General features: G+C 49.2%; 5 protein-coding genes across 7 annotated transcripts; 3 read left to right on the forward strand and 2 right to left on the reverse strand.

Annotated features, from left to right (window-relative positions):
- The first annotated feature begins 5,364 nt into the window (after window positions 1-5,364).
- PMM1 (phosphomannomutase 1) lies at window positions 5,365-16,006 on the forward strand. The gene is made up of 8 exons (XM_063075721.1): window positions 5,365-5,468; window positions 7,817-7,934; window positions 8,765-8,841; window positions 8,994-9,085; window positions 9,322-9,421; window positions 13,977-14,052; window positions 15,000-15,115; window positions 15,470-16,006. The coding sequence occupies exons 1-8, from the start codon at window positions 5,382-5,384 to the stop codon at window positions 15,590-15,592; spliced, it is 789 nt and encodes a 262-aa protein (XP_062931791.1). The 5' UTR covers window positions 5,365-5,381; the 3' UTR covers window positions 15,593-16,006.
- Window positions 16,007-16,230: 224 nt separating this feature from the next.
- On the reverse strand, window positions 16,231-27,414 carry CSDC2 (cold shock domain containing C2). Of its 2 annotated transcripts, XM_063075494.1 has the most exons (5): window positions 27,255-27,414; window positions 20,788-20,841; window positions 19,734-20,032; window positions 18,687-18,809; window positions 16,231-18,065 (listed from the first exon to the last, which is right to left on the reverse strand). In XM_063075494.1, the coding sequence occupies exons 2-5, from the start codon at window positions 20,839-20,841 to the stop codon at window positions 17,903-17,905; spliced, it is 639 nt and encodes a 212-aa protein (XP_062931564.1). In that variant the 5' UTR covers window positions 27,255-27,414; the 3' UTR covers window positions 16,231-17,902. The 2 variants fall into 2 exon arrangements, with proteins under 2 accessions (XP_062931564.1, XP_062931565.1); XM_063075495.1 differs by lacking the exon at window positions 20,788-20,841.
- A 9,803-nt stretch (window positions 27,415-37,217) lies between these two features.
- Window positions 37,218-49,724, forward strand: POLR3H (RNA polymerase III subunit H). 2 transcript variants are annotated; one of them, XM_063074656.1, is made up of 6 exons: window positions 37,218-37,617; window positions 40,560-40,656; window positions 45,385-45,471; window positions 45,980-46,043; window positions 47,411-47,612; window positions 48,352-49,722. In XM_063074656.1, the coding sequence occupies exons 1-6, from the start codon at window positions 37,507-37,509 to the stop codon at window positions 48,403-48,405; spliced, it is 615 nt and encodes a 204-aa protein (XP_062930726.1). In that variant the 5' UTR covers window positions 37,218-37,506; the 3' UTR covers window positions 48,406-49,722. The 2 variants fall into 2 exon arrangements, with proteins under 2 accessions (XP_062930726.1, XP_062930727.1); XM_063074657.1 differs by lacking the exon at window positions 45,385-45,471 and having other exon boundaries at window positions 48,352-49,724.
- ACO2 (aconitase 2) lies at window positions 49,553-101,408 on the reverse strand. The gene is made up of 18 exons (XM_063074654.1): window positions 101,327-101,408; window positions 73,554-73,690; window positions 68,815-69,073; window positions 65,204-65,296; window positions 61,701-61,859; window positions 61,231-61,381; window positions 59,763-59,867; window positions 58,583-58,674; window positions 57,504-57,609; window positions 55,794-55,951; window positions 55,563-55,636; window positions 54,913-55,024; window positions 53,765-53,887; window positions 53,329-53,484; window positions 52,264-52,455; window positions 51,159-51,291; window positions 50,490-50,611; window positions 49,553-50,074 (listed from the first exon to the last, which is right to left on the reverse strand). The coding sequence occupies exons 1-18, from the start codon at window positions 101,360-101,362 to the stop codon at window positions 49,940-49,942; spliced, it is 2,343 nt and encodes a 780-aa protein (XP_062930724.1). The 5' UTR covers window positions 101,363-101,408; the 3' UTR covers window positions 49,553-49,939.
- Window positions 101,409-101,834: 426 nt separating this feature from the next.
- Window positions 101,835-111,152, forward strand: PHF5A (PHD finger protein 5A). The gene is made up of 4 exons (XM_063075850.1): window positions 101,835-101,924; window positions 102,410-102,433; window positions 103,115-103,281; window positions 110,484-111,152. The coding sequence occupies exons 1-4, from the start codon at window positions 101,873-101,875 to the stop codon at window positions 110,571-110,573; spliced, it is 333 nt and encodes a 110-aa protein (XP_062931920.1). The 5' UTR covers window positions 101,835-101,872; the 3' UTR covers window positions 110,574-111,152.
- The last annotated feature ends 2,569 nt before the right edge of the window (window positions 111,153-113,721 follow it).

The raw sequence follows: 113,721 nt of genomic DNA on the forward strand, positions 1-113,721 counted from the left end.
GGGTGGAGTTAGTGCACATGTGCACCCATGTATCTTTTTATTTTATTGCTATTATGTGTTCTTCAGTTTGTGAAGCAGAGCTGGCCCCCAGAGCTCCTGTCTAAAAATAGAACGTTTACTCTGCTGGCAGCTGCTCAGTTTTTCCTTTGGACTTTGCCAGTAGCAGACGAGTTTCTGAGTTTCTCTTTGGACTGCCTAGCTCTCAGACACGTGTGTACTGAATAAAGACTATTCCTATTTCTTTTTTTTTTTTTTCCCCTGCAACCCTCGGCTCAGTGTTGTCCGCACCACGCTCAGCCAGTGAGCGCACCGGCCATCCCTATATAGGATCCGAACCCACCGCCTCTGCGCTAACAGCACCGCACTTTCCCGAGTGAGCCACGGGGCCAGCCCAAGACTATTCTTATTTCAACCAAGGCTCCAAGGACCGTTTTGCCAGTTACCTAGCTCATAGACCTGCGTGTGAAGGGTTTGTGAATGGTCTTGAGGGGTCTTTGAGCTCCAGACCCAGCCCTAGCTCTACAAGCACCCTCATCAGTGAAATGGGTTTGTGCTGGAAGACACTGTAGGAAAGGTATTTGTAAGGAGATTGGATCACTACAAGTCTAAGGCATCGATGTGTTGTTTTTGGGACAAGCATGCTTATCTTTGTCTTTGGAAGGGTGGATCCAGTCCGTAGGAGACAAAAACCTGTCCTGCCCAGTGTACCGCATCCCACAGCTTCTGGATCCCAGCACCAGGGGTGGGGCCCAGGAATCTGCATTTAACCAGTTCCATAGGAATTCTTAAGTAATGGAACAGGCATCTCTATGAGGTATTAGAGATGAAATCTGGTTAATTCCAGCTCCACCCACAGGAACTAGACAAGGTGGGCCTTGGTAGGGGCCAGGAGTTCCCATCACCACCCAGAGCCACAAAGACAAAGTCTGCACAGAGCAGGAAGTGCATGGGAGTTTCATTTTCCCTCCCCCAGAGATCGTTCTGAATGCAAAAGTTTGCTGTCTGCATCTGTCAAACAAACACTTCAATCTGTAAGAAAATTTAAATGAGGCTCTTACTTAGATTTGCAAACCAGGGAGACCACCTCTCAGCCTGAGAAGTAAGTCTGCCTAACAAGCAGAAAAAGTGAGAAAGTTTATGGGCTGGCCCGTGGCTCACTTGGGAGAGTGTGGTGCTGCACCAAGGCCGCGGGTTCGGATCCCTATATAGGGATGGCTGGTTAGCTCACTGGGTGAGCGTGGTGCTGACAACACCAAGTCAAGGGTTAAGATCCCCTTACCGGTCATCTTTATATAGGGGGAAAAAAAGAAAGAAAGAAAAAGTGAGAAAGTTTTATATGTAAGTTTAGGAAATTCTAAGCAGTAAATAAATTCCGAGCATTGTGTTAAGATGGAATGGATAACTGACTGTGACATATTGAACAAATGGTTTCTTAGGCCTTTTACAATACTTAGGGCTACTCTAATCTAGGCTATTCAATTCATAAGTAATCCCCATATGTTTATTTTGTTAAATTTCTTTCGGCAGCTGGCCGGCACATGGATCTGAACCCTCCACCCTGGTGTTATAACACCACACTCTAACTACCTGTGCCAACTGGACTGCCCAGTTCCCATACATTTAACAGCTTGAAACATCCTGTTTTCCCACATTTCTCTAAACAGTGTTACCTGCGCTTATCTAGATAATGGGTTTCTTGGTGATAACTAACTTCCCAGAAAATAATCAGTTTATCAAGCAGTAAATCTAAGGAAGTTTCAGCTTCTTGAGCCAGAAGTAAACAAGTCAATTAAGTTTCCAAAATGAAGTCACTGTAGTTCTTTTCTTTTATTCTCCCTTCCTCGCCTCTTTTCTTCTTCATTACATCCAACAGAAAACACAAAATCTCCTTAAACGCATGACGCTTATTTTGTTCTCTGCAGTGTTTCCAGGACCCAGAACAGTCTAGCACAACATATTTCCTTCCTTTCTTCCTTCCTCCCTTCCTTCCTCTCTCTCTTTTTCTTTCTTTCCTTCCTTTTCTGGCTGGTAAGGGGATCTGAACCCTTGACAACATATTTCTTGAATGAAGTACCAAATTCTGCCACTAGGCATGAAAATAAGGATTGATTTTTCCTTTTGCCTCAGGCTCCAGAACGGCTCCTCAGCACAACATCCACTGATTCTATCTTTTTTAATTTTTTGATATTTTGTTCATTGTGAACTTTTTGCATTAATTTTTATTTTTTAAAAATATTACATTAGGGGTTGGCTGGTTAGCTCAGTTGGTTAGTCTACAAACAGCTTTATAATACCAAGGTCAAGGGTTTGGATCCTCATACCTGACAGCCACAAAAAAAGAAAAAAAAAAAAAAACATTAAAATGCTATTATCTTGATTACTGAACTTTCTGGTGCCCTCTGAAATTTTGTGTCTGTGGCAATTACCTCCCTCACCTTACCCGGCTCACCCTGATCTCAGCCCTGCCAGTCTGCTGCGTAGTCCATGCAGCCTGAGGCACATCCCTTTCCTTTTTCATCAGCAAGTTGTGGAGGATACTACATTAATAAAGCACATGTATTTCACAGGGCCTTAACTTTTAGCTTAGTAAGACCATAGTCCTTAGTTTTAGCAGGGCCAAAGCCCTTTAGTTTAAAGTATCGCCTAACTTTTTAGAATTACACATAGGAATGCTTAGCTTGGGAAAAACAGAAAACTTTCCTAGGACTGTTGATAAAAAAAATTATAACACAGCAAAAGTGATTACTCTAAGGGCAGTGGTCCTTGGTGCAGCTAAACCAAGTGATGAGAAAGTGTGTGAGCTAAAAGCTTCAAAGTTAATGGTTGGGGGATGTTTCACATCTTCCTTCCGCTGTTTCTTTAAGTTTCTTGGGGAACTAAGTGTTGCCATGATGATTATCTCATTCTTTCTTTTTGTACTTCACATAGCTTAGTTTTTTGACTCCTACTATGACTGATTAACCACCTGTGTTCTTTTCTGTAACTTTCTTGCCTGTACAATAAAAAACTAAGAGAAAACCTGATTCGGGGTTATTCCCAAGGATCCTTCTCTCTTGAAGGAATTGCTTTTGGGATTAACCCCTTCGGGCCTCACTGCTCTGGGAAAATGGGCTTTGAGTAATCCTTTTCATCTCCGTCACCCTGGGAGAGATGACACAAGTGGAGACAATTATACCTCCCAGAGTTGCTGTGAGAGCAAATGAAGATATGTGGTCAAGTGTCCAGTGTGGTGTGGCTGGCCCATACTAGAGGGTCAATAAATACCAGTATTGCTATCTCACTTCTCACAGTCCTATCAGATGAGGTTTACATCCCCATTATACAGATGAAGAAACTGAGGCCCAATAAGGGAAGGGGACTTGCCCAAGTCCTTATAGTTAGCTGGGACCAAATTGCAATTCTCCTCACCCTGACTCCAGTGATGTCCCCAGGACACCACAGCTATTTAGTCAAAAACAAACAGGCCTACCAAAGAATTGTGCTGTGCACAGCAGTGACACTTATACGTGTGTGATGTGTGTGTCTCTGTATGACCAAAAGTGCCAAAGTGGATCATAGGTATCGGGGCAAGCATGATAGAAACAGCAGAAATGCGCAGCAGGCCACACCCTCCAGCTGAAGGGCAAACCCTGGGAGCACAGAGGGGAAGTGGAGGTTGGACTTTGACTCTGACCAGTGTAGGAGGAAGACATGGAGAACCCTGGAGAAGAGGAACTGCAGTCAGCACATTCCCAAGAGGGAAAAAAAAATTGAAATTCACCATACCAATACCCAGAGATGGCTTGTTATTTTTCCATTACGAAAATGAGATCATGCTTTCTCTATGTTAAATATTCTACAATGCATATTTTCATGGCCTCATGGCATTTCACCTTATAGATGAATTTTAGTTAATTTAACCAATCTCTATTTTTTCCCTTTTCCTATTTTTCTAAAAGTTGAATTGCTGGCTCAAAGGATTTGCACATTTTTAAATCTTTAACACACTCAATTGCTGTTTAATCAATAACAACATGACACACATCTATACAAATTCTCCTTTGGTGTGGGCCTGCTGTGTGCTAGGTACTCTGTGGGGTCTTTTACATTATTTATTTTCATATGGAAAGCAAACTTACAAAGTAGGTGACGTTTTTGCCATTTTATAGATTTCATAGAAGTGAAGTGACTTGTCCAAAGTCACTTAGTGCAGCGACGACCAAGCTGCCACCGTTAGTCCCCTGGGTTCCCAAACCAGAAAGGGGCCTTGGCCAAACAGCCCAACCCTCTGCAACCAGGCCAACAAAAGAGCCAGCTATGGGCCAGCCCCTCTTCCCCCTCCCCCTCCCCCCAACTGCTCTGCAACATCTTAGAACATAAAAAAAAAATAATAATAAATTATTTTTTCTTAAAAAGTCAGTGGTGGAGCTGGTAAGCCAACCTAGAATAGACTCCAAAGTCAACGCCACGGTTGAATAGTTACGAACAAGATCTGGGAAGGTTTCTTAAAGGAGGTGGATTGTGAGCTGGGCCTCATGGGTGGACAGAATCCCATCAGGAAGATTAAGGTTCAGGGAAAACCATTCGGCAAAGTCCAAGGCCTAAGCAAAGGCCATCAGATTTCTAAAAGCTCAAGATTTGTAGGGCAAAGGGACTGAAAGACTGAAAGAGTAGGAAGAGGCTCAGGTTCCCTGGGTCCCGCCCTCGCCCTCACCCCGCCCGGCCCGGCCCCCGCCCGGCCCTTTCTCGGCCTAACGCAATCACCGTCCACCCGCCACGACCCAGCTCTGGCCCACACCCTCTTCTCTGTGTTCAACTCCCCACTTGCCGCCTGTCGCAGGCTCAGGCCCCGCCTCCTTCTGGGTTGCAGCACTGCGGCTGCTCCGTCCTAAGCCGCGCCCTATTCCACGCCCTATGCACGTCCCCCTCACCTCCAGGTGCAATCAGAATAACTCTTGGCGTCAGCCCAGGCCCCGCCCCCGTCCCCTGCGAGCCATCCCTCTCCCGTCGAGATCGCGTCCTGGCCACGCCCCTCCCAGGCCCCGCCCCGTCCCCTGCGAGCCATCCCTCTCCCGTCGAGATCGCGTCCTGGCCACGCCCCTCCCAGGCCCCGCCCCCGTCCCCTGCGAGCCATCCCTCTCCCGTCGAGATCGCGTCCTGGCCACGCCCCTCCCAGGCCCCGCCCCGTCCCCTGCGAGCCATCCCTCTCCCGTCGAGATCGCGTCCTGGCCACGCCCCTCCCAGGCCCCGCCCCCGTCCCCTGCGAGCCATCCCTCTCCCGTCGAGATCGCGTCCTGGCCACGCCCCTCCCAGGCCCGGCCCCGCCCCGCCCCGCCTTGCCTGTTTCCGCACGTCTTTGGCGCTGCATTTCGCGACTCCGCCCGGTCCGCGGACTTGCAGCCATGGCTGTCTCCGCCGAGGGCGCCCGCAGGAAGGAGCGCGTCCTCTGTCTGTTTGACGTGGACGGGACCCTCACGCCGGCTCGCCAGGTAGGGCCCTGACGTTCGGAAGCTGCCGCCGAGAGTCACTTGGGCACCCCCGAGTCCGAGTGTGGGATGCAGTGGTACCCGGCCCCTGACATCACGGGGCCGCCCACCTGGAGTGATGGGGACCTGGGCCTCCCATGCCACAGCACCCCCTCCCCCCGCCTTGGGCATTTGTACCCACGTTTTTCCTGGGAGCTCTGGAGCGGGATCCAATTCTGGGTGGAGGAGGCTGTGAATGGGGGCCTAGCTCCTCTCCCGGCCCCCAGAGGCTTCCATGCTCCAGGCCTGGCTCCATGACGCCCCCGCCTCCCCATCCGGGGCTCCTACTCCAGTTCAGCCCTAGGACGCACCTAGGAAGCTGCTGTCTGAACCTGAGGTTCCAGGTGGAGCTCGGCGCCCATCCAAGTGCCATTCTGCTGGGTGGCAGGGAATCTCAGAGCCATCCCTCCCCAACCTTTGCAGACCTTGGGCCTGGGTCTAGTTTCTCAAGCTCCTTACCGACTTTACCTTCCACCCTAGTCGTGGAGGACTTCTTTTCCAGTGAGTTTATGTTCTTTGCGCACCCGGAGGTGGGAGGCTGCAAGCCTAATCTGGTTATAGTGGGGACACTGAGGCACAGTATAGTTTTACTTTTAAAGGGGACTAACCGTATTGATCCTCCAACCTCTAATCCACACCCCGTTTTTCTCCCTTTGGATTTTATCCTGGGTGAGTCCCTAGACCCACTTTCACCAGCTGAATGCATGAATAAGCAGGCCTCATTCATGCCCACCCTGTGGGTATTCCATCTTCCAGTCTGGGGCCACAGGACCAACCGAGGGATCTCCTAGAACGGGGAGAAGTGGGGATGGGTTGCTGGGCAGAGGCTGATGGGAACTCCGGTCTTAGCTTCCCGTCTTGGGTCCTGAATGTCCCTCTCCCTCTCTTATGTGAAGTTGTCCTGGCTGGGACCCCAGGGGCCCAGGGAGGGATCAGTCCACTCTGCCTTCCAGCAGGGGTGGATCAGGGAGGAAGACAGAAGAATTGGAGGGAGGGTGGCAGGGCCTAGACACAGTCCTGACACCTCCCTCTGACCCTTCACTGACACAACCACAGCCTGAACAAGGACAGCATGTTAATTTGTCCAAGGACCAGGCCCTGTGCTTAGCACTTTTCAAAAGTTAATTTTTAATTACATACGATTTTATGAGCACATTCTCCTTGTAGGAAATGAAGACATAACAGAAGGTTAAAGTCCCCTCTGACCTCACCAGGATCCCAGCCAGGTCTAGCCCCTTCCCCAAAGTAATGTGGTTGCCTGTGTGGTATGGCTTCCTTCCCAACCTTTATCTGTATCTTTTTGCCCAGAAGAAATGTTAAGCATTGTTTTGTGAGGCTATTTTAATTTTAATTAAGTGGCATTATAGCATGTCTTGGGACCCTGCCATGTTAGAAGAACAGGCCTGCCTTATTTTGAGTAATCGCAGTATAGTAGTATTTCAGAGTAGACATGTGCCGTTCTCCAATTAACAAGCGTGTAAGTTGTTTGCAGTTTTTCACTATTATAAGCCATACCCCAGTGAACCTACATATACACCTGGGAAAGAGAAGTGGAAATTCTGGGTGATAGGATATGTGCATTTTAAGTTTAGTAGATCTTGCCAAATTACCCTCCTAAACCAATTTACAATCTGACCAATAGCATTTGAGAGTGCCTGTTTCCTCTACATCATTGTCCACTTTAGACATTGTCGACTTTGTAATATGTGAATGTATAAAAGTATGGATTATAATTGAATAGTTTGCATTTCCTTAATAGGGAATCTTTTCATGTGATTAATCAAGTTTCATTGCCCTCCATTTCTAAGCACTTTGGATGCATTATCTCATTTAATTCTGACAGTGATCCCCTTCAGGTGATTACTACTATGGTCTCAATTTTATAGAAGGGAAAATTGAAGTAAAGAGAGACAAAGCCGGGGCCAGCCTGTGGCTCACTCGGGAGAGTGTGGTGCTGATAACATCAAGGCCACGGGTTCAGATCCCTATATAGGGATGGCCGGTTAGCTCACCGGGTAAGCGTGGTGCTGACAACACCAAGTCAAGGGTTAAGATCCCCTTACCAGTCATCTTTTAAAAAAAAAAGAGAGAGAGACAAAGCCATTTGCTCAAGGTCATCCTGCTATTGAGGGACTTGAGCCAGAGTTTGAACCGAAGTACATCTAATTTTGAGGTCTGGGCTCTAAATCTTATTCTGCTTCAGATCCAGGTAGAACATGGGCTCCCTGGGTTCTGAGCACTAAGTTAGGGCTAATTGGAGAGCCCAGACATGCTGACAGCCAGAATCCTGTGCTTCTCCCTTACCCCTGCAGAAGATTGACCCTGAGGTGGCTGCCTTCCTGCAGAAGCTGCGAAGTAGAGTGCAGATCGGCGTGGTGGGTGGCTCCGACTACTCTAAGATTGCTGAACAGCTGGGCGAGGGTGATGAAGGTAGGAGTGGGCCAGAGCCAGTTTCATTTGGGGTGTGGTGGGGAGTGGGGAGTTCTGGAGATCCCTGGGCACCTTCAGAGACCCAGTCCTGCATCTGTGGGGCAGAAGAAATAGAGAGGGAGTGGCCAGATGGTTCGCTCACTGATTCAACAAACATTTAGTGAGCACCTACTATTGCTAGGCATGCTCTAGGCTGTGGAGAAACAGCTGGGAACAAAACAGGCAGAATCCTGCCCTTATATGGTTTGCATTCTCATTTCTCCCTGCAAAGTCTTGATTTCCTCATCTTTAAAGTCGGCATAATCAATCATGAATATCTCCCTATCCTGTCTGTGTCTCCAGCTCCACTACCCCACCTTAGCCCAGGTGATCGCCTGTCTAGGGCCCTGCGACACCCCCGCCCCCGCCCACTCCAGCTGCTTCTTAAGGCTACCAGAGCTGAAAACTCCCACTCCCCGCTGCAGCCAGCACTGAGACCACAGTGATGGAAGCTGCAAAATGGAAGCCCCTGTACAGAGAGGCTGTGGGAGTGCTGCGGACTCCTGGAAGAGGCGGGAGTTAGATCTCGGAGGAGAGGGGGATGGAGGGGGAATGTCCCAGGCAGAAGGTCCTGCATGTGAGCAGAGGCCTAGAGATGTGACTGGCTTGTTGGAAAGAAAACAAAGCTGCAGAAAGAGAGGAGGCTGGAGAAGCAGGTTTGGGGTGAAGAAATAGGCTTCAAATGCCAAACCAAGGACTGTGGGCTTCATCTCTCTGCTTGCCTCTGGGATAACGGTTAGACCTGGTCTCACGCTCTTTCTTTCTCCCCTGGCCTCTGTGTGGCCCCAAAGTCATCGAGAAGTTTGATTATGTGTTTGCTGAGAACGGGACGGTGCAGTATAAGCACGGACGACTGCTCTCCAAGCAGGTCAGTGCCCCCTAGGGCTAGCCAGGGGCACCCGCTTTTCTGCAGTGGGACAGTCTACAGTGCCTTGTGTTCCGGGCTGGGGAAGAGACGCTGTGTCCATCCCAGGGTCAGGCAACTCAGGCCACACTCAGAGCCCTGTGTTTCTTGTGTAGACCATCCAGAACCACCTGGGGGAGGAACTCCTGCAGGACTTGATCAACTTCTGCCTCAGCTACATGGCCCTTCTCAGACTGCCCAAGAAGCGGTGAGGTCCTTCCCAGCCTGGTCTCTGGAGCCTGGGGCCTGAGGGAGGAAAAGTTGGGTCCTTCAGATGGAACCTAGAGATAATTGGGCTCCTGAGTTCTTGGTGGGTGGGTTCTTGTTTCCTTTGAAGTCCAAGGAGACTGTGATCCCAGATCGGGCTGGAGTTGAATTCAAGGCCATTTTCGTTCTCTCTGGCTCCCTGTCCTCCCTCCCTCCCCCATCCTCTGTCATCACCAGTGGAACCTTCATTGAGTTCCGGAATGGCATGCTGAACATCTCTCCCATCGGCCGGAGCTGCACCCTGGAGGAGCGGATCGAGTTCTCCGAACTGGACAAGGTGCCACCAACTGTGCAACTGTAGGCCTGTAGGACCTCAGTCACTCAACTTGTCTGAGCCTTTGTTTTCTCATCAGTGAAATGGATGGGGGGGTAGGTGCTCTGATTTAACTGATATCCTTTTGGGCACCTACCGGGTGCCACGGTTGTAGGCACATCTGCATCTTTCCAACGCTACTGGTTTCCCTTCCAGTGACCAGCACCACCAGCCAACAGCATACCCAGGCCAACACCTGGGGCATCATTTCCACCTTTCCACCCACATCGAGTCCAACAACGGTTTCTGTTCCTTCATCCTCCAGAGTCAGTCTCAACTCTGCATCTGCAGAACTGAGACCCCGCTCTGCCGACTAGACCCTGCCAGTCTGCTCTCCAGTAATGCCATTGAGAACCTTTTAAACACATCTGCCCGTGTCCACTTCCTGCTCAGATCCTTCTATGGCTCCCCAATGCCACCTGGACAATATCCCAGCAACCCCATCATGGTGCCCCGAGCCCTGAGGGGTCTGCCTGGCTCCGGCTCACCTCTCCAGCCTCCTCTCTGCGCCCTTCAAGCTCTACTTCCTGTTCCTGGAACACACCAAGGGCCTCTCACCTGTTGGTGTGCTGTCCCCGCTAAACCTTGACATGCATCTTGCTTGTCCCCACACCGTCCACCCCCGTCCTGTCAGGGATGGAGCGAGTTCATCCATCCAGGCCGTGTCTCGCAGGTCTGTCCATGTTCCCTCTCTGACCTGACAGCTGCTCTCCCACCTTGCTCTCTGCTCCGGCCTTGGCCTCTTTGCTGATTCTAGAGATGACAGACAGTGTCCTACTTCAGGGCTGTGCCTTCTGCCCAGAGCACACTTCCCTGAGACAGGGCTCGTCCTCTCACCTCCTTCCAATCTGCTCCAATGTCACCTTTTCACTGGGGCCTTCCTGGGCATCCCGTTTAATATCGCACCCCCAGCACTCCCTGCTCCCCTGCCCATTTTATTTCTCCCCAAGAGTCCATCACCACCCTCCAGTACACTATGGCATCTACTTTGTAAATCTTAGTCTTCGTCTGTCTCCCCATCAAAGCTGTAAGCTCTGTCAGGGCAGGAACCTTTTTTTTTTTCTTTTTTTAAAGATGACCGGTAAGGGGATCTTAACCCTTGACTTGGTGTTGTCAGCACGAGGCTCTCCAAAGTGAGCTAACCAGCCATCCCTATATAGGGATCCGAACCCGTGGCCTTGGTGTTGTCAGCACCACACTCTCCCAAGTGAGCTAACCGGCCATCCTTATATAGGATCCGAACCTGTGGCCTTGGCGTTATCAGCACCACACTCTCCCGAGTGAGCCACGGGCCGGCCCCTAGGAATCTCTTTTTTTTTTTTTGGCAGCTGGCCAGTACAGGGATCCGACGTTGGTGTTACAAAGCAGTACTCTAACCCACTGAGCTAACTGGCCAGCCCTTTTTAAAATTTTCTTCCTTTTTTTTTTATTTTAGGGCAGGAATTTCTTTAATTTTTTTCTTCTTTTCTTTTTTTTTGGTGACTGGGTGGAACACTGGAACTTGGTTTTATCAGCACCATGCGCTAACCAAGTATGCTAACTGTAGAGCACCATGCGCTAACCAAGTATGCTATCTGTAGAGCACCATGCTCTAACCAAGTATGCTATCTGTAGAGCACCAGGCTCTAACCAAGTGTGCTAACTGTAGAGCACCATGCGCTAACCAAGTGTGCTAACTGTAGAGCACCATGCGCTAACCAAGTGTGCTATCTGTAGAGCACCATGCGCTAACCAAGTGTGCTATCTGTAGAGCACCATGCGCTAACCAAGTATGCTATCTGTAGAGCACCATGCTCTAACCAAGTATGCTAACTGTAGAGCACCATGCGCTAACCAAGTATGCTATCTGTAGAGCACCATGCGCTAACCAAGTATGCTATCTGTAGAGCACCATGCGCTAACCAAGTATGCTATCTGTAGAGCACCATGCTCTAACCAAGTATGCTATCTGTAGAGCACCATGCGCTAACCAAGTATGCTATCTGTAGAGCACCATGCGCTAACCAAGTATGCTATCTGTAGAGCACCATGCGCTAACCAAGTATGCTATCTGTAGAGCACCATGCTCTAACCAAGTATGCTATCTGTAGAGCACCATGCGCTAACCAAGTATGCTATCTGTAGAGCACCATGCTCTAACCAAGTATGCTATCTGTAGAGCACCAGGCGCTAACCAAGTATGCTATCTGTAGAGCACCAGGCGCTAACCAAGTATGCTATCTGTAGAGCACCAGGCGCTAACCAAGTATGCTATCTGTAGAGCACCATGCGCTAACCAAGTATGCTATCTGTAGAGCACCATGCGCTAACCAAGTATGCTATCTGTAGAGCACCATGCGCTAACCAAGTATGCTATCTGTAGAGCACCATGCTCTAACCAAGTATGCTAACTGTAGAGCACCATGCGCTAACCAAGTATGCTATCTGTAGCTCAAGGCAGGGATTTCTGCTGCTTGATCACTGTGCCTGGAGCTTAGCAAGTGCTCCAGAAACACTGTTTGAATGAATGGAATACATAATAGTATCTCCATTTTACACATGAGGAAACCATGGCTCAGAGGGGAAGTGACTCACCCAAGGTCACTTAGGTAGTAGTTTGCAGAGTAAAGACGTGGTTCTGCCCACTACCCTCTGGTGCTTCCCTGCGGCTGGGTGGGGCCCAACCTCCCAGCTTATGGCTCCCACCCCCACCTCTACCCTGTGTCCCAAGGCTTAGGGTAGACGATGCCCACAGGCACGGGGACTTTTCTTGTTGGATTAGCAAGATTGACCATTGGCAAAGAACTCCTCCGCACACATACTGAGAGGGGACCCCTTCTCAGGCTACCCAGGTTTCCTATCCTAGCTTTACCTCCTGTTGTTTGCCTAGTAACCTGGAAAACTAGCTTCACTGCTGCATGCCTCTGTTTTCTCATCTGTAAAATAAGGGTAATAGTTCCCATCTCAGGGACTGACATAAGGACCGGACAAGGTGGAGCGTGTAACCAGCCTGCATGGGGCGGTGGGGATGGCAGCCGGCTGGCACTTCCTGCAGCCCCCAGCTCCTCCACTTGTCTGTTTGGCTCTTGTTCGCCCCCTTCTGGTATTAGAAGGGCATGAACATTCCTGATCTGAGTGCCCTGTACCAGCCCAGGTCCCCTTCAGTCCTTCCAACCCTGAGATAGAGACAAGTAGTCCTTTTCCTTAGATGAAGTCACTGAGGCCACATGGTAAGTGACCAGCTCAAGGTCACAGTGGTGGTCCCTGCTGTGGCTGGACTTGGCATGTAGGACTGTACAGTGACCAGTCTGGTTCTCTGGAGAGGGGTGGTGCAGCCACGCTGGCCATGTGGAAACATTTCTTCAGAGCTTGGGGCACACTTAGCTCTAGTCCTGGGCCCACAGAGCGGCCTCTGGTGGGGACTCTGGCCTCCCTGGGGCCCACCCACCTGCTGGGAAGGCAAGGCCAAGGCTGGAGGAGGCTCACATTCCTCGTCTCTGCTTTTCCACGAGAGGGAAGCAGGCAGGGGTCATTCATTACTTCTCCATTCTTTAGTCTAGGAAATAGGCTCAGAGATCAGGTGACTTGCGCACAATCACACAGCTGAGAAGCATAGCAGCCATGCCCGGAACCCAGACAGCCTGCCTTTGATCTCAGGCTTGGTCCTGTCTGGCTGTATAGCTCATGTCCTCCCTGTACCACTTCTCCAGGCTGCGAACTGCTGGCCACTGCCTGCCTCTCCGTTTCAGTCCTCCCCAGCTCTGACTAAAAGGCAGCACTAATCACTCCATTCCCATGCTCTGAAATCCTGTGCAGCTCTTGCTCCCCCAGGATGTGTCCAAACTCCCCACCCTGGGCTCCAGGCCCTCTGTCAGCTGAATGTCCTGTTCAGCTCTCGCCGCTGCTTCAGTCAGATGGGGTCTGCCACCTCGTGCCTCTGCTGCACTGCCTCTACACTGAGTGACCCATTGGCTCCTGTGGCACTGGCCCCATTAGCACAGCAGCCCAGATGGCTGGCCGGGCTGGTTTACATGTCCAGCTGCCCCTCAGGCTCGGCACAGCTGTTCCCCTCCATGGCCACAGCAGGGTCAGGCCTAGAGGGGTCCTCAGGCTAGTGAGTGAATGTCCCCCACTCCGTGTTTATAGAGGTGCTGCTCGGTGGGGTGGGGTGGGGTGGGGCAGAGCTGCCCTGGGCACTGCTGAGTCCCCCAGCCCATCCCAGCACAGGCAGGAGATGCTCAGCAGACGCAGGGCATCCTGCTGAGCCCTTTCTGAGCACCCACTGCCACTGACTGACAGCTTCCAGTGTGAACTCCTTACGCTCATTTCTCATGTGTGACCCAGGGTTTGTGGGGTTGAGCTGTGCGGGGCTGACAGGACTGAGCCCTGCCAAGGTGGACACTCGGACTGGGACTCAGATTGCCCCGTCCCTCAGCCTCCCTCCACACCCCCTTGGCAGGGATCAGAGTCACAGACCTGGATTTGGGCCTGGCTGTGCCACAAAGGCCAGGTGACCCAATCTGCTCCCTCCCCTCTGCAGAAGGAGAAGATCCGGGAGAAGTTCGTGGAAGCCCTGAAAACGGAGTTTGCTGGCAAAGGGCTGAGGTTCTCCCGAGGTATGTCCACCCTGCAGAGGGCCTGAGAGGCCTAGCACAGGAGCCCCTCCTTGCACCGTCCACCCCTCCCAAGACCAGGCTGTAATCCCTGAGCCTTTAGAAATCCCTCCGGGCCCTCAGGGCACAGCAGGAGCAGACAGCCCAAAAAATGGGCAGGAGCTCAGTATCTATGGCCCTGCAGTCTTCTCCGCCTCAGTAAATGCCACACGCCTACCCAGGTCCTAGGCCAAAAACCTAGGAGTCTCCTTTGAGTTCTCTCCCCAACCACTACCCAAGTCTACTCTACTAGGGAGTCCCAGGGCCCCATGCCCAGAACACATCTGGAATCTAACCACCGTTCACACCTCCGCTGCTAGCAGCTTGTCCCTGCCACCAACTGCCCCTGACATAGCTGGTCTGTCCACTGCCACTTCACCCATTCAGAGGGGAGACCAGCTGCCCCAGGGGCAGTTGGAGCCTGGGATTGTGTCCTCCCTCTGCTCAAAGCTCTCCAGAGGCCCTTCCTCATTCTCTGAACAAACCCCAAGACTCCATCTGCAGCCCAGGGCCTGCAGGCCCTCACCCCTGCATCTCCCAGCCTTTTCGGTTGTGGGACGCTCCTCTCCCTTCTCTGCCTTGGGGACTGTACTTTGTTCTGCAGCCATCCTCACTCTGGCTCGGGTCCCAGCTCCGTGCCACCTCAGAGGTGTCCACTCACCACGCTGGCTGGTGAGCATCCCTCCCCCGCCCTGTTGACTTTCCTGCTCTCAGGTGGTCTTCTTTGTTTGCCACCTGTATCAGAACCTCCAAGAGGATCTGAGTCTGTCCTATGCCCTGTGCCTGGCACTAAGTAGGCACTCAAGAGTTGTCAGATGAATGAATGAACAAGGGGCCTTGCCTAAGCTGTCCCTCTGCTAGCCTTGTCTGCCCCTCCCAGGAGGGAATCACAGCCCCCACCCCCTCCACAGGAGGCATGATCAGCTTTGACGTCTTCCCTGAGGGCTGGGACAAGCGCTACTGCCTGGACAGCCTGGACCAGGACAGCTTTGAAACCATCCACTTCTTTGGGAATGAGACCAACCCTGTGAGTGTGGCCCAGCTCGGGTTCCCCCCCGACCCAAATCACCCAAGGTCAAGGCCTGGACGCAGGGCAACAGTACAGATCTCTTTGGGCTCCTGGAGAACAGCCAGTGCTCACCAGCCCCATTACACAGATTGAAAGGCTGGGGCCCAGAGAGGGCTGGACACTTGTTCCCTGTCACAGAGCAAGGCAGGGCAGGTCTGGCAAGGGCTAAGAAGGTGGGCTTCCTGGTGGTTCTGTAGGAGGAGCAGCTCTGTGGGGAGGGACCTCCATGCCAGGGTGGCTGCTAGGCTCCAACCCTGGGAGCCTTCTCCAGGCAACACCAAAATACGTGCTTTTTCTGCCTTTTGTGTGCAGGGTGGAAATGACTTTGAGATCTACGCCGACCCCCGGACTGTCGGCCACAGTGTTGTCTCCCCTCAGGACACAGTGAGGCGATGCCGAGAGATTTTCTTCCCAGAGACAGCTCATGAGGCGTGACCAGGGCCTGCATCTGTGCATCTGACTTCTGAAGAGCTCTGCCCAGGCCTAGAGAGAGGCCCTGGTGTTGGATGAGATGCCAGGGCCCCTCCTCCACTGGCCCAGGACACCTGCCTCGTCGTGTACCTGCTGCAAGACCCACCCAGCCAGTCAGCACTTGGTGGGACTGGCCCCTGTCCTCCCAGGGCCCAGAATGTCCCCGGTTCTCCACCTTGATGGCCCTGACCGCAGCTGCTGCTTGTACTTCTGAACAGAATAGGTGTCTAGCCATGCTGGGAAGAGGCGTGTGCGAATGTCAGATTGAGTCCATCCTGCCTTCCCGCCCCAACAGATGGGGTGCTGAGTGGGAAGGTACATATTTTAGAGAACTTTATGTCCCAAGTATTATTAAAGTTCTCAGAACAAGATATGGCATCAATTGCGTTGAATGGATAATTGGTCCTAGTCACATGCTGTTATGACCACCATTTTGCAGATGAGGAAACAGGCTCAGAGGGGCAGGGACTTGGCCCAAGTCACACAAGAAGTTATCAGTCCAGTAGAGGAGGGGATGTTGAAGCCCCAAACAAGGGCCGGTTTGTCTTGTACTCCCCCAGCCCCTTCTCCTGGGACCCAGACAGACAGAGGCAGCTCTGGGCCATTGTGGGTCACAGTTGAGGGTTTATTGCCAGTGTTAGGAAGGATGGGGAGTCCGGGTGTCTGGGGGTCTCGGGAGGGTTTCTGACTGGGCACTGCAGGGCCCGTGAGTGAGAGCTGCTGTCACCCAGGTGCCCCCAAGGCTGATGCCACTACATCTTGCCTGCTGGCTGGTGCCTGAAAAGGGGGCCTCCTCACAGGGGGGAAGCCTTGGGGGCCCTCAGGAGTCAATCTGCGCCTACCGTCCCTCTGCCAAGGGGTCTGGGGGTCCCTGTTTCTCAGGGGACAGCCTTGCTGGAGTAGCCTAGCACAGGATGGCACGTCAGACAGGCTGGGCCTTCTCAGTTTGGGGGGGTGGCCAGCACATCTCAGCAGCTCGGGCTCCCAGCCTCTTTGTGTGGTGGGCACCAGGGCAGGGGTGAGATGCAGATACCCCAGCTGATCTCTACCCTGGGATCTTGGGACACCTACGTGGCTGGGGATCCTCCTAGACAGTCCCTGACCCCCTCACTCTCGGCATCGGAGCCTCTAATTTCACTCACAGACTGGGTCTCATAACGGTCACCATTCCTGCTAGGTCCTCCCTTGAACCTGTGACCCCATTTTTCTCTAGAAGAGAGAGATGGGGAGGGGGCAAGGAGATGGAGGCAGGTGGTGCCCCTCCTTCCTGGCTTCCTGGGCCAGACACATCTTCAGGGATGGACAAGAAAAGGGCCACACCTCAGCCACCAGCCTGGCAGGGGCCAGTGGGAGCCACCCGTTCTGCGGCTTTGGGAAGAGGGTCTGGCATGGAGGTTGCAGAGCCGGTGGTCTCCCAGGCTGAGGGCCACCCGTCCTTGTGGGTACCTGAGCCTGGCCCTGCTTGAGGGGACGTGTGTTGTCTACTGCAGCGTCCTGGGCAGCCGTCATGGCCAGCACGGGCAGAGCATCAGTGGTGTTTGTGAGTCGAGCTTAAGAGATGGCCCCCAGCCCTGCCGACCCTCGCCGCCTCCGAGGGGCAGGGCAGGCGGCTTGGCTGGGGGCAGCCCAGGGAAGGAGCACGGCCGGGGCCAGGCTGGGGAGGAGGACGGGCCAGCGAGGCAGGAACCCCAGACCCCCTTGCACCTGCCTCTGCGGTGTGCCCAGGGAAAGAGCGAGGGCAGGAGGGTGGGGCCGGGGTGGTGAGACGGCCTGTCTGCCTCTGCGTTTTGCCCTCTTTCCCCAGCCCAGGGTGGGAGCCATGAGCAGCACAGGCGGAGGTAGGCCCAGCCAGGGCCTGGGCAGAGCGGGGCTCGGGCACAGGCGGGGAAGCGAGCTGGTGTGGAGGGGCTCCCACCCGGTCCCCTTGGGCCTGCCGCAGGCTCCCAGAGGCTCCGTTGGTGTGGACAGGAGGTCACGAGGGTCCTGGGTGTACATAGTGGAGGAGGGGAGAGGGAGACACAGTGGACAACACAGAAGGCGGGTCTGGTGGCGTCCCCCTCGGTCCAGCTCCTGGCCAGCTCTCACGACAGTCACGGGTCACAGGGGTGGGTAGAGGCACACGCTCACAGCCACAAGCACAGACAGACAGACAGACGTGCACACTGAGGCTGCCTGGGGACTGATCAGCCAGTGCAGTGGGGGCACGGAGCTGGCTGCTGCCCGTCCACCCTGGCTCCCCACCCACCTGACTGGCTGGCACATAAGCCACCCAGCCTAGGAGCCCACGACCTGGCCAGACCACGTCTCATGGGGAGTATGGGGGGCCAGCTGGGTGAGCACCACCTCCACAGCCTGGAACTTCTGGTTCTTGGGTGGGATGGGGCACATCTTGTAGGTCACCTCGTCACCCTCCACTGGCACGTATTCCCCCTCGATGCTGGTGGGTGGGAGAGGGGGGTCAGCCCAACAGCAGGGCCCATGCCCCAAACAGCCCTGCAGCCTGGCATGAGGGGCAGCCTAATCCTGGGGCTAGCAAGGCCGGGGAGCCTGGGCAGCCTCACTTCTCAGAGCCTCAGGTCTCTAATCTGTAAAATAAGAATCATAAACTGTGCCTCCCTCTCTGTGTCAATGGGGATTGAGATTTGAAAGCATGTAAGGAAGTCCTTGAGGCTTAGAGAAGCTCTGTGACCTCCCCAGGTCATCCCTGGCATCACAGGTAGATGGTGTCAGGCCCAGACTCACCTCTCCACCTCCTAACCCCCCTGCCTGGAGACCCCTTCCAGGCCAAGAGGACCAGGGGCTGCCCTCTCAGGCCCCATGATGCCGGCACAGGACCCCAGGACCCAGCTGGTGGTTCCCAGCGATCCTAGGGTCTGCCTGCTCCCTTCTCAGCTGGCCCCAGCCCTGCACCCTCAGCCCCTACTGAGAGGAAGAGCAAGATGCTGGGAATACAGACCTCAGCAAGCGAGGAGAGAGGTCTGGGGAAACATTTTTTGAGGCACTGCTGGGGACAGTGGGGCAGGAGCCCAGCCAAGAATAGGGAGGTGGAGGGACTCACTCAGATACGTGCACGAAGATGTCTTCAGACCCATTCTCAGGGGTGATGAAGCCATGACCCTGTGAGCGCGAGAACTGCTTACAGACGCCCTTGAACACGGGCCCAGCAGAGGCACGGGCTGTCCTGGGGAGAGGGTGGGAGGATTGGAGATGTGACCTGGGGGGCCTCTTTCCTGGACCCCCACAGCCTTGGTGGGCCCTGCCTCAGGGCTGCAGGAGACCTGCCCCAGGCCAGAAACAAAGTTCACTCAGTCCTCACATCATCCCCATGGACAGATAATGAGACTGAGTCCCAGAGAGGGGCATTGACTCTCCCAGGACATCACAGCAAGTGGGTCTCCTGACTCCTGGCCAATACCCTCTCTCTGGACTGTACCCTCCCCTCTTGAGGTTGTTTGGGCTTAAATGGATTCCTGTTATAAAATTTCTTATTTTTTTTTTTTTTTTAAAAGATGACCGGTAAGGGGATCCCAACCCTTGACTTGGTGCTGTCAGCACCACGCTCAGCCAGTGAGCAAACCGGCCATCCGTATATGGGATCCGAACCCGGGGCCTTGGTGTTATCAGCACCTCACTCTCCCGAGTGAGCCACGGGCCGGCCCCCTGTTATAAAATTTCTGAGTGAAGAATGTCCAGCCTAGATTTGAATACCTCCCAAAATGGACAGCTCACTATCTATGAAAGCAGCTGAATCCTATTCACTCGTTCCTCACTTATTCAACTAGGACATCATTTTCCTGATACCCCTAACCCTGCCAGGTGGGAATGGATGGTGACAAATGTCCTCTGGATTGTAAGCAGCTTGTGGGTTGGGACTTTGTGTTATTCATCACTGGATCCCCTGGTCAGGAGCTCAATGAATCTTTGTAGAATGAATGAATGAATGAACGAATGAATGAATACTGCAGTTACTGGAAGTCTGCTACAGCTCCCCTGTCCTCGGGTGAGGGCAACAGGGGCTGGAGGACGATGGGGGTGAGCAGCCCAGGCGGAGCCCTGTCCTGGGGGAAGATCCTGGAGTCTGGGCGAGGAAGAGGCAGATACTCACGCCGAATACGTCCTGGTCCGTTTGGTGGGCAGAGGACTGGGCAGATCCCGAGGCGGGACACCACCCCGTTCCCAGACCCTGCTGCCCTCCCGATGGAAGGGGAAGGTGGGCCAGACAGGGGACTTGGGGGAGTGGAGTGGGGGCACAACTGGGGGTGACGTGGGCTCCGAAGTCATGGTGGGGCCAGCAGGAGAGCCTGGTGGGCTCTGGGGCCCAGTGGCCGGTGAAGGGCTTGGGCGTCCTTGCGGGCAGGGCCCGGCCTGGCCCCGCTCGGTGGCCTCTCCAGCCACAGGCTCCGTCTGGAAGAGGGAGAGAGAGGCATGGGTGAGTACGGTCGGGGTGGGACACAAGTCAGGAGGTCTGGTCCTGCATGCCCCTCCTAACAGTGTGACTCCAGGCCACTCATGGCCTCTTCCTGGCTAGTGTCCCCACCAGAAAGACAGAACAGTCACGTAATCCCTAATCTTGTAGTGCAATTCTATAACTGCAGGGGCCTGGGAGGAGGGGTGGGTAGGGTGGCCGATGATCTGGAATATGGTTTGGCACAAGTGTTAGTTGTTTCAAATCCATAGACCTGGGGGCTGGCTGGTTAGCTCGCTTGGTTAGAGCATGGTGCCGATAACAGCAAGGTGAAGGGTTTGGATCCAAGTACTGGCCAGCTGCCCCCCAAAAAACAAAAATAAACTCACAGACCTGGGTTCAAATCTCAGCTTTGTCACCTACAACTCGGCAAGCTCAAGCAAGCCATTTGGCAGCTCCAGAGTGGTAAGTAGGAGTGGAGGCTCCAGACCCAGGTGGCCTGGGTTTGAATCCTGGCTCCTTCACCCCCTGCTGTGCGGCCGTGGTCAACACTCATAACCTCTGCCTCCCTTTCCTGCTCTGTAAAATGGGGACAGTGCTGGTTCTTATTTCAAAGAGAAGTTGCTGGAAGGATTAAATGACTTTCTGCCCGTTTAGAACAAGACCAGTGCATGGTGAGCTCTTGGAGAAAACGTTGGCTATTTTTTCTTAGTCCCAGATTCCGTCTCTCTAAAATGATGTTGATAATACTTACCATGCAAGGATGCTGAGGATTCAATGATTTAGTCTGTGTGCCAGCATCTGGCATCTGTGAATACCCAATAAATTGCTATTATCAATACTAATGAATAGAAATCCCCAAGTCAACAGCTCACTACCTACATGACCTTGAGAAAATTTAGCCTATGTTTTCCTCTACTAAGGAAGAAAACATAATTCTCCCACCCATGCACACCCCGCGTCACTCCTCCCCAAGGGCTGGGAAGTCTTGAAGCTCAAAAGATGCTGCTGCGGAACTAGGGGAGGGACAGGTCGCCTGCCACAGTGGTGCTGGGAAGGACCCCTAGACCAGGAGAGTTCCAGCTCTGCTACTTGTTAGCTGCTGGCCTTGGGGAGGACTCTCGTTAGCCTCAGTTTCCTCATCTGTACAATGGAGCTGATGAACACTGCCTCACTCTCTCCCAGGCTATGGTGAGACTTGGCTGACTCTGGAGATATGCAAAGGATCCCATAGTCCACAGTCACACAGAAGTGGGGGTGATACATTCTCCACCTCGTCACCCCCATTCCTTCACCTCCCCACCTCCACCCCAAGGCCCTGGGGGTCAGGGGTGAATCCCTGAGTTGCAAGTCTATTTCAATTTTGTGGTCTCCCCCCCACCCGACCACACACAGAGCCTGTAGTTTCTGGGGAAGACTTAAGCCTCCTTAGGAGTCCAAAGCCCAGGAAGCCCAAAAGCACCGTGTGGCAGGGCTGGAGGAGCCCAGGAGTCACCCCACTGAACCCCATCATTGGAGCAGGCCTCCTGGCCTGTCCTCAAGATCACACAGCAAGCGGGATTTTCTGGGCCAAGATGATGCGCTGGTTCTGCCATCTCTGCCATCCCCTCCTTCCTCCTCCCGACACCCTCCCCTCCAGCAAGGACGGCTGGGAGCCCAGGGCCTGGCTGCCATCGGGAGGTGACCGCTCCTCTAGCCCCTCAGCCCTCTTAATTTCAAGTGAGTTTTTCTCTCTGAGCTCACTCCAGGAGGCAGGGTAGGCCAGTATTGCAATTTCATTCCCCATTTTAGAGAGAAGAAAACAGAAGCTTCAAGAAGAGAAGTGACCACAGAAAAACTTGAATGTGAATGTTCACAGTAGCACTATTCACAATAACCAAAAAGTGACAACAACTGAAATGCCCCCCAACAGATGAATGGATAAACAGATTATGGTGTCATGGTACGGCCACGTAGTAGAACATCATTGGCCATAAAGAGAAGTGAGGTGCTGACTTGCACTACAATCAGGGTGAACCTTGAAAACATCACACCGAGTGGAAGAAGCTGGTTGCAAAACACCACGTACTGTACGATCCCAGTCATGCGAAGGGTCCAGAACAGGCAACCCGCAGACAGAAAGCAGACTAGTGGTCACCAGGGGCTGGGGGGGAGGGATGGGGAGTGGCTGCTAATGGGTAGGGAGTTTCTTTTGGGAGCAATAAAAATGTTCTGTAATTGACTGTGGTGATGGTTGTGCAATTCTGTGAATATACTAAAAACACTTGAATCACACACTTTGAGCAGGTGAATTTTATGGCATGTGAATTACTATTACCAAAAAAAAGGAAGACCGGCAGCAAAGTTACCCAAGATGACACAGCTGGGAAAGCACCAGATGCTAGGCCCTGCAGCCCACTCGTGGGTGCCACCTGTCCTACCTGGGTGAGGGGTGGCAGATGATGGGGACAGAAGCCCTGCCTCCCTCTCTCTAGGAAGCAGGACGGTCCTGGCCTCCCCACTGCACAGCTTTCCCAGGCCTGATACTGTGCTCGGCTGTCACTGCCGGCGCTGGGAGGTCTTGGGGCGCGGGGAGGGGACGAGGGGGCGGAGGAGCGATAGCCCACGGTGGTTACCAGGGAGACGCAGCTGAGCTGGGCCCGCTCTGGCCAGCCCGGCCTCCCACCCCAGGCCTCCTGCTGCGCGGGCAGCGGGGAAGGGAGAAAGAAGCGCTGATGGTCCAGGCTCAGGGCGGAGGGCGGCCCCCCACCTTCCCCTCTCCATCATGGGCTCCAGAAGTGAGGCCAGGCGAGCACACAGGCCACAACAGGGGACACAGGACCGGCTGAGAGAAGGCGGGAGCTCGGCCTTGGTTTACTCCTCTGGGGAATGGGGATGACAAGGATCCCTCCTCCGCGGGCTCTTTTGCGGATGAAACGAGATGGAATGTGGGAAGCGCCGAGCAAGTGCTGGGCAAGAGCTCGCTCTTCCTCCCAGGCAGGGCTGCTGCACTGGACGTGGGGGAGACCCGGCTGGGAGGGGCCGAGCTCTAAGCTTCCCTAAGCACCACCCCCCTGCGGGGGCCCCGCCCCACACAGCTGCATGGTTTCTTGTTTTATTTAATTCCTGCAACAGACCTTTAAAGCTGGCACTATTATTACTGCACTTTGCAGAGGAGTAAACTGAGGCTCAGAGAGGTTAAATCATACAGCAATGGACGTCTGAGCTAGGATTTGAACCAGGACAATCGGACTGGAGCCTTGGAGTGGGAGGTCAGGAGTTGTACGTTCAGGCTCTGCATTGCTACTGACTTGCTGTGTGAACTTGGACAGCGCCTTTCCCTCTCTGGACCCTGCCATGGCCCTGGACTTGGAGGAGCTGCATAATGCCCAGCAGCCTGGGAGACCAGGGAGAAGGGACCCAGACTGCCTGGGTCTGAATCCTGGCTCTACTGCACCCTAGCTGAGTGGCCCTACCTCACTAGGCCTCAGTTTCCTCATATGCGAATGGGACTAAGCTAGCACCCTGCCAGGTTGTGGGAGGAGCCAAGGAGCTGTGTCATGGTCCTCCCTTGAGTGGGTGTCTCCCTGGCCATGCGTTTTGGCTCTGACCCTCCCAGCCAAGCTCATCTTTTTTTCCCTGCTGAGGGCCAATCCCCAACTGACACTGTAGTTCTGTAGACAAAGGGGCCAGGGGTGGTAAAAACTAAACACCAGGGCTGTTCAGAGAGAACCCAAGGTGTGATGCACTGTCATGGGGCCATGGTGCTCTGAATGGTGACTCAGCTCTGTCAGCAGGTGACCATAGCCTGCGTTGCAGCTCTGCTCCAATTCTCAGCTCCCCCCAAAAGAATGGAAATGGCTATCATGGTTCTCTCTTGACCATAAGAATCCCTCTCAGCCTGTACAGATCAGGGAAAGCAAGCTGGCTCAGCCACCGGCGCTGTGTGACCTGGAGCAAGCACCTGCCCCTCTTTGGGCCTCCTCTTGCTCTTCAGCTATGTGAATCATCAATGGTCCAGATGACTAATGAAGGTTGGTCCAACTCTCCTTGGAGGTTGTCAAAAACACTCATGTGACTGAAATAAAGCTGAGTGCCACACACTGGGACCACAAATATGAACGTCGCTGCCCTTAGAGGGTCCCCAGTCCAGGGGGGGAACAGACACACAGATGATTAAAACACAGAGTGGGAAGTCCTCATATAATGAGTCTCAGCTACTATTTTTTTTCTTTTTTTTTTCGTGGCTGCCCAGTACAGGGATGAGATCCCTTGCCCTTGGTGTTATCAACACCACACTAACCAACTGAGCTAACCGGCCAGCCCTCAGCTACTATGTCTTGATTATTGACTGTGCACCAAGCCCTTTGCCCCGTTTCCTCATTTAGTCCTCACAAGAACCCTCCACAATAATTACTGTTAGAATACCCGTTTTTCAGAAGAGTAAACTGAGGCTCAGAGAGGTGAAGAGGCTTGCTGAGGCCACACAGCCGGTCAGGTGCATCAGGCAGCATGCTGTAGGTGTTTGGGTGTGCGGGAAGGCCTCGGGCAGGAGGCAGGGATGTGAGGACCAGCAGTTCCCTGAAAGCAGCTGCTGCCCTCCTCTGGAGAAGGAAGGGCAGGGGTGTGGAAGAACTGGGGAGTCAAGACTCGGGGTTCTATTCCTGGCTTTGTGCTGACTCAGGCCATGACCTTGGGTGAGTCACCAACTCTGCAAAGCCTAAAAACAACTCCCCCAATAAAAATGTCCCAGCCCCGAGCCCCCATTATGGGGGAGCAGATGGGAAAGAACAGGCACATTTGCTAAAAAATAGAAAGGACAGGGAACTCAAGGACAACGATGGAAGGGCTTCCTGATCGGTGGGGTCTCATCCATGGGGGGTCCTAGGAGGGTGAGAAAACCTCAGGACCACCAGACAGCAGCTGGCACTTCCTGGCTCTTCCCCTCCTCCAGCCTCCCAGACGCTCCTTAAAATACATCAGTGCCAAAGCTGCTCCTGCAGCTGGAGGTGACCTAATTAAACCTGGTTCCTTCCCCCTCCCACAGCGTGTGTGCAGGGGTGGGGGTGGGGGGTGGGGTGCGCCACAGCCAATACTTGAGCTTAATTATTTAAGAGACCTTTTTTTTTTTTTTTTAAAGATGACCGGTAAGGGGATCTTAACCCTGACAACTTGGTGTTGTCAGCACCACGCTCACCCAAGTGAGCTAACCGACCATCCCTATATAGGGATCCGAACCCGTGGCTTTGGTATTATCAGCACCACACTCTCCCAAGTGAGCCACGGGCCGGCCCTAAGAGACCCTTTAACCCTCCTCCCTGTTCCATGCCCAGGCTGCCCTGGAGGGCTGCTATGGTTATAGCCTCTGGGCTTCTTTGGCATCGGTCGTGGTGTGGAAGCCAGGATGGCACCTGGAAAGCCAAGTTCACATCCTAGTCCTGCCTCTGCCTGGCTGTGTGACCCTAGGCAAGTCACTTTCCCAGTCTCAGTCCCCTGAGAAAGAGGAACAGACTGGTCAAAGTCACATATAAAGCAGCTGAGCTTGAACTCACAACAGTGTGACCCCAAAGCCCAGGAGCTTCCCAGATTGACACTCACCCCCATCGACCCCCCACCCCCTGGGCGTGACTATCATTTTGCTGGCTTAGGGGCAGGGGAAGAGCTCCCCACTGCTTTTAGCTCCCATTTTGCTGATCAGCATGGACAAAAGTCTGAACTCCAAGCCCCTTCCCACAGGCTCTGGGACCTGACTGCCCTGGTTGTGACCAGTGGACGTGACCAGTGCAGCCAGGCCCTGAGCGCCCTCTGCTGGATGCTGCCATGGGGGCTGGGGGCTGCCTCCAGACCAGTGGGCAGGTGTCCCCTCTCCATGTGGGTCCCCCAGTGCCCCCCAGGGAGCCCTGGGTTCGCATCATGAACATTGCCCAGCCCTCTCTCTCCAGGCCCAGGGGAGGCCTCTGTGGCTAGAACTGTCCTCTGGCCTCCCTCAGGCCCCTGTACAACCAGTGCCTGTTTACACCTATCTTTTTTATTTTTGTTTTTAGGAGGGGGAGGGGTAGACAGATCAAGATGTGCAGATATGGAAAATAGATGTATTTGGAAAAGATTTCAAGGAAATGGGGGGAGGCGGGACAAAGTTCAGGGAGGAAACATTCAGAATGTGGAGGATCCAGAGGCCTCTGGGATGGAAACCAGCTCCCCCTCCCCCTGGGGGCTGGAGACCCCTCTTCTCAGGGAGAGGCCCCTACTGGACCACATCCAGGTGGGCATGGTGCCAGGCTCTCAGAGAGGTTGCCCACTCCCCACTGGGCACACTTCCTCCTCCCTCCCCCAGCCCCAGGGATGCAGCAGTTCACACTCTGTATTTATTATTGTTCTCACTCTGCACTCCTTGGGAAGAGCCTGCGGGCTGGCAGCTTGGCAGGAACCTGCTGGCTCCTTGTGGGTGTCAGCGTCACCCTTTATCTCCGCCTGGACTCCTTGTGCCAGGGTTAGGCCACTCAGGGGCTTGGCGCCAGCCAAGGCCACCCTGAGTCCCTGCATCCCACGGCAGGGGTGGCCCAGCAGGCCCTAGCTTATCACCCCTGCCCTCTGGGGGCTGCTCCCTGGTAAGGGGGGAAGTCAGAGCGAGACCAGCAGGCAGGAAGAAGTAAGGGCTCCGAGGTGAAAATTAAAATATGGAGCCACCTCTCCAAGCCAGATAACACAATTATCCCATCATATCAGGGGGAAAAAGAGAGTCAGGATAAACAGCTGCTCTATGTCCAACTGTCCGCCTGCCCCAGAAGGTCCCAACCCAGCCCCAACCCCACATTCCAGGGGAGAAGACCAAGGCTGCTCCTTCTGCACTCCCCTTGCAGCATCTGGAAGGGGCACTGATTTCTCCTGTCAAGGTGTTCCCCTCCCCCTGGGTCCAGACAGGAGGCTGCGGCTTGGCAGGTATCTGCTGTTTTCTGAGCCAGACACAAGTCCCAGACACAGACACAGTGCGCGCGCACGCGCGCGCACACACACTCCCATAGGAAGCCACACAGCCTCAGCTTCCCTTGGGGGTCAAGGGGACAGAAGGAGGGAGGGATGGACAGGTGGGCACATCTAAATCCCCCAACATCCCCTCTGTAAGGGAAGCTGTGCTGGCCCAGCCCCCACCCTCCTGGCCTTGCAACCGCCCCCGTGTTGTACCTCCAGCCTTCGTCCCTGCCAAGGCCACAGTTTCTCACGCGATGCGCCCCAGCCCCTTACCTCTCCCTGGCAGCTGAGGTCCTGGTGGTGCTTCCTGCAGCCCTGCAGGGTGGCCTCTGCCTCTCTCGGACGCCTGGAGCTGGCGGGCAGGGGATGGGTCTGGAAGCCGTGCTCGGTGTGTGTATGTGTGTGTATGTGTGTGTGACAGAGCAGGCGGCACCGGCCCCTCACTCACTCACACACGCCTTCCCGCTGACGTCAGGAAGAGCAGGAGGGAGGGACTGGGATGGGAATTTGTACTCCTTGCTTAAAGGGACATCAGGCTCTGTGGCCTCTGGCCCAGACACCACCTCCTGAGTCAGGCACCACCAGGTGATAGACTTAACTGCGTCTTTCAAGGCCCTAAAGCTTTTTTTTTTTCAGAAAGTAGCTTTTATTGCTGGGCCATGGTATAATTTGCCCTGCCAGGTCGGGGTAGCTACTGAGGAATGCAGGGGAGGAAGAGCTGGGGACAGCGCCACATTCCTGGCAATTAGAGAGCAAGGGAGTGGTGAGTGACTGTGCGCGCTTGTGCGTGCGTGTGCGTGAGTGTGTGTGTGTGTGTGTGTGTCTGTGTGTGTCTGCATGCATAGAGGGACATCCCACAGGGCGGGGGTGGGTCTGGGAGAACGGAGGACAGAACAGAGAGGAGCCCTCCCAAGAGTGCTTAAGACAAGCCAGGTTCCCAGGGACTCTCAGACGTTCCTGTCCCCTCTGGATGATCAGAGTGGCCCCTGCCCTCCATTAGCACTGACACTGTGCTCAGTTGTCTCTCGCTTGGCTCTGAGATCCTTGAGAGTGAAGAATGTGGGCAAGTCACATGAACTCATCTCTTTGTCTGGCACAGAGTAGGCACTCGAGATGTTTCTGTTGAATTGAATTGAAGACGACCAGAAGGGAGTGATAAGCTTGCTACACACACACACACACACACACACACACACACACGCACACGCACACGCACGCGCGCGCGCGCCATGGAGCAGAGGGACTAACTGAACCGAGGTGCCCAAGCTGGACAGCTGCTGCTCCTAGACAGAGCCTGGGTTTCCACATCAGAGAAGTTCTGGGTTTGAATCTCAGCTCCAAACTGTGTGACTTTGGGCAAGTCCCTGGTGTTTAATTAGTACTACTGAGGCAGACCGGCATTTTCAAAAGAAGTCTTATTAACGCAGAAATGAGATGGGAGTTAAAAGAGAAGCAACCAAGAAAAATGGAAATAACTAATAAAAATAGCTAAGGTGCATCGAGGGCTTCCTACCTGCCAAGCAATGGGCTTTGCCCTCACTTAAACCTCACAACAATTCAATCATTTCTTTTATCATCCCTATTTTACTGGTGAGGAACAGGGGTTCAGACAGGAGGAGGGACTTGCCTACGTTCATTCAGCTGCTTGGATGGGTACTTGAGCCCAGAGACATCCAATGCCACCAAATGTCCCTGCCCTTCCAGAACCTCCCAGAACAATGAGGCTCAGACAATCTAGGTCTCTGATCCTACAAGAGAGATTGGTAATAAATGCTGACCGCTGTTGTCTGAGGCCCCCAGTTCTGATTTTATTCCATCCCAGTCTAAGGGCTCCACCCAGCAGCCCCTCCCTCCCCCTTTAACCTCTGCTGCCCCTTCACCTGCCTCTCCTGCAAAGGTACTAGAAGTTTCAAAGCACCTGCACAGGCATCATCTCACCTGCTTCTTAGAACAACCCTGTGAGGTTACTTGGGTGAGGACACAGGCTTGGAGAGATTGTGGGCTTCACTGAGTCACACAGCTCGGAAGTGATGTGACAGAGCAGGGACCGGAGTCCTCGTGTTTTTCAAACACACCAACCTGCTCTTCCAGGAGAAAGGCTGGGGCCATGGTGGACACCTGCGATTTTCCCTGCCCACCACCCACGCTCCCATCCGCTGGGGACTGCCTCCCTGTTTTCACTGGGCAGTCACCTCTCCACTCTCGGTCCGCAGGACCCTGGCCCAGGCCTGGCCAAGTAGAGCCAGTGTCAAAACTTGGGCTGGGATGTTGACGCCAATGGCAGCCCTGCTCACAGTGGCTGTTGGTCTCAAGCTGTTGGTGGCTGAGGGATGCATGAAGACCTGATGGGCCAGCAGAGGGAGAGTGGCCAGGGAGGACTTCTCTGAGCTCCAAGTGACAAGAAGGAGCCAGGCTTGCCGGAAGCTAGAGAGAAGACACTGCAGAAAGGGGCACAGTAGCTGAAGGCCGTCAGGTGGACATGAGCTTCTGTGTGGCGGAGGAAGAGGAAGGAGGCTGGTGTGGCGGGTGGGGTGAGGGGAGGGAGGTAGGACATGAGACTGGGGCCAGGAGGCTGAGCCTCGTCCAGGCAAGGGCCGAGGGCCTGACCCCTCCCTTCACGTCTGGTCTCCTTTCTCCCGGCCCCTCGCGGTGGTGGTGGCACGGGCTGGCAGACATGTGCCTGGGGCTGCCAGGCAGCCGGAGAGCAGTGAATGGAGCAGGCTGGGCCTCGGTGTGCAGTAGTGTGATGATCATTCCCGCTGCCACCACCGCCACTGGGAGGAGAGGGCACAGCTGTTGACTCAGGAAGTGAGCAGCTCGGCGCCACCCACCCACCCACCCACCGCAGCCGAGTGACAAAGAACTCGTCTGCTTGGAACCACGGGTGGGCTCCGCTGGGGAGGCTATTTTTGTGAAAAGCTGAGAAATCAAAAGCTCATCTCCTCGAAAGCCTCCCTCACCTAGAGAAGCTGAAGAGGTGGCTTAGAGCCGAACAGCCCCTGAATCCTACGGATCTACCTGAATTACAGTTCTCACTCCTGTTACCGACGGGCAGCCCACCGGCAGGAGCCAGGCCTGCACCAGCGTGGCCCTGCTGCCACGTAACCCTTTAAGGCACATGGACCTTGAAGGTGCTGGTGCCACGTGACAGACGATGAGGAAACTCAGGTACAGAGAGGTTAAGAAACTTCCCGGCATCGTGCAGCTGGTGCTAGAGCTGGTGTTGAAGCTCAGGGTTCTGACTTCATGACACTTATTTCTCCTCTAAGTCACGCTGCCATTGAAGCGTCTTTTCAATCCCCTGGACACCCGTCTCCTCTGCTGTGGGACTTACCTCCGATCTGCACTCACATTTTTGTCCAGTAAATCAGAGAGGTCCTTCCTTCCTCTCTCCCTGTCCCACAGTTGTTTTCTCCAACCTGACCACTACCCTTTTGCCAGAGAAGATCTTTTTCTGCAGGTTGGGCCCCGCTCCATGGTACTTCCTATGTTCCAGCTGGCCTAGGCTCTGGGAACGCAGCAGTGAACAGAGCACACACACTCCTCGATTCACGAAGCTCACGTCTCATCTAGAGACAGATAATATAAAATATACAAACAAATAAAGGTATAATCACAAATTATGAAAAACAAACAAGGGCTGGCTGGTTAGCTCAGTTGGTTAGAGCATGTGCTGATGACACCAAGATCTAGGGTTCAATCCCTGTACCGGCCAGTGCCAAAAAAAAAAATAATAATAATAATAATGAAAAAGAAAGAAAAACAATCAAGCAGGGTGAGATGATGGAGATTAGTAGGGTTGAGTCTACCTGCTGAGACAGGGGCTGAGGGAGGACCTCTCTGAGAAGGGACCCTGTAAGCTGCACCCAAAGACTGAGAAGGAGCCAGCCTTGTAAAAAGCAGGGGAAGAGTGTTTCCTGAAGAGGGAACAGCATAGGTGAAGCTCCAGGGGCAGGAAAGAACTCTGAATGTTCAAGCAGCTTACGGTTGCAGATGTGGCTGGAGCAGGGAGTAGGAGAAGGGCAGGGGCCTCACTGTGTGGGGTGTGGAGGGCCTGGTGAGAGGCCTGCTCCTTGTCTCAAATGAGAGGGGAAGGTGCACCATGCTTCTGCCTCCAAACGGCGTAGCTGGCAGCATGGCAGAGCCGCTCTGTGGCGGGGAGACTTCGCAGCTTTGCACCCTTGGGTGGGGTAGCGATCAATACAGGCGGGAGGATGAGGGAGCATGGGGGGTTCCCCCACCTCAGGCCCTGGGGCTGGGTGAGGGCCTCCTGCTGCAGCTGCTGCTAAGATCCCTTCCAGGTCACTGGGAGAAGCTCTCCGTGATGGGGTAGGGGACGCTGGCCCACAGCTGACTTCCCTGCACCCTGCCCTGAGGTCCTGGGGCTGGAGCAGCTAGTCTGCTTTCCCCCAGCTGCCCCTGGGCTGGGCTGGGCTGTGAGCCAAGCCTCCATGGCCATCTGTCCATTGCACACACTCCTGGACACCCTGCCGTGGGCCTCCAGCCTTCTCAATGCTTAGAGCTCACCTCCATCCTCACCTTCTCAACAAGGCTATCCCTGATGCCCTGGCCACAGCGGTGGTCCCTGGTCACTCACTATCACATTATCCACATGATCTTTCTCAATGGCAGTGCCTGAGATGATCTCCCACATGTGTTTGTTTGTCTCCCGCTGGTAGAGTACAAGGCCCTGGAGGCAGGCGTCATACACAGGAGGACCCCACCAAATAGCTGGTGACTTTCTGCACTCTACTTTCTGCTCAAGCCAGAATGGAGAGCAACACCCTGGGGACACTGTTTAGGCCCCGTCTGGAATCACCTTTCCCAGGGGTTACTTAAGCCTGTGCCTTTGCCCGCATGGCGAGGCGTTTTCAAAGTGCCCAAATGAGAATGTTTCCTGGGCTGGCCAGGTAGCTCACTCGGGAGAGCACAGTACTGATAACATCAAGGTCAAGGGTTCAGATCCCCTTATCAGTCAGCCCCCAAAATAAAATAAATAAGTAAATAAATAAAAGAGAGAACGTTTCCTGGGCCTATTCAGACAGAATGTCAAGGGCATCGTTCAACTCCTCAGAGCCTCCAGGAGAACCTGGAAAGTCCTCTGAGGGCTCAGAATCAAGAAAATCGGGACCAACCCCGAAGACCTGGTGAGTGTTCACATTGGAACTGAAAGTGTTTTTCTCTTGGCTTTGGCTGCTAGAAAGCTCGGAGCCCAATGCTTCCTCTATCACCAGCGAGTCTACAGGACCATGTATATCTCAGGGCTACTCTTTTCTTCTCATCCCTCATTCATTAAGTCATCTGACAAATATTTGTCCCGGGCTTATTGCGAACCTGGCACTTTTCTAGGTACTGGAGGATCACCAGTGAACAAGGGAGATAAAATCCTCCCATCTTCGTGGAGCTTGTAATCAAGGAGGGGGAGGGGGGAGGGAAGCAATAAAAAATGTAATAAATAAATTCTGTCGTGTTGGAAGGCAATAAATGCTAGGAAAACTATCAAACAGGGAAGTGGGCTAGGGAGTGGGGTGGTGGTGGTGAGGGGTTTGCAGTTTAAAACAGGGGTCAACGAGGCCACATTAGAGCAAGGAGCTGCAGGAGGTGAGGGATGGAGAGGCTGGGAGGCTGTGGGGGAGAAGGGTGTTCAGGGAGAGGGAAGGGTGAAGGCAGAGGCCTTGAGTGGGGTGTCTGGGAAGCAGCCACCAGGAAGAGGAAGGAGTAGGGCATGAGGTTGGAGGGGTAATGGGTGGGGGGCCCCGAGGGCTGTGAAGGCCACTGTGAGGCCCGGGCTCTTCCTGCAAGTGACATGGGGCACTGCAGGGTCTGGAGAGAAAGAGTGAGAATTTCTGACCAACATTTTAACAGCGTCTCTCTGGCTTCTGTACAGACTGTAGAGGGGTGAGGGCGGGAACATGGAAACCTGGAGGCTGTGCTAGTGTAGACAGGGCGGAAAGGGAGGCAGGGAGAGGAGTGTGTGAGGTGGAAGGAGAGCCTGGGCGAGCCACGGAGAAAGGATTTGAAGGAGCAGGGAGTGGTCAGCTGAGCAAATGCTGCTGCAAGGCCTGAGAATTACCAGGGGCCCTGGCAAGGTGGAGGCTGAGTGACTCCAAGAAAGCAGCTCGGTTGAGTGGAAGGTGGGACACACCTGACTGGTAAAGGCTAAGAGGGGACAAGAAGAGAGGAACTGGAAACAGCAAGTACAGACGACTCTTTCAAGGGAGCAGGAAAATGGGGCACGAGCTGGAGGAAAAGGGGCCAAGAGAAGCTTTTTTTCAAGATGTGAAAAAAATCTTAATTGCTTTTTAAAATTTAAGCTGTATTCATTTTTGAACAGGTAATATATTCCCATGATCCCAAACATCAAAGATTCCAAAGGGCACTGGATAGAAACTTCTCCTACATACCCCATCCCTCCCCCGACCCTCCAGCCATTCAGTTCCCCACCCCAGAGACGACCCAAGCGACCGCTTCTCATGCACCCTCCCCGAGCCGTTTCATGCAGAAACCAGCACACACATATGCATAGACATGTATAATTCTTCTTCTCCCTTTTTTACGCAAGTGGTAACATCCCACACACACTGGTGTGTACCTTGCATTTTTAGATTTAACAGTATGTCCTGAACATCGTTCTGTATCAATACACAAAGAGCACTCTTGTTCTTTTCTATGGCTTCATATTTTTCTATTACATGATACACCATATGTTTTTTCAGCCAGTGTTCTCCTGATGGACAGTCATTTGAGATCGGTTCTATTATTATCTCCATTTTACAGAGAGGCACTGTGGCACTGAGAGGTTCATTGGCTTTGCCCTACCCAGGGCAAAAGCTAGTGCTCAGCTAGTGTGCAGCCTGGGAGCTCCATGCCCTTCATCACCCCACTTGACTCTCCTCCTGCTTTGATTAGTTTCCAACCCTATTTCTCCCTCACTCCTGCAATTTCAGCCTCAGCAATTATTTTGTTATCCCTTTGTTTGTTCAAATAACACGTTGACAAGCCCTGGCGATGTGCCAGGCACTGGGCTAGACCCAGAGGATATGCAGGGATATGACAGTGAAGTCCTCTGCTGTCACGAAGCTTGCACATTAAGTCATTCGTGTGTCTTTGTAAGCCACCTCAAATCTTCCATGGAGCTATGTGGTGAATTAATAAAGAGGCCTGATCTCTGTTTTTACCAAGGAGTAAACTAAACGTGCCAACAAATCATTGTTGCAATCTTGTGAGCTGAATACCATAAAAGAAGTCTGGGAACCTGAAACTCTGAACTCTTCAGTGCTGGCCCCCAGCCCCCCAGCCTGGCCCTCCTCCACTTTCCCATCTCCATGAAAGGCCCATCAGCCAGCCAGTGGCTGAAGCCCTCAGGCCTCACTTCCTCCCACTTCTGCCCCCAGCTCATCCCATCCATTCTACCCCTGAGGACCTCTGGACTTGGCCCAACTTTGCTCCATGGTTATCAGCTTTGCTCAGGCCTTCTCTTGCCGGGGCCATATGATAACCTCCTCCCTGGCCTTCCTGTCTCCACATCAGCCCCTTCCCATCCACTGTCCACCCATCTGACGTGTCACTGTGTCACTTCCCTATCCTAACCTTCTAAGGCTTCTCTTTGCTGCCCTCAGGCTAATGTCATGGAGTCACAGCACAGTGGTTAGGATCATGGGCTCTAAAGCCTGAGTCCCAGCTCTGCCACTTATTAGATGTGTGACCTTGAATGACCTACTTAACCTCTCTGTGCCTCAAAACGAGATAATGAAATAAATAAGAATGATAATAACGAGATAATGATCATAGCTCCTACCTCACACAGCTGTTATGAGGATAAAAGTTAATACATGTAAAGCACTTAAACAGTGCTTGCTTGACATGTAATAAATGCTCAATAAATGTTAGCCGTTCATATTGCAATGACAAGGCCTTCAGGATCTGGACCCTGCTTAGGTCTTTAACCGCATAGCTTACGGGTTCTCACCTCCCATGTAAATTAGCTAAAATACTTCTGATTACCTGAGAGCACAAACTCTCTCTCTCTCTCTCTTTCACTCCTCCACTCCCTCCTCCAACCTCTCTGAGCTGAAGCTGGGCCTGGGGCCCAGTTTTTCTTCCCCATTAAATCTTCAACAGCTGGGCACAACAGTATGTTGAATGAATGAATGAATGAATGAGAGAGCCATCTATTTGAGTTCTGATGGATGAATAGGAGTTTTCCAGGTAAGGAAGAGGTGATTGAATCGGCTTGCTCCATCCATGGTGCTGGAGGCTTCCAATGCTTGGAGGACGGAAAGGAGGCGAGGCTGGCAAGGAAGGCTGAGTTTAGTCCAGGCCTTTCTGTATGGGCAAAGGAGATTCATGAAGGGAAAAATTTTGTGACAGTGTGGAGGTCATTTGCAGAAGAGAATGAAGCCTGGGGTTGGGTGTGTGGCTAAGCTCCTGAAGAGCAATGAAAAGGCCTGAACCAAAGCAGCAGCCGTGGAATGGAAAAAAAAGGGAGCATTTGTGAGATATTTGAGAGAAAAAATTAATATTAATCTCCTAAACACCTTCACTGAATGCCTCCTAGGAATGCTGTTAGGTGACTGTGCAAATAAAGAGCTGAAGTAGCATTCGTGTTGGAGTGAGCGGGACTGAAGCCATGTTGGGACCTAAAACCTCATGGGCTCTAAAATTTTTAAAAGGACACAGTTTTTTTCTTGGCATACATTTCTCTGAGTTCCCTCTTTTCCCATGGTTATTTGATATTTTGTACCTCGGTTGTGGGGCAAGATGATAATGGATGTAAAGTTGTTTTCCAGTCCGCCTAGAGCTGCAGACTTGCCCGTACTATCCAAGGGAAACCAAGGAAGACATCAATAAAACCCTGCTGATCCCACCGCTCCAGCAGGACCCTGGGATAACAAGGACAGGAGCAGAAACCAGACGGAGCCTTGGTGAGACTGCACCTGGCCCCTTCCATGTTTTTCATTTCTCTTTTCATTTCCCACGTTCCATTCCCTCAACCCCCTCTTTAAAAACCCATCAGTAAATCTGAGTCTTTGAGATGGTTTTGGCCTGGCCCTTCTCCTTCAGGTTTACTGGAGAGACGGGTCAGCCTAACACCTCTCCTCAGGTCACCGGTGTTCTTGAATAAAAGCTGACTTCCATTTGCACCAACATTTGTCTTTTGAGTGCTTTGCTTTTGAAGAGGGGCAGCAGCCAGACGTGTATGCCCAATATCAAATTTTGGGGAGCCTCAGTCAGGAGCTGAGTTGGCCCCTGTATCATTTGCACCTGTCCTGAAGTACCTTAAATCCTAGTAGATGCAGATCTATAAATAAAAATATAGATGCGGGAAAGGCCATATTCAGTATCATTGTAGCCTGCCTCATTGACAGGTCTTTATGCTTGTGAAATCAGCAAATTAAAGCACCATACATTTCCCAGTGCCTCTGTCATCTACCCCAGGGATCTTTTTAAGTTCTGAAATAGTTATTTTGGTTAAAACATGCTGTAGTATATACCAACTTTTAGAGGCAGTGTAGTGTAGAGGTTTAGGTCGGGCCCACCTAAAGCATGTGATCTTGAACAAGTTATTGAATTGTCTTAGCTCATATTAACTGTAATATGAAGATGAACGAGACTGGAATTTGGGGGAGAGAGAATAAGATGGGGCCGGAGGGGTGGGTAGGAGCCAGATCCTGCAGGGCTTTGTGAGCTATCATCAAGGTTTTGGACTTTATTCTTAGTTCGATGGGAAGCTACTGAGATTGTATTTTTTTGTCCCAATTTACTGTCACTTTTAAGTTGAGATATAATGTGTCCACAATTAAATGCAAAGATCTTAAGTGTTGAGTTCGACGAGTTTTGACAATTGTGTACATGGATGTGATCACCATCTAGAAGAAGATACAGACGCTTCCATCAGCCCAGAAAGGTCCCTAGTGCTCTTTGCCTGTCGATTCTCCCAGTTTCCCGAGTACTGAAAGGTTTGCGTTTTGGAAGGATCACTCTGGAGACGGTGCAGACGACGGCCTGAGACCAGCAGGAAGAGTACGGCACAGGCCAGGCGGGTATGGAAGAGCGTGAATCGCGCGGAGGTCGCCTAGCAACCAGAAAGCGCCGACTGAGGGTTGACGGCTCCGCGCCTGCTAAAGGGAAGGCCCCGCCCCCACCTCCAGGCCCCACCCCGAGCCGGGGGCGGGCAGAGGCTTCCTATTGGTCGGCTCCCCGGAAGCGACGGGAATTAGAACCTCGCGGCAGCCGCGCAACCCCGGGGCGGCTGTGCGCGGTGCGCGGTGCGTGGCCGCGGCGCGTGGTGGGGACGCGTGGCGGGAGAGGCCCCGCCGTGGGGCTGCGTCTCCCGAGTGCTGGACCAAGAGCTCCTCCCCCTGGGCCTCAGTTGCCCCACGGACACCGCAGGCCGTTACCGTTCAGCCCTTCTGCCAGTCTGGGCGCGGGTGGTGGGTGACGGTGTCTCGGCGACTGCGACAGGACGAAGGGGGCTCGGAGTTTTCCGCCGCCCCCCCCACCCCCGCCCCGGTTCCCAGACGGGATGTTCGTCCTGGTGGAGATGGTAGACACCGTGCGGATCCCCCCGTGGCAGTTTGAGAGGAAGCTCAATGACTCCATCGCCGAGGAGCTGAACAAGAAGTTGGCCAACAAGGTACGGCTGCCGGGGCTCGCGGGCGGGCCTTGACACGGGGGCCCCGCACTGCCCACCCGGTCGCTGCAGACCTGGCCCCATCATGCCAAGCCCTGGCCTTGGGCAAGTAACTTAACGTCTCAGAACCTCGTTTTCTTCACCGGGAAACGGAATGGGGGTCATCCTTACCTCACAAGGAGGTTGGAGGGGATCAAAAGAGAAAATGGGCCTGGAAAAGTGTGTTTGTTGCAGCTGGGAAGTGCTAGATTTCACACTTCCAAGTTACTTTGCCGTCTTAGGCAAGCTACTGACCCCCTCTGGGCCTCAGTTTCCATTTGTAAAATGGGGATAATTGCTGTCCTGCCAGCCGTGCATTGTTTTTGTGAAGATGGACGGGTCTAGTAGTATAGAGTTAACTGTCAGGAGGTTTATCTATTTATTCCTGCAACAAATATTTGTGCACCTTCTATGCACGGTGTGGTGCTTTAGTGTCAGCTGGGTAGAGGCCTTCCCACTGCCTTTTCTGTAGTAACCCTCCTTCCTCAGTCTCTTTCCTATCACTCTTTCCTTCTTAGTACTTACCACACTGTTATTTTCTCATTTGTTTACTTGGTTACTGTTTTTCTCTTTCCCTCTCCATGAGGTCAGGGACGGTGTGTATCTTCTTTCCTACAGTATCCCCACATTCAGCCAGAGCCTGGCACAGAATAGATGTTTCATGATTGTCTGTTGATTGAATGAATGAAATAGACAAGGCTCTGCCCTAGTGTGGTGGGAAAAGCAGGTATGAATGCGAGGTCCACACAGGTGACTGTGTGACAAGTCGAGGTATTTGCTGTGAAGGACACGCATTCACACTCCTGTGGCTCAAAGGGGCTTCATCTGGAATGAGGGGGACAGGCAGCTTTGTTGAGGAGGTGGTGCTTGAGCTCAAATCTGATGGTGAGGAGGAGCTAACTAGAGGATTTGTTCTGGGGGTAGGAGGGGGCTGGATGGGGAAGAGAGCTATACAGGCAGAGGAAACAGCGTGTGCAAAGGCCCTGAGGAAGGAGGGGCTATAACACCTATCTTGGCGTGGAGGAAGCTGGTGTGTCTTGGGCAGAGAGGGGCAGGGGAGGGTGGGCTGGAAAGGTGTTGGGGGCCAGGCCACACAGCACCGTAGGACTTCACAGTCAGAGCATTGGTCTTCGTCCCTAGAGCAGTAGGAGGTGACAGGGTGAGAAAGAGCCAGAAGGAGAAAGATTGGCTGGCTTTAGACATGAGGCAGTCCGTTCAAAAGAGGCTGATGTCAAAGAAGAGCGTACAAATCTGGGGGTGGTGGAGAGAACTCGTGGAATCCTTGGGGGTGGCTTCTGGTTTCTGGTTACCTTGTGAAGTGGATGGTGTGGGGGTCTGTGGGGTATGAGGTATGAACATCATGGAGAGAGAAGGTGTAAAAAAGCCCAAGAAGGGAACGTAGTCCCTTTGGGGCGCAAGTCCTTTCGAGCCATGTCGTTCTGTGTTTTTTAGGGTGTTTTTGTTTGTTTGTTTTTTGTTTTTGTCTTTTTGTGACCGGTAAGGGGATTGCAACCCTTGGTGTAGTTTCGCCTGCACCGCGCTCAGCCAGTGAGCGCACCGGCCATCCCTATATAGGATCCGAACCCGCGGCGGGAGCGCCGCGTTCCCAAGCGCTGCACCCTCCCGAGTGCGCCACGGGGCGGCCCTTTTTGTTTTGTTTTGTTTTGGTTTTTTGTCTTTTTCGTGACCGGCACTCAGCCAGTGAGCGCACCGGCCATTCCTATATAGGATCCGAACCCGCGGCGGGAGCGTCGCCGCACTCCCAGCGCCGCACTCTCCCGAGTGCGCCACGGGCTCGGCCCTTTAGGGTTTTTTTGGTGGCTGGCTGGTACAGAGATCCGAACCTTTGACTTTGGTGTTATAACACCACGTTCCAACCAACCGAGCTAACCGGCCATCCCCCTTTTTCTGTATTTGAATCATTGAATCATTTGAGAGGAGGCCGCACAGAAGTCTGTGGTTTGGTGAAGGGCACAGATCTCCTTGTGCTTCCAAAGCCAGCAGACTAAGTGGCTTCATTGTGTGAGGTCTAGTCACAACTCTGAGTTGTTTGAGCTTGTCACTGATCCTTGAACAGTTCTTGCAAGGTCTGTAACTGGGGAGTGATGACATTGGCAGATAAGCAGACACCGAGCAGCCAGTCATTTAGTATACCATGGTGTGGGGATAGGAGTGTGGGATTTCTGCCCAATCGCAGGGCCTTGGCCATGCATCTCTCTGCCAGCCACAGTCCCTGTGGCCACATCTGTGTCTGAGACATTGTGAACACAGTAGAGTTTAGCTGTGGTTCTGATGGTCACTGGATTGTGAGCTTGAGTGTGGACTTGGGGATGTTGGAAAGTTTAGGTTTAACCAGGGATCTCTACCACTGATCTCAGCAGTAATAATAATGATCCTTGATTGATTATTATTTCTAGCGTGTAAGCCAAGCACTAGGATAGCGACTTTTAGCAGCTTTATGTCCATTTTTTTTTTTTTTTTTTGAGGCTAGCTGGTAACAGGGATCGAACTCTGGACCTTGGTGTTATCAACACACGCTCTAAACAACCGAGCTAACTGGCCAGCCCCATTATCTCTCTTTAACACCCCTGCAGCCTGGTATTTAATTTTTGCAGGTGGGGAAACTGAGGCTCAGAGAGGTGAAGTGACCCTTTTGGTAGTCACCTGTGAGTGGTGGAGCTGGCATTGAAGCTTGGATCTGTTTTGTCACCAAAGGCCCTGTTCTTTCCAGAGTTCCACATCCTCTGAGGTTCCTTACCATAGAGACCTCTGGCAGAGCCCCAGCTAATGTCCATCTAAAAAAGGGGCTGAGCATGGCTTGCCTGTGGTTGTGAAGGTCTCAGGAGAGACTGCCTGGGGAGCTGGGCCTGGGGTCACTGTGTGTGTGTGTACATGTGCGCACACAGGTTGTGTACAACGTGGGACTCTGCATCTGTCTGTTTGACATCACCAAGCTGGAGGATGCCTATGTGTTCCCCGGGGACGGCGCATCACACACCAAGGGTGGGTATTTTCTCTTCCTGGGCATTGGGTTTCTTGGGGCTCAGTTTTTTGTATCAAAAGGTCAAGCTGCAGAGATGGCTGAGGGTGGCAGGAGTCCTGGGGGTTGGGAGACCTGGGACCTGGTCCCAACTCTGCCAGGAATTGACTCGGTGGCAATGGGCAGACTCTTCCCTCTGGGCCTTGGCTTCCTCCTCTGTAAGACACGGGAGGTGGATTCAGTGATTCTCAAGGCCTCTCCTGCTGAGATTATGGCTCCATGTCTGTGCCCCTTTTGGTCTCATCTGCTGCCAAGCTCTGCTCCACTGCCTGGAGGGGGAGACAGGCCAGACAGGTAAGGACACTGTGGAGCGGTCATTGCTGGGTCAGAGGGGTGGAGAGCAGAGGGGAGGGGGAACAGCAGGCTGGTTGGGCGTGGGGGACTTTGAGGGTTAGTAGAACATAAATTAAAAGTGTGGCTTCTAGATTGAAATCCCAACTCTGCCACTTAGTAGCTGTGTGTCCTGAGCAGAATGTGTAACCTCTCTGTGCCTCTGTTTCCTCATGCAGTTAACAGTAGATTTTATATTCCAGGACTCTTGTGAGGATTAGGCAGTTCATGTGTGTAAAGCTCCTGGGACACTCACTAGGTGCCAAGCTGGCTCATCGATTTGGATTGCTTTTCCTGATTCTGTGGGTCAGCTGGGTGGTGTTCTTCTGGGCTGGCTTGCCTGGGGCTGGACGGTCTAGGATGGCCTCACATTCTGGCGGTTGGCAAAGTGGTTGGTTTGGAGGGCCTGTCTGACCATTCAGGGCTAGTTAGAGCGCAGGTGTGCAGTGTTGGCACTGGGGCACTCGTTAGAGACGCCGCTCTCAGCCTGCCCCAGGCCTGCTGGATCAGAATCTCAGGAAGTGGGCCCAAAGACTGTGGGACAAGCCCCCATGTGAGGAGCCCTGCCATAGCTCACACTGGTCAGCCTCTCAGCACAGAGATGTCTGAGCATTCCAGAACGTGCTGTGAGACTGCCTGGCGTCCATCCAGGCTTCCAGAGACTTCACTAGTTCACATGTATGTTATTGTGCTCTGCAGGGAGCCCTGAGAAACAGGCTGTCTTTGCACAGACTAGGAGCATTTTCACTAGCAGAAAAATAAGATCATGGTGTGAAAACAACCATGAGGGCCTCTGTTTACAAAGAAGGATGCCGAGCTGAGCCCAGTCTCTGCCTTTGGATGGGGCCTTGGTTGTCTAGGAGACAAGTGGTAATAGGTCCTAGAACTTCAAGAAAAACTGGGAGAAAAAAGTCAAGTTTGAGGAAATTGTGCCCATTCAGTTGCTGGTTTCTGGCACTAGGTGCAAGATTTCCACTGTTGGTTTGATTATCCCCTGCCCACAGCTACCTGGGTCCCCTGTTTTGCTGGGAACAAGGTGCAAGGTGTGGAGCACGGTTAAAGCACGTTGTGTCGGCCTGGATTTGAATTCTGCTCTGGCCCCCCTGCATAGGGACCTTGGGCAGGTAACTCCATTTCTCTCAACCTCAGTTTCCCCGTCTGTATGGTGGGGTTAACACTTGTAACTCTAAAGCTCCTCATGGCCTGCTGAGTGGTGCAGGGTGAGTTGTTACCTTGTTGTGAGGATCTATCACCGTGTTTTGACCCCAGGCACCCCCCACCCCCAGGACAGTGGCCGAGCACGTGCTAAAGGAGGGGCTCGGAGCACCACCAGGTCAAGCCATGCCTTCATCTTTGCTTTGAGGAATATTCATTTGCCAATTGGCTTTACCTCTTTGAGGCTCGGTTTCCCCATCTGTACAAACATTAAGTAACAATAATAGTGCCTTCCTCGTTAAATGGTCATGAGGAGTAAACAAGCAAACCCATGGGAAACCTTTGGTCCAGCGCCTGGCGCACAGTGAGTATTAACAAGATGTGGGCCTCTGTGATTTGGGACGCTGACCCCGACTGCCCACTTACCCCTTGTCACTTAGAGTACTGTTGCCCAGTGCCAGCCCCATGTTCTCCAGCTCTCCACGCCTGGGACCCGGCCTGCCATGGGAAGCCCCTCCTGCTCTGCCCTCAGTTCCAGAGCAGCCTGCCTTCCTGCCCACCCTTTGCTGTTATATTTTTACTATTGTGGTAAAATATATTTAACATGCAATTTACCAGTTTAACCACTTTTAAGTGTACAGTTCAGTGGCATGAAGAACATTCATATTGTTGTGCTGCCATCACCACCGTCCATCTCCAGAAATTTTCATCTTCCCAAACTGGAACTCCTGGTCATTAAACGCTAACTCCCAGTTCCCTCCCACGAGCCCCTGGCAACCGCAGCTCTACTTTCTGTCTCTGTGAATTTCACTACTCTAAGGACCGCATATGAGTGGAATTGCACAGTATTTGTCCTTTTTGTAGAAACTCACTACATCCCAAGGCATCCCTATTATTCTGGGATAAAGTTTGCTCAAGCCTACAACTAAGAACAAAGAACAAGTCTCTCTCTCTCTCTCTCTCACTTTTTTTCTTTTTTTTTTTTTTTTGTGGCTAGCCACAGGGATCCAGACCCTTGGCCCTTGGTGTTACAACACTAAGCTCTAACCAACTGAGCTAACCAGCCAGCCAAGTCTTCCTTTTCTTTCTTTTTTTTTTTTTTTTGTCTTTTTCGTGACCGGCGCTCACACCGGCCATTCCTATATAGGATCCGAACCCGCAGCGGGAGCGTCGCCGCGCTCCCAGCGCCGCACTCTCCCTAGTGCACAACGGGCTTGGCCCAAAGTCTTCCTTTTCTTGACGGTCCTTCAGACCCACCCTTCCTGATTTCCCATCTGCAGGCTAAACACCCCTAGTCCTTCAGGGGGCTCTTGTGAGATGAACTCTGAATCCAGCACTGTCCTGGCTGCCCAGCTGGCTGGTGTGTCCTTTTTGTTTTCTAAGATATAATGCACATCCCTTAAAAGTCACCCTTTTAAAGCATACGGTTCAGTGGTTTTTAGTATATTGACAGTTGTGCACCCATCATCACTGTCTACTTCCAGAACATTTTCTTCATCCCAAAAAGAAACCTCATTTCCCATTAGCAGTCACTCCTCGTCCTCCCCTTCCCCCAGCCCCTGGCAACCACTAATCTACTTTTTGTCTCTGGATTTGCCAAGTCTGGACATTTCGTATAAATAGAGTCTATGATATGTGGCCTTCATGGGTCTGGCTTCTTTCACTGGGCATAATATCCTCAAGGTTCGTCCATGTTGGAGCATGTATCAGAATCTTCCTCCTCTTTGAGGCTGAGTTAATGTTCCATTGCATGTCTGCGCCGTGCTCTGCTCATCCAATCAGCCACGGGTGGACCCTAGGGCTGCATACCGTTTGCTTTGGGATGTGCCTGATCCAGCCTGGAGCTCCCTGCACACAGGATTATGTGCTGTTCTGCCCCTGTAAGCCCAGTGCCCAAACCTGGCCTGGCACAAAGCTGGCAGAGGCTTTGCGAGGATTTATTAAACCAAACTGAATGTTGGGTCATGTGGGGGACAGGGTTTTTCCATCCTGTGAGTAAGTGACCCTTGGCTGCCCTTGTTTGCTCTCCAGAAGGTCAACATGAGGCTCAGTCATCTTCATGGTGGCTCTAATGGCTCATGTTTGTCTCCTCACAGGGAGGGGGCGCCCCCTGCTGCCCTTCTTTTCGTCATGCTGTCCTGCCTGGTGGAGCCCTGGGGAAGCAACGTGGCTGGGGGCTGGGGGGCCCTGCTGTCCTGGGGCAAGGCTGGCAGACCGAACAGGTGAAGGTGTCATGGCAGAACCTGTGTTTGGGGATTAAACCTGTCTGAGGAAGGTGGGATATAACCCAGTGGCCCTGTCTGAGGGGTACAGAAAGACCTGGAGTCTTCCCAGGGCAGAATAGGCCAGAACAGCTGTGTGGCTATGAGCAGGTTACCCCGGTTCTCTGAGCCACATCCTGTCCTCACAGTGGGAACATGACATCGGGCACAGGTGGATCACACCAGGCAGCCAGTGAACAGCGGGTGGCAGCCACATGCTTACTCGCAGGCCAGTGGTGGATGCTCTCTTTGGGGCTTTAAGCAAGAGGCAAGAGTGACAGGTGATATAGACAACTCCGGTCAGGGCTTGGGGTCAGTCTGTGATGTGGGCACAGACCCTACCTGCCATTTTCCTTGGCTCAGGTGAGTGGGGACCACCTAGGACAGGGCCTGAGAACCCACAGAGGCATTTTTGCTGGCTGTCCCCACCACCTCCCTATTTCAGGGCATTTTTAGCTTCCCATTCCAGGTCAGAAGTGTGCCTGGGGCTCACTTTGCCAATCAGCAGAAGATGTGGAACTTGGTTCTAAGCCTGATTCCCTTTGCCGGTTGCTTCTGTCCTTTTTGGAATTTAAAGGAGAGAGTCTGGAGGAAGGTTGGAATTGACTAAAGTCATTGATGGTCCAGAGTCTGGACTTGGGTGTGACTTGTTCCATGGATTTGGGAGCCAGCCCTCAGTTCCAGGGCAGCCGCTGCTGGCCCCAATGGGGGCAAAGTTGTGACTGCAGGGATTCAGGTGAGGGTCCCTTGGCCCAGTTGACCGGTCTAGGCCCGCAGGGGTACTCGGTCAGTGTGGGCCATTGGGCAGCCTCCTGGAGCAGCCGCAGAGGCCTCCAGGTCAGTGTGCTGGCGCGCGAGAGTTGACATTGGCGAGCCCGGACAGCCCAGGTCTCAGTGGTCATCCTCACATCCCTGGTTGTCACGGACATGCTTTTTCATTTCCAGTGCATTTCCGCTATGTGGTGTTCCATCCATTCCTGGATGAGATTCTGATTGGGAAGATCAAAGGCTGCAGCCCAGAGGGAGTGCACGGTAATGGCGGCCCTGACTCAGGAGAGACCTGGGAGCATTGGGGCAGGTGGCCTATGCCCGTCCACATGGTTGGGGAGGGCTCAGGTGTCGAAGCCAAATCTTCCCCGTGGTGTCAGAGAAGCTTGTTCATCCTCCAGGGCCTTGAGTGAGGACCTCGGCCAGCGGTGAGGTTTCACCATGAGGCTGTAACTCAGGACCTCAGGTGGACACCGAAGCTGGCACAGGTGACTGGGGGTCCTTGGCACCACTAGTCCCTGTGTGTGCAGTGTCCATCTCAGGCTTTGGGAGATGGGTGCTTGGGGCTTTGCCCGGGGCTGCCCAGGCCATGTGGGTACCGTGGGCAGAGGCATGGGGCTCCAGGGTGGGCAAGGGACCCAGATTTCCATGGCAACACCTACCCCATGGGCAGTACTGGGTAAGGGGATTGCCTACTAAGTATCTAGACTCCTCGTTTGACTGTTCACCATGAGCCCCAGTCCCATGCCATCAGCTTCTTCATTTCTCCCAGTCTCTCTAGGGTTCTTTGATGACATTCTCATCCCCCCGGAGTCACTGCAGCAGCCAGCCAAGTTGTATCCTCCCAAGGTTAAAGTGGGTCACAGAGGAGCTCAGTCCTTTGCATAGGAAGGCCCCCACCATGGGGTTGCCCTTGGGTCCTGTGATCTGATGCCACTGGCCTATGCCTGCCCCTCCAGCCTGTGCCTTTACTCTAGAGTGCTGACCTGACCTGCCTGTGCTCTGCATACTGACTGTCTGTCCAGGCTGTCAGGCTTGATTGTGTACATTGTGCACTGCACAGCATTAGCGCTGTGGTGTTCTGTGGGGCACCATTCACTTCCGGTTCACTTTGCATAGCTTTTCCTTGCAGGAATCATCTATAGATCACTTCCCCTGAGAGGTTTGCTGTGACTGGCCTGCCTCCCTGCCTCCCTAGTATGCGAGGCCTTGCCTGTGTGCCAAGTCTTGGGCTGGGTTGTTTCCCTCTCCTGGGTCCCCATTGTCCCCAACCCAGCCCTCACCTTGCTGCACTGGGGTTGTCTGCTTCCGTGAGGCTGTCCCCTAACTTGAGAATTCTCACTGGGAGGCACCAGTCCTGTCACTGCTGTACCTGGAGTGCCCAACAGGGGACCAGGCAGAGAAGAGGCAGGATCCAGCAGTGGTATGGCCACTAGAGGGCAGTGTGGCTCCTCAGTGTAGGCTCTGCAGGGGGAGGTGGGGGTGCTGAGAGGGGCTGCCTGGCTGGTGACCTGACAGCTCCAGCTGGGCCATTCAGGGCAGGTGGTAGAATCTGTGACTCCTGAACATATCAGAAAACCTGGCCCAGCTTGGCTGGTCCTGGTGCATCCCCCCATGCCCACTTGGAAACTGGACAAGTCCTTGAGTTGCCTGTTCATTAGATCGTCATGAAGCTTGGATGGGGGCATGGGGCACCACGGGCCATGGTCATTGCCATCTTTTTTTTTTTTTTTTTTTTTTTAAAAGATGACCGGTAAGGGTATCTCAACCCTTGGCTTGGTGTTGTCAGCACCACGCTCAGCCAGTGAGCAAACCGGCCATCCCTATATAGGATCCGAACCCGTGGCCTTGGTGTTATCAGCACCGCACTCTACCGAGTGAGCCACGGGCCGGCCCGGTCATTGCCATCTTGAGAGGTGGAGCACACGCTCTGATCTCACCTCCTTCTGCTCTGTTGTTCTGTGGGTATATGTACGTCCCTGCCTGGCTAGGGGGCTCGTGTTTCCTATCCTGGATCCTGCACCTGAGAACTCCTGCTCTTCCTATGGGGCTCAGGCCTTGCACATGGGGCTGGCACCTGCTTTTCCTATGACTTCCCAGCCACAGTGACTTCAGCCTGCGACTGGTGTTCACTGAGAGTGGGTGCTGTGGGAGGACCCTTCACTGCCATGGCCCGGTCATTGCCTTGACCCCAGGCACCCAGTGATGACACAGAGCAGGTGTGGGTGTGGGAGTATGAGACGGAGGAAGGCGCACATGACCTGTACATGGACACTGGTGAGGAGATCCGCTTCCGGGTGGTGGATGAGAGCTTTGTGGACACGTCCCCCACGGGGCCCAGCTCGGCCGAGGCCACCTCCTCCAGTGAAGAGCTGCCAAAGAAGGAGGCTCCATACACACTTGTGGTGAGAGTCCCAACTGTGCTGCGGAAGCCGCTGCAATGGGAGCCTGCCCGGGATGCAGCAGTAGGGCTGCTCCGGGCTTCTGCTCCTAGACCCCCCTCTATCTCATCAGGGTCCAGGTCCCTGTTGTGGGTCTTAGACAGTCATTTCTCCCTAGAGAGCCTCAGTTTCTGTAGCTGGGCAAGAGTCAGACCCCTGGGTGAAAGAGGGACAATGTCTATGCTGGATGACAAGGCCACTGATAAAGGAGCTTTGAGGGAGAAAGAAACCAAAGAAGAGGCTTGGGAGAGATCAGAACCTGATATGAAGTGTCAGGCTCCAGGGAAGCATGGCCCTCAGAGCTGCTCCCTTCTGTATGTATTTAGAGGCTGGACCTCAGGGTTGCTCAGCCTTTTGGGCAGGACTAGACCACAGGTGATTCGGGAGGGTATGCCTGGGTCTGGTATGCTGGGCGCCTGTGTTTGGGCAGACCAGGGGGTGTGGAAGCATGCCCAACCCTGCAAGGCCTTGGGGACAGTAAGCCTCTTAGGCCTTAGGAGAGGGGCCAGTGCTGTGTGGCCCAGTGTGCCAGCCAGGAGCTCTGGGGTGGCTCCTGGGTCTCCCCAAGGTTGCGTGGCTGTTGTGTGTCCCTATGCTAGGCCTGTCGGGTGCTGAGAAGGGTGGGCCCCTTTCCCTCCTGTCCAAGTTGGCTTAAGCCCTGAGTGTCAATCAAAGGTGTCTGTTCTTTCTCTTCCCCTGGCAGGGATCCATCAGCGAGCCAGGCCTGGGCCTTCTCTCCTGGTGGACCAGCAACTAGTCTGCAGCTCGACAGTGGACCTCCTAGCAGACCCCACCCCAGCCCTCAGTGGGGTGGTGCAGCCACTGTGGAGACGGTAGCCGTGGAGGCAGGAGTGGAGGTGTCTCTGCTTGCTGGAGCTGGACGGGGTGGGAGCCAGGAGTCCCCTACCATCCTGGCCCTGCTCCTTCTCCTGGAGCTACCCTGGGAGTCCTGCTGTCCCCAAGGACTTCAGGCTTTCAGGACAGCAAAAACATTTAATAAATAATGTTTATTATTTATTAAATAAACAGTAGGGAAGGGACAGCAGCTTCAGTAGGGAAGGGACAGTCAATGTAGTGATCTAAGGTCACTGAATTGCCACAGCTGGGACAGCACATCCTTCCTCACCCCAAATCACTTGCAGAGATGATCTTTCCCAACCCTACAAAATGGCAGGACTTGAAGTTGGGAGAGACCCAGGCTGCCTCAGGTGGGCTTTAGGCTGGCCAAACTGTGACATAAGTAATATGGGGAGTCAGGCTGGCCTGGGGTAGCTGCCTGGGGCCCTGAAGTTAAGGAGCAACCACCTCACCAGCCAGTGAAGAAGGGGGATGGCCCCTGAACTCAGCCAAACTGGGCTTTGCTGGCCCAAGGTGGTGGGGGTGGTGACCACACTTGTCCCATCTGCACCCCCTTCACACCACAGTACAGCAGGAAGCCTGGGGACAGCTGTCACTCAGACCTTGGCTACTGCCACAAGCACCCTGTGGGTGTGCTGGCGGCTCCCAGGTCTGGGCACCACGTTGTTTATTCAGCAGAACAGCTTTGCCAGGTTCCTCATGCCCCTTATCCCACTTCTGCCGGCCCTTCATGGAACGTGCCTCCTGCCCTGGCCTTTTCGCCTCACAGTGGGGCACCAGAGGGTGGAGATGCTGGGCCCAGTGGGCTCCTGGCCTACCAGAGAAGCTACAGGAAGGGGGGGCAGGGCTGCCCCGCAGGTGGAAGTGGGCTGGGGAAGGAGATGATGGGCAGTCTTTTCTGCCACGGCTCATGTCTCTGCTGCAGTGATGGGTCCAGTTGTGGCCATGGCTATCGGGTCTCCACTGACCTTGGCTAAAAAGACCTTCCCTGAACCCTGGAGTTGATAACAAACAGCACAGACACTAACCACTCACACACAAGAATAGTCATTGAATTTGGATTCTTATTTTCCGTGTGAGAAAAAAAGGTTCTCTAAATCCTTCAGCCACCAGTGAAATGATCAGGCCGGAGAAAAACTTTAGACGAGAGTCTTATAATCAAAAATAAATACAGTTGCATGGAGTTGCTTAAGATCAAAACCAAACTAAAAATGAGAAGGCAGAGGCTAAAAAGTTATTTTAAGAACCCCCCAACCGTAGTCACTCTGTCTGAGGGAGGGGAGGGCAGGAAACGTGTCTGGTCACAACATCTTGGAGCAAGAAGCCATGGCAGGATGGATCAGATTTGGCTCTGATGACACAGGTGGAACTGCACTCGTAAATGACACCAGCGCTGCGTCCCAGAGGCGGGCGGGGTGGGGAGAGCGCGGGCCTTACTGCTGCAGCTCCTTCATTCTGTTGAGAGCACTGCCGGCGCGGAACCACTCGATCTGGGTCTCGTTGAAGGTGTGGTTCAGGAGGATGGTCTCCTGGGTCCCGTTAGGGTGCTTGATGATGCATTTCAGGGGCTGCAAGGGAAGGGGGGCGGATGTAGGTGCAAAGTGCTGGGTACTCTTGGGAACACAGCCCTTGGTTCTGCAGGAGGGATAGGAAGGCAGGCCACAGCCCTGGGGCCTGGGAGGCCAGCAGGCAAGCCAAGTCCTAGGCCAGGTCAGCCTGGCTGGCCCGGGCAAGAGCTGGGTGGCACCCATGGGGGCTCCTGGAGCCCAGAGGGTCCTGTGTGGGGAGGGTCTGTGTGCCTAGCCTGGGCTGAGTGGGGAGTTAGGAGTGGAAGGAAAATTCCCTTCCCCCCTAGGGGGGTTGCCTGGAGAATTTAAGGGCCCTTCCAGCTGGAACAAAGGTTTATGGGAAGAGCAGCAGTTGGGGCAAGGTGGCTGCCCCCCCACCCCTCAGGAGGGCCTTGGCCTGCTGCCCTCCTCTGACCTTGCCAGGGGCAAAATCCTTCAGGCCCTGAATGGTCAGCTTGTCCACGGGGTGAATCTTGTTGTAGTCGGCTGGGTCAGCGAAGGTGAGGGGCAGCAGGCCCTGCTTCTTCAGGTTGGTTTCTGGAAGGCAGAGGGCACATTCAGTCAACGGGAGGCCAGTGCCCCCTCCTCTGCACGGGGAAGCTCACCAGCCCAGAGAGCTTCCTTTTCTAAGTCCTCTGGGACACACCCCTAGTCCTTACACCTGGGACAATCCTGGGGCAGTGACAAGGCCCAGATCTGCTCCACTCCCAGCAGGTGCTCCCTTCCCTGAGGCACCAAAACAAGTGTGCACTGGCGCTGATGTGTCTGTGTGGCCTTCCTGATAGCCACACCCACAATCAGGAAAAACCCTTGGGCTGTGTACTGGATCTCAGCCGCTCAGGTCTACAAGTTGGGCAGCAGGACGTGCTTGTGGGATGGGGGCTGTGGGCATCACACTCGTGCAGGGCAGACCCGAGATGGGGCAGGGGCTGACAGCCGGTGGGCTGTGGGGGACTCAGGAGCCGTGGGCACAGCCTGGGGGCCAGGCATATAGCTCCAGGCCCAACCAGGTCACTGGTGGGGTGGGTGACTTTGGGCTGTTGGTGAGAGGAAGCAGATGGGCTGGGCATGAGCTGTAGCTCACCGTGGATCCTGGCAAAGCTCTTGGTGATGATGGCCCGGCCCCCTAGGTGGCGAGGCTCCAATGCTGCGTGCTCCCGGCTCGAGCCCTCGCCGTAGTTCTCATCTCCAATCACCACCCACCTGATGCCGTGTTTCTGTCAGGCAAGCAGGGGTGAGGTTATGAGGCAGAGGTGGGCCCTGTCCCCCACTGCCCCTGCGCACACTCAGGCTCAGGGGTTGGGGCTGGAGACGCCCTTCCTCACCTGCCCAAGGGCGGGTGAAATCGGGTGAATCAGGCCCAAACTAGGCCCTGAAGGGACAGAGGTGGGTCAGACCCAGCCCTGCGTGCCTGCCATGCCACCCGTCAGTGTTCCACAGGAGGCAGGGGTGTGTGAGGGCCACAGTGCAGGACCACAGCCCAGAGCAGCATGTGGTGGAGGCAAGAGGTACGGGACTGCCCCCACAGCATAGGGACAGCAGTCACTGCAGAGCCAGTGGTATGGGCTCCTGGTTGGGGAGTACACCTTCCCTGGAGCACCCTGCCAAGCCACGAGGGGGTGCCAGATGACCCTCACCCTGATACACTAGGACTCAGGTTCAGCCCTGGTTCTCTGTTTTTCAAAGCAGAAAAAGGGAATAGTTCTGGCCCCTGGTGGCACCTCTGCTTCCCCAGCCTTGTCCCCCGATCTTCCCCCCACCCCCAGCTCCAGCTCCTGGCCTCAGACCCCCTCTGCCTGCTCGTGTGTGTGGCCTTGTGTGGCCCTTTTCTTCTCTGAGCCTGTTAGCCTCTGCCTGAGCCAGTCCCTCTTCCTTGCTTACAAGATGTCCTTCAACCCTCTTCTTGGGTCTGGGGCCAAACACCTCCTGAGAGCTTCTATAACTGCTCCTGGGCAGTGCCTCCTGGGTGCACGCCCCGGCTCCACCCACCTGAGCTGTGCTTCATTCTTTCTCTGCCACAAGAGAGCAGCTGAAGGCCTTTCCTTTCCTCCTTCCTTCTGGAGGACAATTCCCTCTGGGCTTGGTCGGCCTCCCCCCCAGCTCCCACTCCCCTCATGTCCTCCCCGTGCCTGCCCTCCAGGCCCTCGGGAGAGCGGCGTCAGCACTGCTCCCCATCACTGCTGACCTACCTTGTAGTAGCGGGCGGTGTCAGGGACAGGGCCAAACTCCTGGGTGATGGCATTGCGCACGGAGTTGGCCTTGCCATTTTCGATGTTGATGGCACCAATGAGCAGGTTGTTGGAGATGTTGTCTAGGTGCCCACGGAACTTGAGCCAGGGGCCAGCAGCTGATATGTGGTCAGTGGTGCACTTCCCTTTAACCTTGGGGGGTGCGCAGAGAGGAGAGAGGTAGGGTGTGGCCCTTGAATGGTGGATGAAAGGAGAAGCCTTCCAGAGGCCCCAGCACCCAGGACATAGGAGGGGCAATGAGAGAAGCAGGTCAGGCTGTGGACACGTGGTCTGTGGTCCCGACGCTGCTGCACTCAGGCCAAGTGGGCACAGGCAAGGCTATCACCCACCCCTCAGAGGCCCCAGGCTGCTCAGTCTCCAGGACAGGATACTTCCTCATTGGACAGGCCACTCAAAGGAGGCACAGGCTGACAGGGAGGACAGGGACATTGGTTTGCCCACCCTTCAGGCCTAGGCCCCAGCTAAGTGATGCCCAGGCTGGATCAGCCACAGACTTCATGCAGACGCAGACAAAAGGGCCCTGGATATGTCTGGGCCTGGATGGTGACTGATCAGTCTCATCTGTCACATGGGCTTAATACTAACTGTATCACAGAAGTGCCTGGAGACCCCTTAGTAAACAGCATAAATTAACGTCTGACATGGCTCTGAGGCCTCTGGCCACACCACAAAGGCTTGTGTTTGCTCAGCTCCCACTAATGCCCCACTTGGGGGGCAGGAAGAATCAATGGCTTCAGGAGCCTGTGTGGTCAAGCCAGAGGTGTGGAAACCTGCTGTGCAGAGTCTCACGTGACCTTCTTGCCTTGCCTCTGCTGCATTCTCCTGTCTGTATGTGCTAGAGGTGGCTCTCACCAGCTGCTGCCAGGTGGCTGAGCGCCCAGACAGCAGCTGGCCAGATCCAGCTCCACCCAGCTGGACTGTGGAGACAGGCAACAGCAGTCTGTGATGCCCTCTCCTCTATGCAGCCAAGCCTCTTTTCCTGCCTCCCCCACCTCTGCTGCTGACCTTGATGAGGATCTGCAAGTCCTCCAGGTCTTTGCCATCCCACTTGTCGAAAGGCTCCAGCAACTGCAGGCGCTGGCTGGTGGGGCTCACGTCCACCCGCTGCCCACTGCTGTCCTTGGGTGGGTGCTGGTAGGTGTCCTGCCCCGGGTCAAACTCCTGCAGCAGGGGATGGGGACGTGTTGGGTGCCAAATCCTCAGTCCCCACATGAATGGGTTCTCATAGAAGGCAAGCTCCCCCAGGGCCTGGGCCTCTCTCCCCCAGGGAATATAGCTGCTTTGATCTTGTTAATGATCCCTGCCTGCCCAGGAGAGGCCAGACCCAGGTGCTGGGATGTTGGGAAGGAAATACCACACAGCAACTGGCAGTGACCCTGAGGCATCCAGGCCGAGGCAGACCGGTGGTGATTAACAGCAGAGGGTGGCAGCGCCTGCTCACCGCTTGGGGAAGCTCATCTGCATCTGGAGCCTCCAGCTTGAACTTCTTGCCATCTTTGCCTGTCAGGAAGTCACTCTCCGGATTGAACTTGAGGGTTCCCGCAATGGCCAAGGCTGTGACAATCTGAAATGGAGGTGGCCGGTTTGTTGGTTAGAACCAAATGCCACTCCTATTTTCTCCACCTCAGCAGAAGCTTGGACCAAAACTGAGAATGGAACCCAGGAAATTTCCATGTTCCAGAGTCCTGCAGAGGACTCAGGAACCCAAGGGCTACCTGGCCTCTACCACTCCCACTGGGGCCTGGAGCCTGGAGCCTGGCACTCTCCTCAGAGCTGGGTCACCTCTGTTACATGCACTCCTGGCCGGAGCAGGCACAGGCCCTGGCATAGAAACGCTGCTGAGATAAAAATGTTCCTAAGTGGGCAGCATGCTGGAAACATGGAAAGGGCCATTCCTTCACTTCTTTAGCAAGCAAAAGAGTTTCTGGAACACTTATAAACAAGCAAGTCAAGGGACACTGGCCATGTGCCAGTGATGGCTGAGGATGAACACCCACCAAGCTCCTGGGCTCTCCAGCTCACTCAGCGCCCACAAGCAGCAGCGAGGCCTAACTTTTTTTTCTGGAGGCTGGCAGGTACAAGAATCGTACGGGAATCAAACCCTGGACCTTGGCGTTACCAGCACCACGGTCTAATCGACTGAGCTAGCCAGCCAGCCTCACTTTTTTTTAACTCTTACTTTGGATCAGAAACTGAAAGCTGTCTTCGCATACAGTGCTGACAGGACTACTGGGGCACAGAGAAGGCAAGTGACTTGGCCAAGCTCACACAGCTGGTTAGAGGCAGGGCAGGGATTTGGCCCAGGCAGTGAGATTCCAAATTCCATGCTCATAACCACTAACTGCACAAAATAAATATCTCACAATCTTGCGACAGGAGGAGAGCCAGGCAGTAAGTGCCAAGGGACCATGATGCTATGGGGCTGGGAAGGCCCCTGGCTCTTGGTTTCCACTTGGATAATCCCTTGCCCCACAATGCCAACCCTCCCTCAGCATCCCTGTGAGCTCGGCTGCTCTTGCCCCCGGCCCTGTCTCCCCTCTGACCTGCCAGGAGCAGGGCTCTCAGGCTAGCTTGGCTGGGCAGTCTCACCTCCGGGGATGTGACAAAGGCATGAGTCTCAGGGTTTGCATCATTGCGGCCCGTGAAGTTCCTGTTGTAGGAGGTGACGATTGTGTTCTTCTCCCCCTTCTTGATGTCCTTTCTGCGAGGTCAGAGGGGACAGGGTAAGGGATATCTGGCCTTGTCACATGAAGCCTGATAGGCCGGTTCCTACAGCACATTGCCTGGCTCATAATAGAGGAGGGGGAAATGGGAAGACCCTGAAAAGGTTGCCTCCTCCCTGGGACTCTCGCATACATAACAGGAGGGAACCTCAGGATCACTGGGCCTTGCCTGAGACCACATGTAAGACACAGATGGCCCAGATCAAGGCCTGAGTTTCCCAAGCTGGGGCCACTGCCTCCTCTTAAATGGCTCTGTCGGGGCTCCCGGCTGTGTTCTGTTAGGATGAGGCCTTGCTGGCTTCTTCCTGCCAGCCCAGGCTTCAGCCAAGTGGCCACTTGGTGCCTTGGCAGGGCTCTTGCTCTTTACTGCCAATTATGTCTGGCAAAGTTTTCTAATGTACAACAGGCCCTGGGTCTTGAGTCGATTTTCTCCACCTCAGTAATGTCTCCCTTCAATTTCTGGGGCTCTGTACCCCAGTACACAAGGGGTTGTCCTATCAAAGATGGGCCTCTCACCTGTCCCACTGGCCAATGCAGGGGCCACAGGCATTGGCCAGGACGATGCCGCCCACATCCCTCAGGATCTGTGCCTGCAGGGAGAGGAGGACAGGGAACTGTCAGTGGCAGGCAAGTTGCTGATGGGACCTGACCAGCCCCTGCCCAATGCTGTGGCTTGTCCCATCCTGAATCCACATTACTCATCTGCTGGGGAGTGGGGGCAAGGAGCAGGGGCACGTGGGCACTCACGTAGCCATCCCGCTCAATGGTGGCACGGATCTGCTCGGAGCCCGGTGTGATGGTGAACTGTGACTTGCACTTGAGTCCGTGTGCCAGTGCCTGCTTGGCCACAGCAGCCGAGCGTCCCATGTCCTCATAGCTCGAATTGGTGCAGCTGCCAATCAGACCTGGTGCATTGAGGGTGGTGGGGTCAGGGATTAGGAGGAAACAGTGACCAGAGGTCTCCACCTGTCCTCAAACTATCCAGACCTGGTCAAAACAGTTCACCAACTGGGCTGAGCCAGGCCAGAGACTGTTTTTAACAGACAAATTGGAAACGATCCAAATATCAAACAAGAAAGGACAGGCTTCTCATGAGATAGTCATTTGAGAAAAGACACTGTAACCATTGACCATGACACTTAACACAGGTTAGTAGTATAACCCATTTTTACAGTAATATCGTGTGCATGTGTATGCGTATCAGAGGGCTTATACTAACATATTTACAGTGATCGTTGCTGGGTGGGGACTGGTAGGAGATGCTAATTTTCTTTTGTACTTTCCAATATTTTTTATAAGTTGCTTTATAATCAGGGTAATAATGAAAATTCTTTTTTTTTTTTTTTTTTAAAGATGACCGGTAAGGGTATCTTAACCCTTGACTTGGTGGTGTCAGCACCACACTCCCAAGTGAGCTAAGGGCTGGCCCTGAAAGTTCTTTTTGAAAAGTTTATCACAGGGCTGGTCTGTGGCTCACTTGGGAGAGTGTGGTGCTGATAACACAAAGGCCACGGGTTCGGATCCCTATATAGGGATGGCCGGTTAGCTCACTTGGGAGAGTGTGGTGCTGACAACACCAAGTCAAGGGTTAAGATCCCCTCACCGGTCTTTTTTTTTTTTTAATTAATTAATTAATTAGTTTGTTTATTTTATCAGTTATTCAAAAAGTCGATAAAAACTGAATGAAAAACTGAACAACACAGACTGTCTACAGATCAAGACAGTCTCTCTTATCAATTCAGCAACTTACTTCCTAATTATTAAACCAAAGAGTTTTAAAAATTTACTTCAACTAATAAGCGTGAACACATTATATAGCACTTACTTTATGCCAGACACTGTAGAAAGCTCTTTTCACATATTCAGTCATCATTCCTCCCCACAACTTTAAAGGGAAGTCCAACTATCACTCTTGTTTTACAGATAGGGAACCCAGGCACAGAGGGTGAAGGAGCTGTCTCAGGGTCAGCCAGCTGTTAAGTGGCAGAGCCAGGATTCAAACCCAGATCATCTGGCCCAGGGGAGACACACTTCTCAGCCGCATTGTATGACCTCATGACAGCAAAACATACCAATGACACTGACGTACCAGTATGTCCACATATGTCTAGCACATAAAGGAAATAAAGCAGCATGGTTGAGATGATTAAATGCTTGTAAGACAGAGAAATACATACACATAAATATGTGCATGTACAGAGAAACACAGCATACCCCTCAAAGAGCTCCTAGAGCTTTTTTCGGTGGGGGTTGAGATTAGGGGTGTTATTCTTGTTAGTAAATATTATCTACAATGAGCATATTTTTCTTTATACCAGGAAAAAGTAAATTTTTTAATGATAACCCAACTTCAGAAAGTGCCTGCTCTAGGAAGCGCCACACAGTAAGCACAGGCGACTGCCTGCAGCCCTGGACACAGCCACTGGCCCTGAGACCGACAGGCTGGAAGGTGCTCACCCACTCGGATGTCCAGAGGCCATCCTTCCTTCTCCGCCACAGTGCCCACTTCGGCCACAGGGTGAGCCAAGTCAGGGCTGAAGGGTCCATTGATGTGCGGCTTCAGCTAAAGAAACGAAGACCCCAGGAAAAGAGACAGAGAGGAAGGAACAAATCTTGGGGTGTGGACAGCCTCTTTCCACAGCCTCATCAGGTCCCTGCAGAGAGAGGCCAAGTGCTGTTCTTATGGCCAAACCTCATCACAGGAAACACCTGAGCAGTCAGCACGGCACACACGCCAGCTCCTCCAGCCCTCCAAGGCTGGTCTTATCTCTACTCTGCGATGAAGGAACTGAGGTGACCTGCCTTACTTTCAAGGTCACATAGCTAGAAGGTGGCAGAGGCATGTAATGAATCAAGGTTGTCTGCTTCATAAGTCCATTATCTCCCATACTATGTTGCTTTGGAATCTTATGACAAAATGGACTTAACCAGACGTTTTACATGCGATAATAATACACTAATAAATGTGAAGCATTTAGCCAAGTGCCTGGCACACAGTAAACACTCAATAAATGAGTGATTGTTATTACATGAATTAACTCATTTAACTCTCACGCCTGCGTTAGGTTTTACACATGATGAAGTGAGGCCCACAGAGGTTAAGTAACTGCCCAAGGTCACATGGCCTAATGTATGTCACAGAGCAGAGCTGGGACTGAACTCATGACGACCGGTTTCTGTTTGTCCAGACTGCCTTTCTCCTGGCTCTCCCAATACTTGCTTTGGCCTGTAGGTCTCAGGGTGCCAAACCCTGGAGGGCAAAATCTTGGTTTCTGCTAAAGCTGAGGTGGGGCAAACTAACCCCAGTTTCTGATTCACCAGCCACAGCCACCTCTGCTCTCTTCATGGCAACATCTCCCTCCTCCCACCCCACCCCCCATTCAGCCTGATTAGGCAACAGTTTGCAGGGGCATTGGGGACCCAAGGGCCCAGGAGCCCTGCCAGGTATGCAGGCAGGACCTGCCCTGGCCCCTTCAGTGCCAAGAAAGCAGTATCCCCACCCTCAAAAATTCCTTGAACCCAATTTCCTTCCTTACCTCATTGAGATTAATTTCAATCACTTGGTCATAATGGCAGCCAGGGTCAGGTACCAAGTAATCCTTGAATTCATCAGCTAGACTGGCAATGTCTGAAATCAACAAGGGAAGTATTGAAGCTCGGGAAACAGAAATTGGTCTTGAGATTTCATCCATCCATCCATCCGAGTCATAGTTACCTGGCACCCACCAAACACTAGGCCCTGGGCACTGACTGGCCCAACAAAGGAACAAAGCAAACAGCACAAGACACTGTCCCTGCCCTTATGGAGCTGTCAGTGAGCTGAAGGTTACAATATCATACAACAGAGACACACACAGGGACACAGAGAAGAGGCACTGGCTGAGGTTGAGAGTCGGGGAAGGCTTCCAGGAAATGAAGAGCTGAGTGGTGGAGGAGGAGAAGTCACTCAATAAAGAAAGGGAGGGAAGGGCCTTCCAGGTGGGACTCATGTGCCTAGAGCTTAGAAGCAAAAAACTGAGGAGCCCTCCCCACACCCCCTAGCCTGGCTCCAGCACCCCACTTCCTCCTCTAAGCTTCAAAGAAGGCAAGCTAGACCCTCAGGGAAGTTGGGGGAGAGGAGGAGGTTGGGAAGGTAGTTATTTTTCTGAATGGTTTTCTCCCTCCCCCTGCAATGGCAGGAATCACAAACGGGAGAGACCCATGTCATTTCCAGAGCTTCCAGTAGGGGGCACCAGGGACCAGGCCAAGAAAACAGGTATTCAGCCACCTTTCCAGGTGAGGCAGGGGTATCTCAGACTTAGATGCCCTGCCCTTCAAAAGCTTAAGAGAGAGATGAGGGCTGGCCTGTGGCTCACTTGGGAGAATGAGGTGCTAACACCAAGGCCATGGGTTCGGATCCCTATGTAGGGATGGCTGGTTAGCTCACTTGGGAGAGCGTGGTGCTGACAAAACCAAGCCAAGGGTTCAGATCCCCTTACTGGTCATCTTTAAAAAAAAAAAAAAAAAAAAAAGCTTAAGAGAGCTATTGACACCCTACTCAGAAACAATAACAGACACCTAACCTTTCATACACTTTTAGGGGCTTCTGGGAGTCTCTGAAGCCAGTCTGATACCAGGTTAAGGACCCATGCCCTAAGGGGAGGGGCAGCTCTGTTTCCTGGGGAGGAGTATGCAAAATGACTATTCTGCCCACACCACCCTCCCCCTCCAGCTCACCTGCCCGACCAGTCTTGCTCAGGTATTTCTTCATTCTGTGGTTGTAAGGGAACACTGAGGTGGTGGCCCCGATTTCTGCACCCATGTTGCAGATTGTCGCCATGCCTGTGGAGAAACAGAGCCCGTGGGGCAGGCTGAACAGCTGGCCGTGGCTCCCACACACCTGCACACACATCTCCACCCCAGGGAGCTTCATCATGTCTCCCTCACTCACAGGGCCACCTGGTGGCAGTGGACTCATCCCTTAGGCCCAGGGTTAAAACCAAGGCCAGTGAAGGGAGGCCACGGGGGCCAGCACTCAGTGTTCCAGCTCTCAGAATGGCCACTGGGTAGAGTGAAGAGGACACAAGATTCAGCTTCCACAAGCTGAGTTCTAGTTCTGGGCCTTGCTGTCTTGCTGGGCAGACCAGAGGGCCACCCTGCCCCATAGGCTGAGCTGGCCAGGCACCACCAGGTTGTTACTGCTTTGCAGGTGAGGGAACTCACTCAGAGAGGTCCAAGGTCATGCCATAAAGCAAATAAATGTAGGTGCTGACACTCAGGTCTAGGTCTGTCTGGCTGGTATACTATCCTCTTTCAGCCACACCATGGTGCTATGTGGATATTTTTCTGGGGCTCAGGTTTTACAGCAGTAAGATTAGAATGACATCCACTGTCTGGACTACAGAGCATCATACCAAACTAGTGAGTCTCACTGATATCCTGACCGCTGTGAGAACACCTCCCTCAAGAGGCTGCTGGGACACAGGTATGGGCCTGTTATCAACTTCCCAACTGAGCTGTCCCATGGCAGTAAGAGTTAGCCCCCATCCCTGGAGGGGTACAGCAGTTCTATGGGGCTGCTGTGGAGATGAGGCAGGCAGCTGAGAAGCATGGATGGATAATCTCGAAGGCTTGCTCCAAGTTTCCCTGGATTTCTGAGGGTCTGGGCATTGAGGCCAGGACACCAGGACAGATAGGTAGGAAGAGGCTGGCTCCTACCTGGTCCTGAAGACTAACAGGCAATACTCTTCTAATCCCAGGGAAGTGAGCAAGGCTCAAACTCCAGCCAACGGAAGATGTGGGACTGCAGCTGCTTTGTGCATGAAGGCCTGGCTCTGATTGCCCATTCCCACCACTACCCCTGACCTCTCTGGAATTCTTCCACTTCACCCAAGGCAGCCCTGTGCTATGGCCAGGGCCCAGCAGCAGAAGTTGGCTCGGTCCCCTGTGTGTGACCATAGGGAAGTTACCTGACTCCTCGAGGGGGGTCTCAATCTCTTCATCTGTTTAACGAGGGGCCTGGACTAGACAATCCTAGGGTTGTCTCCAGTCTCACCTCTACCTCTTAAGTGTCTATCGCAAGACCGCACACTGACTGGACAGACTCTCAGGGGAAGTCCTTTCACTGCACTTCCTGCTGCTCAACTGGAGGTCCCAGTAGGCCCAGTGCAGGGCGAGGGCCACGTCATGCAGCTGCCTTCCTCACCAGTGCAGGAGATGGAGTCTACACCGGGCCCATGGTATTCCACAATAGCGCCTGTGCCACCTTTCACCGTGAGGATGCCTGCCACCTTCAGGATCACATCTTTGGGTGAGGTCCAACCAGAGAGGGAGCCTGTCAGCTTCACACCAATCACCTGAATAGGAGACAGGATGAGAGGGCAATTATAGGTCCTGCGTGGCTTGTGGCCATGTCCCACCAGGATGTCAAGGAGTCGACCTGCTGGCATTCACGTTTCTGCTTATTATTTTTTCTTTTTGGCAGCTGGCTGGTATGGGGATCCAAACCCTTGACCTTGGTGTTATAATACCATTTCTGCTTATTTACCCCTGTCCCCTCCAAAAACATTTGAGTCTGACCTATTCCCTCATCCTTCTGGGTCCCACAGTCTCCCATCCTTCCCTACCACCCACCACCTGCAGCCAGCCCAGAGTGAGTCCTTCCCTACCCCTCACCTTGGGGCACTTCAGTTCCCAGGGGATCCCAGCCATGACATCCACTGCATCAGCACCCCCAACTCCAATGCAGATGCCCCCCACGCCACCACCATTGGGAGTGTGGGAGTCAGTGCCAATCAGAAGAACACCAGGGTATGCATAGTTTTCCAGAATGATCTGAAAAAGAATCCAAGATCATAAGCTTAGAACCCCTTAGCAAAGAATGGAGATAGAACCCAATAGGGGTTTATAAAACTGCCCCCACTAACACTGGTCACCTGGCCATGCCCAGCCACTCCTCCAGAATGGGATCAGTGGGGGTAGCCCTATTTAATACAGGCCATCTCCAGCGTGGCCAGGAAGAGCCAGTCGGAGGAGGCAGGTGGCCTGGGCTACATGATGGTTGCTGCTGTCTGGCTTGGGCCTGTAAATGCCTCCTGTGCCTGAGTTTCCTCATTTGCAGCATAGTAACAAAAACACTCACACCATCTTAACCCAAGCATGGGGCAAGAACCAGATAAATTGGCATTATAAGAGTGTTTCTTGTGATGGGCCCAGTGACAAGTGTAACTGCTGAAAGATGCTACTGCTGACATTCTCCAGTGGTCCAGGGTGTGGAGTGTGTCTATCTGGCTTTGTCAGGATGGACAGTTCTTATAAACTGGCTCCAGTCCCTACGACACACCTAAGGACGAAGTACTGGGGACCCACTGGGAGCACAAAAGCATGAGATTTTCTACTCCTCAACTGTAAAGAAATACAGGTGACACCTTCCCAACTTCAGTATCCTGGAGGTGGCTCTGAGAATTGAAGTGACTGGCTCAAGAAAAGATGACAACTTGCCCCACACCTGTCCTATTTCACAGCGTTCCCTTCATCGAGGCTCTCCTCCTAGCTGGGAAGGCCCAGGGGGCGAGCGTTTTCCCCAAAACATTTGAGGAGAAAGGCAGTAGAGGTCCAGGGTCAGCACCAAGTGTGGCCCTGCCCACCACCTAGGCACCTCTCAGGTGCTGGACACTCTGAGGCTGCAAGACACTACTGGGAAGGCCCTAGGGCAACAACCTGCACCCTGGGTCTGAATTCTGGCCACACCACCTACTAGTAGTTGTGGGACCTTGGGCAAGTCACTTCATCTCTGCAAGCCTCAGTTTCCTCTTCTGTAAGAAGCAGCTGGAAATAGTGCTCACCTCACTGGATCATTGCGATGACTACATGAGATCACGTATATTAAGCATGTAATAGTGCCTGGGAGAGGCAATACTTTTATTTATTATTTTGCAGCAATATCTTTCATCTGAGGTTCTGTTGCTCATCTGTCTGGTGGAATTATGCCCCCACCCACGGATGCTGGGAAGGAAAAGGAGATCAGGGATGTGACCAGAGGACCGGGTGAGGGGTGGGCAGCTCTCTGGAGCAACAGAGAAGCCCCAAGGCCTCTGCCTCAGGTCAGGCATCTGCCTAGCAGACTCAGCAAGAACAAGGGGTCTCACCTCTTGGGGATACACAAAGTCAGAAGACCTGGCTCCCTCCCCAGGAGTGTGGTAGCTGGCTAGGAAGAACAGGCCAACGCTGCTTAACCTTTTGTTTCTCTGGCCCGCCCTTGCCTCAGCCATGTACAAAGATTTAAGACTAGTTAATCCTTAAAGCTCCTCAAAGTTATAAATGTCTGATCCATGAGGACTGGACACAGAATTCAGGACGGTCTACATGGTGCAGACACAAACGTGATCCACATCCAAAAGAGAGAGGTCAACGCAGACCCGAGGACTGCAGAAAGTATCACCAGGAAGCTGGTTGTGACAGTGACCTCTCTGGTCTGTGGATATGGCTGGGCAGATGGGGACGAGGGTGGGGGAGGTGTACTTTAGGCTGGACTAACATCTAAAACATAAAAGTGGAAATTCAGCCGTCCATCCATACACCACACACAAATACTATTCTAAACCAACTTGGCCCCAGGCTCAGAGCTAGACAGGAAAGAATAAGTCACAGTCCTTGTCCCCGCAGAGTACACACTGGGAACACAAGGTGAAGGGGTCCCATAGAGGATCACACAAGGGAGCTCTGATACTGGGCACGGGGAGGGGCAGGGAGGCTTCACAGAGGAAATCAGAAAGCTGAGATGTGAAGGAGGAGGATCTGCCAGGCCAACCAGGGACAGGGCATTTGAAGTGGAGGCAAGGAGGTTAAGGTCTGGTTTGGATGCAGTGGATTACAGCTGTTGATGGCCTGATGTCAAGAGGGAGAGAAAAGTAAAGCTGCACAGTACTCACAAGGTCTCTGGGATTTTCCTTTTAAAGGAACAAATACATCAGGCTGTACACCTAGCAGGTGGCCAGTGGCAGGTGTGAGATGCCATCTCTTATAGGCCCAAACTTTGGCCCAGGAGCTGCCAAAAAGGCCTGGGCATTTGTACTGAGATAGAATGGGAGACACCTGGATTGGGGTGTCCTGCATAAAAGAAGGCCAAGGCTGGGTCCACCTGACTCCCTAACCCTGCTGCAGAGAGAGGCTTTCTGGTCCCCACAGGCTGATGTGACTGCCACTTCCAGGCAGCCCCTTCCAAGGGTGATAGTTTGAAAATATAGAGTAGTGACCTGCTGTTGGCTCTTGTTTCAGAGTGGGGCAGTGCTGGGAGCTCACAAAGGGTTGGGTTACAGTCTGACTCAGCTCATCTTGAAGAGGCCCAGGAGGGAGGTGGGGAGAAGGGTCACCTTAGAAAGGTGCAAAGAGGCAGGTTTCATACTTACTTCCCCAGAAACACACACACCCACACTTACATTTACAGAGACAAAACTGTCTATTAAAAGAAAAGCCATCCTTGGAGATACCCCAGAGAAGGACCCCTGGCTGACACGGCCACGTGATCCATGGTACCTCCATCCTACAGGATATCACGAAAGGGCCAAAAAGAATCCGAGGAGTGGGAAATGAGCCAAAGTCTGAGGTTCTGTTGCCTTCTGTTACATTAACTTCTCTATGTCTCAATTTCCTCATCTGTAAGGTGTGGACAATAAAACTACCTACCTCATGGGGTTATAATGGGCAATGAATAAGTTAATATCTTTAAAGTGCTAGGTCTAGTACCTGACACATAGTATGTGCTCACGAGATGTCAGCTATCATGCAATAAGTGTTAATAATAACACTTGTGGAAAAAGACAACACAGAAAATAATACAATGTTCTATAGTATAGTTTACAGGAATATAGATGCTTGAGTACATGCTTAGAAGAAGGTGTAGAAAGAAACATGTTAAAGTTTTAGTTTACCTGGGTGGTTAGAAAGGATTATTTTAATTTCTTACGTGGAGAATGAGAATGTATAACCTGACACGATGCAAATTAATTTGAAAACAAAGGAGGAGGAGCCTAAGAGCAGGCTGAGGTATCACCTGGCTTCCCCTCAGCCCTCGTGAGCCTCGAGTCCCCTGCTCCTGCAGGCCTGGGAAGGTGCTCTCCGGTTACCTATGTGCAGCCTGGGCTCAGCCCCTTGGAAAGGCAAGCTGAGCCCTGCTTTACCTGGTGAATGATTCCAGATCCAGGCCTCCAGAAGCCCACGCCATACTTGGCACCCGCAGTAGCCAGGAAATTATATACTTCCTGGTTGATGTCCTATTCAGACAAAAACAATAACCACAGCATTAGTAAAAGTTTCTGTCTCAGGTGACCCCTGCCATGCCCTCCTTCCTCTACCCCACCTCCCACATGACTCCAAAATGCTGGCACTGTGAAGACAGGCCCTTTCTTGGAGACCTTCTAAAAATAATTCCAAAACAGCTTGGATGTTGGCCACAGTCTCAGCCGGCAGGCCCGGAGAGAAAGACGTGGGAGCAGAGCCCCAGTTCTGTGACACCTGGCCAGGTAGGTGGGTCTAGAACAAGTCCAAACTTTGCTCTGAGTCTGTTTCCTTATTTGTAGAAGGAACTGGGCTAAATAATGGCCAAGAGCTCCTCTGGCACTCAAGTCCCCAGCCCAGGCCAGCAATGAAGCCGCATGCCATGGCAGGGCTGTCTGCCTAGGACAGGGTGCTGAGGTGAGGGCAGTATTATAGAAGGATGCAGTGGAATCAGAGGACATCCCGGTCCCACCATGGCTCCCAGGGGGTGTTGATTCTCCATTTGAGCTTCGGATGCCTCATCTGAGCTGACGTTTAATCCCAGCTGACATTTCTTGAATGTCCACTGTGGAAATGGCACCATGCTAAACATCCTCACAACACACCTGGGAAGGAGGAAGCTACTGCCATCAAGTCCATTTTACAGATACAAAACAGAAGCTCAGAGGTGGGATAACTTGCTGGAGATCCCAGAATTAAACAGAGGAGCCAGGACTTAAAACCAGGCCTGTCCAACCACAGAACACAAGAGTTACATATTAATACACAATAAAGCTATCTCCTTCTAAGGAGGAGGACATGAGACTACATTAGAGAGAGCACCTAGGCCAGTGTCTGGCATGTGGTAGGTGCTCAATACTTGGTAATATATTTGATGGGCCCCAAATGAAAGGCTGTCAAATGGAGCACTATCCTGATAAAGCGGTCAAACAAAATGATGGGATTTCAACCAAACAAAATGATGGGATGAGCTGCACTCAATCTGCCTGCAATTTGAAGGCAGCTTCCTCAGAGGGCAGGGAAGGTTCCACAGCACAGCTGATGTGAGGTCAGGGTTCATATGGAAGTCATGGCTTGTCCCTGGACAAGTAAGACTGAAAACAGTAACAAAAGGCACAGGACCATTGTGGACTCTACAGAGTTCCAAAGGAAGAACTAGGAAATGAGACCTGCCAGCCTCTGGACATGGGAGGGCCGTGCTTCACAGCAGAGAAGGGACCCACTGTCAGCTCCCCCAGGCCCTAGATAAAATACTCTCAAAACCCCACAATCCCCTTCATTTAAACTCTGGACCAGCCATGCATCCTTCTAAGGGCCTATTTGATTCCCCCAGGTAAAAGAATGGCAGACAAAGAACTTGGGTCCCCAGAGCAGTTTCTTTCCAATTAATGATTAATATACTGGCTTTTTCCTTACAAATCAGTTGCCTGAAAAATTGGTGTTGAGGGCAGGAGGTTGTGGCCATGTGTCTGGACACCCATGCATGTGTGTTTGTGGAAGTATGGGGAGGGGGAGTGGCCCCAAAGTCTCAGCCTGAATTCAGCCTGGATGCCCTTCTGGCTGTGTGACCCTGGACAAGTCACTCAGCCTCTCTGGGCCCTAGCCAGAGTACTCTTTACAAATACATGGAAAATGGACCATATCTTTCCCCTTCCATGACTCCTAGGATGTGCCCATGGCCCTTCCCACAGCCCTCAAGGTCTTGCCTGCCCCCACCCACCTCATACCACCTTCTCTTCCACATACACAGCTCCAGCACTATAGGCCTCCTTTCAATTCCACAAAAGCATCTAGCTTCTTCCTGCCTCAGGGTCTTTGCATGTGTGGTTCTGCCTAGAATATTCTTCCTCCAGTTAATATCAACTTACCTCTTCATATCTCAGCTTATATGTTCCATCCTCAAACAGGCTGTCCCTTTCCCCCCCAGATCTAAATTAGACCTCTTTCTCATACTCACAGAGTCCTTTACTTTCTCTTCCAAGCACATATCCAAATTTGTAATGACCTATTTCTGTGATAGTTTAGCATCCATCTCCCTACTAAACTCTAAGATCCATGAAGACACAGCCCATCTGTCTATTCCACACTGAACCCCAGCACCTAGCACAGTACCTGGCATAAAACAAAAGTTCAATGAACATTTGTTGAATAGGGGCTGGCCGGTTAGCTCAGTTGGTTAGAGTGCCGCCTTGTAACACACCAAGGTCAAGGGTTTGGATCCCCATACCGGTCAGCCGCCCAAAACAAAACAAATTTGTTGAATAAATGAGGGAATGAGCTCTGAAATCCTATTATTCTGTGACTCTCATCTCCAAAATGTAGATTCTGAATCCAAGCAAGGTGAGGGCCAGCCCCTGAAAGCAGCGGTACTACTGTGAGCAGTTGTCCCCAGGGCTGAAGAGGACCCATGTTCCTGGACATGCGCAGCTCCCAGCATCACAGGAACTCCTGTAACATTACCTTCCCCGATACTGCTAGCATGGAAACCACCAGCAGGCAGGACTCTCCTTTCAGCTGAGTGGAAAAGAGCCGCTGTGCAACCAGGACACAAAACAGTGGGCCAGGGTGAAAAGAAAGAACTCGAATGGAAAAGCTGCCCTCAGGATTTCCCATGGGACTGTGAAGCTCTTTGAGGCGTGCTGACCCTGGGAGCCAGAGCACTTTCAATCACATGCCCCACTCTGCCCCAGCCAGCTGTAGCCCTGCCAGCATTCAGCCTCTGCCAAACGCCCCCCATCAGGGGCGCTCACTCCCACTGCAGGGGGTGGAGAGCAGGGAGGCCCAGAGCTGGGAGAGAGAGTCTTGCTATTGTCAAGAGCAGGCGCCCACAAAGGTACCACAGCCAAGCCTGGGAGAAGGAGCAGGAATTTGATTTCATAAAGAAGGGTGGGGGAATTGAAGGAAAAAACTCTTCTGTATAGCATACAGCCACTTCTGTCTAGTTAAGCAAAACTCACAGCAGAAGAAAGGCCCCCAGAGGTGGTTAATGGGTAAGAGAGAGTGTTACAGTGGGAGCTGTGGCCAGGTTTTGCCCTCATCACAGCCTCATTAGTTGTGGGACCTGACTGCATGGTGCTTTGGCTGCTTCCAGTTTACACACAGGGACACCATCTGGCCCACCTCACTGACAGGGTCCTCTGAGGGTCACAAGAGAGCAGGGGTGAGCATACATGCAATGCTGGCACAGATGTGCTGGGACAAGCCCCTCTCTGCTCAGGCAGAAAGGAAACTAAACTGCCCTCTGCAGAGCCACCAACCATAACACAGAAAGGAGCTTCAGTGGGGTAAGATTAAGGCTGATTCTTATTTTCTTTAGGCTTTCTCTCTATATATATATTTTTTAGCATCTTCACAATGTGCAAATGGTAGTTTTAGAATTAGAAAGAGCAAAAACAAGTCTTATAAACAGACTAAACCAAAAGGCCCGTTGGGATTTGAAGGCAGTGCCCTGGGTTGCCCCTGTGTGAGGGCTTTGCCTTTCATCCCACATCACACCCACATGTCTGCAGCTCACCTTGGCTCGGCGCAGGTCTTTCTCGCCCCCGAGCTGGGCCTCAATCAGATGGTCACAGTGGATGGTGGATGGCACAGCCACCTTGGGCAGCCCACTGCTGATGAACTGCAGCATGGCCATCTGGGCTGTAGCATCCTGCATGGCCACGCGGTCGGGCCGCAGCCGCAGGTATGTCTTGCCCCGCTCAATCTCCTGGTTGGCCGGGTCATCCAGGTGTCCATACACGATCTTCTCTGAGAGGGTCAGAGGCCGGTTCAATCTGCAAGAAGAGGGAGGGGTGGCCTGGTACCAACTGCACTACCTCCTGCCCACCCACGGCCTCTCCCAGGGCACCTGGCAACCTGGATGGCAAGCAAGGAGCCTCTGCTCAAGACTTCAAGTTCCACTTGGGTGAGGACAAGTCAGTCCTGCTCACTATGGCACCTCCAGCACATGGCATGGTGCCTGGCACTCATTAGGTGCTCCACAATCACTTGATGAACAAGTGAGTGACAACATCACAAGAAGTGGTAGGGTTGGGATTTTTAAAAGAATATTTGTTTTTCTAACATATTAATCACTATTATCTAATAAGTACCTACAACATCTATATCTCATTACTTAATCCTCATTGTGTTCTTGTCAGTTAATAAAACAACCAAGAGGAAACAGGCTCAGCAGAGTGATGTTAACAGCCCAAGTTCACAGCTATAGTCTCACCTTGGATCCTCTACTTCTCTCTTGTGCCCTCAGTCCCACTAAGACATAGGGGTTCGGTACCAGCATCCCCTTCACCCAATCTCCCCCAACCTTCCACCTCTGGTGTTGGATGCCTGACTACCCTATTATGCTAAAGCTTTTCCCATTTGCCCAACTTGCTCTCACCCCTTTGAGATCAGTTCTCAAGAAGAGACACCCAGTCACTGCATCCAGCCTCTCACTGGTCCTAATCTTCCTAGCCCCATTTCCCTGGAGGTCCCAACCCTTCCTTCCTCATAAAGGCCAAAACGGCAATCCAAGCCTGGCCCTTGCAGTGGGTGGGGGAGCTCTGTGTGCAGTCCCTGCCACCAGGATCAACTGCCTCCTCCTCACCAGCCTCCCACTCAGCTGGAGTCCTCCACCCACCTCACAGCTCCCTAATGACCCTCTGCTGCTGCCCACCTGACCTGGTTGCCCCCATCTTGAGACCTCCCAGGAAGGAGCAGAGTTCCTCCTACACCCAACAGGTCATGCCCTATTGTCTGACCCTAAGAAAAAAGAGTCAGACCAGGAGTCGGGAGCTCTGGATTTAGACCTGACCCATTACTAAACCCACTGAGTAACCAGATAAGCAACTACCCTCCTCAGGGAGCTCAGCACCCTAACTCTAAAGTCCAGGGCTTGGACTAGAATGGAAAGCTAGCATTTATACGGTTCTTTCTTTGTTTCTAAGATGCTACACTGAGGTATAATGGCATACAATAAACTGTGCATATTTAAAGTACACAGTCTGATAAGTTTGACATAGCACACACCTGTGAAACCAGCACCACAATCAAGATACTGAATATATCCACCTCCTCAAAGTTTCCTCCTGCCCACCCCATCCACAGGCCACTACTGCTCTGGTTTCTGTCACCACTTTCATGTATACAACTCATTTTATCTTCACTACTCAGATGAGGAAACAAGCACAGAGAGGTGAAGTAACCTGCCCCAGGTCATAAAACTAGAACACAAAGAGCCAGAAGTGTGGCTCTCCTGCCTGATGTGTTCTTTATGTTAGCCTGAACTGCCTCAAAACCTGGAAACTTACAACAGGGCCCAGCACAAAGTGTTGCCAATTACCAGTATGCCTCTGCTGGAAAAGCAGGGACACTTCCCCCTGCCACCCTAGCTTCCGGTCCCTCACCCCAAGTTTACCTAAGCCCTTGAAAGTAAGAATTCCCTAAGGCTCTGGCTCTGCAGGCAACAGCAGATCAACTGGAGATTCTGAGAATCTCTTACAGTTCTGCCATCATGAGAACCTTCAATAAAAATAGCAAGGGCTGGCCCGTGGCTCACTTGGGAGAGTGTGGTGCTGATAACACCAAGGCCACGGGTTCAGATCCTATATAGGGATGGCTGGTTCGCTCACTGGCTGAGCGTGGTGCTGACAACACCAAGCCAAGGGTTAAGATCCCCTTACCAGTCATCTTTTTTTAAAAAAATAAAAATAGCAATATTGGGCTGGCCAGTTGCTCAGTTGATTACAGTGCGGGCCTTATAATACCAAGGTCAAGGGTTCAGATCCCCAGCCAACCCCCCCCCCCGAAAAAAAAAGCACTAGCCTGAGCTACGGCCTGCCCCATTTGCAGCAGCACCTCTAACGTTGGTGTACGAGCAGTGACTCTCTGCTCAGAGCAAAGCCCCTCTTTCTGGGCCCCAGGGAAGATGAAAAATAGCACACAGGCTTAAAAACCCAAGCAAATGCCTGAAGCTGTATAACAAAGCCTGCTGGGTTCATCACCGCATTTCCCTGAGGATTAACTGAGGATGGCAAAATGGGTCCTCTATATTCATCTGTCCCTCGTTGCTCTGGATGACACAGTCCCAGTTCCCAAGAAGAGAATCAGACCTTTTCTGTCACAGACCCAGGGTGAAGGAAGAGTCCATCAGCAAATCCCCCGACCTTCTAAAAAATTCTTTACAATAGAATTCTTTTTAGAATAGCCTCACCATCACCTTCTTTCTCTATGTCAGGGTTTCTCAACCACGGCACTGCTGACAGTTTGGGCCAGATGATTCTTTGCTGTGGGACTGTCCTGTGCATTGTAGGAAGTTTAATAGTATACGAGGCCTCTCCCCACCACGAGTTATGACAACCAAGAATGTCTCATTGCCAAATGTCCCCCAGGGGACAAAACCAACCACCTCATTAAGAACCACTGCTCTGTGACAGCAATGAAGATAGAACCACCCCTGTCTGTACTCATCTGGAAAATGCTTAAAGTCACTGGACTTCTCTGACTAATGCAGGATTAGAAAAAAATAAGCAAAGGAAAAATATTTATTTTGTGTTAATTTTACTGATAAAATTAAAATCTAAAAAACTCCCAGTGTTGTTAGAGCACAGCTTCTAACACCAAATTCAGATCCCCACACAGGGCAGCTGCCAAAAAGACAAAATAAACAAATAAAAAAAACTTCCCACTGCCTTAAAGGGCATTTTGTTGTTGTTAATTGTTTAAAGCAAAACTAAATAGCAAAAAATACTGTTTTGTCAAGTTATCTCAATGCAAGCATCTATGTTAGCTCTTCTTCCGTGTGAAGAGCAAGGTGGTAAAAGCATTTTGCAGCCTAAAGGAAAATCCACTGTTTTTCCACCGAGCTATAGACTTGACAGCTCCAAGAATAAATCAAATATTGTTTCCTGTGGAAAAAGTACTTGTACAAGGTCCCATATTGATGGAGACAGGGGTAGGGTCTGAGATTCTGCCAATGCTGCCAGTCCATGGACCACATTTTGAATAGCAAGGCCTAAACCACTTGATTCAGAATCCCTAGGAATGGGGCCCAGGGGCTGGTTGTTTCAAAAGCTTCCCAAATGATTCTAATGTGCTGTCTAGATGAACCCCACAAGAATGCTGGAACACCACTGGGAAGCACTGAAGTCAGATAAACCGGACTTGACTTTGGCTCCACCATGTAATAGAGGTAACACCATAGACAGGCTATTTCCCCAATCTGACACTCAGTTTTCTTATCTGCACAGTGGGGTGATGGGTGTGACAACAACCTATGAGCGTTGTTGAGAAGAAGAGAAATAACGTACGTGAAGTGCCTCCACCACACTGGACACTCAGGTAGCTACAGTTACCATCTGTGACAAATGGTTAAAAGGTGATGCTGTGCTGGAGGCTTTTGGAGATAAAGATTGAGATAGTTCCTACCCTTAAAAGTGAAGTGAGGACACTAGTAAATAGGAAGCAAAGTGACAAGAGAAAGGGAGCATGGGATAGGGGTCACAGCACCAGACAAGGGCACGGAGACAGGTACCACACTCAAGCATTGTGTGGCTTTGGGCAAGTTGCTTCTCCACCTGAGCCTGTTCCTTGGCTGTACAACATGTATGCTCAGATCCGTTTTCTCCCAGCATCACTACGAACAGTATCAAGGAAACCACCAGGTTGGCAAGAGCATAACCCTGTTGCCAGTTGTTCAAGTTCCAAGAGCAGTGCTAGTTGGTGTGTACTGTCAGCCTCCACTCCTCATTCTCCTGTACCTTATTCATCCTCTGGGGGGAGCACGTAGCCCAGGCCCTGGCACACAGGACAGCAAGGCAAAGACAACGGCTACTTTACCAAATGAGGAAAATGAGGCTCAGAAAAAAGATGTGCTCAAGATCCCACCTGAGCTTTCTTCTGGGTCTCAGGCCCACGCACTGAAGAGGAAATACAGATGATTCTCCAGCTGCTCCTAGAGGGCTGGCTGAGGGTTGGCAGCCTGCCCTGCAAAGGTTGGGACGTTTAGGCCACAGCACCAAAGCTCACCTGAGAGCTTCCCTATCACCCATATCTCCATGCTTCTTGATAACAGATTCTTCCGTGGCAGAGAGGGCAGAAGTTCTACCACCAATCCAGAATCCCTTTCCTCAGCAGGGACCTCTGAACCTGATCACCTTGATCCTGCCATCATCCATCACCCATCTTGCACCAAGCACTTCCCATGTTGCCTGAAAGAGGCAGGCAGCAGAAGCAGCACCCTCAGCAGTCACCATGAGCTCCCACCCGCAGCCTTACCGTTTGCGAACAATGTGAATGTTCTTCTCTAGCAGGTCATAACGGATGTACTCATTGGGTTCAAAGTGGCTCATGGCCACCTTGGCCCGTTGGCACAGGACTGAGGCCACATGGTACTGCCGTACACCCAGGGCTTTCTGCAAGAAGAAAAATGACAGCAACTGTCAATGGAGTACTTAGGATAGTCCATCCCTGAGGGACAGCTCACTATGGTAAAAAAAATCAAGGAATTAAAATGTTAAGAGCTGTTCAGTGACTGCAGCCTCAGTTTCCTCATGAAACATAGGGATGATATAGCAGCCGCAAGGAACACAGCCTGCAGGAGAAAGTGCAAGGAATTTATAGGCAGAATTGTTGGGATCAACGTCAAGTTTGATCATGTAAGTTATATCAACTTAAGAAAAGCCCCCACTGCCTGAGTTCTAGAGGCAGTAGGAAATGGGGATATACCCAGCTCTAGTGATCATACAGGGATCTGGGAAGGTTAAGTGGGACCACATATGAAAGTTCTCATTAAACTATAAAGCACTACCCAAATCATAGCTATTATTCTGTCTACACTGTAAGTTTTTTGAGAGTTGGGATCAAGCCTAATTTATCTTATTTATCTCTGTATCTGAACTACCTGGCACATATTAGAGATTCAATACATATTTGTTGAATAGATGGAAGAATGAATGAGGAAAACCCCATGCTCAGGCTTTCCTCATCCCTTCAGAAGGTGGTACCTAATTCCCCTCTCCTTTAATGTACAGTGGACTTATTGACTTAGTTCTAATGAACAGCATGTGACAAGCAATGCTATGTGACTTCCCAGATTAGGTCATAAAAAGGAAAGCTTCTGCCTGCTTCGCACTGTCTCTTGGACTGCTCCGGGGGAACATAGTCATCATGTTGTTAAGACATTTGAGCAGTCCTGGGAGAGGCCCACCTACAGAGGAATGGAGGCTTCTTGCAATAACCAGCATCACCTTGCCAGGCATGTGAATGAGCCACCTTGCAAGCAAATGTTCCAGCCCCAGTCCAAGCCTTTAGATAACTGCAGCCTCAGCTGACATCTTGACTGCAACTTCTTGAGTGATCCCAAGCAGAACCACCCAGCCAAGCTGCTCCCAAATTCCTGGCCCACAGAAACTGTGAGAGATAAATGTTTACTGTTTTTTCAAGCCTCTACGTTTGGAGGCAATTTGTTATGCAGCAATAGATAAATGATTGTTATGATGGGGTCTGTACTGGTTAATTTTAAACTGTAGATGACAACCTTCGCAGGGTACGTGTGACCACGGAAGAATAAACAAAGCCAAAGAAATGATAGTGGGAAAGGAAGCTCTGCTTTCCTTCCAGGTGGTTGGTGTTCCATGTCTAGAAGGTCATACCCTTGGGCAGGGGAAGAGCTAAGCTGAAACCATGCCCCAGTCTCCCTTCTTTATGTCACCTGGATATTCAAATCCAAACCCTGCCAACCTCAGCATCTGAACCCATGATGGGTCCACAATTGCCATTCCCTGTTTGGGTCACCGAGTACTGAGAACAAACCACACTATGAAACAGCACCCCAACCGTCATCCATCTTAACCTAATCACAGCAGGTAGACTTCACCTAGTCCCAGTGTAGACTTCAGATCCACTTGCTCTCCAGTTCAAAATCCACCAACAGATCCTTACTACCTGCCTTGTTGGATAGGTGTGAAAAACCCATCAATCAAAGGACTTTCAACAGTGCCTATGCAGTACATTTCATCTACAGCTATAACCACCACCCCTGTGACAGAGGGGGGGAGTCCAGTGCATAGGTTGAACTGTCACCTCTCCCAGGGTGATGGAGACGTCAAGGATTACTCAAAGCCCATATCTCCAGAGCAGTGAGAGCCCCAGAAGGGGTTAATCCCAGGAACAATTCCTTCAAGAGAGAAGAATTCCTAGGAAATAACCCCGAACAAGGTTTTTCTCCCCGTTTTTATTCTCCAGGCAAGAAAATTACAGAAAAGGAACACAGGCTGTTACAAAAAGAACAATGAGATAATCGTGATAGCAACACTTAGTTTCCCCATGAAACTCAAAGAAACAGCCAAAGGCAAGATGTCGAACATCCCCCAACCATCAACCTTGAAGCCTTTAGCTCACATACTTTCCCATCATTAGGTTTAGCTGCACCAAGGACATCTGCCCTTAGAGCAAGCACTTTTTGCTGTTACAATTTTTTTTAATCTACAACAGAGACTTTAATCCTGGGAAAGTTTTCTGTTTTTCCCAAGCTTAGCGTTTCTATATACAATTCTAAAAAGTTAGGCAATTCTTTAAACTACAGGGCTGTGGCCCCACTAAGCTATAAGTTAGGCCCTGTAAAATACATTTGCTTTATTAATGTTGGTATCCTCCACAGTGAACTGGCAGAGACCAGGGTTGTTTTTGTTTGTTTGTTGCGGCTGGCCAGTATGGGGATCCTAATCCTTAACCTTGGAGTTACAAGGTTGCTCTCTAACCAACTGAGCTAAGCTGACAGCCCAGAGACCTGGGTTTAAGTTTGGTGCTGCTATTCACTGTCTGAGTGATCTTGGACAATTTAAGCACTCATTTCCTCCTAGAGCTATTGTGAGATCAGGACAGATTAAGTACTGAGTAGTTTCTATTATTATTATCCCTGTGCATTTATAAACATATACACAGCCTCCTCTGTGTTCTTCACACAAATGAAAAACTATACAAGCATTCTGCAACTCACTTTTTTCATGATTAACATATCTTAGACATTTTTCAAATATTTATATTCAGTTCTCTCTCTTAATTTTTGCAACTCAATGGCCCTAAGCTTCAGTTTCCTTAGAAATAAAAATAAGTGTAACAATACCTAGTATCTAGCACAGTTGGCAAAACAATAAATTGGAATCCTAATTATAGTATCAGGAACAGGCAAAGTCCCAACTCCCAACAGCAAGAGAACAGTTAAACAAACTACGGACTACATATCAATACATATCAACACTGAAATAGGCTTTAAGAAATAATGAAAATGATTGGGGGGAAAAATGGACAAAATAATATGTTGAAACAGAATACAATTTATGGGTAAAGTAAGAATATTTATTGAGTGCCTACATGAGTGCCTACATGTCTACATCACCTAATCTTCACAGCCACCCAGTGAAGTAGCTCCTATGATTATGCTATTTTCCCACTGAGGAAACAGGCTTGCATGGAGGATGAATGACCGAGGCCACACTGTAGCAAGTGGGACCCAAATCCAGCCTGCCTGAACAACTTGCCTGCCACTGTCCCAGGCAAGTTATTTAACTCCCTATGCCTTCCCCCCCAAAAAGTAGAGATAAACCTCATAGTTTTAATAACAAATAAAATTATCTACAATCTTAATCCTTAATCATGATGCTGCTCTGCTTTCCAACTATGGGAAAGTGTCTGTTCATAACAGCCAGCTTTGTCCAAGAGGACTTTCTGCCATGATAGACATGTCCTAGATCTGCACTGGCCAACATGGCAGCCACAGGATATGCATGAAATATGGCCAGTACAACTGAGGAACAAATTTTTAATGGTATCTAACTTTAATTAATTTACATTTAAATTACTAATTGGGACAGCTCAGGTTTACACATTAATAAGGACGGAAAGAGAGTTTTTAGGAAGCCTGAACAACTTGAATGTTTAAGTCATTTCCTTTGTAAAGGTGCTTATATATTTTTAAGTCTGAGACACCACCCCCCGCCCCAACGCCAGGAGTTCATCCCACACAACCACCAAAGTCCACTTATAATTAATTTCAGAATATTCTCCCTCACATTCAGCCCAACTCTGCTTCCTTGTACAGCTGTTCTTCAGTCGGGGTCTGCCCTCTGGAGCCAAATGAAATAAACCCAACCTCTCTTCCTCAGGACAATGATTCCCAGACCTCAGTTAAAAATATATAATCCTATGCCCCACCCAGGTCAAAGTCTCAGTCTGCAGGGGTGGGGTCCCTGCTGTCCTTTCTAAATCTTCTCTTCTCTAGGCCAATGGCAGCCCTGAGTCTTTTCAACTATCCCTTTACATGGCATGTTTCCAAACTCTGCAGGAGCTGACCATGCCCTGTGCTGAGGGCAAAGGGATCACCAGCACCTTTGTGTGTGGTTCTCCTCCACCTGAGGACAGCCCATCTCACTGCTGACACACACATCACGTCCACATACCCTTACACCTCAACTGCCACCTTCCTTCTTGAAGGTGTTGAGCCATGTTGTACCTGTGGACTGGGTTTTCTGAACCCACCTTAATCCTGATTTAATTTCATCATCGGTTTCTGTGCACCTCCAGCCCCTGTGGTCTACAGTTCTGGTCAGTAGCACCATGTCCTGACAGGCCCTCCCAATGTGTCTCAGCCACACACACAATAAGCACAATCCCCAGGGTGTTCATCCAAGTCTCAACACAAATGTGACTCATCCCAGGGCAGACATTTGGTCCGGGAAACACCAATCTATTTAGCAACACTCTTCAGGCCCAAGTATTCAACCCACTGCAATGATCATCTAACTGGACTGTCACTAAGTCCTCTCTTCTCTGTCTTATGTTAGGGACAGCCTGACTGATTCCGTCAAATGTCCTGCAGAAATCAACACCCACTCTCACTCTCAATGATCTATCTACTCATCCCAACAACAAAAAAAAGAAGTTACCTTAGCTGTGAGACTTTAGCTTCCAGGGCTCAGTTTTTTGCACCTGTACAGGGTGAAATCTCAGCCTCGCTTCCTGCTTCAGAGCAGTGCTGAGAGAGAGTTAAAGTGCAAGAAATGTCACGTGTAAACTGTGAAAAGCTCGGCCAGGTTACTATGCTTATCCTGTAGACTGTCTTCAAGGGTAAGGACACCATGTATTATTCATTCATGGACCACATATCCATATCTTTCATATTAAAAAAAAAAAAAAGACTAGCTCTGGACACCCCACCCCTACTCTTAGAATAAAAATAAAAACAACTACTTATTAAGCACCTGCTCTGTGCAAGCACCTTCTGTGCCTATTTTGAATTCCCATTATAACAGCGGAAGGTAACTGTTTTTGTTTTGTTTTTTTTACACAACGATGACTGGTAAGGGGATCCTAACCCCTGATTTGGTGTTGTCAGCACCATGTTCTCTGAAATGAGCCAACCAGCCCCTCCTACACAGGGATCCAAACCCTTGGCCTCGATGTTACCAGCACCACACTCTCCCAAGTCAGCCACGGGCCAGCCCATTGCAAGGTAATTGTTATTCCCCTCTTACAGATGTGGAAACTAAAGATCAGGGAGTTAAGTAAGAGGTTGCATACTTGGTATGCAGTGAATCCAGGCTGCAAGCTCTCTCTCTCTCTGCGATGGGCCACTTCTCCTGAATTCTGCTACCTCTAGAGTCTAAGCCAGTTCTTACCTCACATAGCCCCACCCTTTCCCAGCACAGTGTGATAGTTCAAATTGAAGACCTGTAGTCAGACTGCTCAACCCATCTCCACCACTTATCTGTTGTGACCCTGGGCAAGTTACTTAACCTCCCCAAGACTTTGTTACACTATAAAGAAAATGGAAAAAGAAAGAAAGAAAAAGGAAACGAAGATAGGGCTGGCCTGTTAGCTCAGCTGGTTAGAGCATGATGCTGATAACATAAGTGTCCAGGGTCCAGGGTTCAATCTCTACCAACTAGCCGCCAAAAAGAAAATGAAAAAACTGGATAAACTTCAGAGTGTTACTATGAGGGTACTTCAAAAAGTTTGTGGAAAAGTAGAATTAAAAGATAGTACCAATCTTTCCATAAATTTTTTGAAGTATCTTCAATTTCATCAAATGAAATAATCTACATGAAGTGGTTGACACAGAGCCTGTTCATAGCATAAGTGCTCAAAATGCATTATTTTCCTTCATAAAGGAGATAGACACAACATTAGAAACAGTGATGTTGTGTTCCTTCTCTGGATACTGCCAGAAGCAACATGACTCTTATTTTTCTTACTGCAAACACAGCTTTAAAGGCCCTTTTCGTTGATAGCATTTTTCAGAAGCCTTAGTTCATCTGGGCCTTTGGCGTTCCTGATCCCTTTCTGATGATTCCAGCTGCTCTATAGCATTCTTCCTTGCTTACTTGTACTCCTTCAAACTTTAGGCAAGTCATTCTAAAAATCTAAGCTGATTTCTTTAGATGCCTCTTGCTTTTCTTACTTGCAACTTGTTAGAATTTGCTTTGGAAGGCCTCCTATCCCTCTGAAATTCTTCTACTTATGGGGCCCTGACAATGGGATCTCATCTACTTATCTGAATAATTCAGAATCTGCCTTTCAAGGGCACTGAACATGATGAACTTCCTTGGCCAGCACAAATTCTAAAGGGTCCTGCCACAGGGCCTTTGCACATGCCATTTCTTCTGCTTGGTATGTTCTCTGCCCACTGCCTTTCCCTTTCTGCCCTTTGGCAACTCCCACTGATCCTTAAAACTCCAAATAAATTTCACTTTCTCAGGGCATCCTTCCCTGAATCCCCAGCCTAATCACAGCCTCCTATATATGCCTATTTGCCACTTATTGACATTAATTTGTGAGATGATGTCTGTCTCAAGTAGTATTTAAGCTCCACTAGGGGAGGATTGTATCTGTTTATTCATAACTAAATTCCCCAACCTGAACATCAAGTCTGTACACAGGAGGTACTACATAAATACCAGTTAGTTAAACTAAGGAATGTTGGTTCTACTTTACCAACCAGCTCTTCCCTATTAAGCAGGGAGGGTTAAATAGAGAGCAGGTTCAGTCAACCTTGTGAGAACAAACAGTTAACAAGACAAATCAATGATTTACCAGTCCTAGATGCTTTTGGTTAGAGGGTAAAGAGGCTCAACATTTTTGAAAGACAATTAGGTAATACCTATTAAAATGTGAAATGTTTGTACCTTTTGAGCACTTTCCCTCTTCCAGGAAGCTCTCTTATTAAAATACTTGCATAAATGAGCAGAGAGACAGGCAAGGACATCCTCCTCAGCACTGTTTTTAAGAAAACAACCCAGTTGTCCAAAAATAGGGCACTGATTAAATAAATTCTGTCTCATCCACCATGGAATGCCACTCTCAGCTGTCTGAAAAGAAGATTGGGCTGGCCAGTTAGCTCACTTGATTAGGATGTGGTACTGATAACATCAAGGGTTCAGATTCCCTTAACCACCAGCTGCAAAAAAGAAAAAAGATAGTAGTAATGGTTGCACAACATTATGAATGTAATTAATGCCACTGAATTGAATACTTAGAAATGACTAAGGGCTGGCTGGTTAGCTCAGTTGGTTAGAGCCTGTGCTGATCACACCAAGGTCCACGGTTTGATCTCTTACCAGCCAGCCACAAAAAAAAAAAAAAAAGAGAGAGAGAATAAGATAAATCAACCTTTACTGGCAAGGAAACCTCCATGACATGTTTAATGAAAATGTAAAACAAGGGCTGGCCCGTAGCTCACTTGGGAGAGGTGCTGATAACACCAAGTCAAGGGTTAAGATCCCCTTACCAGTCATCTTTTAAGAAGAAAAAAAGAGGGCCGAGCCCGTGGCGCACTCGGGAGAGTGCAGCACTGGGAGCGCAGCGATGCTCCCACCGCAGGTTCGGATCCTATATGGGAATGGCCAGTGCACTCACTGGCTGAGTGCCGGTCAAGAAAAAGACAAAAAAAAAAAAAAAAAAAAGAAGAAGAAAAAAAGAAAACAGTATTATGATAAAAGCCCATTTCTGTATAATAATAGTAATTAACAAATGTAAATATGTTTAGGAAAAATTTCAAATGATATGCCTAAACTGTTCACAGCAATTTCTCTATGGATCAGAGTTATGGGTACTTTTACTTTCTATGCTATATATTTTTGTAACTGTTATTTTATTTATCTGGGTGACTGGCCAGTACAGGGATTGAACCCTGGACCTTGATATTACCTACATCACTATTCTGTAACTTTTATATGTTTCATGATATATGAGCTTCTTTTGTAATAAGGAAAGAAGAAAAAATGAATGAGGAAAATAGGTACAGAAAACCAGGCTAACTGAAGTACAGAGTAGCGTAATTGTTTAGTGGCAATTTGACAATAATCGAAAGTGTTTTGGCTTTTTAAAATGTGCAAACCCTTTGTGTTTCAGCAAGTTAACTTACAGGAAATCGATCATCACTGAGGAAAAGGAAAAAAATATGCCTTTACAACAGAGGGATCTGATTTCCACCACTTTAACCCAGAGATCAAACTTAGCCTCATCAACAGCAGGACCACTTGACATTGGTGCCTCCTGGTGGAACGGCATCACCTATGAAGAATTCTTGCCAAAAATGTTTAAGCAAGCTTTGAGACCTTACCTCCAGTGTAAGAAAAATGCAGGTGACAAAAAGAACAATCACTCACATCCAGAATATAGACATTCTACGAGAAAACTGGCCTGGTCTCTTCAAAAAGTCAATGTCACGGGGAAAAAACAGGGGTCGGGTACAGTTCTAGATTAAGAGACTCAAAAGGTAATTACTGCAATATGTAATTTTTTTCCCTAAAAAAAATTTTTTTTGGTAGCTGGCCAGAATGGGGATCTGAACCCTTAAAAATTAGATCCTGGTTTTGAAAAAGACAGCTATCAATGACATTTTTGGGAGAAACTAAGAATGTGTTCTGGGTATTAAGAGAATTATCATTTTTCTCAGGTCAGGTAATGAGATTGTGGTTATATAGCTGACATTTAAAAAAACTATTTCCTAGCTTTCTAAGGAATTTATTTTATATTTTATTTTTTTAATAATAATTGTATATATTAATAGGGTACCATGTGACATTTCCATACATAAAGACATTGAGGAATGATCAAATTAGGCTAGTTATCACCTCAAAAGTTTATCATTTCTTTGTGGTGAGAACATTTAAAATCCATTCTTTTAACTTTTTTTTGGTGGGGGGAAGCTGGCCGAACCCTTGACCTTGGTGTGATCAATACCCCGTTCTAACCAACTGAGCTAACAGGCCAGCTTTTTAAAATCTGAAATATACAGTACAATATTATAAACCATAGTTACAATGCTGTGATCACCAGAATCTACTCCTCCTATCTAAATGAAACTTTGCACCATTTGACTAATATTTTTCCTTTTCCTGTCCACTCCTCACCCATCCCCAGCCCAGCTGATGGTAACCACAATTCTACCCTCTACTTCCATAAGTTTGACTTTTTTTTGGATTCCACACAGAAGTGAGATCATGCAGTATTTGTCTGTGACTGGCTTATTTCACTTGACATAATGTCCTCTTGGTCCATACATGACATCACATATGACAAAATTTCCTGCTTTTTAAAAGCTGACCAAAGTCAAGGGTTCGGATCCCCATACCAGCCAGCCTCCAAAAAATAAATAATAATAATAATAAAAGCTGAATAGTATTCTACTATGTATACATACCACATTTTAAAATCCATTCATCTGTTGACAGGCACTTCAGTTATATCTGTATCTTGGCTATTGGGATATAGCCAAGAACATGGGAGTGTAGACATCTCTTCAACATACTGATTTCAATTCCTTTTAATATATACCCAGAAGTGGAATTGTTGGATCATATGGTAATTCCAGTATTAGTTTTTTGAGGAAACTCCATACTGTTTTCCATAATGGCTGTACTAACTTAAAATACCAATGTGTCCAAGTGTTCTCTTTTCTCCACATCTTCACCAACACTGGTTATCTTCCTTCTTGTCACTGTGGTTTTAATCTGCATTTCTCTGACAATCAGAGATGATGAGCATTTTTTTCATGTGTCTGTTGGCTCTTCTTTTGAGAAATGTCTATTCAGGTCCTTTGGCGATTTTTTAATAGGGCTATTTGTTTTCTTGTTATTGAGTAGTCTGAGATCCTTGTATATTTTGGATATTAGCCCCTTATCTGACGTATGATTTGTAAATATTTTCTCCCAGTCTGTGGGTTTTCTTCACTCTGTTGTTTCCTTTGCTGTGCAGAAGCTTTTTAGTTTGATATTTTTGCTTTTGCTGCCTATGCTTTTGGAGTCATAACCAAGAAAACTCTGCCCATACCAATGTCTTGGAGCCTTCCCCTATGTTTTCTTCTAGTACTTTTACAATTTCAGGTCTTACATTTAAGTCTTGAATTCATTTTGAGTATAAGAAGTAAGATAGGGTCTATTTTCATTCTTGTAGAATATCCAGTTTCCCTATCACCATTTATTGAAGAGACTGTCCTTCCTTCGTTGTGTTCCTGGCACATTTGCTGAAAATCAATTGGCCATAGGTGTGTAGGCTTATTTCTGGGCTCTCTAGCCTATTCCATTAGTTAATGTGTCTGTTTTTATGCCAGTACCATGCTATCTACTATGGCTTTGTAATATATTTTTATTTTTATTTATTTTTCTGGTGGTTGGTTGGTACAGGGATCGGAACCTGTGACGTCAGTGTTATAATATGTTTTTAAGTCTGGTAGTATGGTGACTCCAGCTTTGTTCTTTTTGCTCAAGACTGCTTTGGCCATTTGGGGTCTTTTGTGGTTCCATATGAATTTTAGGATTGTTCTATTTCTGTGAAGAATGATATTGAAGTTTTGATAGGGACTGCACTAAATCTGTAGGTCGTTGGGTAGTATGGACATTTTAACAATATTAATTCCTCCAATCCATGAAGACAGGATATCTTTCCATTTATTTGTCATCTTCAATTTCTTTCATCAATGTTTTATAGTTTTCAGTATACAGTTCTTTCACCCCCTTGGTTAAAGTTATTCCTGTTTTTTTTTTTTTTTATGCTATTATAAATGGGATTGTTTTCTTAATTGCTTTTTCAGGTAGTATGTTGTTAGTGTATAGGAATGCAACTGATTTTTGGGAGCTGATTTTGTATCCTGTAACTTTTCTAAATTATTTTATTAACTCTAGCAGTTTTTAATGGCATCTTTGGGGTTTCCTATGTACAGACAGTCCCCGACATACAATGGTTTGAATGACAATCTTTCAACTTTGCAATGGTGCTAAAGTTATACACATTCATGAGCTGGTCAGTTAGCTCAGTTGGTTAGAGCATAGCCTTGTAACACCAAGGTCAAGGGTTCAGATCCCCATACTGGCCAGATGCCAAAAAAAGAAAAAAAAAAAAAAGTACCCATACAACCATTTTGTTTTCCACTTTCAATACAGTATTCAATATTACATGAAATATTCAACGCTTTAGTATAAAATAGCCTTTGTGTTAAGATGATTCTGCCTAACTGTAACTATTCGGAGTATGTTTAAGGTACACTAGGCTAAATACGATGTTCGGTAGGTTAGTTGTCTTAAATGCATTTTAGACTTACCATATTTTCAACTTAAATGGGTTTATCAAGACATTAATCCCATCATAAATCAAGGAGTATCAAGATGGAGAATTCTAAACATGAATTACATGATCGGACTTATCTTTTACGAGGATCTTTCTGGCTGCTTTATGTAGAATAGACAGAAGCAGGAAAACCACATAGGAGGCCACCCCAATAACCCAGTGAAAGATGGTGGTGACTTGGACTGCAGTCGTAGTGGTTGAGGTGGTGAGAAGGCGTTGGAGTCTGGATATATTTTGAAAGTAATAATAGTAAGATTTGCTGAAAAATTGGCCAAAAGGTATGAGAGAAGGAGTCAAGAATATCACTGAGATTTTGGGCCTGAGTAACAGAGTTCCTATATTGGTTAGAGCATGGTGCTGATAACTCCAAGGTCCAGGGTTCGATCCCTGTACCAGCCAGCCACCCCTGACTTGCCAAAAAAAAAAAAAAAGAAAGAAAAAAAAAGGAATTGAGTTGCTGTAAACTGAAATGAAATGGGGAAGACAGTAGGAAGAGCAGACTTGGGGGTGAGATCAGGAGTTTGGTTATGGACACTGGCCTATATGATACCTAAGGAGAGATGTCACGTAGGCAGCTGAATTCTCATCCTAGGTCCCATCCCTCTAGAGCTCTGATAATTAGATGATAATCTAGAATCATAAATTATCAGAATCCAAGGCAACCTCAGATCATCAATTATTTTTTCTCCATTTGACAAATGAAGAAATGAATATCCAAGGTCATGTAACTAGCTAGTTAACAGCAGGTAGGGGGCCGAGCCCGTGGCGCACTTGGTAGAGTGCTGCGCTGGCAGCGCGGCGACACTCCCGCCGCGGGTTCGGATCCTATATAGGACTGACCGGTGCACTCACTGGCTGAGTGCCGGTCACGAAAAAACGACAAAAAAAAAAAAAAAAAAGCAGGTAGGAGCAGAATTCAAGCCATCCAATTCTCGAATCAACGTTTTTTCCACCATACTACCCCTCCCCCGCAGTTTACACTAAGGTGTTAACTGATTATCCAGTCCCAGACACTGTGCTGTGGTGCCTGAATTAGAGGTAAACAAGAAAACACAGTCCCTGCCCTCATGGAACTTACAGTTTGAGGGAGAAGACATCAAGAAACCATTCAAGGAACTATGAAAGCTACTATGAGCAACAAGCACTATGAAAGTTATGCAGCTATAACAGCATAAGCTGGAGAACCTCATCTAGACTTGGAAAAGGTGTTCTCCAAGAAAATGATGTTTAATCTCAGAATTGAAACATTACAGGAGTTAGCCAGGCTAAGAAAATACGGATTAAGGGAAGGAGTCCAGGGAATCTGGTAGAGTGAGCAGGATGTGCAAAGTCCCCATGGCGAGAAAGTACTTGTAAAAGAAAAGAAAACTTGCTTGTCTGTTGCAAAGTGAGCAAAGTACAGTAAAAATGGCAGAAAATAAGGCTAAAGAGATCAAAAGGAACCAGGTATCATGCGGGATCCTGTAGGTGTAGAAAAAAAGCTACACCGTGGCACCCTAACAATCATAGCTTATCTCAGCCTTGGGAGAACACCTTGTGATCGCCTGGAACATGAAAGGATGGGAGGCCTATAAGGAGCTGCTGTGAGGCCATCTCCCACTCACCTCCCTAACAAGCAGGACTTGCTAAAAGTTTAACTTGATCCTAAAACCAACAGGAAGCCACTGAAGGTTTAAGCAGGATCCTACCAGTCAGATTTGCATTAAAAAAAAAGAAAAAAGAAAAAAAATATATATATATAGGTCGATGGTGGAGGGCCGGCCCATGGCTCACTTGGGAGAGTGCGGTGCTGATAACACCAAGGCCATGGGTTCGGATCCCTATATACGGATGGCCAGTTGGCTCACTTGGGAGAGCGTGGTGCTGACAACACCAAGTCAAGGGTTAAGATCCCCTTACCAGTCATCTTAAAAAAAAAAAAAAAGAATAGGTTGATGGTGGTCTATCACATAACCTCTTTCCTAATAGCACATTTGTATTTTAACACTTAAGCACCTATTATGTGCCAAGCAATATGACACAGATACCAAGAAGAGTGAGACAGTCCCTACACTAATACATCTTAGTCTAGTCAAGATCAGCACATAAATGCAAAGACCCATTGTAACCTTTGCAAAGGACACACACACAAGAGGCAGGAGTGGGGCACAAGGGATAAGGAACCCTGCTTGGGATGTCCAGGCAAGGCTTCACAGAGGAGGGAGTGGTTGAGCAGAGCTGTGGAAGATAAGTGAGTGTCTGCCAGGCAGCCAAAGAGGACAGACAGTATGTAAAAAGATAAAGAATCATCAGGTAAAGTGTGCAGAGGCTACAAATCACTCAAAATGATGGGGTGTAAAAGACAAAGCAGGAATGGTGGAAGGTCAGGCTGGAAACCCAACACAGCTGGGGAGGGTATGGTTCACCATCCTAAAAACTTGAACTACCTATAACCTGTGACTTACAAGAGGCAATGCAGCACAGTGAAGAGAACTTAGATCTAGCTCCAAAGCCGAGCTCTACCACTTACTAGCTATGTGACCTCAAGCAGGTTTCCTCATTTGGAAAAAGAGAACGATATCTGCAGTATTACTCGTGAGGAATGAAATGACACGAATGGGCTCCAGAAGAATAGCAGATATTATGTAAAATGCTACAAGCAGACTTAAAAAAAAAATTTACTAGGTTTTTCCTTCATTATAAAAAATAGGACATATTTCATGGAGAAAATTTAGAAAACACATAAAACAATTTTATGACTCCCTGAAGCCCATCCAGGTACACTTACGACCACCCCCTCCCCCACCAGAGTCCCTGGTCTGGCACCAGGTACCCAGTGGGTATTTAATACCCAGTGACTCCAAGGGAGGCACCAAACATTAGCCCAAGATGCATGTACCCTCCCTACAATCCCTGACACCATGGTACCCACTGTACCCCCAGTGAACAGGCATCATGGCTGAATTTTCTGAGCAAAGACAATGATAACAATAATAACAACGTTCACTAGTAACATTTAATACTTTTTTTTTGGTGGTTGGCCAGTATGGGAATCCAAACCCCTGACCTTGGTGTTATCAGCACCACACTCTAACTAAGCTAATTAATTGAGCGCCAAGTCATAGCCACTTTACATGGATGAGCAGCCCTATTATAATAACATGAGTCCCATTTAACAGAGGAGGAAATTGAGGGCTGGAGAAGGGTGGTCACTTGCACACTGTCTCAGATAGTGAATAACAAAACCAGCATTCAAACCCTTCTGGCTCTAGAGCCCAAACAACCCTCCAAGTGTCTCCTGGCAATTCTAAGTACAGATCTGGACATGAATGAATTAAATCAAAATAGAAGAGATGCCAAGCTGTTAACAGTGGCTATTCCTGGAGGATGAAATTTTGGAGACCTTCTAACTTTATTTATGTAATTCTGAATCTTTAATACTCTACATATATTAATTTTAGAATCAAAAAAAATATCTTCAAAGAAATATAAATACTTTTTCTAAGTACTACCAATGTGTTTTCTATAATTTGCAATCTATTTCAGATTGTTAAGGGAGTTAAAGAATGAAGGCAGATTTCTTTAAGAACATGGATGCTTCTCCCCTATTATACAGAAGTAAATAGCAAAAATCCTAAAGATTTACAGCATGAAGTATTAGTAAAGGTACTGGCCGAACACACACACACACACACACACACACACACACACACACACACACACACACACACACACACACACACACACACACACACACACACACACACACACACACACACACACACACACACACACACACACACACACACACACACACACACACACACACACACACACACACACACACACACACACACACACACACACACACACACACACACACACACACAATTGGTAAAAAAAAGTATTGGCAAAGGTTTGGGGAAAAGGGTAACCTCAAATTTTTTTTATATATGATAAAATCTGGTGATCAAATTTTTGATATTAGAGAATACTAGTAAAGTCTTCTCAGTGGGTACTGGCAATACCTATTAAAACTTAACAACAATATATATTATGACCTAATTCCATTTCTCCATATCTACCCGTACATGTGCACAAGAAGGCAACTACAAGAATGCTCATGGCACCATTGTATGAAATACTTTAAAAAATTAGAAACAACCTAAAATGTTTTGTGTTTTTTTTTAAAAAGTTATGGTACATCCATTCTGTGTAATATAGTAACACTTTAGAAAAAATCTCCAAAATTCACTGTTAAAGTTACAGATAAATGTACAAAATGTTTCTTTATTTCTGTGTATGTGTGTGTGTGACGTAGATACATACCTAAAATGAATACACCCCAACTGATCTGTTGTTATTCTGGAGGAAGGAGCTAAGCTCAAGCAAGGAATAGGAGGAAAGGTGGATTTTAGCATTATTAGTAGTATTAAAATATTTATAAGAACGTTCCCATTGCTGCTGATTTGATTATAAATACATGTATCATTGTACATGTTTTTCATTTGGATTGTAAAATTTTAAAAACATTGGAAGGAAATACACCAAAATGTTAACAGTGGTTACTGCTGAGTGGTGGTGAGGTATGAGAAATAATTATAGGTACTTTTTATGATATTCTCTATACCTCTATATTTTCTACATTTCCTACAATGGGTAATTACCTTTATAAACAAGAAAAAAAGTTAGGAAATTAATTTTACCTTAAAAACTGATATTACTAAGTTTTATAATTTGATGAACATTGCACAGTTGGGGTATGAGTAACCCAGATCAGTAACATTTAATGGAGAATGATGACTTGGGCATATTTTTAAAAAGTACTTGTAACTTATCAGGGTTTTGATTTTATTTCCTAATTCCAAAGGTAAAACACACTCAATGCTCAGTTTAACCTGGCCCCAGGGCCTCAAAGACATTCCTGAGATCACCCATAAGGCCATCCATCCAACCTAGATGTCACCAAAAACTGGGAAATGGGAAAAAATTTTCCCTTACTTGGAGACTAAGTCTCAGGCCTTGTGAAGCTCTCACTGGTAAATACTGGGCCCTCATCTAGCAGGTACTGAGCCCTCACACTCCACTACACTATCTCTGAACAAAGGAGCTAAAGGCAGGGTAAGGTGGCCTCAAGGCAGAAAATCTCTCAGCAACTCCCATAAGCCCCTCACTCAACATGATTAGGCCAGGAAGCTCCTTTTCTCCCAGAAAGCTTATTCTACTACTGGACAGTTCTAATACTTTACAACAAATGCTTCTTATACTGAACTGAAATATGCCTCCATTATATCAGAGTACAGATTCCAGCATTGGAGACCTGGGCTCAAATCCCAGCTCTGCCCCTTACAAGCTGAGTAACCTGAGGTTTTATTTAATCTTTCTAAATATCACTTTTTCCTACCCGTAAACGGGCATAACGCCTTCACAGGCTGCAGTGAGGATTAAAGGAGAGAACCTATATGAAAGTACCTAGCCCAGTGCCTGACACATGAGAGGCCTAACTTCTGGCCTGTCCTTTGAAACCGGATCAAATGAGTTGTCAATCTTCCACACTTCAACCCTTCAAATCGGTGAAAACCATAATCATGTCTTCTCCATTCTAAGAATCCCTATAGTACGTACTCTGCTACAAAACAACTGTGTAATTTTACACTTTGGTGGGAGTCTCCCACCAGGGTGATCAATAGCCAGATGCCCACAGATCTATTTTGGAGTCAATAGCAGCTGTCTGCCACACAGCTCCGTGCCAGTTACTCTGGTAAACCTTGCTATACATAGCTCAGCCTCCCTCACTGCCCTGAAGATGCAGAGGCTCAGAGACAGGAGATAGCCTGCCTAAAGTCACACAGCTGGGAACCTGCAGAGCCCATGCCCTTCTCACTGTGCTACAGACAGTGTCTCCCAACCTCTGCTTTGAGCCCAGCAGCAAGGTGGGCTCAGTCCTCCATGGGGTCTCTGGGTCCCAAATGCTGAACCAGGGTGCCTTTGTTTGAGCCTAGCTCCTTGGTCTAATGGTAGGTACACCATCTCTAGCTGGATGGGCCACAAATCTGCAGGGCTCCCAAGGAGTGAGGGAGGCTCTGCTGACTCTGCATTTACTGACACAGAACAGTAAGCAAACTCTGAAGGAAGGAACGTACCCAAAGTGGACCCCATCGGGGAGCCAAGCACCACACAACTAGGCAAGAAAAGGAAGAAAGGAAACTGCCTGGCAAGATGACAAAGGCTATCTTATGTTACCTTCTGTATTAGTCCATTTATGTTGCTTATAACAAAATACCTGAAACTGGGTGATTTATTATTTTTTAAATTTTATTTATTTATTTATTTATTTTGTCTTTTCGTGACCGGCCGCACCGCGCTCAGCCAGTGAGCGCACTGGCCATCCTTATATAGGATCCGAACCCGCGGTGGGAGCGTCGCTGCGCTCCCAGCGCCACACTCTCCCTGCACTCTCCTGATTGCGCCACGGGCTCGGCCCTGAAACTGGGTGATTTATAAAGAAAAATAAAATTTATTGCTTACAGTTTCTGATGCTGGGAAGGCCAAAGTCAATCTGGTGGTGGCGACAGTAACCCAAGGGTCTCACATTGCAAGATGGTGGAAGCAGAGAGAGCAGAGAGAGAGAGACAGAGACAGGCTCTCTTTTAAAGCTCACAGAACCACAACCCTGACCACCATTTTTAATCCATTCACTACCTCATGGCCCTACAGTCTAATGACCCCTTCAAGGCTCCACCCTTCAATTACCATAATAGGATTTCCCACCCTCTTAACAGTCACAGTGGGGGCTAACTTTCTAATGTATAGAACTTGAGGGACACAATTCAAGCTTCAGGGAGTTCTGGGGGACATAATTCAATACACCACACCCTCCCAAGAACTGTGCCAAGTGGGAATGTTACAGGTCATTTTGTCCCTTGTTTAGATAAAAAGACAGAGACTCAGACAGATGAGAAAAAAAAGTCCACTAAGATGTAAGCTCCATGAGGACAAGAAACTTGTCTATTCTGGTCGCCATGTATACCCAGCACCTAGACCATGTCTGACACATAGAAGTTCAAGAAATATGTGTTGATAAATGGATGAAGGCAGATAAATAAATAAAATTTGAAAATAAATAAATAAATAAATAAAAACAAATGGGGGAAAAAATGAAACAGATGAAGAGCAGAGCCATAATTTGAACACAAGTCTCCTTCATTATTTCTTCAAACTCAAGTTGTGAGTGCTTCTCACAGAGGCCGTGGTGAGCCACCAGGGCTGGTTCACAGAGCCATGGCATATGGGAAAAGGGCCTGCCCTGCAGCATCTCACATGCACACCCACTCAGAACTCTGCCCTCCTCCCACTTGGCTAAGGTCAGACATGCTGTCCTCTCTTCCCAAAGGGCTGAGGTCTTCCCATGGGACCACTTATATCCAGAACGGTCCAATCCAAAGGGCATACTCTTGGGCAGGATTCCGTCTATTTTGGCAAGCATGGCACACACCTCCATGCCTGTAAGGGAACCATGTGTCAGTGGGCACCAGCAGTCAGAGCAAGCTGAGGAGATGAAGTGGCTGGGCCGCCCAAACAGTCTGGGCTCCCAGATGAGGACAAGTCTCTTGAGGTAGTTGTTTCAGCAAGTGACAGAGAAGTCACCAGGCACCTGTCAGAGTGCCAATTGTGGAAACACTCCAATATAAATGCCAAGTCAGAGAAATGGCATACACTCTAGAGATGGAGGGATCTGGCTTGGAATCTCAGCTTCCCTAGCTGTGGGACTGCAGACAAGATTCTTTACCTCTCTGAGCCTCAATTTCCTCTTCTGTAACATGGGAGTAAAAGAGCCAAGATTTTATGAGGAGTAGAAAGAATATATGTCTTGCAAATGCAGAGAAAAAACGCAAGAATGATAAACACAAAATTCTTATCAGTGGTTGCCTCTGGGGACTGGGACAGAGAGAAGAGAGCTTTTGTGGATATACTGCATTCTGTAAGAAAAACATACATGAAAAGTATAGCGCTTGGTTGCTGGTTCCTGGCAAGCACTCAACAGCTTTAAGATGCTACTACTCAGTTCTCCTGGGAGAAGGAGATGCTGCTACTAATGCGCTTCTCGCCTCTGTACTGCAGGAAGGTATAGGCTGTTGTTTTTCCACTATGCCTTCTACTTCTCCCTTCCCAGCTACCAAAGACCAGAGCCCCAGAGCAGGTCCGAAGCACCAGGACAGCACATTTTGGAACTGAAATGGAACTGAAAAGGTCTCATCTATCCACTCATTCTTCACTTTAATGCCTAACACAGAGACAACCCAAACCTATGTGGGCCGTCTCCAGTGGTGGGGAACTTACTACCTATGAGGCAGCCCATTTTACCAGAAGGATGACTTCAAGGTCTCAGGTGGGATCAGACCCCTGGTTCTTCTAACCATGACCCTCAGCAGCCTTCAAGCCTGGAGCTCTTAGCAACTAACTGCCTAGCCTCACTTGGCAGGGAAGCCTCAGGTGGGCTCTATCTAGGTGGGTAACACAGAAATGTATGTCAGTCAACACCCACTAAGGAGAAGCATCTTCCCACGCCTCCACTGCAGGGCTTCTAACAATTTTCTCCCACCCCTGGTAGGCAATGCCTGGCACTTCTCCTAAGAATCCAAAGCTAAACAATTCACTCCTGCCAGCAGGCAACCAACTAGTTTGGTTGCTATGCAACTGACAAGAACAAAAGTGATGCACTCCTTTTCAGAGGCTTAGAAAGGGGGCAAGGAGCCTGTCTTTCTAAATCACAGCCTCCAAATGGGCACCAAAGGTAGTAGGGGGTTCCTTTAAGAAGAGACTGATAGATTCTCTCACCTGCCTATTTCTCTTTTACTGCTGGCCTCAGCAGTAGAAACTCCAGGCACACTGTGAACTGCATACAAATGCCCAGCCTGCTCTGGCCCCACAGGTCTGTGCTGACACACTTGAGAAGGGCATCATCCTCTGCAAGCTCAATAGGCAGCCTGTGAGGCTGATCTGAAGCTCAATAAAGGAATAAAGCTGTCTCTGTGTGACCCACACCTCCAGCCTCTCCCCCACCAGCCTCCCTGGTATTTGGGGCAGGAGGCAATCCCAGCTCCAAAGAGACTACACCCACATGGGCACAGAGCCAACCAAACTGTGTCCCCTAAATCTAGCCTATTCTACAGAGATTTAGTTTCCACTGCCTACCCCTAGGGAAGTACTCTGGCAAAACAGTTTGGCTGAGTGGTAAAAAACCTTGGTGCTGCAGCCAAACAGATCTGCATTCAAAATCTGGCTCTGCTTTGTGCTAGCTGTGACACAGGTGAGCTATTTAACCCCTCTGGGCCTCAGTTTCATCACTGTGAACACAGGCTAATAATACCTACTTCTTGGGGTTATGAAGGACAAACGAGGCAACATTTGTAAAACAAGACCTAGTTCTGTGACTTGCACTGCAGGCCTGAATGCTCAATATATGCAGCTAATATAGTTCCTCTGGGTCCCCAGACACTAATTAGGATCGGCATCTCTAATACCCACCATGGCAGAGGGAAGACTAAACCCGTCATCCCAACATCATTGTTCCAGGGCGGCTGGCTGAGTCTGCATTTACCTCCACCCAGCACATCCACCCACCTCCTCCTGGCTTCAGTCCAATGTATTATAGTTATCTAAATGACTTCTTCCTCACTAGCATATAAGCTCTTTCACAGGCAGGACCCTTGCTCAAATCAGTTCTGTAGCTGTCTTGGTGAACACAATCATGACACAGGGAATGCTTGTAAATAACACAAATGTCTAACAGAAGGTGAAGGAGACCAGCTATAAGGCACTAAAGAAGGGGCAGGGGTGGGGGTGTTAAAGGAACTCCTGGTACCTCTTTGATACTTCCCATAATTGCCCACAGAATTAAAGCTACCAATCAGAAAATGTCTCAATCTCTGCAGGGGGAAAGCAGAAATACCCTCACCGGGCCTAAATTCGCCAAGGGCCTGGACTTTAATATTTAATGATGAAAATACTGTGAATGTAATTCAAGAGCTAGCTTCCCCAATGCTGCCTTCAATTTAGAGAATGAAAAACAGGAAACCAGCACATTTATTTCTACCGCTTCCCCCAACTTTCTAGAGCAGTATTAGAAAGGTTTTCCTGAACAACTACGTGGGAGGAATAAGCAATTTCCCTAGAACTGGTCTTTTTTAGGTGTATGCACTGAGGATAAATGCTGGGGCAATGGAAGCTGCAGGACATCTGCAGGGGCTGGAGACAGAGACTGGCAGTCACCAAGTACCTATACCCGGCACCATATTTGCCCCCAAGTAGTTTATACACACAGTCCCACAACTACCCTGTGAGGCAGAAGGTACCATGCCCATTTCACAGATGAGGAAACTCTGAAATGTAAACTATTTTGCCCAGGGTTACACAGCAAAGGGGGACTTTCAGATCTGGCTCCAAAGCTGGTGCCCTTTCCTTTGGCCCAAGCTTTGCAGAATGAACCCAAGAAAATCATTCTCCATGTTTTTCAAGAGCTCCTACAGGTCCGTTCTGGGACAACGTGAGGGAAAAATTTGTCCCTATTCTCAATGTTAGAAAGGGCCTATTCCTAAAATAATATCAGAAACTATTCACAAATCTTTACTGTATGTTATACACAGTTTAAAGAACTCTTCAAATAGTATTAGGCCTTTAAAACCCTTTTTAATGGGAGGGTAGCTATTGATTATTCTATTTTGCCAATGTGTAACCTGAGGGCCAAAGAGGTTGAGACCTTGCCTGAAGCCACATGGTAAGTCAGTGGCAGAGGAAGTCTTCCTGAGGTTCCTAATATTCCATGTGCTGCTTTTTAAAGACTGCAAGAGGCCTCTCTGCAGTCCCTTCCATCCATGCTGAGAGGCCCAGAGGCCACCACTGCTTTCCAGACCAGGTGCTGGAAAAAAAAGGCGTGTCAAAGAAAGCTGGAGCCAATGAAGTCTCAACACTCATTTTACTTTGTTTTATGGGGTTGTTGTTGTTGTTTTGTTTTGTTTTGTTTTTGGTGGCTGGCCAGTACAGGGATCTTCCACGCTCATTTTAAATACTTCACAGATGGCCGTCTTGAAGACACCCCAGGTACCACAATAAAACCAGAGACAGAACAGGGCTCACTTGAGACATGATGCTCATACTCAAGTGAGAGACCCTGGGTAAGACACTTGACCTCAAGCAGCTTTCTCACCTGTGAAATAAGGTACTTGTTGAGAGTTGATGAAAGGATCAAGAATTTATAAATGAGCTTCTGCCCTCAGCTAAATTTTACAAGTACTGTGCAAACACATGACTACTAAATTCAAGTTTACCCATCTTTCCGTGGCTAAGGCCCCCCTAAGATAGATTCTCTATCCTTCACATTCCTCATCCAACCCATCTCGTTACCTCCACTACCAGAACCCTAGTCCCAGGTACTTTCAAACCACTCCCTGGATAATTCCAACAGCCCCCCAGCCCCCCTGCTGGTCTCCCTGCCTCCTCTTTGACCTTCTATGGTCCATCATCCATGCAGCAGCCCAGATGATTTTTCTCCAGCATAAAACAGATCAGGTCTCTCCCTGGCTTAAAACCTTCCAGTGGATTGTCACTACACTTGGAGTAAAACCCAACTCCTTACCGAAAACTATATGACCCTGTTCCCCACCTTGTGCCCAGACCTTCCCCTCCTCATGACTCCTCAGTCACACTGGCCTTACTTCTTATCCTCAATACACTAAGCTCATGCCTATCTCAGATTTGCACATGCTGCTCCTTCTACTTGAAGTCTCTTCTCCCAAAATGTGGAATGGCTGCTTTCTTATCATTTAAGTCTCATTCAAATGTCATCTCTTGGGCCGGCCCGTGGCTCACTCGGTAGAGTGCGGTGCTGATAGCGCCAAGGCCCCGGGTTCGGATCCCATATACGGATGGCCGGTTCGCTCACTGGCTGAGCGTGGTGCTGACAACACCAAGTCAAGGGTTAAGATCCCCTTACCGGTCATCTTTAAAAAAAAAAAAAAAAAAAAAACGTCATCTCTTCTGTGACGTCTTCCCCAATCAGCCCAGTTAAAGCCATGCCACATCCCCACCTCTACTCTCTCTATCCTATCTTCCTCTTAGCACTCAGTAGTGACAATTTTCTTATTTGTCTACTTATTTATTTTCTGTCTCCCCAGATCAACAATACAAGCTCCCCTATTCTTGTTCACTACTGAATTCCCAGTGTCTAGAACACCACTAGGCAGGACTGGGCATAAAGTTTTTAATAAACATTTTGGGAGCAATTGGTTCCAAAGGCAATGATGTACTCCTCTAGTCCTCAGGATAGTGGCTCTATACCTTCTGCCCAAATTTGAGATTGGAAGTTTTTTTTTTTTTAAGATGACCAGTAAGGGGATCTCAATCGTTGACTTGGTGTTATCAGCACCACGCTCTCCCAAGTGAGCTAACCGGCCATCCCTATATAGGGATCCAAACCGGTGGCCTTGGTGTTATGAGCACCGCACTCTCCCAAGTGAGCCACGTGCCAGCCCTGAGATTGGAAGTTTGGTTACCAATTCACTCATTCATTCATACACTCAATTCAAATCAACAGTTAACAACTGGAAAGGTATCACAGTGAATATGCAACCAGAATAACCTGTTTCACAATATGAGGCAATTTTAACACGGCACTTTACAGAGAACTTCTGCCAAATATGTCAGACTTCTTTGTAGCTAATTGCCATTCCAAATGTACATACAGGAGGTTACAAGACTTCCCCAAGGTCACTTAATACTTCAAGGCAAAATCAAAACCGAGAAATGTATTTGCAAGTGCCCAGTCCCTCTTATGTGCCATCCATAGTCATATATACAAAAATAAATACTAAAAACCAGAGAACAGGGCCAGCCCATGGCTCACTTGGGAGAGCGTGGTGCTGATAACACCAACTCAAGGGTTAAGATCCCCTACTGGTCATCTTTTTAAAACAAAACAAAACAAAACAAAAACAGAGAATAAACATGGCTTTTCAAAAATCTCACCTCCCATTTTCTTCACTATTTCTTTTTCTTTTATTATTTTTTTTTCCCTTTTTTAAGTTAAAGATCTCAATTGGCTTTATTGTGATTCTAAAATCAAGCAACACGTTATTCCATAAACTAGAATAAATGCTCCCTTCTTTGCTCTGTTTCTAATCTTACTACCTGGTAGCAGGTACTGTCAAACAATAGTACACGTACAACTTAGCACTGTTCTCAGGTTATGGAGGATCAGTGGTGCCCTAGTCCACAGGTTGACTCTTGATGCCACAGGGAAGCAGGATAGTGACAGTTGCTAAGCCCTCAGCCTTTGCGATCAGAAATGTGCAGATTCAAATTATATCTGCTAAAAACAAGTGATAAGGCCCGAGGAAAATTTATCTTATTTAAAAATTATATAGAACTTACAGGTGCCAGGCAGTGTTCTAAATACTTTGCAACTATTTTATGATTAAAACAGATGTACTAAATATAAATTAAAAACAAAAACAAAAACAGATGTACTATTATTGTTTTTTTGTTTTGTTTTGTTTTTTGGCAGCTGGCCATTTGGGGAACCTGAACCCTTGACCTTGGTGTCATCACACCGCAAACTCTAAGCAACTGAGCTAACCAGCCAGCCCTATTATTGTATTTTACAGGTGAGGAAACATGCCCAGAGAGGTTGAATAACTTGCCCAAAGTCACAGCTACTGAGTATTAGAGGCAACAATCAAACCCAGGCAGTCTGATGCCAGAGTCCATGCTCTTAACCTTTACACTATGTTACTATGTTTCCTCTCTAGCCCCGTTTCTTCATCTATAAAACAAGACTGGGGGCTAGCTGGTTAGCTCAGTTGGTTAGAGCATGGTGTTGATAACACCAAGGTGCAGGGTTCGATCCTGCACCAGCCAGCTGCCATTAAAAAAAAACAACAACAGGACTAAGGACTAATAGGTCTTCCTTATCTCAGAGAGTCATGTGAGATTACTGGCACAGGGCAAGGTAAATATTAACTACTCTTAGTGATGGTACTAATAGCCATCATTCTGTTATCTACCTTCACCCTTGGTCCAGCAAAAAGCAGAAGGAAAATATTTCAGCTGAGAAAGATCTCCAAGGCCCACTGCAGTAAGATACATGAGAATATAGTGGAAACTCCATGAGAACATTGACTGTCTTCTTTGCTTATCAATCTGGAGCAAGCAATGATGCTCTATAAATATGTGGTGAATGAAGAACGAATTGACTTCACAGATAGGGTTCTACAGACATGAATATTATGGTAGTAACCATAGCTTCTCAAATGTATCTAAGCACAAAAGAGGTAAATTTACAAGGTTCTCAGAGTACAGTGTTAGCTGGTCATTACTGGAGACAACCTGGCTATGGGGAGGAAGTGAGATCCAATGCAAAGTGCATAATCCAGTTCATTCACCTTAGCTGAACGAACAAATAAGGAGCCCTGGATTTTAATTCTGATTCTGCTACTGGAAGTCACCCAGGCTCTCAAGGTCTAGGATTCTCCATCTGTAAAAGAGGAGGTTGGACTACAAGACGGTCATAAACACATTCTACTACGCTCATCACTTTACAACAATACAAGTACTCAATAATGCACAGCCTCATAACACCAAGATCAAGGGTTGGAATCCCCGTACTGGCCAGCTGCCAAAAAAACCCCAAACAGTACTAAATAAATGTTTGTTCAATGAAGATCACCCCCAATTGATAGATGACTGGGATTCAGGAAGTAACTTGCTCAAGGTCACAGGATCAGGGTGGAACATGAACTATATAGCCCAGATCTCTTTCCACACCAGTCTGACACTCATACTTTCCAAGATCCTTTTCAATTAAAAAATGTTGTAACTGGGCCAAACCCGTGGCTCACTCGGGAGAGTGCGGCGCTGGGAGTGCAGAGGCGCTGGTAGCGCCGAGGCGGCAGGTTCGGATCCTGTATAGGGATGGCCGGTGCGCTCACTGGCTGAGCGCACTGCGGGCGGCACCAAGCCAAGGGTTGCGATCCCCTTACCGGACACACACACACACACACACACACACACACACACACACAAGTTGTAACTTTATTCCTCTCTTCCACGCTCAATAAATCTATAATCATTTATCTCATCAGTAATTAGGTGCAAATCCCTTGCCTTTGTTCATAATTGAAATCAGAAGTATTTTCAGATAAATGGTGATTTTACTTTAAACTATATGGTTTAAATTTAAGCAATATGATGAAAAATAACTTCAAGTAACATAATGCTTCCTGGGTACAGCACATACCAACTTCTTTTTTGATTCTATAATCAAAGTTGTGCCACTTGATCCAAAGATTTACTAATTCATCAAAGGTTGACAGAAAATGTATAGACACTTGATTTATTTTCATTAAAAAAATACACGTTTGACATTGAACCTCTGAGTACAACACCTTCCCAGGGTTGTCAAGTTAGAAGTGAAAAAACCATCTGATAGTCACAGTCAACCTTCTAGATGGCTCATAACAGAAGAGTCAAGGTCAAACTGTTGAGTGAGTCTCCTCACCCACACGTCTAATACTTGAAAAGCAACTAATTGTGAGCTCAAAATACTTCACTCTGTACTCTCACAAGTACAAATGATCACATCCTGGCTCAGAAAGTTCTGAGGGTAGGCTGAAATTATAAAGAACAGAGGAGTGGTAGGGCCGATGTTCAGCCCACAGCACTTCGGTGACACTCTGAGAGCAGGAACTTTCACCTACTTTGTAGTAGTTCTATCACCTATCAAATGAGAAAAATCATCCCACTGCTATCTCACCAGATGGTTATATGAATCAAATGATATTACAAGGAATTAAGACAATTTTGAAGTCTTGTGTAAAGGTGAGAAGCTACTATTATCATTACTATTTACTACACCGGGGTCAAAATCACTCTTGGCTCTATGTTCCGCAGGCTCATCAAAAGGTGGTATAGGACAGACACTAGCTTCTTCTCCAGACTTCCAGGCCTGGCAACGTAGATGCACCTGGCTAGCAAGTCTCCGTTGCTGAGAGATGGGAAGTGAAGCCTTCAGGCACTGGGCCTAGAGGGCTCAACAACGGCCGCGCCCCCCAGTCACCTTGTCTTCACCTTGAGGAAAGGAAAGAAGCCCTAAGGGAGTGGGGACTGCGGTCCTCGGAAAAGAGGAAGAGGTGCCTGCACTATTCACCAGGCCGCCGCTGCTTGGACCCACGCTTCTTGTGGAGCGGGGACAGGGCTGGGGGAGCTGACTGTGCCGGGGACGCCTTGACCTAGGGCATCGGAGGAGCGCACACGGGCGCTGGGCCCGCAACCGGGGCGGGTACGCAAAAAGCCGGCCCGAGGTTGGGCGGGCCTCGCCTTGCCTCGCCCACAGCCTCAAGCAGAGTAGGAAGCACCCCGCCCCCGTGAGCCCTGAGGGCCCTGAGTTCGCTCACCTGCAGCCGGGTCACCAGTAGGCTGTAAGGCGCCATTTTGTGCACTGACAAAGATGAAGTCGCTTGAAAGTGACGTACCACACAGTGCCTTTAAAGCCTTTGGGACAGGGGTGGGTAATGAAGAGTGACACGTCACGGGGAGGGCGGGGCCTTCCTGGGAGCTCCAGAGTCCGCGAACGCAGAGGGCGGGGGCCACGTGTAAAGAATGGACACGTGAAAAGAACAACAGCTGCAAAACACACTTGCAGAAGTAAATACCGGGTACAAAAATGTTTTATCCAAGAGCAAATGTCTGTTATCTCTGCCATCCAAATCTGGGAAAGGTTGGTTTTGGGGTTTTTTTTTAACGACTTTTATACACCTGCCAGGACCTGGCTCCCTAGCAGCGATTCCGTTTCCACTCGCGCGAGAGCGAACGGGGCTCGGTGCAAAGAGTATGATGGAAGCCTGGAGGACCAATCACGGCGATCTAGAGGCAGGAACAATAGGGGTTAAAGGTCGGACGGAAGTTCTCAAGGCTTCCGGTTGTTGGCTTGAGTGGGTGCTATGGCCAAACATCATCCGGATTTGATCTTTTGCCGCAAGCAAGCTGGTGTTGGTGAGACGACGCCTTGCCCCTGGCTCTCTGGGTTGGGGTGGTATTAGGAGCTGGGGTACCGGAGGGTCCCGAGGCTCCCATCTCTTCCTTAGGGTCTTGCCTCGGAGACGCCACGTTTCCCGCCAGATGGTCGCGGGGTATCGTAGGAGCGCGCGGGTTTGCGGCCTCTGATGAAGAGGGCGGGGGCGCGCGTTCGCGGAGTCGGAGGCAGGCAGTGGGGATGGGGTCTGGGCCAGGTCCGGAGAAACTCTCTCAGATTGCCCAGGATCTGGGAGGGGTTCAGGAGGGTGTTCCGGGAATGTGGGGTTCAGATCGAAATTTATGATGCGATGGCCATCCCGAAGGACTCACTGCAGTCCTTGTTCCTGTCCCTACCCTCATCTCAAAGATGAACTTTCCCTCTTCATCAAAACCTCAATGCTAACTTTCCCTCTTCGTCAGAATCTTAATTCTAATTGTATTCTTTACTGTCTTTGATCTTGCAGCCATCGGAAGACTGTGTGAAAAATGTGAGTGGAACACGCATCTCCCAACATCCCACCCCTCCCACTCACAGTTTCTGTGGAACCAGCAAACGGGCATTTCCAGAGGTGCCATATGGAGGGCTTTGAGTAGATGTGCCTGGAAGTATGTGAACACTGAATGCCAGGCTACAATCAAAGGACCTTTCCATGTCCACCCTCCAACTTGCACATTTTAAACTATATTTAGGTTTTGAGAAAATCTCTAGCTTTGGGCGGGAAGAATTGCCAGAGTAGTATCACCCCCCCCCAGCAGTTTTTTGACAGCGGTTAGATAGACTTATCTCCTAGGTGCTGTTCCAATCTCTTTCCATATATTAATTGATTAACTTTTTGTGTGTGTGAGGATTGAGATGGACACTGGACAAGCCAAGTTTTGTGATGCCAAAGTAGGGAGGGCTCTAAAGTCACTGTCAGAAGGAGGCTAGGGTAGGGCCGAGCCGTGGCGCACTCAGGAGAGCGCGGCGCTGGGAGCGCTGCGACGCTCCCGCCGCGGGTTCGGATCCTATATAGGAATGGCCAGTGCACTCACTGGCTGAGTGCCGGTCACAAAAAAGACCAAAAAAAAAAAAAAAGAAGGAGGCTAGGGTATTTCCCCACGGCAGGAGAAAGGGAAAGGACTTGAGGAAGTACTTGCTAGTGAGCATGACTCCTTTTTTTTTCTCATAGGTGACGGCAAGTGTGTGATCTGTGACTCCTATGTGCGTCCCTGCACCCTGGTGCGCATATGTGATGAATGTAACTATGGCTCTTACCAGGGGCGCTGTGTGATCTGTGGAGGCCCTGGCGTCTCCGATGCCTATTATTGTAAGGAGTGCACCATCCAGGAGAAGGATGTGAGTGTACACAAAGCTTTCCATTTGACCTTTTCTCCTTTTATTTAGTAACACTTTGCCATCCACAGCAATCTCCTATGGTCTGTGGAGATTACTATGTTCAGCTAGTTACCTAGGTTATAATTTCTTCAAGTTCAATGAGCCAAACTGGGTGTAATCCAATGAAAGGTAGTTATTTTGCATCAGGGGCAAAAGTGCAAGAGAAGCAAATCTTTGTCAACACCAGCAATTTGGAGAGCCTTTCCTATTCCTTTGATGTCTCTGTGTGATTATTCTTATTCAGAAACAACATCCTGCGTTTCTAAGTCCTAGCACAGTGCGTGGTGTATAATAGCTACTCAGTAATTCTCTTGAATCTACTGTTATTAAGGATTGTTTGGGTGAATGTGCTACAAAGTTGAATTTGGGACAGTTCAAGTTGATTTCAGCTTTAAGCAGCTAAAGAACATCTTTGGTTTAATATTGAAGAATTGATGGTGGTTCTGCCTCATGGTACTGTTGTTGTTTGACATTGAGTAGTAGCGGTAGCTAGTTATTATCATTCAACTCCCTGAGCCAAATGCATTGAGAGAGGGCTTGTAGATCAGTGTCAAAGGCAAGTTTTATAGTTTTATTCTTTTTTCTTTAGGTTAATGCCAGCAGTGGGGGGGGGGGGGGCATGAATCAGCTTGATTTCTTTTTTTGTTTATTTTGGTTTTGTTGGTTGGCCATTTCACAGTTTATTTTCTTAAGACAGAATAAAAGGAAGTACGATATACTCACACTAAACTAATAGAGGATACCTGCTTACCTGCCTTAGGATAAGGCAAAAGAGATGTAACCCTTCATGTTCCCATGAGCAAAGAGTAGGTAGTTTGTAGGTGTCATCTCCCTCATTCCTCACAATAACTTTGTTAAATAGGGATTATTGTTGTTATCCCCATTTTACAATCCCTCTCCCAACTAATAATTGGCAAGCCCGGACTGTCAGACTAAACATTGTGGTATCCCCATTACATCACGTTTGTCCTTTCGTATGTCCTTTTGGGTATATGCCCATGTTGAGGAAAAACAAATCTGCCTACCCACAGTAAGTACGAGATATTGGGTGAGATTAGACTATTTTTTACGCCATTAAACCTGTTGTTTAGGGAGATGAAAAGGTTGTAAATAAAGTACCAAAAACATAATGGTGATTTGAACATTCTCCTATCCTAAATTCTGATTTGTGTTTACCTTTGACTTAAATCATATCCTGCTTTCTAGAAATGTGGATCTGTCCACCAGGTAGGTTATACTCCTCCATAGTTTGGGTATTTGTCTCCTTTTCCCCAGGTCTTTTTTTTTTTTAAAAAAAGATGACCGGTAAGGGGATCTTAACCCTTGACTTGGTGTTGTCAGCACCACGCTCAGCCAGTGAGCAAACCGGACATCCCTATATGGGATCCGAACCCGTGGCCTTGGTGTTATCAGTACCACACTCTCCCGAGTGAGCCACAGGCCAGCCCCTTCCCCAGGTCTTGATACAGTGCCTGATGTGCATGGCATATGTTTTTTGGTGCTGCCCTATAAATCATCCATAGGAGTCCCCTTACAGGGTGTCTGGTCCATAGTAGGTATTTGATAATTACTTGTAGTCTATAAGCTGTGAAACCATGATAAGGGAACAGCAGTGAAGATAAGGTACAAACAATCGTTAAACTAGCAAAAGAGTCCTTTAAGGACAACATTTTCTTGAACTTTTGCTTGGCTGTACCTAGAGTTCTTATCTGGCTAAAGCTTGCAACTAGAGGGCCAACCCTGTGGCGCACTCGGGAGAGTGCAGTGCTGGGAGCGCGGCAGTGCTCCCTCCGCGGGTTCGGATCCTATATAAGGATGGCCGGTGCGCTCACTGGCTGAGTGCAGTGCGGCCGGTCACAAAAAGACAAAAAAAAAAAAACAAAAAACTTGCAACTAGAGAATGCTTAATAAATGTTAATTGCTGTCTGACTCATCTGCATGTGGTATGTGACCTGATGCCTTCGGATCCATGTGCCTCATTCTGCCCCCAAGTATTATCTAGACGTCACTTCCCCTACTTCACATTATACGAGAATGTTCTGAGGACATTTGAGATGGCATCTAACTCACATATACTTGGCACTAGTTTCCAAGGAACACAAAGAGTCCAGTGACATGATCCAGCCTCCCAGCCTTACAGATGACCATGTAGATTAAGTGCCTAAGGCTTTTCCTATGCAGAAATCCTTCCTACAACCAAAGCAACCCCCATTGTTTTCCTCTTCTTGCAGCTTTCATAATTTATAGGGGTTTTAGACCAGTAAGCCAACCTGGATGTTCTCATTTACAGTTTTTCAAAGCCACAACAATAACCAGGAGTCAGGGATAATATCAGTGGACATTGCTACCAGAGTATTAATTTGTAGTTTCTTATGATGCAGCATCATATTAATCCCCTTCACCGCTGATTCCTTTACCCTTTTTACTTACCATTTTCCTTAACTCTCCTAAACAGAAAATAAGAAAAATAGCAGTAACATTTACAGAGCTCTTGTTGTGTGCCAGGTACTATGCTGAACATTCTTTTCCAGAAGTTCTGTGTGACCTGATGCCTTTGGATCTGTGTGCCTCATTCTGCCCCTGGGTATTGTCTAGAAGTCACTTCCCCTACTTCACATTATACTAGAATGTTCTGAGGACATTTGAGATGGCATCTAGAACTATAAGATAAGGAAGCTGAGGCTTAGAGATGTTAAACAACTTGCCCCTAGGTCACACAGCTAATAAGTGGCAGATCCAGGCTAGAACCTAGGTCTGTCTGACTCAGTGTTTCCCGACCTTTTTTTGTTGTTGTTATTGCCTCCCCCCCCAAGGAGAAAAGTTAAACTTTAAATTAATTTTCTAGGGCGGAGCCCTTGGCACACTCGGGAGAGTGCGGGAGAGTGCGGTGCTGGGAGCGCAGCGACGCTCCCGCCGCGGGTTCCGGGTTCGGATCCTATATGGGAATGGCCAGTGCACTCACTGGCTGAGTGCCGGTCACAAAAAAGACAAAAAAATAATAAATAAATAAATAAATTTTCTCCTGAACAAGAGGAATTAAATACTAAAGAATAAGATTTTATTGGGTATGGATGAGCTTAAGTCACAAATCATTGTAATATTAAAGATGTTTTTGCTCCCCTGAGGGCAATATAGTCTGGTTAGCAATACATAGTCTAACTCAATGCACTTTCTCTAACCACATCACTGCATTGCTTTTCTCTGGTTAAGGGTGTACCTCTCCCTTCTCTTACTATTTCTACTGTTCTCTTCCCATTTAAATGAACGGCAAAGCAGTTAGATAGGTGCAAAAATTTTTTTGAAAATTTCCAAAGTTAATTCACAAATATACCATTTTCTACAACTTCCTAAACCATTGTTTTTTGCCTCTAGAAAGCCCTGTTAGAAAAACACCAGAATGGGAGATAGGAAGGCCATGTTCAGGTCTTAACTTTGCTACTAACATGCTGTGTGTGACTTTGGGGAAATCACAACAAAAAGAAGTAGTAATTTGTGTTGCCTCATGGGCGTATTTATTGAGAGCTAGGTACTTGAAGGTCTTTAAAAATAAAGTTTCAGGGCCAGCCCATGGCTAACTCAGGAGAGTGTGGTGCTGATAACACCAAGGCCCCGGGTTCGGATCCCATATACGGATGGCCGGTTCGCTCACTGGCTGAGCGTGGTGCTGACAACACCAAGTCAAGGGTTAAGATCCCCTTACCGGTCATCTTTAAAAAAATAAATAAATAAAAATAAAATAAAAATAAAGTTTCAGGGCCAGCCCATGGCTAACTCAGGAGAGTGTGGTGCTGATAACACCAAGGCCACAGGTTTGGATCCCATAAAGGGATGGCTGGTTAGCTCACTGGCTGAACGTGGTGCTGACAACACCAAGCCAAGGGTTGAGATCCCCTTACCAGTCACCTTTTAAAAAAAAAGAAAAAAAAAGATCCCCTTACCAGTCATCTTTAATAAAAAAAAAAAAGTTTCAGATAGAAAATGTGATAATGTTGTAAGGTCCCAAACTGGTGTACATAGTCTGGTTTTTACATCGTTGGTATTTATCAAACAATTACCGAGAGAATGAACATTTCACTTTCAGGTTTCCATTAATAAAGCAGTTTTTGTCACTGGTACCTGTTCATAATTCTTTGTTACCAAAGGTAAGAAATAGAGATGTAGACTCATTTTCAGTAATTATATTTTTCTGATCTCAATTTTTTTTTTTGGTGTCTGGCTGGTATGGGGAACTGAACCCTTGACCTTGGTGTTACAAGGCTGCACTCTAACCAACCGAGCTAACTAGTCAGCCCTCAAATTTTCTTAAATTGCCTTTTCCCACATTTCATTTGTGTATAAATTTCCCTTTGGTATATTTTAGAATGTGATTTATGTTGGTTTTAAAGTATTACTTGAAAGTCCTGGGTTTTTAATCACTGATTCAGGATAATTTTTATAGCTTGTTTTCCTGCCATAGAATGGACTTGGTTTTCTTCAGGAAGGAAACCCAAAGTCATTGAGTCCTCCTTGGGGGTTGCTACAGAAACCCAGCTGAGGTTTCTCCAAGTGATGTTTTAGTGAACATGTTTAGTATAATGGAAACCTGTCCCTGACATCTCAGAGGGACTCAAAAAGTCTTTTGTGAATGAATGTAAACCTTCCTTGCCAGTCTAGTGTCTACTTTTTTGTGAAATTTTAGGAATTGAGTGACCATAAAACATTTACTTTGGGCATTCCAATATCAGAGCTCCTTGTGCTAGGAATGAGGAGATCTGCCAGTCCTCCAAGAGGACTGAGGAAGTGTGAAATTCTTAGTTTTCAAGCACACCGTTGCTAAAAGAACTCCTGCCAACAGGCAGATGTTGCAGGTATTTTTTAAATATCCTCTAGATCAATTCCCAATTATTTTCCTGTACCACCCCGCAGCGTTTCTTAACAGCCCTTCCATCTTCCTTTTTACCCGCTCCATTCACAGGCATATTCGAGGAAAGCCAACCAGTTCTAATCCACAAATCCTTCCTCTCAGCATTGGGAGGATTTGGGGGAAAACTGGAGATGTGTAGAAAATAAAAAGCAGGGAGTTTAGGCAAGGAAACAGGAAACCTGTGACTCCATTAGAAGAAAATGTTGAGAAAGCTCAAGAAGCAGGGAGGATCTAATCTAATGCTTTGGTTTCCAACTTTTTTTTTTTTTTTTTTTTTTTGTGACTGGCCTGTACAGGGATCCAAACCCTTTGACCTTGGTGTTATAAATGACTGACTGCATGAGTATTCAGGCACTTGTAATCCTCTTAATTCTCTGAAGTAGATTCTACCATTGTAGTCATTTTATGTGTGACTGAATTGAAACACAGGGAGGTTAAATGTAACTTATCAAAAGTCAGGTGGGCTGACCAGTCAGCTCCTTTGATTAGAGGGTGGTGCTGTCCAGGGTTCAGTTCCTGTACCGGCTAGAAAGGTCAGGTGGTCTGCCTGCATCTTAACCTACGCTGTGAGTGAGAATGGAGCTGTGCAGATTGGGGGATGGGTCCTACCATCACTTGGTACCTCCCAGGAATCTCTAGGGCTCTATAAATACAGTTTGTGAACACTGATGTAGTCCCTTAATTTTACAGTTGAGAAATATGAATCCATTGAGAAGTGACTTGCTTACAGTCACACAAGTCAGTAAGACAGTATAGGATATCATCATACAGCAAAATTTCATAGCATCTCAGAGGAGTTTAGAGCACTGTTAGTATCAGACGTTCTTAGGCCAGGAGAGGCAGCTGATCCCTCATTTTTATAAGAATGGGTAAATATAGATTACATAGCTTGCTTGAGTTCACCTAATGATCTACTAGTGGGGCTGGTTCCCTCAGTACACCAGGCTCCACAGATGGGAGTTCTCAATGTAATACATGGTACATGTTTTCTAGAAAATCATAAAATGTTAGGGTTGGTTTTTGTGTGTTTTCAGAGATTTTTGTATGGTGTCAATACCAACCCCCAAAGAAAGAAGTTAGCTGAATTAGAAGTGAGCTGGCTAAGGACTTGATTAATTCATTCTATAGCCTAATATCACAGGAATCAAACTCCTCTGAAATGGTTGTTTAATAAAATCAGCAGACCTGTGAAGATTTTTTCCAGTTGCAGCTCCCCCAATTTTCTTCCCATCATCCCAAATCAACTGATGGAGGAGTCATTCCTGCAGAACATGGCTTCCCAGGGGCTTCATTGAAACCACTCAAGCTCACGAAATGGCTGGGACGGTGTCATTACAGATCAGTGTGTGAACCGTCAATAGCCATCTCTAGCACAGAAGCACTCTTCCCTCCTCCCCCCAAGACTGTGTCATATGAAATGGATTAAGAAGGACATACAAGACCCAGTATTCTCCTACACTATTTAAAATGTAAAGTACTATTTCCTGAAGTCTTTAGGTTTTTTTCCCTGTTGTGTTATTCCCTCCTTCCTTGGGATAGTACAGAAGGGCTAGAGAGCTTGATTTCAGGTAAGCATTACCATTTTTACTCTAACTTCAGGAAAACCTTTTGTGGGGTTTTTTTTGTTTTTTGTTTGTTTGTTTGTTTGTTTAAAACATGACCAGTAAGGGGATCTTAACCCTTGACTTGGTGTTGTCAGCACCATGCCCAGCCGGTGAGCTAACCGGCCATCCCTATATGGGATCCGAACCTGTGGCCTTGGTGTTATCAGCACCACACTCTCCCGAGTGAACCACGGGCTGGCCCCTTCAGGAAAACCCTTTGGACATTTAAGAGTTTCAGATTCTACGTCAACTGTATCATATTGGCAACAGAAGTTGGCTGAGAATCCAGCATTCTGAGTGTAATTACAGTTCACTGGAGAGAGGGTAGGCAGACCCTATGCACATTCTAGGTGTTTAGTAAATTCTTGATGAATCAAATAGGATAACTGGTAAGATGAATAGCTAAGCCATTAATCCAGAAGTTATAAAGTGGTCTTTCAAAAGTCCTAAGAGATAGGGAAGAAACTGCTGACTGATTTGGACCTCCCCTTTAAGGAGATAGGGGTGTTTGGACACATTCGCAAACCCATTTATTGGGGTCTTTGAATACTAGGATGAGGAGTTTAGCTTTTGTTCCTCCTGTGACCAAATTTTTATCTTAAATCCCTCTTGATTAAGGCTCAAAGACTTAACACCTTCTCTATTCTGTTTTCTAGAGAGATGGTTGCCCAAAGATTGTCAATTTGGGGAGCTCTAAGACAGACCTCTTCTATGAACGAAAAAAATATGGCTTCAAGAAGAGGTGATTGGTGGGTGGCCCCTTCTGCCCCCCATCAAGCTGCTGCAGCTGCCAGAAAACACGCCTACAATTACCAGCAGAAAGGGAGCAGAGCCCAGAACATCTCCAGAACTGCCTGCCAATGTCCCTGCACCTTGCCACCCTTCTCCCCTCACCCAGATGTGTGGTAGGAATGGAAAAGGATTCTTCATAGTGTACTCTGGCAGACTGTATCAGGAAAATTGATAGATTAGTTAGTAGTTTAAATTGAATTCAAGATGCAAGGCTCTGTTCTCCACATTGATATGTTCTCTCTACTCCAAGATCCTCTAAACGGGAATAATATTTCATTTCATTTCGGTCTTCTGTTTGAGGAGTTGACGTGAAGCTACCCACAGTGAAAAATGGGTTTTTGCTGCAGCTCTGATGGCAGTTGTCCTTGATGAACCTTCAGTGTGCGGTGGGGAACTATCAGAACAATAAATATGGGTATGTAATATTGTAATGCTTACCAGGTAGTGCTGGTTTCATGTTATTTTTCTTCTGAGAAATTGGAAACACTTTCTTTTGCCATAGTATTAATAAAGTTGGTGTTTATTTTCTGGTAGTCAGTCACCTTTCCACTTTAACACTAGGAATTTATTTTAGTCACCCTGGAATTTGTGATTCAAAATAAAGGTAGTGGTTTGGATCTATATACCAGCCAGTCACTGCACCCCTGCCCCACGCCCCCCCCCCCCAAAGAATAGAGGTAGTGGGATTCATTAAGCACCTGTCCTCTTATTACCACTGGAAGGAATTCAAAACCACCCATGCCTTTCATTATAAGTAGATCAAAGTCTTTTCTTTTTTTGGAGGGGGCGGGGGGTGGCTGACCGGTACAGGGATCCAAACCTTTGACCTTAGTGTTACCTGTACTATTCTCTAACCAAGTGGGCTAAGCAACCAGCTCATTTTTAGAAACTTCTATCATTTCCTTCCTGCCCAACTTTGATTTTGAACTGAAGAGATGAATAGTGGCAGAGACACAATTAAATCAAGTTGTTCCATAAGGCGCTTATATACTCGGACATATTCCTTGCCCTAAGTCGACTGTCATTTCTGATTGCTGAGGTCGTAAGCACATTATGCTGAAGAGGCACATTCACAGTTTGAGACATCCGGTCAAGTAGGTCTTTGACACCATAAATTTGAAAAGGGGTTGTATCCTGGGGAACACTGGGACTTGGCCCAAGTTTACATTGCAACTTAGTTGCAAAGCCAAGGAAAGAAAAGTATTCTGACTTTATTGTCCAGGTTTTTAGTTTGGGATAACAAAACTCTTATTCATGATGTATTGAGTGTTCAAAATTGAATTAAGAGCATCTCTGCCTTCAAGGACTCGAATGAGGGAGACTGACAGAAGCAGTTCCAGTATGACCCAGAGGGTATACAAGGGAAGGGTTCTTGGTCTAGCTTGGGGGCACTGCTTAGGCAGGCAGGGCATGGTCATAGCCATAGGGCTAAAGATAATCCTTAAGGCTTTCCAGGTGCTTTCTGCCATCCCCATTCTCTGCACTCCAGCCAGTGGGGCTCCTTTTCAGTTCAACTACTACTATTTCTGCTTCAATGCTGTTCTTTTTTTAACCTGTTGATCCGTCTATAATGCTCATGCCCCACCCCCTTTTGCTCAGCTAATTCATACTCATCCCTCAGACCTTAGCCAAATATTTCTCAAAGTGTTTCTCCTTACCCTCAATCTAAGTTCCCCTTGTTATACTCCCATATAGCACCCTATGTGTTTTCTTAAAGTATTGAGTGGTTACTGTCACCCCCAGGCTGTGTTCCACGAGTGCAGGAACCAGCTCTGTTCTGCCCAGAAGACAGCAAGTGTTCAGTATTGAATGAATAATTGAAGTTAAGGAAACAGCTTTGAAGGATATATGGAAAACCACAGGTAAAGGGGGTAGGGTGAGCAGATGAGGACATTTGCTTGGGGGAAGCAACTTGAGCAAAGGCAGTCTTGAATAGGGTGATGTGTTTGGGAGCTCAAAGCAGTTCTAAATCATCAGGTGGAGGTTAGGGTATGTCAAAAGAGGTGCAGAGACCAGATTATTTTCAGATTAAAGTTAGAATTTATCATTGGTTCTATAGTAACTTTAGTTTTAATATGTAATATGAGTCAAAATGTTTTGCAAAGGGCCGGCACGTGGCTCACTTGGGAGAGTGTGGTGCTGATAACATCAAGGCCATAGGTTCAGATCCCTATATAGGGATGGCCGGTTAGCTCACTTGGGAGAGTGTGGTGGTGACAACACCAAGTCAAGGGTTAAGATCCCCTCACCGGTCATTTAAAAAAAAAAAAAAATTCAGTTTTGGGTTTTTTGGGGTTTTTTGCTTATTCACCTCCCTGGTCCACATAACACCTTGCATCACAAATGTTTCAAAAGCTACTCCTTACTTTCAGCAAAACACCACTTTAAACTGCACTCCATCAGCCCCAGTGTGCATGCCTCTAAAAGGCCTTGCAAGGAAGCTTAAGGTTAATGCCCAGTAGTATCTCAAATAGCATGCCCCCTCCTCACAGATTGGCAGTGGGGCAAATTCAACCTCGGCCCAGTGAATTCCACTGAAACCTGCTCCTCTGTCATCTGATTTTCTAATTCTAACTTCATAATCGCATTCTTTTTTTTTTTTTTTTTTTACGAATAAGAGGTCTTTATTGGGTTCACATCAAGAATCCATGGGTCTATAATCCCATTCTTGGTTTGTTTTCTTTCTGATCATCAGAGACCAAGAGAACAATAGAATATAAAGAATGAGTTAAGAACACCTGAGAAAAAGTGTCTTGAAATTCAAATCCTTACTTCCTGTCTACCTCGGACTTTAGAATAATTCCTTTTGGGCCGAGCCCATGGCGCACTTGGTAGAGTGCTGCGCTGGGAGCGCGGCGACGCTCCCGCCGCGGGTTCGGATCCTATATAGGACTGACCGGTGCACTCACTGGCTGAGCGCCGGTCACGAAAAAACGACAAATAAATAAATAAATAAATAAATAGAATAATTCCTTTTCAATTTTAAAAATGAGCATAATGAAAATACCACATTCTCTGTTGGAAAAACATTGTGTACAAACTGAATTTTAAGCTATAACAGTATACAATTCTGTAAAGAGAATTCAAATAATGATCTCAGCC

Source organism: Cynocephalus volans, chromosome 12 (genome assembly GCF_027409185.1).
Source record: "Cynocephalus volans isolate mCynVol1 chromosome 12, mCynVol1.pri, whole genome shotgun sequence".
NCBI lineage: Eukaryota > Metazoa > Chordata > Mammalia > Dermoptera > Cynocephalidae > Cynocephalus > Cynocephalus volans.

Bases quoted from the DNA above. Each gene is read 5' to 3' on its own strand.
- PHF5A (XM_063075850.1), top strand. From the start codon at position 101,873: ATGGCCAAACATCATCCGGATTTGATCTTTTGCCGCAAGCAAGCTGGT. The intron at 101,925-102,409 runs GTGAGACGACGC...TTGATCTTGCAG, and splicing joins CCGCAAGCAAGCTGGTGTTG to CCATCGGAAGACTGTGTGAA. The intron at 102,434-103,114 runs GTGAGTGGAACA...TTTTTCTCATAG, and splicing joins CGGAAGACTGTGTGAAAAAT to GTGACGGCAAGTGTGTGATC.
- ACO2 (XM_063074654.1), bottom strand. From the start codon at position 101,362: ATGGCGCCTTACAGCCTACTGGTGACCCGGCTGCAG. The intron at 69,074-73,553 runs GTAAGGCTGCGG...CTCTTCTTGCAG, and splicing joins ATTCACATTGTTCGCAAACG to ATTGAACCGGCCTCTGACCC. The intron at 65,297-68,814 runs GTGAGCTGCAGA...TTGTCTGAATAG, and splicing joins AAGACCTGCGCCGAGCCAAG to GACATCAACCAGGAAGTATA.
- CSDC2 (XM_063075494.1), bottom strand. From the start codon at position 20,841: ATGCCAGATGCTGGCACACAGACTAAATCATTGAATCCTCAGCATCCT. The intron at 20,033-20,787 runs GTAAGTATTATC...TCCCTCTTCCAG, and splicing joins ATCCTCAGCATCCTTGCATG to ACGGAGCCTGTGGCTGGAGA. The intron at 18,810-19,733 runs GTGAGTATCTGC...CCCTCTCCCCAG, and splicing joins CGGACCAGGACGTATTCGGC to GACAGCCCGTGCCTCTGCTG.
- POLR3H (XM_063074656.1), top strand. From the start codon at position 37,507: ATGTTCGTCCTGGTGGAGATGGTAGACACCGTGCGGATCCCCCCGTGG. The intron at 37,618-40,559 runs GTACGGCTGCCG...GTGCGCACACAG, and splicing joins ACAAGAAGTTGGCCAACAAG to GTTGTGTACAACGTGGGACT. The intron at 45,472-45,979 runs GTAATGGCGGCC...CATTTCTCCCAG, and splicing joins CAGCCCAGAGGGAGTGCACG to TCTCTCTAGGGTTCTTTGAT.
- PMM1 (XM_063075721.1), top strand. From the start codon at position 5,382: ATGGCTGTCTCCGCCGAGGGCGCCCGCAGGAAGGAGCGCGTCCTCTGT. The intron at 14,053-14,999 runs GTATGTCCACCC...CCCCCTCCACAG, and splicing joins AGGGCTGAGGTTCTCCCGAG to GAGGCATGATCAGCTTTGAC. The intron at 15,116-15,469 runs GTGAGTGTGGCC...TTTTGTGTGCAG, and splicing joins TTGGGAATGAGACCAACCCT to GGTGGAAATGACTTTGAGAT.